The sequence below is a fragment of the Carassius auratus genome, unplaced genomic scaffold, assembly GCF_003368295.1.
Source record: "Carassius auratus strain Wakin unplaced genomic scaffold, ASM336829v1 scaf_tig00000254, whole genome shotgun sequence".
In the NCBI taxonomy this organism is placed as follows: domain Eukaryota; kingdom Metazoa; phylum Chordata; class Actinopteri; order Cypriniformes; family Cyprinidae; genus Carassius; species Carassius auratus.
In genome coordinates this window covers 49,427-160,704 of record NW_020523286.1, presented here as the reverse complement: position 1 = coordinate 160,704, position 111,278 = coordinate 49,427, and the positions used below count along the sequence as shown (strand labels likewise).

The window sequence follows — 111,278 nt, the reverse complement described above, 5'->3', positions numbered from 1 at the left end:
GATCTTCAGTGTAAATATTGCGTCAAAATCAAATTTAAACCCAGATGATTGTAACCACTCTACGTTCGTCTGCCTTGGGAAAGCTAGCTTGTCTCTGACATCGTGATATAACACTCGTTGCCTTCTATAGTGCAGCTCAACCAAGTCTCGTCAAGGGCTGCACAATTAAGCAAATATCTAATCGCGATTATAATTATGGAAGCCACAATTACGTGATCGTTCAAAGCGGCAATTAATCGTTCAAAGTCCACTTATGTTATTCTGCGTGCTTAAGATGCATTTTTTTCTTTACAAATTATCTTAAGGGTTTTTCACATTATTTAAATTATAGTTTTAGTATAACAATGTAATACAATTCATATTTTTACTTTTTAATAATTTAAAGAAGAAACGAATCCGATGTATAGGTGACATTTAAGGCTTAATACTATTGAAAAGCACTAAAATAAAAATTCAGTTAGAGCCGATTTTTTTTATATATAAAAATACAGCATGCAGTTGCATCAAACCATGGTATGAACATCATTCAGTGTAATTTGTCATAATCATAATTAATAATCGACTATTATGATTTTTATCATAATCGTGCAGCCCTACTCTCATCCCATTCGTCGGTATATGAGAAATCACAAATCCCGGAAAATATGCGTTGTAGTCCAAACGAGTCATTCCTTGGCGTTTTTGAAAAGTGATTTCTGTTTAATAAAATATCTTCTTTTGAAATGTACTTTGAGCGTTGTAACTTTGCAGATCTTGTTTATCCTCAAGCAGAAACATTACAGACTAACTAAAGTTGAAAAAGTGAAAAAGCATAATAGGACCCCTTTAAAAAAAAAAAAAAAAAAAAAAAAAGGGACATGCTAAGTGTTGAGACCTCGGAGTCTGATATTGTCTTTGCCCCTTTAGCTCTTAGTGAAATTAAGCCTTACAGGCCACAGACATTGGTTACATTCAACTCCAGACACCAGTCTAAAGGATTTTAATTGATTATTCCAAAAACACAAGAGTGTCACAGTTGTGATCATTTTAACATTTTGTTTCAAAGGTGTGTAAGGGAGACTTCCAAAGATACTCTTTAAGCACTTTTCAGCCTTGTGGTTTTGGCTCAAAGTCGAATGAATCTTTTCAAAATGGGAGCAACTTCTCGCTTTGGGCAGCTATGAGAGTTTAAACTTCGTTATAACAGGATGTTGTGTTTTATTTTACTGTGGATATGACACTTCTTTCACTTTAAGCTTCTATTACTCTTTTAGGTCATGGTGAGAAATGGAAAGGTTACGTTTTGAGTTCTGTATGCCTTGACACAGTTGCGGTTAAGTCAGTTTTGTGGATTTTATAAGAGCGCTCATTGGCTCTTATATATCTTGTATTTTGCTCTGAAAGGTGAAGGAATTACAAGAAATCACCCACTAACAAAAAAAGAGTCTCAAAAAGGACACTCTCTAAAATAGTTACTTGCATCGTAGATGTTAAACTTGTTTCAGTTTTTGTGTGCAATTACCCTTGCAATCATAGTATTTTAAGGAAAAAGTGTCCTTTGTCTTTTTTTTATTTTTATAAATGGCATAATTGCATGATGACAGTGTCCATTAAATGGATGTTTGTCATGATGTTACAGAAGAAGTCTCACACAGGTTCAGTGTTGTTAACTGAATCACACATTTAGGGTGTAATGTGACCTCTGAACTCTGTTAAGTGTTAATGCCCTCTATTCTTCCCAACATAATCAATGCAAAAGCACCTTTAGACATTAAGTTACCACGATGGAAATTGTTAGTTTTTTTTGTAATTATATAATGTTTTTGATTATGATGCAATCTATAAGCAGTGGCCTATTTTGAAATGTTTTTATTTGTCAAATTAGAATCTTGTATACCAAAATATCAGTAATCATGTTTTATGAAAACCAAGTGAAAAATGCTCATTTTGAATGTAGTTTTGTTCATTTCCACTGGTGCTTTTCTATTACGTTTGTCCAAAATTTATAATTCTGTAAATCTGGTATGTTTAACAGTTTTTTTTTTTTTTTTAATACAGTATATATATATATATGTATTTGCTCTGACAGCAAACCAGCATACAAGCTGATAAAACATTTTTAACAGTAGTTGGCAGCAGTATAAAATGTTCTTACTGAGTTAAAGCACATGTGGTCTATTGAATCGTTCTAGCCAACAGGCCACAACATTGCAGCTCTACAACATACATTTATTTTTGTGGTCATTTATACCAGTCATTTGTTAAGCTTATTTCTTTATTTTATTTTTATTTTATTCATATTTAGGAAACTTTTTTTTTCGTCTATATGTTTGCAAAGGACCAAGCTTTTGCTCCCAAATTTCCCCAGAATATATATAATTGTAATTATATATACAGTTTAGGTGATTTGTTATGCAGTAATGGTTTACTGGTTCAAAACTGAATTTCACAAAATTCAGATCACAGCAATTTGATGAGGATCTACTTCTCGGTGCTTTCTACAAAACCTCAGCTCATTGCCGGGAATAGATTGTTACATTACAGTATAATCTTGGCTTGTTCATTCCTCAAATCCACTTTAAATCAGTAAGATGTGTACATTTACTATAAAATATATAGTGTATTCATCATTAATAGTGCTAATTGCAAGGTTTAGATATTTTGTTCATTTTTGTATCTGTTTAGTACATTTCAACTTATTGATATTTGTTTTTCTGTAAGTACTGATCATTGTTTTTATAGGTATCCTTGTCATTTTTATGTGTATGCCTTAATTTTATCATCACTGAAAGACTGTTTTCTTTCTCTTTCTCCCTTCATGTCAGTGTTATCAGTATTTGGTTTTCTTAAGCCTTTTTTCTGCATGGAACACTCGTTATTAATTAACTGTTAACATGTATTACGTAAGACATTGCTATGTATGTTTTGAAATAATTCACGTTTTCCTTCATCTTGCATTGTGGTTCCATATAATGATTTTGGTTAATATGCACAGACCAGACTGATAGGTGAATTAAGAAAATCTCAAATGTCAAGAACACTTTGTATTTCTATCTTGTTTACTAAATTCAGACTGTTATACCTGAGCCTTTTTTTATTTTTTTAAAGATGCATTGAAGTTAATGGCGATACAATTCTGCCAAGTTACTTTCAAAATTGGCAGATTAATTTCCCAGGAAGTTGAATCTTAAATCATTTTGTTTTTAGATCTAAGACCTTACTTTGATGGGAATCTTTGTGTTAACTGCTTTTTAATTTCAACATTTACTAAACCATTATTAAAATCAAAAGCTGTATCTGATCATACAAATCAGATTGACCTGAGCTAACGTTAACTAACAATAAACAGTTGTATTTTTATTAGCTAACAATAACAGATTAATACACACTGACACAAATGCAGTGCCCTTTATTAATGTTAAAGTTTGCTAAGGGAAGTTTATTGAAAAGTGTTACCCAAAATCGATTTAGCATTTTATTTATTGAAAAAATGTATAATTCTAGCTCAGATTGACTGAAGCAATCAAACAGTCATCATAAAAATAAGTTTATTAAGAAAATACATGCTTTGTGTACACTGATGTCTTTCGCAGTTTAAATGACATGAGCCTTATGTTAATATTTTGTGAATGATGCATCCTAATATCGTATAGCAGCAGGACACAATGTAAAATGCACTCATAATGTACAGGCACAACTACAGGATCTTGATCCTTTTGCCACAGTTCAAAACAGAGGCTGCTCACTGCAGAGCAAATGGGCGGAGCTTCAGATCCAGCTCTCTTGAAACAGTAGGCGGAGCATGAGGAGCTGATGTCATTCAGCTCTGCACTTGGTTTAAAGTGATACAACTATTCTCCTCTAACAGATGACTTTGCTCCCAAATCACAGGTCATTCAGTCTCTGAGGACTATGTACAAAACACAAAGGGAGTGCAAAATATTATACAAATCTATAAAACTCCCATGTCACCCCATTCCATAAGTAAACAACAATACCACAAGGCTGATAATGCTACCAAGTCTGTTTTCTTGTCAGTAGCCAAATCTTTTTCTTTTTTTTTTTCAGTGGAACTTGAAACCAGCAGACCAACATTTTCCATGATAAATTATTAAACACAACGCATTGCTCACATTAGTCCTTAAAGCATATACTAAGGTCTTAATAAATATTTTGACATTTCATCCTTATGGTTTCTGCCCTCTCAATGGAAAAAAAATATATAGTGTAGGTGTGAAATACAGTCACTAAATAATCTCTAGAAATAACTCTGAGCAACGACACAGATTATGATCAACTTTCCAACGAAAATATGATATACAGCAAGCTTTTATAGCATTTGTCTTTACAGTAATCTGTGTCATACAAATGTACACTACTATTCAAAAGGTTGGTGAGATACGTTTAATAATTCTTTAATGTGTCCTATAGCGTTGAGCGATATGCTTCATAGTTATATCGTCCTATTGTCAGTTTATGAGATTGTAAATACACAATATCATCATGCTAATTTATTAAATTTTTTAATTACTTAGTTTCATATCCGGAGAGTGAACAAACTCCTAAAAGACAAAAAAAACAAACAAAAAAAAAAACGGTTCCCACTCTTTTTAGGTGATCAATTTCCAACACTGCAGTAAGGCCGGTATTGTTAATTTTTTTTTTTTTTTTCCAGTGTTGACGTTATAAGCTACTAATAACGTTTACATTTTCCAGGATCAAAAAACCTCATCACCGACTCCTGTTATGATCAGTGAAGCCGTCTATGCTGTATGATGAATAAATCTCTCATACTTAAATCGCATGTACATCTATTATGATGAGCGAATATTAGTGAGTGAGCAGAATTCAGTCAACACACGCTCATGCTCACTCAGCAACAAAACTCAGGTGTTTCAGCGATGACTAATCTGAATGCCTCTGATTGGACATTGCATTCATACAATCAACAGAATCGTGATTAGTTATAACGTGCAATACTGTAAAAATGCTAAAAAATGCACACACACAAAAAAAACCCCGGATCATATATAACAGAACAAATATGTACTAATATTAATTAGATAATAATTATAATCATCTTTATATTGTAAAAGGCATCAGCCACAGGCGATATCTTTGACTATCGTCGATGCACGATACTATCGTCTATCGGCATAACCTTAGCCTTATAAAGACCAATTTACACTGCACCTAGACGCAGACTAATGCATAAAGCACAGTACATCATCTCTCAGATGTTCTTTTGATCAATTTAATGTTTCCTTGTTAAATAAAAGTATTAATTTCTTTAAAAACAACTTACTAACCCCAAATCTTTGAACAGTAGTGTAAATGCTTTAATCTACAAAGAGTGTAGTAATCTGAGCTCCATGTAATATTTAACCAGGTTTTTTCCACCCTAAATCAGCACAGAAAATGAGAAAAGGTTTACTGATACATGCAAGAGTTCTGACATGTACATTTACAGTACACCAAATCTCACGAAAACCTACAAACACTTGATTTCAAATACCGTTTCTCGAAAGGCAATAGTGCATTTCAGTTGTAAACACCTGCAGATTGTACCATCTGAACATCAAATTAATAGTGCTTTAAGTGCTTCTCCACCACAGTCGTACCATTACGGTGTAAATGTATAAAAATCCATATGGCATCTTATAGATGTGACAAGGCTACTGAGCATAGCATCCAATGAAGTGTAATGTTTTTGAATGATATAAAAGTTCAGGTCTTCTAGACTGACCAGCCACAAAGGCAATGCAATTCAACCCAGGTGATATGAGCCCGGGCAAAAACCCAGCTCTTCACATTCGCTTTAAAATCAATTAAAGTGTAAAGAAATGAACTGAAGACCAAACATGATAGACTGTCACAGTGCCAATTTGTCTGCATTTAACCCATTAACAGTTCACTTATTTTTAAGCCTTGACTGATCCAGTGACTTTTCGGATTGGCAAACCTTGTAATGGCATTTCACAGTCATCCCAACTCGCTCAGGCCTCATCGCTGGTGGCACTGAGACTCTCTTCCTGCTCTAACCTGCTGTTAGGAGCCACAGGTGAGGTCACGTTCAGGTAGCCTATCTCAGTGGACTGTGAAACGGGCACAGACGAGGAGATCTCCAGGCTCTTCACTCCAGACTCACCCACTTTGACTTTGCGAATGGCATCCAAAATTCCCCATGAGTCACTGAGCCCAGGCTGGGGACTACAGCAAGATGCAATGTTAGATGTCACTATTTGTTTACAGAGACTGAAAAATGAATGTACTGCAGTCTCATCAGAAAAACAAATCCAAAATGGCAGACGAGTAGTAAAATAGAGTAAAACTGTAATAATTCTGTTTAAGTATTAAAATGACCATTTTCTTTTTTAATATATATTTTATATCCAGTATATAGTCCTGCAATTGCAGCAGCCATTACTTTAGTCTTCAGTGTCACATGATTCTTCAGAAATCATTCTAATATATTAATTTCTTCCTTTTATTATCAGTGTCAAAAAGAGTTGTGCTGTTTAAAATATTTTTGTGGAAAATGTGACATTTTCAAGGATCTTTGATGAATAGATGTTTTAAAAAGCATGTTTGAAATGGAAAACCTTTGTAACAATATCAAATTAAAGTAAATATATTTACTGTCACTGTCACTTTAATGCATCCATGCTGAATAAAAGAATTCATTTAAAAAAAGTTGTTGAAAGACCCCAAACTTTGCATAGAGAATACTTAAGTAATGTAATAGTGTAATTGCTATGCATTATATAACCCCACATTTTTGTGTATTATCTATTTTTGATTGGATTAGATTTTGGAATATAAATATTGAATAAGTTAAGAGGCAGAAAAAAATATATTAATAAAATAATTTTATATTAAAATATTTCTGAATTATACCTTGGAGTTGATGTCCGCAGCTGGCTATCGGGATGAGCTCCAGAAGGAAACATTTTCTTGACCTCCTATAACAGAAACACTCACAAAACTGTGGCATCGGTACAATCCAAATAATTTAAAATGTTTATTGAAATACTAATAAAAACAAATAACTGCTAAATAAACATACCTCAACAGTACACAGCGACTGAAGGTTTCTCAGTGCGCGATCTAAAATTCCTATCTGATTGGCCAGTGTTAGAGTTTTTTCTTGCAACTGTTTATTCTCCATCTCCAGGAATTTAACTCTGAGAGTGTACAGGACGAAGAGACATTTAGCATGTTTCTGTGCTTTCCGGATAGTTGCAGAAGAGGACATAAGATCTTTACCTCTGCTGGATAGTAGTGGCAGTTCTCAGTCCGTTATTTCCCATCTCCTCAGCTTCACTTATTCGCTGGAGAAGTTCTCGTCTCTCCAGGAGGAGCTGGTCGTTTTCTTCTGTCACAGTCCTAATCCAGTCCTTCTCCTGCTCATAGTGTAAAACACTCAAGATGAAGTGCAAGTTACTCATGTAGTGTTAAAGGTCAGGTATGAAAAGACTCACTTTCTCTGAAAGACTTGAAGCAAGAGCCAGATCGTTCTCTAGCTGCTGGATCCTGTGCTCATGTTGGGTGACTGTCTTCATGAAGATCTGTTTAGCTCTGCGCAACTTGGTTTTGTGCTGAGACTGTTTCTCGTTGTATCTTCTGCAGAACATGAGTTTCACCATTTCAAATGAACACACTGCATTTAACATCTGTACTTTAAGTCTATGTGTAGTAAGAGTGAAGGTTGGAATACACTACAAAACGTTTAAAATCTCAACAGATTTTAAATCACTAGGGGCCAGATTTACTAACAGCATGCGCCAGCCAGCGCAAACCGTCTTTTGGCTTAAGTAAATCCGGCCCTAGGTGTCATACACTATAATGTCCACCCATTGAAGAATGATACCGGATGTTAGTGTCAAGCTGCTGAACAACCAGTTTCAGTTCCTCCTGCAGTCTCTCAGACTCATGCTGGGAAGACAGCAGCTGTTCTTCCAGCCTGTGGCAGCTCCTCTGACTGCTCCTCTGCTGCAGGACACATTGGTAGTTCATGGTCAGGAGCTCCACTGACAGACACATCATTTCAGCAGAATTCAGATTCAGTTTCACCCCACAAACCTCTTCTCTAGCAGAGTTAAGTTCACTCTCCAGCACCTGCAGCCGCGTCTCTAGCTCTTGTGTGCGATGAGACAACTCTGAGTTGTTGCGTGTCAGAGTCGCCTCCTTCACCCGCAATGAGCGCATCTGCTGCTGGAGTTTCTCATCTTTCTGCTCAAGTAATTTCCTGTCACAGAAAGTCATCTTAAAATCCACTAAAAGTACATTGGCTTCTGACTCATGTAAATTTTGTTTGTTGTTTCTACGATGAAAAATATTTGTTGACAACCTTTTTGGTAACACTTGTAGGGGTGTAGGGGCCAATTCTCACTATTAACTAGTTGCTTCAATTCTCACTATTGGCTTCGTATTAGTACTTCTAAAGCACATATTCTGCATTACCATATTCTACATCTCTAATCCACCCAACACCTAAACTAAACAACTACCTTACTAACTGTTAATAAACAGCAAATTAGGAGTTTATTGAGGCAAAAGTCATAGTTAATTTTTTGATAAAAGCAAGAATTGGACTTTAAAATAACGTGTGACCACTTTTTACCATGATTAAGATAAGATGAGACAAAGACAAGGCAACACTGGCAATTAAACTATAACTACATCAACATGTAGCAATATATTTCACAAAAAAAGACAAAACTAAATTGTAGTAAAAAAAAAAAAAAAAACTTTATATCCAAAATCTCTGTATTTCATTTACTGTTTTAGTGAAACTTTTGACTTTTACCAGTTTTGATCATTTAGAGAGCGTTCATTTATATAACAATTTAACAAAACTTTAAACTAAATGAGGTCAAATTACCTGAAATAAAACTGATGATATATTTCTAATAATACAACAATTACGTTTTGTGTGTATTAGTCTAACCACTATGCAGTATGACTATAATATGATAATTTTTTCTTTGACTAAAATGCCTAGACTTTTTCCAGACTCAACTACAACCTAACTTAATATGATTACAAAAAAGAACATCTGACACAAGACATTTAAAACACCTGTCCAAATGAACAGTACTTGTGACGCAGTGAGCTGTCTGACCTCTGTAGTTGCTCCTCTTGCAGTAGGGCTCGGAGGGCAGACAGGTTATCAGACATGTCTCTGGTGTCTCTCTCCAGTTTGCTGGTCTCCCCCGCTCGGGCCTCCTCCAGACGCAGCTGGTGCAGCGTGTTCTTCAGTTGCTGCTGCAGTTCTACAACCTGGAAAGATGTTCAATTAACAACTTCTTCATAACTGCTATACTACTGAAGATTTTCAATCTGCTTTAATCACACACCTTCTTGTCAGCAGCGATCACACGCGCTCTCTCTGAATTGAGCTCCTCCATCAAGCTGCTGCTAGTCTGCCGGTTCTGAGTGCTTCTGGCCACCTCCAGCTCCAGATCCCGGACCCTCTGCTGGAGTCTCTCCAGCTCTGCCACATGTCCTGCTGCGCTCCCCTCCAGCTGGGCTACTTTGGCCTGGGCCTGCTTCAGCTCTGCACACAGCTATCAGGAGCAGAAACATACGATTTCTGAGCATTAAATTGTTCATGCATCTTAAGTGTAACTTTAGTGTCCAAATACTTTATGGCACCTGGCATAATTTCATTGCATGTTTTTTTTTACCTTGATCTTCTCCTGTTCTAGCAGTACATTGTGTCTCTTAAGGTCTAGATTTTTCTCTCTCTCGTAGCGTAGCTCTCGCTCTGCAGAAGTGAAAAGATGCTGGGTTCTCTGCAGGTCCTGTCTCAGCTGTTTGTTCTCGTCTCCCTTCTGTTGTAGGAGTGAGTCTTGAGCCTGTGGACAACCACATTATGGTCACGTTAAGCCTGGCATTAAAAAACCAATAGTGCTATAATTAAGTTATGCAGGTTCTAAGAATGTTTTGTTCTTGAATAAAAGTAAAAATGAATGTGAATGTTTGTGTGGGTGTATGAGTGACTGGAGAGCAGGACTGACCTTAGCCCGGGCCTGAGCTTCACTGATCTGGGCCTGCAGGGCCAGCTGGTGTTGACCGGCCAGCTGTCTCTCTTCCTCCAGGGTGGAGTGAAGCTTACTCATCTCTGACTTCACACAGGCCAGCTAGAGGAGCAGCACATAACGCCAAACAGTTCACATATGATTCTGGGTGATACTACCGTTTAAAAGTCAATTCAATTCTTTTTACACTGGTGAAAAATTAATGAAAAGTGAAATTTGTTACTGTGTTCTTACAGCTATTATTTTGTAATAAATGTAAACATACCTCAACAAAACTAATTTGATTAGATTTATACTTAAGCTAAATAAATAAAACAAATAATTGTAAATGTAAAAACAGGAATATAAATCTCTTTAATAGGGTACTATTATTTATTCAAGCTGAAAAAAAAAATGTAAACGTTAAGTTGGTACATGAAATAACAATGGACAAAAAAAACATTTAAAATTAAATAATGAAAAATAATAATAATAATAATATAATTTTAGAACATGTATTAGATAAAAATGATCACCAGCCTAGTTCATACAAACCCCCTAAAAATCCACAGGGCCAATCGTTCATTGTTGAAGAAACACCTTACCTGACAATGCCCATCATCCTCCACAGTAGGCTTGTGGTTGGTCGTGTGCACCTGTGATGCTCTGGGCATCTGCTCTCTAGCATACTGGAGCTGCTGTTTGACATGCAGGAGCTCCAGACCGAGTCTCTCCCTCTCACCCTCAGTCTGAAGCCTCTCGTGGGCTTTCTCGCTGAGCTCCTTCTGTAGCTGCATCACATGCCTGCGTTTCTCCATCAGCTCATCTCTAACACAGAGCCATAAAACATCTTACAACATGATTTCTACAGAGATCTGGAGCTTTTAGTGAAGATGGGATGATGTCAGCTATATTGGACAAGAGAGAATGCTATACAGGGACGAAAAAGGAGAAAAATAGTGATGTATCTGTACCTTATAGTGTTGTGCTCCTTCTCCAGTCGAGTCAATTCTGTTCTCAGCTTGTCCACCATAGAGTTAAGCTCTGCCACCTGTCCCCTGCTGTCTCTCAGGTCCTCTTCGGCCCGGCTGTTCTCTGTCTGAAGGGTCAGGTTGTCCTGGAGTCGTGTCTGAGCACGCTCCAGCTGGGCCACCTGCAGAGCACAAACACAGCCTCAGTGAGTATTTAAAAGCTATGGGATGATATCCGAGCATTCCAACAACAAATGGAATGCATTCTTTGCAATATAACCCTATCATTCAGTGACCTTCGTTTTCATTACCTTTTCCTCCAAAATTCCCTTTTCTCCTTTAATCTGTGTGAGGTTCTTGTTTAGTGTCTTTCCTTGTCGACATTCCACCTCTAGTCTGTGGACCTCCACACGTAATTTCTTAAGCTCCTCATGGTCTCTTTGCATGACCTGTCCACAAGATCACCACGTGGCATTTATGGTTCCAGATCACTTTATTATAACTCTTCAGAACAAATGTTCTGTATAGTGCTATATGAATAATGAACCTCTTTCCGGGACTTTAAACGGTGTATTTTACGATGAGTCATGTGTGGCAATGACATTACCTCTTTTTCCGTTTTGAGAGCAGCCTTGGCTACAGACAGATCCACCTCCAGCTGTTTCCTCCAACCTTTTTCTTCAGCAAGGCGTCCCTCGAGGAACTGAAGTCTTTCTTGAATGCTCTCGCTTAGCTTTAGATTAAAAGATAACGAAAATATCATTTATCCTACTCTACCACACAATTAGAGGGACTTTTTCGATGCGTCTTGACCTTTACCTCAGAGTCAGTCCCACGAACCTGATCTTCTTCTTTCTTCTCGAGTTTCTTACTATTTCTCTTACTTAGTTCTTCCTCGATACTTTTAATCTAGAACCAAAATCAGTCAGTCTCCACATTCAGGTGTTTACTTATCAAATTGAGCCCAATGCGGATTAATAAAAAAACGCACCTTTCTCTGTAACCCCTCTATCTCACACTCATGTCGCTCCCGTTCCTCTTTGGCTGCATTCTGCGCCTCCCCCAGCAGCGCCTCCAGCTCCTCATTCCTCTCCACCAGCTCCTCATGCTCACGCTGCTGCTTCTGCAACCTCCTCTCCAGCTCTCGCAGACGGCTGTCCTTATCTTCAGACTCTCTCCGACACCTGCCATCATAAAACTGCCATATCAGCATCTTTAAAGAGTGGAAGCAATGACATGTAGAACTTGAGTACCTCTAATAGAAGGCAAAGCTTCACCTTTTGTGAAGTATCTCATCCTCTACATCCAGAGATGGATCAAGATTGACATGATTACCTACACCCTGACAAAAAAAGCATTCGTAAGGCTCTCAGTCTCAAACTATTCAAATATTAAATTACCTGTGTCATGTCATACATGCAAACTAGTGCTTTTAAGAGAAGACTGTAATAGTATGAATATCTACCTGTGCAGAGTGTGTTTTATTGTGTTCTAAAGTTACACTGATCCCTTGATCCAAGTTCAGCTTCGATTGTTCAACCTGTGGCAACCCAACCCAACATGGCAAATTATATCTGTTCTGTGTTTGCAATTAAGTCTACATAGAAATAAGAGTAACTTACATGTAGTGCCACTAAAATGAACATTTCTTGCCTGTTTAAGAAGAGTCCTTCTCTCTGTGTCCAGGGAACGAACTCTATCCCTCAGCACAAGAATCTCACTATCAAGTCTTTCATTGCGTTCCTTGGCCTTCTGTAGCTCCACCATATCTGTCAAACATTGGGATTACAACCAGTTCACATCATTTGAAACGTTTTTTATGGTTTGTTCTCTCTTTATGTACAGCACTGTCATTTTTTTTGTCATAAACTGGGAGCAAATATTTTAAAGTGACTTTTAAAGTGACATCTTGCTGCAGTATAAGACACACCACACTGTTTAAGCTTGTCCACTTCCTGTTTCAACTGCTCCACTTCCTCCCCAGTTTTCTGCAGGTCAGGTACTGAAATGAAAATGTTGTTTTGAGTTTACAAGGCAAAACAGCAAACAAAATTCTAGTACTATATTTTTTAATCTTCTAAAGTTGACCTGAGTGAACGATAACTATAAAGATAACTATAAAAATAACGATATTAGCGTCCACACCAGAGAACCATATTGTATGTTTATTCTAAGCACACGCTGATAGAAATGAGTTCTCTTTTATTGAGCAAGGAAACATTACAATGAGCAAAAGTGAGAGTAAAGATGTGTGTAATGTTACAAAATATTTCCATCTCAAATAAATGCTTCTGAACTTTCTATTCATCAAAGAAACCTGACATTTAAAAGATGTAGTTTCCACAAAAGCACTTCCTTCATCATTGATAATAATAAGAGGGGTTTTTGAGCACCAAATAAGCATATTAAAATGATTTCTGATGGATAATGTGACAATTTTACTGGCACAGCGTCACTAACAATTAGTGATTTACTTACCACACAAGTTTTGGACCTTACGAGCGAGATCTAGTTCATCCGTCAGGTGGCGAATCTCTTTATGTGCCATAGCAAGACGACTCGATGCCTCTTCCAGATCCCTCTCCAGCCTCTGGCGCTCTGTGCGTTCTCTATTGAGCTCTTCACTGTGGCCCTACAGGGGACAGAGCTTTCAGTGAGACATAAACCTGGTTTCACTAGCTGGACGAGCAATGAGGATGTCAGCATCCATGAGCTTTAACATGCATACGCCACAGAACACAGGTGAAGCTGAATGTGGAACATGTTCCAGTGTGAACAGAGTTTAATATGCACCTGCTCCCTCATAACCATCAGAAACAACTGTATCAAGTGGACAAGCAGCCTCTGGTTAGTAACCACCCTGAATGAAAAGGGCCCATAGTGCTGTTAGGGTCCAGAGTGAAAATAAGAGGAGTTAATGTGATCATGCTAAGCTCAGCATGTGAGAAGATATTGTTATTCTCTGCTTTGTGTTCAACCAAGGCATGCATTATTACATGAGGTGAACATGGAGCTTCCCTAATCTGCTTAAGTGGATCATCCTGTCTAGGACAATATGGAAGGTTCCACCTCTCTCAATTTACATTTCTGTCATGCCTTTTTTATGATATGTATGGAAACCTACAGGAAGGTTCTGTGCTCTTAGTGTAGCCTTGCGTACACCAAAGAACTTCCTCCAAGGACTTTGAACGGTTGATTCCTGTCCATTTAAGGGAGGAACAAAGAATCAGGAGAAATGATGGTGAAGAACACATCAAGAGATGGAGAATGAAACACTTGAATACAGATAAATGGGATATGATTCCAACACGCTGCTTTTGAAGTTGCTTCCTGCTCAAGTGACACTGAGGTCTTCTCACCTTCTTCATGTTTTCCTTTTGCTGTCTGAGTTCATCATCCAATGTGTGACGCATATGATCCAGCTCTTCCTTATTTCCATAAGAGAGGAGATATTAAAATGACCACAAAACTAATGAGCCATTACTATTAAGAGAAGACTCCACATTTTAACACATATGTTTCTAATGTAATATTATTATTTATTTTTTTTGCATTTGCCATTTCATTCAAGTTTTACACATTTTATAAGTATGCTGGTGTTGCTATATGCACATTTGGTTGATTTCACAGCTAGCATTTTTTGTATCCTAAATAAAATGTAGATATTATAACGGTCTACCTGTTGACCTACACTTTTATGAAAACTGATATAAAGTTGTATTTCTCATAGTACCTGCAGATGCACCTCTCTGAGGTTGCCAGTGAGGGTCTGGGTGTCCAGTTTTCTTTCCGCGGCCTCCAGTCTCTCCAGCAGAGTGACTCTCTCCACCAGCAGATAGGCCACCTGCTCACTGGCACTGCTCTGACTGATCTCTGCCAGACCCTCCTGCTCCAGCATCTCCACCACCTCCTTACACTGGGAGTCTGACACATGCAATCATGACTAAAGACCACTTACTGGACTTTGACATTGGACATTGTGCAGAATGCTAGGGCTATGCTCTCAACGGAATACTAGTGTACTACATATTGCATACAGTACTGTATGCACTATATACCAAAACTATTTTTTATCAACTCAGAAATTAAATTGTATTTTTATTTTTATCTAATTCTAAGTAAATAATAATAATAATAATAATAATAAAAAATGCAATTACATTTAGAAAAAAGATAATTGGAAAAAATTTGAAAATGAGAAATACTGCTAATAACTGGAATAAATTAAGTTTAAAGGCCTGTTCAAACCAAAGCTGATGACTATCACAAAAACAAGAAAGTGCATACCATAACTATAATGATACTGAGACAAAGGAACATTTTTTTTTCAGCTGATGAATGACAAATAAATTCAGAGCTTAGGCATTTAAAGCAACTGCAGTGTGTAAAATAATCAGAACATTAATGTCTGTTGGTGTATTCACATATATGTTGTAGTTATTGTTATAGTTATTTTATAGTTATTGTTTTTGGTGTGACCAGGCCATGTTGAAGATGAAGTACTAAAAAAACTAAAACTAAAATAAAAATCTATTTAAAAAGATACATATACATATACAAATAAAAGCAAATTCTAAATTGTAATAACTTAATATATAAACAAGATAAATACTGACAACATTATGTAGATAATATTAAAATAATACTTGTAAAAACATTGTAATACTTGGATGTCAGATCGAATGAGAGAAGAAAATTGTGGCTGATATTACTTCCAGGTCCAGCCAAGCACATTGCATTATGGGATACAGTATTCTACACATCACGCTCTATAATATACTGTACATTTGACGAATGTAGTAGCTGATCTGAGTTTTCTGCATACAGAGCATTTACATACTGTGTACACTGCAGAATACTGTCTGCATGCTTATATTTAGTACACAAATAGTATGAGCAACATGCAACCAAACTACTCACTGACCAAACTTAGACCACAGTCTATTTTATTTATGTTAAAACTAACACGAGGTCAAACTCACCCTGCTGGTGTTTCATTAGAGCGAGCTCAGCACGGAGCTGTTCGCTCTCACGTTCGTACTCCGCTGTAAGAGATTCCCGCTCCTCCAACATGTTTCGAATATGCTCCACGTAATTTTTCACCTTGAAAAAAACCCATCAAACCACCACACAGCACAGAAAAAGCATTAGCTACAGAAGCGGTGTGTTTTAGTCAGGAAACAGCGTGGTCATGTTACAGTGCTGATGAGGGAGACCATCATTAGCTATTCTTTAGGGTGGGAGGACGCCTGGCCTGCCATCTGCCGGCTCACCTCTCTCATCTCGCTGGCCTGCTGTGTGCGTAAAGTCTGCAGGTCTTCAGTGGCCGCGGTCAGGCTGCCCTCGCTGCGCTGGAGCAAACGCCACAGGTGCAGCTCACGCTCCTCTGCTGGAGCCTCAGGGGACACACCGTCCCTCTGCAAGCGGAGGGTGAGCTCGTCCAGCTCCTTCTCCTTAGAAGGAAACAAAACAATGATGAGGCCTGGGTTACCCGACACCATCTTCAACACTCTGTCACCCTGTCTACAGCGCATCTAATTGCTCAGTGTTAAGTACGTCTCAAAAGGTGCCTTATATCTCACTATACTGTCTCATTAAGAAGTATTTCTTAAAAGGGGGGTCGGGATCCACTGGGAGGCCTTTAAACTTCTAAAGGTGCTGCAAAATGTTTTAGAATGACAATTAATTCCATTTGAATTAAAATGTGTATTTTGCATGTAGATCAGTGGTTCTTGACAGATGCAAACATCAGCGAGCTTCCAAGGAGGCCTCAAGATGCTTAAGATAATTTAAAATAGTAATAATAAGCTAAAAAAAAAGATAAATCAAGATGAAAACTGACATTGTTTTTATAATTTCTATTATTTTCCTCAATAACTATAATTCTTCTTAAGAACCAGGATTCTTAATAAATGCAGATTTATGAGGGAATTTTAAATGCGAGATTTCTAGACTAGGAAAAGATTTGAAAATGATTAAAATCATAAAGTCATGGACATTTTTTGAATGAATATCTATTTTTAGAAATAAGGGCTAAATATTTTTAGTATCGTGCTGAGAAATGGCCGTTTGGAAATAAAATGTAAAAACCTTATTTCATACACACTAGAAAAATATAAATTATAGAAAAATAATTTTTTTTTTAATATCATTTGAATATAGCTCTTATTTTGACAGTGTAATTAAAAAACAAGCAGCTTATTACATTGCTATTACAGCAGAAGTGCCAGAAATATCTTCGACTACATGGGTGGCCATAGAATATTGTCCTTGACACATGGGGGCCTTGGACTCAAATAGGTTGACACTTTCTGTAATATAATTTAAACAAAGATACAAGAAGACCGTGGGGTTACCAAAGATTGAGAATTACTGTCATAAGGTTATTTCATTAGATGTATTCATAAAGTACATATTATTACACCTGTTGAAATGAAAAACAAACGACCCCGTGTAGTTAACTACAAAATCTATTCGCTTTTTCTTTCAAAAAAACTACCAATACAGGCATATTGCATGATCTTCATTAACTTTCATTTCATACGGATGTCATATTTATAAATATAAAAATGACGACAGCATACCTCTCTTTTTTCCATGGCCGAGTATAGCTCCACTGGAGTCCGTGCATCACATGCAAATTAGCCAAGCGTTTTTATGCGAACAAAGTTTAGATTGTGGTTTCCAGCATTTGCCTCCGCTCACGTCAGTCTCTGGACTATTCATCACTTTACTGTACAAAAGAAAAGCAATAAACATAACTCTGCATGAAGTCTGCATGCATTTTAGTTGCACACAAGCAACAACCTTCAAATACTAACAACACTGCAACTAACAAAACAAAGACTAACGTTACACGTGATATTCTGCATAATCCAAAAATCCATTATCATCCGTTATGAAATGTTTCTCTTAACGTTACATTTTAATAATGTATCTGCAGTCACGGGTGTATTTGACAATAATGGTGTTGCTTAGGCCTCAACAGGCTTTTTTACTGCAATATAAAAAGTTTCCTAACCCTAGCACAGTCCAGTCCGCTAACTTTGGCTAGCGGGCTAACGTTAGTTCGCAGGTATTATGCACGAGCTTCTTTTCATATCCTCCAGACGCCTGTTAAAAATAAAACAAATTACGTTTGTCGTTATCCTTCAAAATCGACTTGAAACAGTTAATGATGTCTGTCTGTTTACAAATATTGATGCAACAGTAGAGTTTAGTATCTCCTGAGGCCTACCAAGTGTTTTGTTGCAGCTGATCGCAGTAGCGTGTACCGAGCGCCTAGGCAACGGGTTAAACCATTACGAACAAACAGGGAGAGGAGGGTCAAACCATCAAGAACAAACAGGGAGAGAAGGGTCAAACCATTACGACCAAACAGAGAGAGAAGGGTCAAACCATTACGAGCAAACAGGGAGAGAAGGGTCAAACCATCAAGAACAAACAGGGAGGGAAGGTTCAAACCATTACGAACAAACGGAGAGAAAGGTCAAACCATTACGAACAAACAGGGAGAGAAGAATACGCTGAGAAGTTAATGTGAGAAGTTGAGGTTTCACGTAAGGCCAGCAGATGGCGGTATTTGCTCTATAAATCAATAAGCAACCGAAAAATAAAGTGTAGAGACAGTACTGAATGACTTAACTGTTCGTTTAATATTGTAAATCATCTATCTATCTATCTATCTATCTATCTATCTATCTATCTATCTATCTATCTATCTATCTATCTATCTATCTATCTATCTATCTATCTATCTATCTATCTATCTATCTATCTATCTTTCTATCTATCTATCTTTCTATCTATCTATCAGGTCTGCAATAACCTTTATTTATTTAATGCAGTATCAGGGTGAATTAAAATAAGTGAACTGGAGTCACATATATAAAATATAAATTTATTAAAGTAAATTAATAGTGGGTGGCATGCTTTCAATCATTCCCTCTATGTCTAAACTAAAACCATTTTTATACATTTATACACTGGGTGAATGTTAAATCTAACACTCGATCAAACAGGTTTAGTGGAGGAATTGAGCATTCATTTATGGCACAGAATTTTGCATGTCATTCTATAAAAGATAACAGATAAAAGATTCTATAACATGTGTAAAGCCAGACATAATGTACAGAAAAGACAAAGATTTTATATCATCCACCAGCTGCATGAATTTCCATGTTTAGTTCATCCCTGTTTTTCCACTCTTAATTAAAATTACATTAAAATTACAAAGTACAGATTTTGATTTGAGAATAAGAAAATGCTGAAAAAAATAAAACATTTCAGTGCAAACAAGTCATTACATATCTAGATGTTTTTTTATATACAACAGGCATGTTTTTCTAAAAGAATGTGGTTTCCTGAGTGAATAAAACACCTCATTACCTCATAAAAATACCTCATTATCATGGATTTACAATGAAACTTAATCATGTAAATTGACCAGTATTTTTCAAGCTCATTCACTTTCTCCCAACATCACAATGCAACATTTTTTCAGTGGTATCTGAAATTTGCCAGATAATTACAGAAGTCTCTCACAACAGCACGCTCTCTGCCCTCATTTCCTGGTGATATTGCAGCTTTTGCGCTCATAGAAGAGAACATATGCCTGATTGGACTGAAGCTTGTCCTCTGTTATTTCACCAACACTGTAAAAGAAACATAGCATACATTTTTTTCACATTTTCTATTACTATAAAAATATTCTAACATCGTCAAACAAACAAAAATAATTTATCTATATTATCTTTAATAGGAGCAAATTACTATTCTTGTATATTGTGAGAAAACTGGCCCTTTAATACCATTATTTTATATTGAAAACAGGTCTGCACCTACCATGAGTCATTATAGTAGCACCAGCCCTCCTCCTCTCGACAAGCAGCCGTGTAGTGACCCATATTTACTGTGCCTGAATGATTGCACACTGCATAAAGATCATACAGCACTGGACCTGAAAGCGAACATTCGGTAATATTTCAGTTTATAACAAGACCCAAAATTTATGATGTGCATTATACTTATTCAGATATTAAGATCTCACCACAGTCAACAGGTCCAAATGGCCCTAAATCCAGCCCATTCAGAGGGAAAGACACGGGCACTGTGCTCTTTGAGATTGAGTACCTTGACATGGCGAATCGATTTAAGTCTGAGATGGGAAGTTAAGTCAATGCACCTTTTGTAAAGCATGTACTTGGTCACAAGACCTTACACTTACTGCTCCACACCACAGAAAAGGATACGTATTACGAGGATTCTAGGGAACCTTTGGATGGACAGTCTCTTTGTGCTCTCAGTGCGACGGTTACACCGCTCACACATCTAAGAAACATACACATCCATGGGTATCAGTAGAAACTCCCATTTTAAATGCAAGCAAAAACTGGCCATGCTTTTCACTCACTGGGGAGTTTTCTTGATCAAGTTTTTCCTCTTGTGAAAAGAGGTCTAGACACTCTCTCAGTGTGACGGTGCGTCCATAATCACTCTTCTGCAATACACACAAATAAAGATGATGACACATCATCTGCACAATCCCAGAAAAGATGAGGACAGGGCCTGGGGAGTGTTACCTTTGGGATGGGGAGTGACAGGTCACAAAACACGTCAAAGGTGTTGGAGTAATGAGAGCAGACTGAACAGTGCAAAGAACTGCGCAGCTGACCGGAGAACAAATCTGTGACAGAGGGGGAAAAACCTTTGAGCACCAGGATTTAAAATGGACAGAAGTTAAAAAGAAATGTAAAAAAGAAGAGGAAGAAAAAAAGTATTTTTTATCGTATTTACTAAATAGACTTGAATAATAAAGATATACATTATTATGATGATTGCAAGTTTATATTTAAATTAACGGTACTTTAACTTATTTTACTTTGGTATTTTACCGTTTTTAATCATTAATACACATACTCACATATAAAATACAAATAAAAAAATCTATAAAATCCACAAATGTTTTAAAAATTTAATGGTCAAACGGTTCTGCATACAAAAAAATACAAAAAATAGCACAAGCATAAGCATGAATAAGGTGTTATGCAAACAAACCAGTTGTGTCATGAAACTCTAGATTCCACAAACTGATACGTCTTTTACATGCAATCTAGAATTCCTATAATATACTACATGACAAGAGCTGATTGGTCGCTGATGATTCTGCAGCCAATAAGACTGTTTGCTCAACATTTAAATAGTCTGATTCAGAGTTTACTGTAAGCTGGTCCTGTAGTGCATTCCACCTCCCCCAGCTCCACATGTCTAGATCTGCTACGGGATTTACACTGAACAAAATTATAAATGCAACATTTTTTTTTTGCCCCAATTTTTCATGAGCTGAACTCAAACATCTAAGACTTTTTCCAGTACACAACATTTCTCTCAAATACTGCTCACAAATCTGTCTAAATCTGTGTTAGTGAGCACTTATACAAGGCAACTCTAAAATGTGCAGTTTTATCACAACACAATGCCACAGAAATCGCAGGTTTTGTAGCAGCTTATGAAAAATGGGGGAAAAAATAAGTTTTGCGTTTATAATTTTGTTCAGTGTATATACCCATGCAAAATTATTGATTACATTTATTGGTATAACGGATTATTATCACATCATTATTTTAACATCGCTACTGCTTACCAACAATTTTACTGTCATCCCTGTCAAGATGCTTTTGCCACATTGCAAAGGCCTCCTCTGAAATCCTGCAGGAGACAATGAGTGATTCAAAGCCTCTTAATGACTCCAGATACTGTAAGTTTGCTCTTTTCAAGATCTGTCTCTTTGTGGAGTACCTGAATCTTGTGTATGTTGGTTCCTTAATTTCCATAACTGGAGGACGTTTGGATGGACGACGGTTAATTTCTGTATGAAGCCTGTCCAGGAGGAACCGCAAAAACTCTTGAGCATCCTCCTGACTGTGTGAGTGAGAAATTAAATGGATAGATTATTTGTCTGCCAAATATTATTTGCATAAAAACTGAGAAGGATATCTCTAAACACCTGTACCCTAGCACATATTTTAAATATTGTGTTAATCAGAGAAATCTGGATAGATATCGGTAATAATTTGTATTGAACCTACCAATAGCCACTGAAGTAAGGCACTGAATCTTTAAAGACGTGATAAAACTTCCCAGGATTCACTGTGGTTTCCCCACCATCACATTCCCACAAGCCAGCCAAAACTTTAGTGAATTCTACAATAAAGTCATCAACAAATATATTTAAAAACGTAGATTAGAAAAGGAATGTATAACCATGCACCCCCAAACCACTCAGATTTTGATTTACTGTACCACGTCACCCCTTATTAAATAACAGCCGAAGTGTGCTTACCATTCATAAGCACAGGTTCCTGGTTGGAGTGTTTGTCCTGAAGGTAAGTTCTCATCAGACAGTAGTCCCGAAGACTACGAGTGTGAGAGAGACACTGCACGATCGCATTGAGGAAACACTACAAACAAAAGAGAGCATCTGAGATTTTTTTCTTGCAAACATAAGCATTAAAACCTGTCTTTGAATTAGAACGTACAGTATTTCCAACGTTACGTAGTCCAACTTGTCCATTTCCCAGTTGCAGCTCTTTCTATATGAAGAAAAATGACAGCAAATGACTGTCAGTGTGACTTCCTCAATTACATCACAAGCGGCAACAGGTTTGCCATTAACTGTCCCCCCTGCAGTGACTGAGTGTACATTTATAGGTCTATGATCCAATTATCACAGAGGGAAGACACTATCATAGATGACACTGAGGTTAAGTCCAGATATACAGTCTTGTTCAAAATAATAGCAGTACAATGTGACTAACCAGAATAATCAAGGTTTTTCGTATATTTTTTTATTGCTACGTGGCAAACAAGTTACCAGTAGGTTCAGTAGATTCTCAGAAAACAAATGAGACCCAGCATTCATGATATGCACGCTCTTAAGGCTGTGCAATTGGGCAATTAGTTGAATTAGTTGAAAGGGGTGTGTTCAAAAAAATAGCAGTGTGGCATTCAATCACTGAGGTCATCAATTTTGTGAAGAAACAGGTGTGAATCAGGTGGCCCCTATTTAAGGATGAAGCCAACACTTGTTGAACATGCATTTGAAAGCTGAGGAAAATGGGTCGTTCAAGACATTGTTCAGAAGAACAGCGTACTTTGATTAAAAAGTTGATTAGAGAGGGGAAAACCTATAAAGAGGTGCAAAAAATGATAGGCTGTTCAGCTAAAATGATCTCCAATGCCTTAAAATGGAGACCAAAACCAGAGAGACGTGGAAGAAAACGGAAGACAACCATCAAAATGGATAGAAGAATAACCAGAATGGCAAAGGCTCAGCCAATGATCACCTCCAGGATGATCAAAGACAGTCTGGAGTTACCTGTAAGTACTGTGACAGTTAGAAGACGTCTGTGTGAAGCTAATCTATTTTCAAGAATCCCCCGCAAAGTCCCTCTGTTAAAAAAAAGGCATGTGCAGAAGAGGTTACAATTTGCCAAAGAACACATCAACTGGCCTAAAGAGAAATGGAGGAACATTTTGTGGACTGATGAGAGTAAAATTGTTCTTTTTGGGTCCAAGGGCCACAGGCAGTTTGTGAGACGACCCCCAAACTCTGAATTCAAGCCACAGTACACAGTGAAGACAGTGAAGCATGGAGGTGCAAGCATCATGATATGGGCATGTTTCTCCTACTATGGTGTTGGGCCTATTTATCGCATACCAGGGATCATGGATCAGTTTGTATATGCTAAAATACTTGAAGAGGTCATGTTGCCCTATGCTGAAGAGGACATGCCCTTGAAATGGTTGTTTCAACAAGACAATGACCCAAAACACACTAGTAAACGAATGAATTGTGGAATGTTGTTAAAGAATCATGGAGTGGAATAACAGCTGAGAGGTGCCACAAGTTGGTTGACTCCATGCCACACAGATGTCAAGCAGTTTTAAAAAACTGTGGTCATACAACTAAATATTAGTTTAGTGATTCACAGGATTGCTCAATCCCAGAAAAAAAAATGTTTGTACAAAATAGTTTTGAGTTTGTACAGTCAAAGGTAGACACTGCTATTTTTTTGAACACACCCCTTTCAACTAATTGCCCAATTGCACAGCCTTAAGAGCGTGCATATCATGAATGCTGGGTCTTGTTTGTTTTCTGACAATCTACTGAACCTACTGGTAACTTGTTTGCCACGTAGCAATAAAAAATATACTAAAAACCTTGATTATTCTGGTTAGTCACATTGTACTGCTATTATTTTGAACAAGACTGTATACTTAACTCGAGGTGAGCACCTACAAGTGCCAAAACACATGTATTATGCTTTTTTTAATAGTAATTTTTAATATGGTTTGCAGTTAAGCTTAGCCTGTTGTTTAAAGCAAATAAGAGTTAACAGAAGGGGCAGATATATAATATATACAATGTGTCAAACACACTAATATGGCAGGTTTCAGACAGAATGTGTCAATGGCATAACACTGCTTCACCTCGTTGTCTGTCACCAGCAGGAGTCCCATGATGGATGTGTATAGTACAGACTGTGAAATGTCCACGTTTTCTGGCTGAAGGCCATTTTGAGTGACTAAGTTTCGGCACAGGGCCTGACACGAGTTGTCCATTGCAGTGGATTCAGCTCTTGGCATTATCACGTCTGCAGCCCTGCCAGTGATCCTGTGAATGAAATCATGAATAATGAAAAGTTCTTTGCATATCTTATTCATTAAGCAAACTATATGGATAGTTCTATTGCTAAAAACTTTAGTTTGTGATTAAGTCATGCACTGTAGCATGAATATTTATTATGGTCACAATCTTTCACAGTATGTCATCTGTAAACTTGAAAAAAGTCAATTCAATTAATCAAAGACCATGCAGGCTGCTACATTATCTGTTTTAATTGATTTTGACCGACTATTTCCCATGCAAAGTGAATAAAGAGAGAAGTGATAATTCACTTGGCCATAGAAGTTAGTTTAAAAACATTAAAATTGCAGCGAGATAGAGAGAGAGAGAGAGAGAGAGAGCAAGCATTGGTTAATTATAAAAGAAAAACAGCAAAACAAAAAAAAGGTATATTAAAGTTTTTTTTAAAAGGTAGCCTATATTTTCAATAATATTGCATTAATTACATAACATGATCGCATAAACATTTGTTTACTCACCCTTCAAAACACAGTATCTGCTCCACTTATTTTCCGACTGATGGTCAATGAGAGTCAGTCATTCTATCCAAACATCAATCTCAAATTGAATGTGTATAAGCGTTACTGTGCTCTCGTTACACCTGCTGTTCACCTGTCTGTCCTGTCGCTGTGTTTCTGAACAAGCTTTAATCATGGCTAATCTTTCCTCTCTCTCTTTAGGACCTTCTATAATTAGCCATGTCTTCGCCTTTGCTTAAGAACAGCTTTGACACTGAGGAGACATTGTCTGCATGCTACACTATAGTACACAGTCACTATAGTAAACTACAACTGCAGAACGTTATCAATAAATACTGAATGTCTGCTAGTATCTATCGCAGTGTATGTTATAAATGTTAATGGAGAGAAATAGTCTTAACTATGTTTTAGTAGGCGAAAATGGGGTTAGTTAGTTGTCACACTAGGAAGTTGTGGAAGTCAAAATTGCTGTATTTTATTTTGAGTAAAACGTTGTGTGTGTTTTCTCTAGCAGTGGTTTTGCAGGCTTGTGTATCCATAAAATATACTTTCGCTTCTTAATTCAGTCCAATATTGTATTTTTGTTGATCATATTTTCTTGCAAAGAAAACAAAGGGTTCATATGATAATTGGCAGACAACATGACTGAGAAATAGTATAAATAAAAACGTGTAAAAAGTGAAAACTAGCATTAATCTAATACCGTATTTTCCGGTCTATAAGTTGCACTTTTTTTCAAAGTTTGGCTGGTCCTGCGACTTATAATCAGGTGCGACTTATTTATCAAAATTAATTTGATATGAACCGAGAGAAATGAACCAAAAGAAAACATAACCGTCTCCAGCCACGAGAGGGCGCTCTATGCTGCTCAGTGCTCCTGTAGTCTACACTGAAGACATAGAGCGCCCTCTAACAGCTGTAGACGGTAATGTTTTCTCTTGGTTCTTGGTTCTAAATAAATGCGACTTATAGTCAAGTGTGACTTATATGTTTTTTTCCTCGTCATGACATATTTTTGGACTGATGCGACTTATACTTAGGTGCGACTTATAGTCCGAAAAATACGTTAAATGAAATTAATGTTAGTAATACTGCTGCTTTGAGAATTAAAATAAAAATGAAAGTAATCAAGTCCTCTTTTATGGAAGTTGTCAGTTTATTGAAGACAAAACGGTAACTTATGGCACTGAAATGATAATGGGAGCGAATACCTTTTGGCATAGAAGTGGCACAGAATTTCTATAAAGCAACTGTATATAGTTGCATGTATTTTTGCGACTTTGGGGTCCCCTATAGATAAATGAGTCTTAATAACAGTGGATTGCTGTACACGTGCATTTATTGCTGCAGTAAAGCAATCTGCCTTTTTAGCCAAAATTTCATACCCACCCTCCAAACTTACACACTTCTACAACAGAGATATGAGGTGAGTGTTGGAAAGAAGCCGTTCGCCTTATTATTCACCGTACCATCAGAATTAATTTTGAATCAGACATTTCAAGGTAAAACATAAATACAGTAAATACAGAGAAAATAAGCATTTTGGCTATATTCAGGTTATATCAGTGAAAGACTTGCAGAACTGTTAGCTCTGATGCTACCAAAATTCAATGCCTAAAATCCTGGACTCATCTAAGATCTTACCGTTCAGATTGCACAAATGTTGTTGTTTATAAACTATATGAAACAGAAATGGGGCACAATTTAAAGGAATGAGGAACCGAGAGATAGTTCTCATGGCCCATAGCCATATGTCATTTAAACATATTCAAGAAACATCACACAGTATTCTCAATGTAAAAAATAGAAACAGGTTAAGCAAGAAGCATAAATCTAATATGAAATATTCTCCTTATGAGACATCTGACACCAACAAAAACATCCACGTGAAGAATACAAATATAGCTACATGACGTTATTTTCACAGTTTCTTGACAGGGTGCAAGACAGCAACTGTGTGTTGTCCTGAGAAAGTCGGCTGTCTCGCTCACAATAACAGTGAAACTCTGTGTCTGTGAATGAACCATTGAACTGGAAAGCACCGGTGGCCCTGGTCTATGTGTCTGGCATCTCCACATCAGAGTTAAGGTTGAGTTCAGCAATGTTGTTAGTGAGTGCAGGCTCAGGGCTTAAACGCTCGAAGGGTTTGCAGTGACTGCTTTGAGCCTGTCTGTCCCGTGACTGGACCATTGCTTGGCGCAGACATGAAATCCATTGCTGCTTATTGAAGGAGTCATTAGCCTGCAGGCTGTGGGATTGAGGCTTGGAGCGCCCCGTGGCACTCACACGAAAACAGTTCTTCACTGCAAGGGAATTAGGAATAAAATGTAGAATTAGAATGAAGTGAAAGCAATTAAAACACAATTTTCGAACGAGTCATTATCTGGCTCGGCTCGGTGTTCATCTCTCTCTTCACAGCAGATCAGTCAGTGTAGGGGAGAGCAGGGGCGAAAGTACCATTTTTCAGAAAAACTTAATTTTAAAAGATAATGTTGTATACAGAGATATATTTCTGCTGTGGCCAGTTACTCAGAAGTGTGGTCTAACAATACCAGGTGGTATTTTGTAGAAATGTAGAAAGACCTCAGTATAATTTCACTTTGAACATAAGTAGGCGCCTGAATGGTTTAGCACCTCAGTATTTGAATGAGCTCCTTTTACATTATACTCCTCTACGTCCGCTACGTTCTCAAAACTCAGGCAATTTGATAATACCTAGAATATCAAAATCAACTGCGGGCGGGAGATCCTTTTCCTATTTGGTGCCTAAACTCTGGAATAACCTACCTAACATTGTTCGGGAGGCAGACACACTCTTGCAGTTTAAATCTAGATTAAAGACCCATCTCTTTAACCTGGCATACACATAACATACTAATATGCTTTTAATATCCAAATCCGTTAAAGGATTTTTAGGCTGCATTAATTAGGTAAACCGGAACCGGAAACACTTCACATAACACCGTACTTTCTACATCATTAGAAGAATGGCATCTACGCTAATATTTGTCTGTTTCTCTCTTGTTCCGAGGTCACCGTGGCCACGAGATCCAGTCTGTGTCCAGATCAGAGGGTCACTGCAGTCACCCAGATCCAGTACGTATCCAGACCAGATGGTGGATCAGCACCTAGAAAGGACCTCTACTGCCCTGAAAGACAGCGGAGACCAGGACAACTAGAGCCCCAGATACAGATCCCCTGTAAAGACCTTGTCTCAGAGGAGCAGCAGGACAAGACCACAGGAAACAGATGATTCTTCTGCACAATCTGACTTTGCTGCAGCCTGGAATTGAACTACTGGTTTTCGTCTGGTCAGAGGAGAACTGACCCCCCAACTGAGCCTGGTTTCTCCCAAGGTTTTTTTTCTCCATTCTGTCACCGATGGAGTTTCGGTTCCTTGCCGCTGTCGCCTCTGGCTTGCTTAGTTGGGGTCACTTCATCTACAGCGATATCATTGACTTGATTGCAAATAAAAACAGACACTATTTCAACTGAACAGAGATGACATAACTGAATTCAATGATGAACTGCCTTTAACTATCATTTTGCATTATTGAGACACTGTTTTCCAAATTAATGTTGTTCAGTGCTTTGACGCAATGTATTTTGTTTAAAGCACTATATAAATAAAGGTGATTGATTGATTGATAAGTAGAACATTGTTACTTTCGACCCCTAAATATAAATGTGACGTAGCAGCTGCCCAGAGAGAGATGTTCCTCTATGTCCAGAAACACCCTCTCAAAAACATCTGGATAAAACCAGACCTCTGTTTGTCTTTCTGACCCTCACCAAGACATATTCTTTTGGTATAATATGACATTAACATTTGTAAGAAATGATGCAAGACACAGAAATTCACAATATAGCTTACACTGGAACAAAATAAATACTTTTTGTGACTGTCGCGGGACAAAAGTAACAACTGTTACTTTCGTCCCGACAGGAATTCCTGACATTTAAACTCGATTTAATTTTATATAAAAATAAAACTGAAAATGCAAACTTTAGGATGTGTTAAAGCACTAAATAACCTGTAGATTGATCATTACTTTGACACATGAAATAAGAAAAACAACACGACTAATAAAAAAAATTACCGCTTCAACAATTTACTTTTTGTACTCTAAAACAGTTTTACGGTCCTAACTTCGGGAAACGATGAGGAAATCACATGATATTTCTCAGCTCCGTCAAGGATTGCATGCTGAATATACCGTCATAGCTGGGAATGCAAATGCAGAAAGAGGCTCGGAGAAAATCGCTTTGTTACTTCCGTCCCGTGTTACTTTCGCCCCGGTTCTCCCCTATTGTTTGAGTAAATGCATTAGTCCGGGATATTGGTTTGTTTTAACTCAGAGGGAGTGTCAGCCACATTAAAAAAGTTAACAGCTTAAGTCATTTGTGGATTAATGCGTATTAGAGACGCGAACCGTTTAAAACGATTCAGTTCGATTTGGTGAACTGGTTCAAAAAGATCCGAATCCAATGATTCGTTCACGAACCAGATATTACAAACTGCTTTGTTTTGAACTCTCTCTCACAACAGACATGGAAGAGAAGACAATGCTGAATAAAGTCGTAGTTTTTGCTAGTTCTGGACCAAAATATATTTTCGATGCTTCAAAAAATTCTAACGGACCCTCTGATGTCACATGGACTACTTTGATGATGTTTTTCTTACCTTTCTGGACATTGATTCAATGGAGGGACTGAGAGCACTCGGACTAAATCTAAAATATCTTAAACTGTGTTCCTAAGATGAATGGAGGTCTCACTGGTTTGGAACGACATTAGGCTTATTAGGAGTTATTAATAACATAATTTGGATTTTTGGGTGAACTATCCCTTTAAAAGCATATAGAATTACAAAACAATTAAACATTTAAGCCTCTAATGCATGCATTATAAAAGCAATAGTAAAAAAAATGTACCTATTTATATTATTATTTTAATTTTTATTTTAATTATTTTAACATTTTAAATATTGAATCATTTGGAAATTAATATTGAAAATTTGAATAATTTATGTTGCTTGTGAAAAGAATTTAACAACACTTTTGTCAAACTAAATTGGTATGACTGTAACTGTTTTAAAATAATGTTTACTCACTAGTAAATTTAAATAATATTTTTTACTGCAAGAAAAAATTGATTTATTCAAATTCATATCTCTTCCATTTTAATCATTTAATTGCCATCCTTTACATGAGATGCATGCAAAAAGCATTTTAAGCAATTTAATACAACTAAATTTAAAACTAAATAAATTTTTACATTGTGTTCTATTATTTTAAAACATATATTTAAATACCAGATATATGTAAATATTGAATATCATATAATAATACAAAAATATAACATATCATTCAAAAAATAAATTAAACACTTTGCTGCTGTTAAATAAATAATTTATTTATTCTATTTTAATGGTAATCATTTTTTTTGCAACACTGTATGCGTCATATGCTTTCAAATGAAATCAAATAAATAAATAAATGATTATAAGTGTAAGATGCAATGCTGCTACCTTTGTCATTGCCCGTAAAAGCCCCACGAAAGGATCCAGAGCTGCTTGGCTCTCCATCAGGCAGGTCCTCCAGGTGGAGGTGAGCAGCTGGGAGGGGCTGACGATACACCTGGAACTGGACTGGTCCTTCCCTATCCTGGGCCATCGGTCGGGTCAAAACCAATACCAGCTCAAAGAGGAACACATGCAGCTTCTAGAGAGGAAAAATGAGAAGGAAAACATTTGTGTGGATTGTTTTTAATTTAAACACTGGAAAGATCTGCTATACATTTGTTGAATAGATAAAATATCTATTGAAATTAGTTACCTGTCCTTTAGTACTCTTCAGTTCACCATGGCAGTATAGAAAACGAGATCCCTGGATTTCTGAAACCCTCTGGCTATCTTCTGAGTAGCACAGCCCCCGTCTGTAAAACTGACACTCAGCCTCTCCAGTTTTAAGATTGACTTCTGTTATGATCCTTTGGATTAGTTCCATCTGAGATCAGAAATAAAAGGATATACTAGCTGCAGTGTTACAACATCAGGTGGAAGGCAGTGTTGCCAAGTCAGCGGAAAATGGGCTACTTTAACACTCATTCTGCAGGATGTTTTTCATGTCCATGGGATAAAGCAATCCCAATATTTAGACTCTGGAATGCGACTTTTATCAGGTGGACGCCACCGAAAAATGTTTTTTACCATCCAGAATACGATTTTTTTTTTTTTTTACCGGTGGGCTAGTTTTAAGTAGCAATTGGGCAGGTTTTACTGTCAAAATCTGGCAACCCTGGTGAAGGGGTCTTAAAAAGTGAATCCCTGAATCACTCAACTATTTGTTTATAGGCAACAATAAAGTTAGCTGCATTGCATCTAAACATCATTCATTTGGCTTTGTGTGATCAATTTTATCAATCACTCAAGCATTTTGTTCAAAACGTTAATTGAATGCCAAATGATGCACTATACACTTATACTCAATCTACTTGTACACCATGTGCTCAACCATGCAGGGTTATATAAGGTTATTCTGTCATTAAGCCCCCCCCCCCCCCCTTCGTAAAGTAATTAAAGTTGCGACAGTTGAATGCATGAAGTGTCCAACATTCCACACTATTTAAGTGCATCATTTGGGTACTTGGGATGTACCTAATGATTAATTCAGGAAGAAGTAACTTGGATTCATATCCAGTGTTAGTATGCTATATGTGAAAGCATCTAAACTCACCGCCTGTGGCAGCACTTCCTCATCTGGATGATCAGGCGGAGTGCTCTTCTGAATCTCCTTTAACAGCAGAGGATATTTCACCAGCCTGCTGCGAGGCAAGTCTAAAAAGTTCCACAGGTCTAACTTTCTGCTGAAGGATGACTCCTGGCACAGCCGCAGGAAATGCTCGACCCGTCTGTCCTGCTTCTTTTGATCGAGCAGAGCTTTTGCCCCAACCTGGTTACAGCAGTATGTGATATATGCCTCCAGACATGGAAACTATGAAAAGACAGCAAAGAGCTTATAACCCATTCAAATATTTTCTTGACGTTCGTTGGTGAAATTTATAAGAACACTTCACTTTTTAAAAAAATAGGCTAATTTAAAAAAAATAGGCCAACTACCCTAGAGTTAAACAGTTGGGTTTTACTATTTTTCGAAACCATTCAGCTGATCTCCGGGTCTGGCGGGTACACTTTTAGTTTAGCTTAGCATAGATCATTGAATCTGATTAGACCGTTAGCATCTCACTCAAAATTTGACCAAAGAGTTTCAATATTTTTCCTATGTAAAACTTGACTTTTCTGTAGTTACATCATGTGCTAAGACTGACAGAAAATGAAAAGTTGTGATTTTCTAGGACGATTTTCTGATGCAGTGTAATATTTCACTGCACCTGCTGCACTCATGGTACAGCAACAAAGATTATTACGCTGGAATGAGAGTATAGTTCCTAACCATTTCGTCCTAGAAAATTCATTTTCCGTCAGTCTTAGTACACGTAAAACTTAGTACAAGTTTTAAATAGGAAAAATACTGAAACTCTTTGGTCATTTTTGAGCGAGATGCTAATGGTCTAATCAGATTCAATGATCTATGCTAAGCTAAGCTAAAAGTGCTACCGCCAGACCCGGAGATCGGCTGAATGGATTTGAAAACTGTAAAACTCAACTGTTTAACTCTAGGGGAGTTGGAAAATGAGTGTTCCTTTAAAGGCCCGTTCACACCAACAACAATATCTTATTTATTTACTACTATAAATAAAACTTCAGTTACATATGTATAACATTCTGTATGTCGTAAACAACAGAAAGTCTGAATTCTGACTTTTTTTTCCAGTTTATTTGGACAATTCTGAGTTTCTCTCTCAAAATTTGGACATTTCTCTTAGAATTCTGAGTTAATTTCTTGCAATTCTCTGCTTTTTATTGCTCCCTAGAATTGTGAGAAACAGTCGAAAGTTGAGGCTCCAATAGCCTCATGGTTAGCGTGAAGGGTCGACAAATATGATAACTGTGCTCTGTGCAAATCAAGTTTGAATCCCATCTCTAGGTCCTTCGGCTATCCCGCTCCCCTCTCTTCCCCCCATTGCTTTTCTGTCTGCTCTCTACTGTCCTGTCCATTAAAGGCATAAAAGCCCAAAAATAGAACTTTAAAAAAAGAATTTTGAGGAACAAAGTATACATTGTGATACATAATTTCACAATTGTGAGGTAAAATGTCACAATCACCTTGTTTATTATTATTTTATTTTTTTATTTGTGGTGGAAATAGGCTTCCATACTCTTCCCCTTTTCTCACAGAATTTGAACGACAATTGAAACTTCACAGTTTTGTTTATCATCCTTGATGTGGATGGGCCTTTAGAGTTGCATTGATAATAGCAATGTTTTAAGAAAAATGGACTACAACAATGTGTTGTTATCATCTTTACACGTTGGTAGGCTGTCAAACATTAGACTGACCCAGTCCATCATGGTCGGGCCGACCTCTTGCACAGTCTTCTCTGCTCCACGAAGACCTTCAAGACGAGCTAAAAGATCTAAATGCACAGGTCAACAATTGTGAATACACAATTATGTCTCAAAGAAACAACTAAAATGAGTGCACTTTGTACGTTTACCTTCATGAAGGGGTATTAAAGAGTCAAGGGTTCCAAATATCTGTCCCAGCTCACTTTCTGTCATGATGTCTAATTTCAGCATTGGTTCATAATACACCTGTCAGGAGAGCTCAAATGAAATTCACTCCATAAAGACAGTAGAAACAAACCTGCTGAATTCTGCACAAACCTTTTTCACTAGACTTAGATCCTCGATGAGCTGTTTCTCACCCTGGGTTAACTCATAGATTACCTGCAGGCGAAGATAATAAAGCGATAAATAATGCATAAATGAAGGGTAAAAACTGCACAAGGTAGAGCCAACCTCATGAGGCCTTACATAAGCAGAAGATACCACAAATTCACACACTTTAATAACTGCGCTACTGTCACAAGCTACCAGTCAGTTTGGCAGTGTGTGGTAGAGCCTTTCAGAGGAAATTCTGACACTGAAATAGAGAACATGGCTTTGTATACCAGCTCACTTCCTGTTTCACAACTAAGGCCACTGAAAGCTCTTTAAAAAGGTATTAAGGTACACGAGCCAAAACTACCAGTGTGATACTTTAAACTGTATCTTATTAACCAAGAACTGAATTACATCATGAAAAATATCAACTTTAAATAGTACGCAGCATGTCTCTGTGTTGTGGCGTTAACTCAAGCAGCTTTTCACACCTCTTGTCTCTTGATCTCTTTGGTACTGAGCTCGTGGCTCAGACTGTCAACTGTATCACTCCACAGCTGACTGTTCCGACGGCGTGGAAATGAAGAGGCCTTCTGACGCGTTCTTATTGGCATTGGGGGCAACGGCCGGGCCTCTGTCCGGAAACTGATAGACCGCTGAGGACAATAAACAAACATTCATTAATATGGATATATGTATACATATTTAAGATGGATGCGAAAAGTTGAGTGCATGAAGAGGTTTATTGTACCTGTATGGACTGGCCCAAGCGTTTCAGCGCTGGGGTTTTCACAGGTGCTATAATCCCAGTGACTGAAGCACTTTTATCTACTGGTTTGACTCTTTTGTTACATGGACCCTAATGAGAAGCCAACAGCAGAGAATAAGGGTGATGGTTAAAATATCTAGCATGCAACACCAAGGCATTCACTGAAACTGAGAAAGTTAACTGAAATGGCGCATGGTTCAGTAATGAAATTTGAGCTTTATCAGATCGGATCATGATGTTTTGACAACTGTAAAGGTTTATGGACCGTTACTGCACAGGAGCAGAAATGTACTAGAACAAGGATGCATATTAATTTCTGTACCTCAGAATCTTGTATGTGGTCACTGATGGGAAAGTCATCGTCTTCCTGAAAGAGACGTGTAGCGTAGCACAGATGTCAGCACAAGCATATAACCACATGCAGATGAAAGCAACAAACCTATTCGCTCTGTTTGAGTTTATTCCACCAAATATCACTAAATACATCAGTAACAGAATAATAACACAGAACACAAATACTTCCACTCACAAATAAGTGTGTGTTTTTTCAGCTACAGCCACGGTTATGTTATAATGAATTTGGAAGCATTTTCCACAGCATTCATAATTTTATTTTTTTACTCAGTTTAACCCTTACCACAGACCAAGAGTTCATTACTAAAATACGTAATAAAAAAGCAGTCGTAAAATGTATTTAAAAATCTATAAATAAATAAAAAAAATCATACATTTCTAAGTTATTTTCTATGAAAATCTCACAAGTTATGATGTCATTTCCAAAGTAACTTTTTTTCTTATTTATTTAAAGAAGTTTGATCAACTTTTCTAATTTGTTAATGCCTTTTATTAATTTTGTTGCATCAATTCTAATCAAGCCGCAATTATGAAAAGTATTCAAAATGTATGGATGGCAATGTATTAAGGGTACATTCAATTCTAACTGTAAACATAGCCTTAGCAAAACTAGGCCATTTTCACAACGTCATTTCCACCACAGAATCTGAATTTTAGAAAACATATGGTTCTGGTCCTAGATTCGAATTGGTTTTTACAGTATTGGAGCAGTGTTGTATTTCTAGCCTGTATTAATGGTTTACACCTGTTCATTATTTCAGGCGTTTTATTCTTAGTGAGTGTGTTTCTTTTCTAAAAGTCCACTGGTGCCAGTATATGAAGAAACAGCAACAGCAGCAAGTGAGACTGAACCGCTATCATCCGTTGCATCTTATATCATAGATAACAACTTACACAGTCCTCCAAGATTCGGGCTGAATGCTCAGCATCACTACTTGGGTCTTGTTTTCTTTTCTTCTGCTCAGAAACCAACAGATAACACATTGGTGTTCCTCAAAGGAGCAAGACCTACAGTTTAAGGTCTGTCCATCAAAATATGCACAGGATCTACGACCAAAACGAAACTTACCCCTGTTATATCTGAAAGGTTGGCGCATGTGAGGAGCCTTTCTCTAGATACAGGAGACCTGAATGCGAATCAAATAAAGTGGAAATAGGTCACTGATCTTAGGTGTATGATTTAAATGAGTATCTGTTAGTTCATTAGTGAACAGCTATTAGATTTATTGAGTTTATAGGCCACTACAGCTGATCAGAATGACAGCTAAACACCAAAATGTCTAAGTTTGAGCAACTTGTTAATTGGTGAAAAAGTCATACCAGGAAGGTGATGTATCAACCTCCGTCTCTTCAAGTTCCATCTTTCCCTCTCTCATAGCATCTCCAAAAGTGTTTATGAAAAGAAACAGCAGTAACTATAAGAAGATTACATTACAAAAATCAGACCATAAATCTTAGAAGCACCTGGACCCACTTTTTAAAGAAAAGACCAAAAAGATAATGTGCACTCTCTCCCAGCCCTCCCCTCTTCCTCTTACACTTGCATGTCTGAAACCACATCCTGTGTCAGAAAAAAAAAACTTGTACTTCCTGTTGTCAAGCAGAATGAAGACAAACCAACCTCTCTTAACATCTTCACAGATCTTTGAGTCTCTGTGTAATTACAACAGCCACATATAACTGAAGAGGACGGAGTTAAGCAAATCTTCTGACCCACTTCTGAAAATAATACAGTGGAGTCTACTGCTCGGTTGATTAGGTCTCGACTGGCTCAGTATGACAGAAATTAGGCTCGCCTTGAAGCATGTCAGGAAGAAAAATAAAAAGCTATGGCCTAAAATAAAAATAAGTATATTTTTTTCTCCATCAAATGTCTGGGAAATGAGGTGCATAACCTTGAGGAGGTTGAATACTCTAGGGGTTCCATTACTATGCATTTACAAGTTTTGATAAGTTTAAGACATCTAAATAACGTAAATGTAGCCTAAAAACAGCAGTCATCATTTTGGGACCAATGATAGTTTGTTAAAGAAAAATATTTTTTTTTCTGATAGTAACAGGGTTTAATGGTTGAGATTGGCAATGCAGTCAGCAAAGTGGATAAAACTCTGGATATTTACTGTATATAAAATGCTACTTCAGATGCTAGGTCAGTCAAAGCCAAACCCCTTAACTGTCACTCACGTTTTTGAAGATAGACTTGAATGTGCATGATACAAACTTAATTTTTATAATTCATGACTGAAAATATTTTGTAACATGATATTGATGTACCATTTACATGGTAATGCAATGTCTGATTTTAAAATGGATTTTAAAGGATGAACTTTGAGATTTTATGTTTTCAAGTGATATATAATTTCTAATGATTTCTAAAATGTGATAGAGAAAATGGCAACGAAGAAGTCTTTTTTAAAACAAAGGTCAAAGCTCCTGTTATAATGTAGATTTTAGAGGGTGCACTCTTGTCATAAATTAATCCATTACTTTTCCTACATAATTTGTAACAAAAAAAATTGGTAAAATATATATTTGGGAGTCTTAGACCTTTCCAACGATATATAGTTTTTTCAAGATTAGATTTGATTTGATTGTAATATAGTGAAGTAAACGTAGGCATCCCGTATTCAGGACGGGGTGACAGTTAAGGGGTTAAAAATGGTTAGGTTTAAAATTGTACCCATGCTTGAAAAGTGACTTAACCACATGAAGTGCACCCACATGCACTTGAAAGAGGATAACCTGCAGAATGATTCTGTAATGTGAAAGCAAACTTGTAAAATTAATACAGCACCACAAACAGTTCCAAACGTGTAGCACATAGTGCCAGCATCACACTTCCAGCTTTGCAGCAGGGATAAATTCAATAGAAAAGGGGGGGCAAAGTAAAATTGAGACAAAAATACAATTGGACAATGTGCTATACTTAGAAGGCCAGTAGGAGTTGGATCATTTAATTTACAGTAAAACTGTGACTCAGATCACTGTGTAACAGCCAAGCTGTAGTGAATTTAAATCAAAAAGGTTAATGTTAAGAAGTGGCCCATTTAAAGTGGAGTGACTCTCAGCACAGCGCATAAACGCAAATTTCTCCTCAAACCTCTATTATCTAGATTCAAAGCCTTGATCCAAAAAAACATTTGACCTAGACTACTCATTTCTACTATTATTGACAAAATATTTAAGATTATAACGTTTATATCCACTAACACCTAATATATTTAAATTGAGACCTTTCTTTCTATAAACAATGAAACACTCAAAGTTGAAAGTGTACGGTGCATCTTACCCACTGAAATATTCCTGACAGGCAGTCTGATTAATTGCAGATTCTTTTATTAACTTTATAGATACATTTTAAAAACAACCGTAGCAAAGAAAAGACAATAAAGCAAGAAAATGTTTTCAACTTTATTCACTAACACACTAAGTGCTCCCATTACAGAGTAAAATCACTTTTTTTTTACTGTAATGTTTTTTTTTGTTTTGTTTTTGGAGTTTAAAGTAGAAAGAATACAGAATTTATGTTCTACAAGGTGTACACCAGAAAAAAATAAAAAATAAAAATGGGGGAGAAAAAAAAGGTTATGTGCAAGTTCCTGAACCCAACCCATGAAGAAGCCAGAGAGGCAAAGGGATGTTCCCACCGGGCCTACGGGAGAGCAGGAGTTCAGTAAGTGGACCAACTCGCTCCGAGACCTTGGCCAAAAAGAGCGCTTTAAGTTACATTTTAAGGTGACATCAAGCCAAGGCAGTGAATTGAAATGATTAAGCGAACATAACCGATTTTTCTCTTTTGTACTCCATTTTTTGGCATCAGTCAATATTTTACTTCAGAATACAAAGCAGTATGGTGCTGCCCACAAAAGTAACATGAGGACAGGAACGGAGACCGGTGTGAAGATGATGTAGAGGGAGGGAGTGACGAGTGGTGTACAGATAAATTCATACACTGAAGCTGTGCGTTACAACAACCAGGTCAAACAAGCTACAGCCAAAGAATCACATGCTCCCCATAATCCTAAACATTACCAGCCTGATTGATACATACCCTAGAGAGCTCGACCAATAGTGAAAGAGTGCTGTTTGAGAGATAATACTTTTAGGATTCAGTTATTGATTAAAATAAAAAAAATGGACTGTTTCTCTTTGGGCTTTCCAAACGTACTGATACTCCCCCATCCCCAGTGGGCCGCCCTCTCCCGCCTCTGACCAGTCCCCTTCCCTACCCCAATAACCCTCTCAGCGGATGGTGTATCTGACATAGGGGACCTCTACATCCTCTTCTGTCTCATCGTTGCAGCAGAGCTCAAAAACTAGTGCTTTAACATGCTTCCCCAGTTTCTTCTTGGAAACCTTTGTCACGATCTCAGTCATCCTATGAAAATAGAGAGAGAAACTTAATTTTCTTCAATCTCATATGCCTCACTGCCACCTGTATGCTTAGAATTGAGTAAATCTTTGAAGATAGGAAAACCAACTCACGGTAGGTCCAGTCGTTCTTTAAGCTTGGCGGCAGGCATGAAGAAAGAGTAGAGCATGGAAACTCCCTGAGAGAGCATGGTGATCTCCAGTTTGTGTTCATTCTGAGGGAGCAACAGAGCGTCAACCATTAGCGCGCAAGGTCTAAGATCGAAAAGACATACATTTGTTTGTTTCTACAAGGGATGGACACAAATAGGGCATATTAAAAAAAAAGCTAATAATATTACTTCCCCATTACATTGAATATTAGTATTTATTTTAGTCAATTCATAAAATTAAATGGGGAAGGAAATGCATTAAATAGTCATGTTAAAAAGTTAGAAAACCCTACTGAATTCCATGCTTTTTCCAAAATCATAAAAAATAATAAAAAAACATTTTGTTAATGGTATGGTTCACTTGGAACCAAACCGAGGTGGTACTGAAAAAAGTACTGGGTACTGTAGTTTAAACAGTGGAAAACTCCCCAAAAGTGAATCGCACCAAACTATACCGTGCAATGGAAAAGCGCCATAAGGGTGTCCTAACTTTTCCATTTTGGTTTTATTTTCGTTAAATAAACAATTACACAAATAAATAATGCAATGTGTCATATGTAGTTCATCAGAAGTTTCAAATTTTAAGACCTGCCAAGCCATTAAGATTTATTACAAATGTGTCAAATTGTCTAATGAAATTAATTCTACACATTTAACAATTAAATGGTTTAGAATATAAACCAAATAAAATATAAGACAAACATTCCTTTTATTTATTTCAAGTGCTGTAAAACAGACCTTTTACATTGTATAAATTAAAACATGGGTTAATAAACATCTTGATAGAATGATATTTATCAATACATTATATAATTATATTATGATGACTTCTTAGAACTAAAAATAGTCTTTAAAGAGATTTAACAAAGATTTTTATATCTTTGCCCTCTTTGGCCTAAATATTTGCCACTCTTTTTTTTTGTTACCTTGAAATTCTTAGTCTTTATAATAGGGAAATTAGTTAAGCTGTAATGCTCAGACAACTTCGTAAAAATAGTAAAAGCAACATGACAAAGAATTGTGATAAAATCGTGAATCATGTTTTTTCTAAAAAACATTGTGATATTATATTTTTTTCCCATATCGCCCACCCATACATGAGAGGGTCTTGTTTTTGTGACATCACAAAGACAGGCATCTGAGATCGGCTCGATTTAAGAAAGGGGTAAAGATTTAAGAAGATTAAATAAAATAAAACAATACTGGCTAGATTTTTAATCATTATAGGGTGGTTCTGCACACACACTGCCAGCACACATTTCAGTAAAAAACAACTTGTAAAAGTGCATGTAGCATCATATGTGCAACCAAACCAATCAGAATGTTACTAAGGCCCAATCCCAATTCTATTTTATACCCCTTCCCCCTTGTCCCTTGAAACAGAGTGTCAAGTGGTAGGGGATAAAACACAGACGAGAATACATGTTTTTGCAAACATTTGAGTAACATGAGCGTTAATATGAACTCACAATTGAATGTAACAAATCAAATGATTACTTTTCATTAAAATCTTTATGCCAAAAAAGCTTACATTTATGTGTCTTTGTTCGCTGTAGCAGCCATGTTGCCGTGAGAATTCATACCCCTTCGTTGGAAGTGTGGTCCTGAAAAATCTTTGTTTGAAGGGCTATCTGGCCCTTGCCCTTACCCCTTCCCCTCCAACCAAAAGAGCACAGAGACACCCCTACCCCTTCACGTGAACGTGCGAAATGGATCGAGCAATTTATCTGCCGAGTACTAAAATAATTTTCAAAGTCTACCACTAGTTTCTTCAAATTCATCAACAATGAGCATCAAGTATTACCTTGAAATAGTCCAAGAACTGTCGAAGTGTCATTTCTTCACCACTGGACTGAATGCCCTTCACCTCAAAGCGGTCCCAAAGCGTCCAATCAATCTCATAGTACTGCGGAAGAAAGCAAGTGTTAAAAGAGCTCATTCATATTCAAAAGGACACCAGCTCTGCTGCTGTAATGGACAATGCTGTTGGTTACCTTGTGCTTGGGAGCAGCTATGGGCTCAGAGAAGCCAAAGAAAGGCAGAGCAAGGTTCATGAAGCCATTCTTGTAGGACTCAACCTTCTTGTGGCCCTGAATGATCTTCAGCAGCTCCAGACACACCAGACCCACCACGGCAGCTGTCGTTGTGGCGATTGCTGGAATGATTTTTCCAGCAATGAGTTTGCTCTGAAAGATGAAAAAGAAAGGTGAGGACACGCGAAGGGTGGGATTTGACTGCGAGAGGGTTAAGAAACCATTACACTGGGCCTCTCACCTTGTGTCTATCTGCAGGAGGAATGTCATAATTCTCTGCTCTTAGATTAGAAGCTGCTACAATGAAGTCCATATGAAAGTTTGTGTCATCGTCCTGAAGAAGGGAATATAATTAGCATTTTAACTGAAGTTCAAGGGCTCTAAATTCAGGAAATTGAGGTCAAGTTATAAGGGGTACCTTTTCAAACTCAATGGGACAGAGCTTGAATTGAGAAGACGCTTCTGGAGAAGGCAACAGTGTCTTCAGTTCTTCAAGCCTAGAGTCGTCTGAAAACAGACCAATAGTAAAATGAGCAATCAAGTTTTCTTTGTTCTGGCTTCACTGGAACAAAAAAGATGAGTTCAGCAACTCTTCGTCTCCTCTTACCGATTGATGCACTGGCACTCTGCAGCTCCTGATCAGACACGTGGATCTTGACTCCTGATTTGGGTATGAACTCAGGCACTTTAATATCCTGCAGCAGCTTAGTCAGAGCAGAACGTTCAGTGGAGCCCGGCAGGCCATATGACTGGGCAAGCAAATTAGCTGCTGCCATAATGTAGTCCATGTGAAGATCCTACCAACCATAATATCAAGATCAATCATTTTTTTATGACATGAAATTTCAAATCAAGACTTGTCTTTTCACAGTGAATACTCACGTTGTTAGTGCTGAATTCTAATGGATGGGGACATCTTTTTGGACCTGACCAGAATGGCGCTCCAGAACTTGTAAGCTAGACAGAAAGAGCAGGAAGACATTAAACTAAATGTTCAATACGGTTGGCATTAAATGGAAATTCACACTATTTTCTAAATACATTTTATTGATTTTTATGCATCAAAAAGTAATTGTATTTATAAACAGCAATTTTAATGTATTTTTATAAATTAAGCCTCTGGTGCTCCTAACATGGCAGTCAAAAATAACCATTTTTTTTCCAGTTGTGAATGTACAAGATTTTACTTTAACAATGTTTTTTTTTTAATATATATATTTTGTATTTTTAGGGGATTTTATTGCAGTAAATTATTTTTTACCTAATAGTTATAACCCATTACCTGCTAACCATTTTTTGAGCATAGACCTGAAAATAAAATTTTAGCACAGACTTATGTTTGGTCTCTTTTTAAAAGACAACACCTGGCAGATTATAGATTTTATATGAAATCCATATTTTCCAAAACATGTTTTACTCCAAAACAACAAAATAGTAGCCATAAATCTAAGTTGTGTTCCAAACTTAAGGTTGATATTTCATAATATAAACATAAAAATTATATATTTCAAAAAAGACCGTGTTCAGGCACAGTACCAACTGTTATCACTAGATTAGAAATTATTTTCCCATTAGTTCTCAAAGCGGTCATTTTTGACAGTGAGGAATATAAGTGTGACTATTTTCACAACCATTCAACCTTTTCAAATCCTTTCCATGATTTCCTGTTCACAAAGCAAGTGGCAAAAACGCAAGTTGATAAAGCAAGTTTTGTACAATTTCGATAAAGTAAAAACTTTTAAAAACGTTAAATTCAAATTTCAGTTAAAAAAAATGACTAAATGGCATTAGTGGCTTACTATTTCCGGTTAGATATGAAAAAGGTGTCATGTGATTGACCCTTTATGGTTAATTTTATGTAAACACCATCCAATGATAGCTGATCAAATGAGAACAGAAAGGCCTCACCTGGTCTGGAGGGAAATTGTGCAGTAGCTGACGGATGTTGTTGTTATATTGACACTGAAAGTGGTTGCGGGCCCAGGCTACACAGTCATCCCAGCTGCGTGGGTAATCTGTCACCAGGCTCTTGTATACTGCCTCCACCACCTCCAACGGCTGCGCTCCAGGGAGCTTCAGTGTGCGCTCCATAAACTTCGGGTCTCTGGGGAGGAATGAAAACATTACATTTTAAACCGGCTGACAGCACCATGCGTGGAAAATGTACAGGTTGTTTAGGTTGACCAGAACTTACGTCAGATACTGCATGGCGTTTTCAACAGGCTGTTTGAAAAGACCCTCAAACTCATCACGAGCCCACTAAGAAAGCAGGTGGGTAAACAGTCAGTTTAGGTCAATCAAGGTATGCAAGGCTTAAGACACCAGAAATTCACCACAAAGAAAGTTTGACAAGTTACCTGAAGGGTGTGCTCGATTGCATTAGGGAAGTTTTTGAGCGTGCAGATAGGAATGGACTTCTCTGGAGGATCCTGGCTGGAGCTGTACGACTCTGTGAGGAAGGGAATGACCACCTGCACGTTCCCTTTGGTGCCGAGAGTACCAGACTCCAGCAATGGCTTACGGTAGTACACACACCTCCGGTCCATATACATACCTGGAAAAGCAAAGCATGAAGAGTTGATTTCTCCAAATAGTTTTTTGATTGTTACATTTTGAAGTGACCTATATGACCAGCCACTTTGCTTTCTAAAACTTTTACTTACGGGCATCTACATTGTCAAGAGCATTTGCCACTCCATCAAGGCTTTCAAAGAAGTCATCATCATAGACCTTCTCAGTCTCAGGCCCTACACGGTTCTGATGACCCGTGATGCGGACTGATGGGTTCATCAGCTTCACAGCAGCAGCAGCGGTCTCGCTCTTCATCTTCTGCTCAGAGGAACAACAAACTCATCAGCAACCAATCGAGAAAGACATCAAATTCCTTCCTTCTCTAGTCTGTGTCAGTCAATCTTACCGTAACGTCCCAAGGCCTAAAGAGGAACTGTCGATTGAGATTGGATTTCTCTATAGTGTCCATGTCAGTAACTATGACCTCTCCTTCACCGCTGGCCAAGCCCATCATAGCAAAGTTCTTCAGCAGCTCACAACCAATAGCTCCAGCACCAACCTGAACACAGGAAACAAGTCACTAAAATCAACACTCAAGACTAAATCAGTGTTACTTTAGTACACTTTATTAATTATTATAGGTTTCAGAATTTTAAATTAGCTTTATTTTAGTAGATTTAATACATTTGTCATTATTAGTTTATAAATAGCTTAATTTTATTCAGTTAGTAATTTTAGTACTTCAACTTACACTAATTGCAGTCAGTCAGAAAGGCAACATCTCATTTTCATTAACATTTCTCATCCAATATTAAGATTTTACTTCAGTTAAAAAGGTCTTTTATAGCTTTATTTTTCAATAACCCTGGACTAAAGGCGAAACAAACTTGGTTAGAACAGTTAATACTTGCAGCATAAATATGATTCAAAGAAGCTTTATTTGATTGGCTCATTAAAACTTCAAGGGAAAACGCAAGCAGTGTGCAACTGCATAATTGGCATGGCGAAATCAACTCCCATTTTGATAAATGGCCAGTTTCAGCTCCTCACCAGAAAATATCGCTGTTTGGCTAACAGCTCCTGCAGCTTGGACCCAAAAACAGCAATCTGGCCATCATAGCGGCAGTTCCTCTACAGAAAACGGATGAATACATTATTCTTTGCAATCAACCAAAACTCTTTTGGGTGAGATGCATGTAGCTCCACTAGCATCAAACAAATACTGAAACGCATAAATAGACAATGGTGCAAGAAGCACTCACAGGTGCACACTCTTCCTCTGTCAGAACAGCATCTTCAGCCTCAGGTAAGCACTCCACAGCATCAAAATACAGCCACTGCATGATGGGCATAAACTTCCCTGTGCAAGCCTGAAAAAGAAGAAAGAAGCAATATATAACAGACCATGACAGAGGAGCCTAATGCAACACGTCACTCATAAATCTCATTGATTTCAAACTCAAAGGAAATGATGGAAGGCCATATTACTTTTAGAACCTCCTGGGCAGCAAGCCCTCCAATAAAGGCATTGATGGGTGCCAGGTCTCCAGCAGCCATGCAGGACAGTTTTTTGATGATTGCCTGGTCCAGCTGCTCTTGCTTGGCAGATCCTGTCTGCGCAGCATTCGCCTCTTCAGCCAGAGCCACAAGCTCATCCGCATCAGACTGCAGCAGTACGGAGAGAGAAAGAAATACTTGCTGAGTCACTGAGACTGATGTCCACAGCTCAGCATTCATATACCATTAAATAGAACACCGTGTAATGGATGAGGCATTACATTTCTTGGCCAGAATAAGCTTGGAAGTGGATTGGACCTCATGCACAAATCTAACAACTAGCAAAAGTGTTCACCTGATTCCAGGGCTTCGGCAGACGACTGTGCTTTTTCTCAAATGCATGCAGCGCCTGAAAGCCTATGTGCAGCTGGCCTGGACGATCAAATTTGGCAAAATCAGTCAGCAGGAACTCTGGTTCGGCCATGGAAGAGGACAGGGATTTCTGATCGAAGACAGAAGTGTGCATATGTAATCCACTTTTTCACTTTACAAGAGTAATATAATGTTAGCCTCAGCATGGGCGTCAACTTACAAAGGCAACTTTCTTGGGCATCTTGACTTGTGTGACAATACCACCTCTCACATAGTCCGAGAATGAGCTGGTGTCACAGATGCTGAAGGTGTAAGGACCTGATGGGAGAGGACATCACAGTCACAAAACAGCCTACAGACTAACCTTCAAATGGTGTACAGTTATCAGGAAAAACCTTCTTAAACGGTAACAAGTTCAGCGCTTTGGCCTCTGAGACCAGGAACTCATTTCAGGGATCCTACACATTTTCCATTTCTGGAAAACTCCTGGAATTCTGAAATGTAATTATATTTACTTGCTTATTGGAGTCAAAAAGCTTGAGAATCACTAATCTAGCATGTTTTTATTCTGAAGGACCCTGGGCTAACAACAGACTAAAAGCTGGGTGGTTGCTGGGTCTGTTTAACTTAGAAAACCTATGATAACTCACCCAGTGTCTTGATCTCTATTGGTTCACAGCCATTGAGCTCGGTCATGCCCTGCACTTCTGTGAAAGTGACAAAATCTCCGCTCTCAAATCCATGCCGTGCTTCATCCAGACATGTTACCACACCAGCACTGTCCTTTAAACACACACAACACAAACGGAGCAAAATGTTTAGACAGCCAGTGTAACAATGTGACACTTCTTTCATTCTGACTACCGTAAACAAGGTTTAAATGGTACCATCAAACAGTATAATTTGGTTTTATTGGTTTAAAAGTTTTTACCTTTGTGATCATTGAGATCATGGCGCTCAGCGGCTGCTCTCCATTGGTGTCAAACACCGTCATTTCCTCCCCAAAATCACAGAATAATTGCCTATTGAGAAACAGAAATTACATGAGAATAATAACACCAGAAAAAAATTATTACTCAACATTAACTAAGAAAAGTATTCTACCCAAACAGCCCACGCGTGTCTGCCACGATCAACTTAATGCCGTTACTATGGCAGAAGTCACCGAGGCGTATCTGCTCATCGAGGCTGGAGTTGGTGAGCACAACAACCTGGTCAAACACACAAACACCTGTTAGCGGAGTATTTTAAATGCATTAACCTTGAACTAATGCAAAGTTCTGTATGTATGTGGGAATTTAGTCCATGTGTTTTGAGCTTATGGATGTAGTCCAGAGGAGCCATAAAGCTAGTACCTGAAACTTGGTCAGGAATTCGTTGTTGAGGGCGCCAGTGTAGGAGGTTACAGGCACATAGCTGTTGAGTTCGGCCAGTCGAGTCTGACTGACCTCTGCACGGTTCTTCCCAAGATCCTCCTCACGCAGGTAAAACTAAGACAAGAAACACTATTATTTATTATTACTACAACTAGTACTTTTAACAAAACATTTCTTTTTTTTTTGTCCACTGAATGTTGTTATATGTCTTCATTTGTTAATGTACACAAGTTTTTGAAAGAAGTGTCCTATGATCACCAAATCTGCATTTATTTAATAAAAATAGTATTATTGTGAAATATTACTACAACTTCAATTTCACCATTTTAAAACAATTTAAAAAGACATTTATTCCAAAGCTTGAATTTCTGCATTACGTTAGTTTTCAGTGTCACATGATCCTTCAGAAATCATTAAAAAATGCAACATTCATCATGTCGTAAACATCTGTACGGTTTAATATTTTTGTGGGAACCATGAAACACTTTTCTCTGGATTCTTGGATTAATAGAAAGTTGAAAAAAAAAAACTGCATTTATTTTAAATGATGAAGCCTGCTGCGACTCCATTTTCTTTACACCTAGCTGGCCGTTTTCTTTCTTATATAATGTCTTTATACAGATATATCAGAGGCCTTTTAATACTTTATTCGCAGAGTTAAATGTTACAAATCACAAAAATATCTTATCTAAGTTTTGTGGTGTTTTTTTTCTAGTATTAATCTTTTCTTTGGTACGTGTTGTGTCCGGAACTCTCCATGTGGATCAGTTGTGCTCCAAAAACTTGAGTAGTTCTGTTCCTCAGGGGGAAAAACTATTTATATTCTGGTTTTCTCCAGTCACCTAAATGCGTGGGAAGTTTTTATCATAACCTGCTCAGATACTATGGAATTTGCTCATATGTTTTGGACTATGTACAAGCTATGACGCGCAAATGTGCCACTAGACAGCGGGGTTTGCTTGCGCATTCACGAAAGACTCATGGGCTCTTGCTTATTGTACTGCTGCGGTTAACAGAGAATACAGCTGGACTCTGGAGTTGAGCCTCATTTGGGGATGACCCCCGCAGTGTCTCATGATGAGGTGAGGGCCTGGGGATTTCCTGTGGATATTAATGCTCCAATGCACGATATTTCTACACTGTTTGGTGGAGATTTTACAAGATCTACCACGGCTCCAGCGACTACACTCAACATCTTCACATGTCATAATCCTGTGGTAAGAAAGCAGACTGTATATAGAATGTTTCAGACAGTAAATCACCTGTAGGTTTTGTGGGACCCCAATGTGAAACGGAGAGGACTTATTGGTGGACATTTGAATATTAGGAGGATTGTCTCAAAGAACAAACACTTGTCTCATTTACTATCCAATTCAAATTTGGACTTCCTTTGCATATCTAAAACTTGGTTGCAAGAGTTATCCAACAAGTGATTTTATGATGCCTGGATAATGTTTTAGACATGATAGATCCTCAGGAAGGTGAGGGGGAGTGTTAATATATGTGAGAAATGGTTTTAAGTGTGAACATCTTTTGTTTAACTCCGTTAACAACTTTGAGTTCGTAGGGCTAAAAATAATTATGTCTCCTCAAAAATCCTTGTGTGTTTATAGACCCCTCAGTAAATTTTATATTTTATAAACAATTTACAGACATTAGGGACGCAATCAAAGAAATAATTATTATGGGTGATTTTAACTTGAACTGGGAGGACAAACTAAAGAGAAAAAAACCTGAAAACTATTGCAGATAAATCTCTTTTAAATCAGGTAATCAAAGGACCCACAAGAACTGCTAAATCATCTTAGACACATATTCACAAACAGACCTGAAAGGAGTTAGAATTTGATCACTGTGGAATCTGATAACAATTTAACATTAGTTGCTCATAAACTGACCAAAAACAGGATGTAGAGTATGGTTGTAACACTTATCAATAGTACTAATTCTGTAAGTGTTAAATTCACTATAAAAGTTCAGAAAAAAAAAAAAACCCAAGCATAAAAATAATCTAACTTGGTTTAACGAGAACTTAAGCTCATAGAGAACAGGGACTCTGCATTAAGGATAGCTATTGAGCCAGGAAGGGATATCGACAGGCTTTGTTATAAAAGACAGTGGAACAAAGTTATTTGAGAACCGAGAGCAGCTAAATCAAGTTATCTTCACCAAATGAACGAGGCAAAAGGAAACCGTAAATTGATTTGGAAAAATGTCAATAGCCTTTTACAGGAGATAAATTATCCATGAGTTCAAGGAAATTTTATTCTAGATTACTCCGTCGCATTGCAAAAAGGGAAAGAAATATTTTATCGTCTGATGTTGACAGCCATGGTTTTAACCTAGCCATGACTAATATTACACAGGTTAACAAAGTTATCAGCTTATTAAGACATACTAAATGTAGGGATGTCCATCAATTTGACACTAAATTTCTCAAAACTCAAAGATAGTGTAGCTCCTGTTATTTCAAATTTAATTAATTTATCATTTGAATACAGTGTTTTTCATATTGCATGGCTGCAAGCCATTGTTTCTCCTGTTTTTTAATTTGGGGATCATTTCAATGTTAGCAACTACAAAACTATCAGCATATTGCCAGCAGTCTCAAAGTTTGCAGAAAAGGGAGTTCTTGAACAACTGACATCTTAACTTAATACAGCTAAGCTCGGTTCACACTGTATGCAATCTGGTTTCAGAGTAAATCCTTCTACTTAAACGGCTACTTTACATTTAACAGACACACAATCTAGGCTTGATAAAAGGTGGAACAGTTGATGCTATATTTTTATATTTGCGTAAAGCCTTCTACACTTAATCAAAAAGTACTTTCTAAATTAAAATTTTCATCTTGGGTTTAAGCATGGATTTTCTCATTTATCAAATAGACAATGTGCAAAAATCAAAGGGGTTCATTCCAATAACAAACTGTACAACAGATGTACCCCAAGGATCGATATTAGGCCCTTTATTATTTAGTTTGCACATTAATGATCTCCCAGAGCAGTGTGAAGGGATATAAGTGCAAATATATGTTGACGATACTGTTATTTTTTACACATGCAAGAACACCAGAGTTAGCAGCTGAAAAGGTAAAAGTGGCTATGGGAAGTATTACACAGTGGTTAGAGCAATCGTGTCTCAGCTTGAACACTGGTAAAATAAAAAGGGATGTTTTTTTTTTTCTCTAAAACAAATGTGTGTCCATCCGATATTTGTATAAATGGTGAAAAGAGAGAAATTGTTACTGAGTTTAATTATGTAGGTTTAACACTGGATCCAAATCTTAATTTTAAAAAACATGAAAAGAAAATGGTGAGGACTATAAACTATAATTTGATAAATTTTAGACAAATTAGACAATGTCTACCCACTGATGTAGCTAAAACTTATGCACGCTACAATCTTTTGTAATCTGTCATACTGTCTGACATGTTGGGGGTCAAGCAGAAAAAACTTATTAAATCTCTATGAAGATGGGTATATAAGCTTGCTATATATATATATATATATATATATATATATATATATATAGAGTTTATGGAGATAAGAAATACAAAAACTGCCCTAGAACAGCTATCAGCATGGACCATAGGCATCAATCATGTTATTACTAGGGATGTGCAACAGTGATCGAGTACTCAACTGCGACAGCGATGATCGATCACGTAAACGATGATCGAAATTATTATTATTATTTTTTTGATTGGTTATGGCAGCACGTTGGCCGGCGCCCTGATCTCTGATTGGTTAGCTTCCCACTTGATGCCTCAAAAGACGTAAGAAGACATAATCATGGCCTCAAAGTCACGTAGTGATGGCTGGCTTCCCTTTGAGGCCACCCTGAAAAATATTTTGGTTTGCAGTAAAAGTAATTTAAAAAAAAAAAAAGGGTCGGTAGGTCGGTCTATATATATTTTTTCAAGTTTCAATGTAAAAAAAAAAAAAAAAAAAAAGTACAATTTTGTGATGGTGATGACGTCGGTATGAATTTAAACAAATTAGAATATCGTGACATCACTGACTGGGTCTTCTACCCGTGCCTTCAGGTGCATCACTGCAAACCTCATTTTGATGCAGGCTATATAGACCACAAACAAATTTAAATCTTTGTCAAAAACATGTTTATATTGCATGAATTTCAGGTGAGAAAAAAATGAGGTACTGTTTTACTTGCATCCACCGCTACGTATCAATGCAACCTAAAAATGAGAGAACGTTTACTTTGCTTTCTTGGGTTGTCACTTTTGTGAAAAAAAATCCTGTTTTATTTGAGTGACGAATTTTCCTTGAATCGATTTTAAAATCGATTTTGCATGTCTAAAGTGTTATACGGCAAATAACACCAAATATAGGTAAATCCACGGACAACAGGCAGGAGGAATGTAAAGATTCAATATATTGGTAAAGACCAATATTTCTGATGATTTATTTGCGTGAAGTTATGTGCGCAATGACAAACAGGAGTGCAACATTTTTTCGAAAAACAATAAGCAGAGTGGACAGCCATAATGCAAAACATATACTGCAAGGCTTCAACATGACTGTTTACGATAAAATTTCACACAGTACTGTCTCATCTGTCACCTCGTGTACGCACCGTCCGAGGTATTTCAGTGGCGCAAGAGATGTGATGACGATGTATGTGCCATTGCATTATAAGGTTATTAGAGCCCGACCGATATGGATTTTTGGGGGCCGATGCCGATGCCGATATTAACTCGAAAAGAGCCGATTTATAAGCCGATATTTTGATTTTGAAAATAAACTGGATATTAGACCCATTTCCTATATACTGCACTTACACAACATTCAATAGCAAAATATCTGCCTGTTCTATGTATGTGGGCTGTATAAACCATTTTCCAGAAGAGATTATGTAAAAAAAAAAGCCTTAGATTATAGTCTCAATGACTAAACAATTGCACATCAAAAGTATATATTTTTTAATGGTCAAAAAAACACTTTTACTTTCTTCCAGTTGAAGCTGGTTTTAACAGTCTGTGTGTGTTCTGTAAATAAATTATAATACTAAAGTTAAAGTATTTGCAGAAGTAGTCCCACACTTTGCTGCTACAGCATTCACCTTTTTCAGGTATCTGTAGGCCAGAAAGAGACAGAGAAAGAATAAGCATGTGTATTAATAATATCACCATGTATCATTACTCGTGTCATCATTAGAATTAGAATTATAATAAACAGGGATCTCCTACATAGGCAAAAATGAGAAATATATATTTTTTTTATTTGTCAACCAATAGGTATTACATATTACCTACTTCTATTTAACAATATTACAACATTTTCCTGTTATGTCTTTAAAGCTGCTTTGAAACAATCTGTAAAAAATAAAAATAAATAAAAAAAAGCGCTTGTTCAGCTCACATTTATTTACATGTCCCCTCTGGTTAATCATTTCTGACCCACCTACTCGAAGTTGAATGGTTAACGTTAGTGTCATGAACACACCGCTGTCAATTTTGAGAAGAACCACCTTCAATCAAGTTAATAGCAAGCATTTAAGGGGCCTGCTAAAAAGGAAGCTATATTAGCGTTAGAATAACATAAGGCTGTAAATATCGAATATTTTAGTAATCGGGTCTATGATAGGCTTTTGTACATTCTGCTGAACAACAGCCTTTAACTGGACTTTTATTTTGACGGGTTGGCGTACATTTACAGTTCTGTGTATGTGATGTGGCGCTGTTTTTACTTAAATCAAACGGTCAAATGCTCATGAAGTGACTGTCAGAGCAGTTCTGGAGATGTTGTTCATGTGTTCACGTCAGACATGGGGACTTGTGACTTGGTGACTTGGACTCGAGTCGACTCGAGTCGCTATTTTTAGGACTTGAGACTTGACTCGGACTTGGAAGTTAAAGACTCGGGACTTGACTTGACTTGAGACACGATGACTTGAATGACTTGAGTGTTAATCACATCATGTTTTCAGTTTGAATATAAAATATATAAATTATTTTTTTAAATAAAGTTGATTACTCAGCTGGAGCGCAGGCTGAGAATAGCGTCGTGACTGGATCAGGACACTATCATCAGTCATGCCCTCTCTAGCTTACACACACCACGCCCACTTAAATCAGATATCACATCACATCAACATGTCAGCCTGAGAGGTACCGAGGGTCCTCGCCTTTGTCTTCAATAGTTCGCGACTAAAAACGCGTGGAAAACGCTAGTCGCGCCGCTTTCTCCTTCTTTCCAAAGCGCTCGGACAGAAATGCTCATGGGGCGTCTGTCGTTGCTAAGCATCCATGACACGCTCTCTCTCAGTGAAGACGCGGAAATTTCAGCAAAGTATAAATGGATTTGCAGCACTAAAAATCGCTCGCAGTAGCTCTGCTACTAAATTCGTTTCAAAATGGCAATCCATATACAGCTATGAACAGCTGTTCCTTCATTTTAGCTGAGCTTTCAACGTTGATAACTTGATACGGGAAAGGATGAAGCTGATTGGTTAGTTATTGTCACATGACCTGCGGTGCGCTTGCGGCATTCTGAAAAGTTTAGATGTTTTTAACTCGATGCGGTGCGACGCGCGCGCGTTGCTTCCATTATGAGCGCGCATACAGCGCGCCTACATTGGAAATAACGAACTTGCAAAAGACGTGATGTGAACGGCCCCGAATATTTTGTTACCTTGTCTTTCTCATAGAGCAAAACAATTAATCAGAAAAACTAATGTAGCTGCCGCGATTACCCAATCATGAGAAGTGTACAGTACACAGTACAGTACAGAAAATAAATATGACGTATTTTAAGTTGTTTCATACTTTTTTGTTATGTACAGTACAGACCAAAAGTTTGGACACACCTTCTCATTCAAAGAGTTTTCTTTATTTTCATGAATATGAAAATTGTAGAGTCACACTGAAGGCATCAAGGGCTATTTGACCAAGAAGGAGAGTGATGGGGTGCTGCGCCAGATGACCTGGCCTCCACAGTCACCGGACCTGAACCCAGGCGAGATGGTTTAGGAGTGAGCTGGACCGCAGACAGAAGGCAAAAGGGCCAACAAGTGCTAAGCATCTCTCGGGGAACTCCTTCAAGACTGTTGGAAGACCATTTCAGGTGACTACCTCTTGAAGCTCATCAAGAGAATGCCGAGTGTGTGCAAAGCAGTAATCAAAGCAAAAAGTGGCTACTTTGAAGAACCAAGAATATTACATATTTTTGGTTGTTTCACACTTTTTTGTTATGTATATAATTCCATATATAATTCCACATGTGTTAATTCATAGTTTTGATGCCTTCAGTGTGAATCTACAATTTTCATATTAATGAAAATAAGAAAACTCTTTGAATGAGAAGGTGTGTCCAAACTTTTGGTCTGTACTGTACATAACAAAAAAGTATGAAACAATTGAAAATACGTCATATTTATATTCTATACTCTGAGAGAGAGAGGGTGTGTGTGTGTGTGTGAGAGAGAGAGAGGAGAAATGTAACAGTTTAATGTTGTATGTAAACTGTGTTTGAGAGAGAGAGAGAGAGAGAGAGAGAGAGAGAGGTGTTCAGAGAGGAGTCTGTTGGATGTTTAGCTGTTATTTGTTTTATGGACTCAATGATGAAAATGTAAAACATTTCAAACACTGTTGGCAGAAGTGAAAAATAAATAATTTTAGGAAGTTACAATTTTGTTTGATTCCATGATGTATTTTACTGAACATGAGTATTTACAATGCAAATCCAAATTATTTTAATTTACTGACAGTTACTTATATCTTGTCTTTTAACTTTATTAAGATCAGATTCTGCAGGTAAAATAACAATATTAAGGTGACTTGACTTGGACTTGACTTGACATAGCTTGTGACTTGACTTGACTTGACTTGCCCAAGAAAAAAATACTTGGGACTTACTTGAGACTTGAAGGATAAGACTTGAGACTTACTTGAGACTTGCACATGTGTGACTTGGTCCCATCTCTGGTTCACGTGATTATTTAGTGAGACAGCGGACGCTGAATTCACCGCGAGCTTAATGCGCGCTTACGTGTGTTTAATGAATGAAGAGGCGCTTCTGCGCCATTCATTAACAGAGACGCGCAGAACATGCAGGATTCATATTTAAAAAGACTATTCCGGCTTAATACTTACAGATATTCGTCCATATCGTGATTTGATGTAAGTGCAATGACCTATTTTTAATGAATTCATTCAATAACATAACAGCTGTTGTTTTTTCGAGGCACGCTGTACATAACTTCTAGTCATTGCCCCCCTGCCACAGTTACCCGGTCATTATGTGGGAAACACTGCAGATATATTTAGAATAAGTTAAACGATAACGTTATAGTTTGACATCTTATTAACGTTCGCACTCTTCCACTGATAAACATGGTATTAGCTTCGTGGCTAATCTAATATAGCAATGCATTAGTGGCTGTAAGTGATGTTACAGAATATTTATAAGTGATAATGATAGGACCGTTAGCTAGAACTACCACATCATTGTATATACAGTGTATGAACTAAATCATTTCACATGAAGAACGACAGACTCACCGTCAAAACAGAAAAAAAATCTCCGTGGCTGGCTTGGCTTATCGCTTTCTTCGCTAGTGAATTTCTGGCGCTGTTGTCAACTCTGGAGCTGCAGAGCTCCCTCTGGTGGGTAAACTATGCAACACTCATAACATGAGTAAAGCATGAGACTCCGTTTCTCATGTTCCATCGGCCATTATAAACGCCGATGCCGATTTAAATGCAATAAGCTCATATCGGCCGATAATATCGGCCGGCCGATATATCGGTCGGGCTCTAAAGGTTATGGTATCATATCCAGTTGAAGCTACTTAAAAAAAAAAAGAACATCAATGTGGAGAAGATCTTGTTTATATCAAAACTGAAACCAAGCCGTTCACACAGAACGCATATTTCGCACATTTTCTAGAGGGTCACCGTTATCAATGTATTTAATTTAATTTTCTACAAATATTTTGAGACTTTATGTTGGGTTTTTGTTCCCCATCCCACTGCATCTCATGTTTTTCAATGAAAAAATGTATTCTGTGTGACTGGTTTTCCGCCCTTTTTATTTATTTAAAAATGCATGCATACATGATGCTGTTTTTAAAGTTCTTTAAGCAACTTAATAATAATTGGTTCAAAAACATTATTTTAAATATTATGTTTTTTTCACAGTCATGTATTCTAATGCTTTGAATAAACATGCAGTAATATTTTGCTCGATGCGCTCTTGAGCCTCAGAAGAGAATCAAAAAGCTTTTCATTAAAACAAGCTGTTTTAATGAATTTTTTTAGATGTATTATGGTGCCCGAACCCGTATGACTTTGAACAGTGACCGCAAACATTTAGTTTATTGCAGCCGCTGCCATCATTACCAAGAGTGAACCGTCTCTGACAGGACTCTGACAGAGAATGAGAGACGAAGCGAACGCACAGGCCACAGTGTGACATCCGTGTAAACACAGATGACGTCAAGGGTTTTTTTTAAATTAAAGAAGATAGCCTTCATTTGTATGTAGGCCAAGGCAATTTATATATTTACAATACTTGAATATAATTAATAGTATTTTATTGCGTTTGTATTAGTTGTTTGAAGAGTAAAAAAAAAAATTGGTCTGTCTTAACGCAAATTTACAATCGGCAAGTCGGTTGGACTAAAAGCAAAAAAAAAAAAAAAAAAAAAAAATTGTGCTAAATTGACGGGGTCGGTCGGGTTACGGCAAACAAGAATATTTGTAAGGATGGCCTGAGAAGAACGATGAAAATACAGTTCAGGGTAAGCTGTGCAGCGCCAAGCTTTCACACAAATCTACAACAAATACAATGCGCTATCATCTAAAATTTGTACATAAAATATCTGGCGATAACAGAGCGGCAACTCGGACGAGCATTTTAATCACTTGCCGTAAGACCTAAATGCAACGCAGGCAGAACCGAGAAGACGACAAAGCTATTCGCTGAAATGGTGGTGAAAGATTTGCTGCCCATTAGTTTCAGGGACGGAGAAGGTTTACTTGTCCAGTGGTACCTGGCTGTTCCTGCAACATCTGTTCCAGCGGAGCAAATTTATTCCACTAAATGTGAACAGGCTGCGCACTTGGCTCTCATCGGAGCACGTAGACCGACTTATCTTTTTGAATAGACATTATAATGTTTCACCAGTCGTGGTAAATATAATATCCATTTTTTAAATATTATTATTATTTCAGTTTTGAGCTTTAGCCATAGTTAAACTATCTAGGCTATTTGGCCTCTGTTTTATACCTTATAATAGTTGTTTGGTTAAACTTGGTAAACTTTTTTCTTATCTTTTAAAAACTACGTTTCACCGCTGGATCAAAATATGTTGCTAAAGTTATACTGGAAGACTATGTTTTGTAAAAAAAAAAAATGCCGTTGAATAAAGTAGCAAAAAAAGAAAAAGTATCTTCGTGTGTTCATTTTTAAATCACAGACAAATAATGAAATGGTCTTTATAAATGGTAAATGGACTGCATTTATATAGCGCTTTCAACAGACCACATGGCCATCCAAAGCGCTTTACAATTTGCCTCACATTCACCCATTCACACACACATTCACACACCGACGGCGGTGTCTGCCATAAAAGGCGCCATCCAGCTCGTCGGGAGCAGCTGGGGTTAGGTGTCTTGCTCAAGGACACCTCGACACTTGGTCAGGTGGAGCCGGGGATCGAACCACCAACCTTCCGGTTTGTAGACAGCCTACATGAACCACTGAGCCACTGCCGCCCAAAATAAAATAAAAATGCACTGGATATAGGCTATTTGTAGCCTAATTACATTAAACATTCGTAGAGATGACGAAAATCAAAATTATTTGTTTGTCATAGTTTTTATCTTAAATATATTTTAAATCTCATTCAATTATTTAGCAATAATCAGTGATTTCCATGCTGTTAAATAATATTTAAATATTTTGGTTGATCAGAAAGTGCAAATTGAATACAAAATATTAAATATTAAAATACATTAAAAAATAACGATAGTGACACTAATGTGAAGTAATTGTACTTTCGTGTTTGTAAAGCACAATCCGATCGAGTTACACTTTCGGTCAAGTTCACATCTGCATCTGCGAATTTTTTTCAGATAAAAGTTGCAAGAGCTAGTCTACATCTGATTAATTAACATGAACAATTATGCTGAAATCGCTGCCTATCAGTGATTCGTTTCATGCTCATATAAGCAATGCCCGATAATGATATTGCTCTTAAATGTTTTATTTTTCTATTATTATTGGTATTTTATTACTGATGTTATAATAATGCAGCCAAGCTTTTTTTTTCGTCATATCTGTGGGCATAATTAAATTCATATGGCTTCGAAAAACGCGCAGGTTTATGGAAAATAAAACTTTACTTATAAATAAAACTTAATTACAACTATTACACTTAATAACATAGATGAAAATATAGCACAAATCTGCCATACATTTATAATGAGAACTTTATAGGAATCTATAGTAAAATCTGTCCTTGCCCATCTTTCAGCGCGCTGTCATTAAAACGCATCAGAGGGAGCTCGCGCTCGCTCTCTTTCTCTGTCTAACGCATAACTTAGCATCCTATTGTGCAGATTAAAGTTTTAATGTTACGTCTGTATTTCAGTTATCTGATTTATCATAGGATGTGTCATAGAATTAGCTTCCGTTTATTGGTATAGGCTACTCTTCACCTCAGGCAGATATTTCTTGCTCCTTTATTAATAACATTGCTTGATCATAATCATAATCATAATCTAACCTGTCCTAATCATGTGTTCATGTTTTCATAGATTTTCATGTCAGATTTTATTTTATTTTTTTTTCATTTTCATAATCTTCAGATTTTTTCATTATATACATTATGACCATGCCCCGCCCCCCGCATAAGCCCCACCCCCGATTAATCGTTTTTTAAACCTATCAATGATCGAAATGAGATATTTCCCAAAATGCCCATCCCTAGTTATTACTGCAGATTGCATATCCAGTCCATGGTCAGCCTAACCCCTCTGCTCGGATCACAGGTGGATTTCCCTCACTACATGAGTGAGAGAGTGCTGCCGGCATGTGCAGTTTTATGTGAACACAACTGGATGCTTTCCCTCTCTCTCAGATATTGTAAGTGCGCGTTATGCAGTGGGCACTGACTGGCAAAAACATAAATCTGCACCTATGGCATGGACGACGAAACCCCGTCAGAGCCATAATGCAGCACAGAAGTGTTGCCGCATGTCTACATTTGAAATAACAAACCTGAGCACACAAAAGAGGCAATGTTACAGCTACTTTTTCCCTGCATGTCATGTGTACGGGGCTCGGTTTTTATGATGAGATGAGTGTAAGTTTCAAGTCCAAGAATAAAAGGATTAATTTACTTAGCTTTTAAAACTAACTTTTGTGTTGTTTTCTAACAGTTTGGAGTTCAATAAAGACAGAAAACTTGCCCTCAACCTTTTCACAGGCATTTAGTTTTCACAGTTAGACAGGTATCATGATGTATCATCATAGAACTGTTCAGCAATATATTGATTATGGAATAATCACTGTATCATGATATTATTGTTATCATAAGCCATGTATTGTGACTCATATCATATCGTGAGATAACCCTGTGATTCCCACCCTCTGTATTTGTTGTCTTTTTTTTTGTTTACCTATGATTACCAGCCAAGAGACCGCAGATGAAAACTAGCCATTAGCTAAATTCAGTACAAAGCAAGAAATGGAATCATTTGTTAAATTTGTGCATGGTCCCTTTTATGTAAATGTAAATAAAATAGACATCTTTTGCAACATTCCTTTTACTTTATCTTACTGAACCCAAACAGGTCTTACTGCACCCAAATAGGACAGTAATGTAATTAACCTCTTGTTTGATTCACCAAATGTGGATTTTGACTATTCTATTGTTTATGCTATTTTACGGTACCTTTAAATTGCACAAGATTAGCAGCAATTGCTATGTTTTGCATCCACACACACTTATGGTTATGACTCATGGCCAACCACTGACCTGTGAAGAAAGGTCCTTCCACTCAGCAACGCCCTGGTCATGCAGGGTAACACTCTTGACTCCACCCAGAATGACATTCTTGGCTATCTCTACACCCAAACCTCGCAGCCCTGAGATCAGAACACTGGAGCTCTGCATGCGCTTCATAGCCTCATGGCCCAGTACGTACCTGAGAGACACATACTAAATTTAACAACTACTCGTGTGACCTCTTATTTGCTCATTAAGAACATTCTAAGGATACATCAAACTGAAATGAAGGCCAAACTCACAGCTGTCTGGAGTACAAGCCCTCATCGATCTCAGCATCATTTCCATTCTTAGCCATGCCCTGCAGAGACCAAAACCACAGTTAACAGACTATAAATAGACGAGCATAACTTATGAAACTGGCTGCCTTTCAACAACCAGGCACAGTAAAGAATGAAGATTATATTCACAAAATATGCAAATACACATACTAGATCAGATTATCTAGATGTTCCCATTATATGCAAACAAGCTAGTTATGAAAAGCTTGACTTGAACCTACGTTAGCTGGTGTGTGAGACAGTTCGGTTCTGACAGAGTTAGAGGAGGAGCAGTGGGATCCCGTCTTCGTCTCTGATCCTGACACGCGACGCTTCTTGGACAGCGGCGAGCTGGACATCTAGAAGAGATGAAAGAAAACTCAACCTCAGTATTTTTCAGATATTATATATAATATTATGGGTTTGGAGCGCATAAAGATTGATGCACAAACAATGCAGATCATGTAAAATCTACAGAGAAAATAAAAAACATCATCTTACAGGTCACTTCGTTTTGGTGGAATGAGTTTCCCAAATGAAACAAACCAATTATCATCTTAGTGCATTTTCATGCTATTTGCTCTTGGACTTGGCAAAAGCTCATGTGTTATTTCCACAGACAAATAGAAAGCAGTGGTGCAAATGAACAATAATAGCAACATCCAGATGGTTTGAATACATTATTTAATGTGCAAGCACCTAGCCAAAAATAGCTCTACTAATTGCATGTTTTAAAATCTTGATATAAAGCCAACATGGAACAAAAGAGCACAAGGTGTTTTTTATAGATTTCATCTTTGTAAACCAACATGTAATGTCCATTCAGAAGAATGTTGAAATATGGCCTTATATCCATAAATGGTTATTTCAGCACTGGACAGTTCCTTTAAGAGTAAAAACTAAATAAAATCGATCATACCAGCAATGCAGCCAATTGAGCACCGTTCTAAAGGGCACAAAGAAATATATTCTATAAAAGCAAGGCTAGTTATTATAAGACTACTCATATTTAGCAAATAATTTCATTTAAATTAGATTTTACTAAGAAAAAAATCAAATGAACGGGAGCGCACCAGGCTACATTCAGATCACTTATGTGTGGAATAAAAACAATACGGTTTGTCTTTCCACAGCACAAGGACAGCCTGATTTCTGCCGCAGGACGAAGCGCTTTGGCTATAAATAGCTGGCGGACAGAAGCGTTGTGTTTATGGTGAACGGCCCGTTCATTTACTGGATCAACCAATCGGTCTTAATAAAACTGCTGATTCATTAAAACAAAACTGCAGTGAATGCCACATCCCAATACCAGTCCGTGCAGTGTTTCCACAACACAAACTTAATACAATCTTATGACGGTTTCCATTAATTCATATTTCATGTATCATGTTAGTATATTTCATTAATAAAGCACTGAATGACGTTCAGTTCAATATTTACGACATACGAAGACTTGCTTTACTGAAACGAAACTCTTTAACGCTCTTTAAGCAGCATAGAGTTCAACGGCCCTGGAAAGACAGCGTAGATTCTAGACTGACTACAAACAAAACTCGCCAGCTGCGCACGAGCTGCAATTCCGCATACAATCGTGCCGTTCTGAACAGAATTCTCGTGATTTAATTAATTAAATTAGAACATGTAAAAACAATTTGTGTTGTTCTAAACATATATGGTGACTCCTGTGCTACATAAAAAGAGTTTACAGGCAGAAACTGACAGCATCATTCATCATTCACTCATGTTTTCCACACAATGACTGAGGCTGTCATTCTGCCTGACAACAACTTTTTTGTTCCACCAAAGTCAGTAAGTCACACGTTTAGAACACGATAATGAACTGTAATGTTTAATAAAAGCAAAATAATGCCCACAAATTCCATTAGTGTACAGATGGCTAAGTACATACTTAATATATTGACACACCAAGATATGAGAAAATTAGCATATGGGTGTACAATGAGCTGATTGAGATGCCCACCCTCTGATCTGAACCAAGCGAAACCGAAACATGAACAAATCTGTGCGTGGCATAAGCAAAAAATAACATACAAGCTCTATTATCTCGTAAAGATCAACGATTAACGTTACACCTGCTTGGTAAATGTAGATAATTCACTTCCGTTTCGACGAAAGAGACACACAAAAATCATCCGCAGTACGTCAGGACATCAAATGTTCAATTCAGCGAACACGCGAAGCAGGTCGCGTAATTTAACGCTAATCAGATTTGACAAATTAATTTAACCGGATGATCACTTAGCAGGGAGCACGAGGGGATTCTTAGACAACTAGCTTGCTAGCCTGCTACATGCTCTGCAATAGTAGGTTAAGGCAGTTTACGGAGCCTGAGGCCTAGCTCACTTGTACCAAGTTAGCATGCTAACCAGTGAATGAAAGAACTCGGCGCCTGTATAAACACAACGACCTGGTCCATGCCGATCAGCCAGCACGTTATTATAAGAGCATAGGCGGGGAAATACACGCGATAAAGAGCTATCAGAGCAGACAGCTGCTTGCACCAAGTGCAATCGTTTGCCTCTTACCAATAATCCTTCTCAGTCCACTCTCTGTGTCAGCAAACCGCTCCTCGTGTGAAACTAACTTAGATGGTGCGGATTGCGGGCTGATGTAGATGCGAGAAGAAAACGGACAGCAACAGCACGAACAGCAGGGTGAGATGCTGTGAGTAAAGCCCCTATACTATCCTGCCGAGTCACTGTCGTTCAGTCTGCTGCCCGTCTGTGTCGCGTTTCTGGGTTGGTTTGAACGGAACAAAACCAAAATGGCAGCTGTGACACAGAGGCGGAGCTGCTCGGATAAAGAGGAACAGGAAAAGGTGGTCTGGACAAGACTGCTGCAATCCTAAACAGGCGCCCATTGGCTGCCCTACCTATGACTTTACGGAAAACCCACCCACTTCTGCATATGCCGGGACTTCAGGCTTCTGTAATTGATATTCAGTTGTGCTCATTGAACTGAACCACCTTATCTATTGTCATGAGGCTGTGGATAAAGAACTGAACACATGCTGTAGAAGCCAACAATGAAAATTGCCCTAATTTTCTTCCTCCCTATGACACTCCGTACCTGTATGACTTTGAATTTGATTTTTTTTTTGTGCAACATAAAATTTTAAAACAGGGTTTTTCTTTTTCATTCAGTGTTTGTCCATGGCAACCAAAACTTTTTGGTTGCCAATTTTCTTACAAATATTTTGTGTTCTTCAGAAAAAAAGGCAAACATTTTTGGAACGCTTTGAAGGGTGAAGAAATGATGAGTTTTTATTTTGTGCGAACTTTTTCTTTAAATGATTTTATGTCTTGTACCATTTACATATGAGATACAAATGATACTGAAAATAAAAGCATGCAAGAATTTATTATTATTTATTATGTATTATTTGAGTCCTAATATGTAGAAAAATGTTTTCTGAGATATTTAATGTCTGTCCATAGCTATAAAGCTATAGCTACATGACAACAATACAATTACAATCTTGTTGAGGGTGGATGTTAATGCATTCGGTCTACAATTCTCAATTTATTTTGCCATTTACCATTTTGCTATACATTGTCATACATGTATATCAGTGGCACTTTACGCTACAGAAATGTAAAGATATGATTAGTTTACAATTAACCACCAAAACTAAATGTTCATATGGGTTTGGTAATAACAATGTGAATATGTACTACTAGTCAAAGGAAAGGGCACAAACGACCTCAAGTCAGATCAGACAAGCAGCATTCTAGTAATCACAGTACATTATGACATGCAAAACATTTTTGCAATAAATAATCATGCAGATCTGTATAATTTTTGTAAAGGCTGAATTGCTGAAGTGCTAATTTGATAACTTAGAAATCATTTACCAAAACAACATTAAAGCAGATGCTATTCTTATTCATAACATGAAAAAACCCATACAACCTGCTAGTTGACAGCTAACTCTCTTAAGTAGGTCGCAACTATTTTACTAAGGAGCAGACATACTCGACATAAACCATTTGGTTAAAATGTGTCACCCTTGCAGATGGTAATTTAATATAAAACCATAACAAAACCATTAAATAACAGCCTGCAGAAACACTGAACATCCATACACATGATGCATACATATAAGCACTGAAGAATTGCCTCATTTATTTACATAGAGCAGTTTACATACCCTAAAGCAACAAACCATGTAAAACTATTCCTTTCAAAAGCAATGACTGCTAAAATGAGGGGTTATGCATGGGCTTTCTCGAAAATGAGAGGAATAAGCGTTGGGGGATGGGGTGATACTTGTGACAAAGGCCCAAGTGGGCCGCTTATTCTCGCATATGGTGCATACAAGAAGCAAATGTTCCCTGTGTGAGTTACCTTTAAAGCAAGTACAAATAATGTCAACACCCCCCAACGCATCCTTCTGTCGCTCACGCACCTGCACTTGATAGTCAACACCTCACTGTCCAAGTGAGCCAGTTACCTCGCTGCAAAACATCCTCTTAAGAGGTGTTTCACATAGCAAGTTACAAGCTTACTAATGAGGGATCGTGAGGTTTAAAGAAGCTACAGTTTACATTATAGCAAATCGATGCTAACAATGCAGGTTTAGGTTTAATGATCAGTGATCTAAGCGAAGAAACAAAGCGCTGACAAGTTTGATTCAGTATTTGTTCTATTTTTCCTAGGGCGAATTTTGAGATACTTTTAAAAGACTGCAATCTGAGCAATTGTGCAATTATGTGGGCAGTCAGATTATCTTGCTATCTTTCCAGGCTAGCTTTCAGGGAAACGATGCGAGGACGTTTTGCAATAACGTTAGCCTGCAAAAACGAAGCTTGTTAGCTTAGCGCAACCTTCTTGCAAAGCTTGAAGGAAATCTGAAAAATAGCCCAAACCATATGACGGGAGAACTAGCCAACTTTTCCGCAAGAATGAGTTGGTTTCTTTTATCCCCGGCTCGTGATGCGCGCATAGGGCACATTGTCTCGCGCATGCCGTTAGCTGGTTGTTCCTAAAGTGGCCAGTTGAAATTTACAGGCAAATTGTTGCGCCTGGTTAGCTGACTTCAGCGGTACAAACTTGGCTTTGGCAAGCTGTGACTGTGTTCTTGTGGAGACGTTAGCTAGTTAGCATTAGCTAGACACATAAGTATGCAGAACTCACCACATCCGATATTACTTGGCCTCTCCACGGTACTGGATATAGAAATACCTCGCGGGCAAAAGATAAATAACAAAATGGTCAACTCAAACCGTTTCTGTAACTTTATCCCTGGAAGTGGCGGGAGCTACGTGACTTTCCAGTGTGAGGGGAGGCTGGACGGTTGCCTGACCGGCTATTCCCTGCACCGTTAACAGTTCAGCAAGTATTCTTCAGTTCAGGAGCGTAGAACCAACATGTGCAGAGTTTGAGTTCAGACAGTGCTATAATTCAAGATACAGGGAAATAATTCAAACTTGTGTTTATATTTAACCGTCATATACATTAAATGCGTTGACGATCAAATGTTTAACGTTTACAATTATATTTTAGAACAAACGTAGTTTGGTAATAATTAAAAACCTTTTTGTATTTTGTCAAAACCATTATTTTACAATTGTCATCCCCCCCACCGAATTACAAAATAGACTCGCCCAAAGCTTGGGTTGCGCTGTGCTCTATGGTAGACGTAGTTTTTATGCGTGGAAATGTGCGTGAAGTTGCTTTTAGATAGAACGTGGATTTTTATGTACACATCAAGATTTCGGGTTAAAATGTATATAAACGGGTAAGCAAATTGATATGTTGTACTATTCCTTTTGAAATGTTAACAGTTTAAATTATGTATTTATGACTGGATCATTTTAAATGGTCCTGCAGTTTAAATTATGTATTTATTGACTGGATCATTTTAAATGGTCCTGCAGTGAAAATTTTCCAATTAATATCAAATTAGTATGAGTTTATTAAAACTACAATGCATTTAAAATGCAACTGTATGTAAAACAATTTAAGATGGCTGTAGCGTGCCACCACATGGCATATCAACCTGATTAAAAGGTATTTAATGTCAATTGCTCTTTTGTCATTTTCAAAGCTTACACAGGATTTTCTGGGCATTGAAATACTTAAAAAGCAGCTCAGATTGCAGGACGTTGACAATACCAACAATAGGCTGTGCAAACAAAACGCAGGCACAGAGTACGTAAACACTAAGGTAAATGCTAAAAAGGTTGGGAAATCTGTTAAACAATGATTTAAGTAATGGGATAAGAGCACTAAGGAACTCCTGAAGTATAAGACATTGTGTTGTAGTAAAATGTAGTTAAATGCATCTGTAGCAGCAGTAACAATGTGCTGAAAGTGAACATTGTGAACAGAAAATAAGATGAGTAGCATGTTTGTAATTGACAGGAATGTGACCGTGCTAATAAGAGAGTGAACTAATAGTGTGATGAACTAAAAGTAAAAAATCCTGTGAAAAGTGAAAATAAAACACTTCTAATTTGGTATATTACCAAATAATTCTATTTAAACTTAAAACTGAAAACATCCATAAATTAGGGTAGCAAATGTGCTAGTTGGCAAGTGTCTATGATATACCTTTTTTACAATGTGTGTTTTTTTTTAGCAAATTAGGCATATTTGATGCAAAGTTATTTTGTAGTTATGTTTACTATAAGGCTAGTTATGTACCAACTGTAATTTTATAACAATCATGCCAAAAGAAAAGGCTATAACAAGATAGTTTGATCTGAATTTTATTGAAATAGTCATGTAGAGAGTGCAAAAAAATAACTTGGAATAATATTCACATCACCAAAATCTATATAATAATTGGGGAGGTGGAAGCCACAGTTACAGTTCACAGACATTTGCCAGGACTTTACATATAGACATTATAGCTTACTTTAGAATATATTAGCAAAAGTACTTTATAATGTAAAGATAGTATGCATCAAAAATTGAGAAAACTGAGTAAGAGCATGAGAATCAAACAAACACGAAGATGGACACATACAACAGCAAAAAAAGGGGGGGGGGGGTAGGAAAGAGAACATCGTTTTAAAGTAGTCTTGAAGTTATGATCAGTTCTCGCCCTCTGAGCATTATTATTCACAATCAATGAAAGACTGTCATGTTTGGCAGAGACGTATGTCTGTACTGCTGTACAATGTGAGAATGGAATATACAATAAGAAAGATAAATTAAATTGTCTTATTGGAAATATTACAGAAAGTAAATGATTGATGAGATTACACAGATGCACTGCTTCAACTTATCTCAGAGCAAAAATCCAAGATGGATGAAGTGACAAAAATAATGACACCCTCCAAAAGTCAGTACCTGGTAAACAGCAAATGTGCAGCAGTTCTCAAAAATAGGGCAGGATGCCAACTTGTTTTAAGGGTACAAGTTTCATTATAGGTACATTTTTCAGGTTATATAAACTCTCGTATCCAAACTGTATCCACAGACTTTACGTTTTAATTATGAAATTATATAGGAAACATGATAGTGTTTGCTATGATCTTTTAGTGTAGAGCAGAGCCATTTAGAACCATTTATAGTGGGATAACCTTAACTGTTCTCTCTAATATTACAAAATAGTGCTCATTTTGCTCACTTTCCTCTTTCCACATTAAAAAAACTTCTTATCCTTCATGTACAATCAAAAACAAGGCTCTTTGCATTGGGGGCCAAATATCTTTTTACAGCCCCTAAAGGTATGCTGTGCTCATGAATCCTAATCAATATCCCAATTTTATTGTATTTTTTGTTACATGCCATACCTACTTTATTCTTGAGCATTCACATACTTTTAGCATATTTACAACCCTTTTCCTGACAAACTTCCTCTTGGTGATTGGCCAGATGGCTTTGTTGAATTCTGACCATCACTGTTACCCTCTTCGGCAGTTGGTTGGCTGTGACCCTGGATGTGACTGGGTGGGGAAGGTGGTGGGTACGAGGGAGGCGGGATGGTCAGGTGTGGTAGAGAAGGCATTGCTGGGCGAGGTGTGGTGGGAAGAGGTGGTGGGCTCGAATGATGGTATGAGCGAGGTTGGGGTGATGGGGAAGAGCTGGCACTCTTTGCTCTCGGAAGGGTCTCAGGATGGTCGCTGATCTGCTCCAGCAAGGAAGGCATGTCCCCTTCGATCTTCTCTAACACCGCAGCCATTTGCTTTTCAATTTGTTCGATAACACAATCCATTTGCCAGTCCGCACTCACTCCACTTCCTGGATCTAGACCACCGTACTGTCCGACAGAGTAAGTAGGACAGTACGGGCTTGCGTACCCTGATGCACCATGGACCATCTCTTGCAGCTCCTGCTCAAATACTGTTTTATCACAGCTAAGACTTGAAGATCCCAATCCTGCATATGTACACTGGATGTTTTTTACCGACTGACAACTTTTGTCCATTCGTCCTTTATTTAACTCTCTGCTCTTAGGATTGACCTCGCAAGTCACTGCTACTTCTGCTGGACTCTCTGCAACTGCTTCCGGGAGCTGTGTTTGACACCAGCTACTTGCGGCCATATCATGAACGGTGTCTTTTTTGTCTTCTGATTTAAGAGTTGGTTCCTTTCCCACTGACAAGGTACTGGTTTTGGCATCTGAACATGAACCATGATCCATTGAGAGTTTGGCTGCCATTTTGCGTCGATTTGGAGTATCAGGGAAAGGTGATTTCTTTTCGACACTACCAACAGTAGTGGCCTCTGGCTCCTTGGGAACATTTTTCTTTTGGTTGTCCGAGGTCTTGATAGGCTGGCTGGGTGCTGCTTTCTGGCTTGCTCTTGTTGATGGTTTGTCCTCCCTTTCAGTAATGCCTTCAGTAGTCTCTTTCATGTTGGGCTCTCCTGCCTGTACATTTATAGAGCTTTTTGATCTGGGAAGGGTCTCTGCTTCTTTCTCTTCTGCTTTAAGGTGTCTTGCTTTCTCCTCTTCTTGATTCTCCTCAGGTCTGCTTTCGACAGACACCTCACGGGACATGCTCACAGTAGAAATGCCACCTGAGTCTGTTTGTATCCCTTTACCATCTAATCCATCCGCTTTGTCCTCTTCACCCTGGCCTTCAACTGCCCCATCAGAAGATCCCATTTCAGAGGCTCGGAGACGCTGCATGAATGTAGTGACACGAATCGCTTTCTGAAAGTGAAATGAAGACATACCAAACACTTAGTACCTTCTAAATTCTAAAGTAACATGAGGTCTTCTTTGCTATGGAGGTGAAATGCATTGTTAACAGCATGGCAGTCTGTGGTAGCAGTTTTCCATCTCAATCTCTTTCATAAGATAAATACATTGGAGATGGGCGTTCTAGTAATTTCAGGGAGGCATCTCATTTTTTTCAACGTATCAAAACATCAATAGATTTCTAACAGTTCAATTATTTTAACAACTTTAAATTACAGCTAATAATTATGCCCAACAATTAAATGAAAGTAAGAGCCATTTTTGGTTTATTTATGTTTATTACTGGCTGCTGATCTGAATGAAATGTTTTTGATATGTATGTGTCATTGACAAAAGCATGATGTGAATCAATGAATCAGGGTCACTGTAAATCATCTTAGGAAAAATCACTTTGCCCTCTCTCTCTCTCTCTCTCTCTCTCTCTCTCTCTCTCTCTCTCTCTCTTCATAAGGACCGCTTTGGTCATTTCTGGCACACACACAAACACAGGGACAACTTTTCATACACATACATGTGACACTATGATGAATATTCAATCTGGAGATTTGTCTGAGTGAATGAATGACTAACTGGAATTCAAACTGGAATATTGAGGACACTGTGATTAAAAGCCAGACGGCATATGACTGAATGCACATGGGACCAGCTGGGCAGTGATAAATTTGTTAGTTACTGGTGTGCAGATACAGGGAGGCTTAAGTGCAGCGAGAATCTTTCCAACAATCAGACTTGAACTACATATTTCCTGAATGATCGCTCCTTAAAGAATCAGGCCAGGCCATGAGACACTGCAGCCATGTACACTAGGTATGATGCTAAAGGAAATATGAGTGCCCAAGTCAAAGATTGTTATACAGAGAAAAGAATCTCTGCCTCTAGGCTGCCCCACGAATATCAACAGTACCTTCAAATCCTGGGTATCACATGCAAGGAAAAAGCAAACATTAATATAATAACCATCAGAACCTTTAATAAACAATAGCTTTATTTGGCATTACCATCTTTACAGTTAATGTCCTTATTCATTATCCTATTATTTATTGTGCTGTTTTCTAGAAGAGTGATTAGTACAATCATTAGAGGCACCTGGCAAGTTGTACATGACTGTTGTGTATTACAGTAGATTCCTCTTACCCTCCACTTGGCCTTTGCAAAGTTTTTCTCAAATTGAGCACAGACTCCTTCCTTCAGATTCTTTTCCGAAGCCCCATTTCCAGCGATCCTGTCAAAAAAAAAAAAAAAAAAAAAGTTGACGCGTTATCTCTCTGAAAGAAAGCAACAGTGTGTTTGAGTTTGTGTGTTTGTATATAATCTTACCATCCATGCGTAAGGGCATCTTGTGCAGTAATTCTCAGCATTGGGTCAACCTCCATAAGTCTGCATACCAGCTCTTTCGCTGGATGACATTAAAGAGAATAAGACTCAGGTTTAAAGCATCAAAAAATAAACAAAAAAGTTTTGATCAGATCAGGAACTTATATCATATCCTGATATTAGTACCAGCAGGGGAAATTTCATCCCAGTATGGTGAATCAAATTCAAATTCTCCAGCAACAATGCGGCAGAAGATTATCCGGTTGTGCATGTCGGTGTTCTCCTCCTCAGTTTCATCATAGAATGGAGGGTTTCCAGACAACCTACAAATGAAATTTGTATGATTTGTATTATGATCTGTTGTGTTAATATGTATGAGTATGCACGGCAGATTTACCCGGATAAATTTTTAATCAAGGTTTTTTGGTGCCATAGATGCTGTATAAAACTACAGCAGGCAGTTCTTTTTTTACAGTTATACATTTGTGGTGTCAAAGTAAACAGGTTGATATTCTTGAACAATGTGCAATTTAAAAACACTAAACAAAAAATCTAAGGCTATTTTCACACTGCAGGCTGAAACGACCCAATTCCGTTTTTTTTGCCCCTATGCGACCTGTATCTGATCTTTTCATGACCGTCTGAACGACACATATCCGATCTTTTCAAATGTGACCCAGGCCACTTGGGTATGTGGTCCTGAATCCGATACGTATCCGATCTTTTGAAATGCGACCTCCGTCTGAACGGCCAGGCCACATGTATCCGACCCGTACGTCATTGATACGCTACAAACGTCATAATTCTGCGTTGAAGTTGGTGGGAACGAGAAGAACCACTCACATCAGTATCCCACCACTCCTGGCTGCGACTCCGCACCCACGCGTTTCTCCGTACCGACGTTGCTAACACTGCTCCACAAAACGCCATGGCCAAAAACCTTGCTCTCCTCCTCCTTTTTAATTTTCTTCTTAAAACGAGAAGATTGTAATTGTGCTGGCTCCGTTGGGAAAATAACATTAATATTGCAAAAAGATTTCCGCTGTTGACTACACTGTTGTTGACATCCATGTTTAACGTTAACTACTTCCGCAAACAACGAGTGACGTTGTTCACCGTTGAGTACTCTTCTGCGCATGCGGGTCACTTCTGGGTCATTTCACGTTCACACAGGAGATCACAAAAGGTCGCATTTAATTGGAAATGTGAACGGCCTTGCAAAAAAATCACATTTTTTCAAAAAATCGGAATTGAGCATTAAGCCCTGCAGTGTGAACGTAGCCTATATCAATTTCATAATTTCTGACTAAAAGCCACAAACCCCTGTTTTAAAGATAAAGAAAATAAAGAATCGCTGACAAATCAATTGAATGTCAACACAACACCAACTTACAAGATGTACATAATGACCCCCACCGCCCAACAATCGACTGGTCTTCCATAGCGATGACGAGCCACCACTTCAGGGGCTGACAGGAAATATGACAGAAAAACAAACAAAAAATGATGTGAAGGTTAATACTTCACATACAAGTACAAATAAATAATGAAATCATGTGATAAATCATTACCCAGGTACTCGGGTGTCCCACAGGGCTCGGTGAGTGACCCGTTCTCAAACCTGGACAGGTAGAAATCCCGCAAAACTACCTTGTTGTGGTTACTCTCTCTATAGTACATCAAGTTCTCCAGCTGAAATAAAAAAAGGCATGGTAAAAAAAAAAACAACGAAACAAAAAATCAATACTTTAATATATAAGTAATGATGATACAAGGAAAGTCATGGCATTATGCCAAAGTATGACAGAACAAGAGGTTGCTTTGTCCTAAATAATATCAGCTGGCCAACAGAGACCAGACAGGACACATCCTTCACCCATCTCAATGTGAAGAATGAGTTTTGTCTAAATCTGAAAGCAAATGCTATTTGTATCTCAGTTCTGTGATTACAAGCACAAGCCTGAATAAGAATCAAAGCTATATATAAAAACACCCAGGAGGCAATACTTAATTGTGCTTTACTGACAAGAATGAGCGTTAAGCAAATGAGATGCACATATTACACATGTAACAGAGAATTTCTGATGCAAATATTGTGCACAACGTGTTGCTGCCATGCACTAGAGGGCACTGCAAACACATGTTGTCTCATGACAAACGGCATCATAATCTTAATGGCTTTAGTGTGAAGCATTAGAACCACAGGAGGTGGCAATACTGTTTATTACTTTCATATTTGTTTTGAACATTAATAACACCCACAGGGAGCTCTTGCAATTTTACAAATGCATAGTGTTATGAGGCAAAGATGACTAGGCGTTTGATTAATATAACTGATCATCATTTAATACTCTGCAGACAAAAACATCCGCAGCACACACATATACAATAACATGTTAACACAGAGTTACAGCCTTATTATCACACATTCACTGTTTCTTTGTATTAAAGTAAAAAAATGAACCAAAAGCATCAAGGTATCATTACAAATGGCCTGTCTTTTCAATTTCATATATCAACCCAGTTGCATTACATTTAATGCACATGTTGCACTCCTTTATTGTATTATACACCATGCATATGGACTGCACATATATCATTTTCATTGATAAATAATATATTAATATGATTGTAAACCCACCTTTAAGTTCCTGTGTACTATGTTGAGGGAGTGAAGGTATGCCGCTGCTTCTAAGACCTGACGGATCACATTGGCAGCATCTCTCTCTGTGTAGTTCCCCTGGTCTAAGATCCAGTCAAACACATCTCCTCCTGTGGCCCTGTGACAAACACACAGTCACAAAAATAAATGAGAAAAAAGAGAGATCTGAATATGTTTGTAGAGTTCTTTATTTATTGCTTATTCATACTTAAAGGAATACTTCACACCAAAAATAACATTTTGTCATTAATCACTCACTCCCATGTCGTTCCAAACCAGTAAAAGCTTTGTTCGTTTTAGGAATACAATTTAAGGTATTCTGGATGAAAATCGGGAGGCCTGACTGTCCCATAGACTGCCAAGTAAGTTACTCTGTCAAGGTCCAGCAAAGTATGAAAGACATCGTCATAATAGTCCATCTGCCATCAGTAATTCAACCGTAACGTTATGAAGCGACGAGAATAGTTTTTGTAAGAGAGGAAAACTAAAATAATGACTTTATTCAATAATTCCTTTGTCAACAGTCTCCTATGTGTCTCTCCATATCACTGTATGCTGCGTATGCTCTTCTTTATCATCCGCGCCACAAGGATGCACTGTTTTCTTTTAAATCAAAGCTAATTATACGTAGAAACAGCGCATTCTCTGGCACGGCTGACACAGAAGAGCATAGGTTGCATATGGTAATATGGATTTACTTGGCAGTTTATGGGACATTCAGAAGCCTCCCGGTTTTCAACCAAAATGTCTTAAATTGTGTTCTTAAGATGAACAAAGCTTTTACGGGTTTGGAATGACATGGGAGTGAGTGATTAATGACAAAATGTTCATTTTGGGGTAGAGTATCCCTTTAAGTTATGGATGGATTATGCCCTGGACCAATGGGTCATTTTTGTGTTTGTTTGTGTGTGTGTGTGTGTGTGTGTGTGTGTGTGTTTGTAAAAATACAAATCTTAGAAAATGATCTAAATATTATAGATGTTTCATTTACATCAAATTGGGTTCTTGCTCTTTGGCTTGTCACCAAACAATAAGTAAATTAATAACACAGTGCTATATGAGAAGGATCTTGGTTAACCATTACATAAAATAAAAAAAACATCCTGCAGGCTAAATATAAAATAACTTTTAAAATCTTATTGGAAATAGTAAATGACTAACTGTCTAGAGACTATATTTCTTATTATAGTTACTCATTACTGTAATCTTAATAGCTCTAATAGCATGTCAATGTCATTCATGCAAAAGCAGATGACAGGGTTTTAGTAGACTGTAAACCTGGCAAGATGTGGATATTTGCATGAGGAGCGGTGACAGAAGAAGTGCTTTTTTGGAGTGATGTTCTGATGAAGAGAGATGTCTTCTTGGCCTACTGAATGACACCGGGAAGGGAAAATGACTGATCATGGCAAACGGAGGTCAGACTCACAGCTCTTGTATGATGAAGAACTCTTTCCTGGTCTCGAATGCATCAATCAGCTGCAGGATGTTTGGGTGTTTGACCCTGGAATAAACACATCATGGCAAAAAGCTGAATAGTTTCTTTATCTCACATTTAATAGAGAAAAGTGCTTCAAAGAGAGTTAGAAAAGACAGAAATAATCACACTAAGGGTGATGCATACAGCATCTTTTAGACTCTCCATCCTTAAAGGACTACTTCACCCTGCTACATTTACAATTTCGTGCTCCAGAGTTTAAAGAAAATTTGAGGTTTGAAATGACACAAGGGCAGAATTTTGATTTCTGGGTGAACCATCCCTTTAAATTTTTTTCTTCGTTCTCTCTGATCAGCACTCTCACAAAACCCTACATCATCTGTTGACGTTTTGAGTCACCACATACATTTTCAAGATCATGATCTCATTCTTGGCTGCCTTCCGCACTTTCCTGCCATCCTTCTTGAGGAATTTCTTGCACACATAGACCTTGTCCGTCTGTCGTTCCTTTACCAGGCACAGCTCGCAAAATTCTTTGCTGCAAAGAGAAATTATTTTGAATGCTATATTTTATGCTGTAAAAATTACTGTGACAAGCACCTATCTATTAGGAGAAATTTGTCTTAAATTAATGTTTATTGAGATCATGCATCTGTAATTGATGGATTGGCTTTCTTAAGGCTATAACGGCAGATCTATGCACACTCACGCCTTGAGGACCTGTCCAATCTCGTATTTGTCAGTAATGTCTGACAGGCTGTTGTATGTCCGCCCATCTCGCAGAGCAAGGCACCCAAATGGCATGACAGCATCCACCTGCCCAGAGGAGAACAAGCATACACATACACATACAGCCATCAATCTCAATAAAACTAATGTCATTCACTCTAGAGGAGCATGCGTCTTCACAAACTAGCCTCACCGTGACAGGTCCCACACAGAAATTGCGAAATGCTATTGAATGCTGTTTCAACATGACTGAAAAGAGATTTTCAACTAACTTCAAAATGTTTGGAGCGTTAACTGGAAATATTGGACATTATTCATCTAACATATGCAGAACGATTTCTGTGTAAAACATTCTTGTTGAACCATCCATTCCTTCATAAATCGGACAGAATGTGACAATTTGCTACACAGAAATGAATTCTGCTTGTGTTTCATGAATAAGGCTCACTGATTATAAGACACTTACCAGAAGAAGGATGCAAAATAGATTTGGAAAACCTTAGAGATTTTAATTTTTAATTTTAAACTAAGACTCGGTAAAAGGAGATATGTTTAGCACTCAGAAAATGGTTTTAAGGAGATTTTGTTTTCTGTTTATTTTGGGTTAACAGTTCCCCCCCCAACCAACTCTTTTAAAATGTAGGGCATTTCTGAATAAAGTATAAAATGCTGTAAATGCTTCTAGCAATACAATTAAATAAACAAGTGAGTAAATGAACAAATAAATAAAATTATTAATGTATCAGGGTTGTAGTAACAGGTTTGCAGATTTTGCCAAGATTAAGATGTCACTCACTAGTGGCTAGCTAGTATGGGACCAAATGTTAAAGTTAATAATAAACATATATTTTCCATATTTGCATAATAATAATAATAATCACCATGCTTTTCTCCCTATTATATACATCACATGCATAGATAGCAGTTTATAGTTATAGATAACAGTTATAACTCCAAAGAACACAATTTACATAATAATATCGGTTCCCGTTTGTGAAAATGTGTCATATAGAAAAAGGTTTGGTTTGATTAGTATCTGATGTATTACACAATGACAAGATCAGACATATAATGCTCAAGTGAAAATAATTCAACAGATGGTTGAGAGGTTTGTCTGTGAGGAGAAAAAGAAGATCTTTAAGGAGGAGCGTGTTGAGAGTGACAGCATCTGCCAGCATCAGAAGACAGAGCGCTGGTCTGTTAGCTGTGTAATCCAGCTCCGGCTCCGGCCCCTGCCCCTAATCCCTAATCCTTCACATGGATCCATGCAAGGGAGGGGTCGGGATACAGTAGGAGAGGTCGGGAACAAGAGAAAGATTACGTAACTGGAACACTGTGTGGGACTATGCTGATTTCACGCTGAATCTCTCATATGAATGAACTGGAATATTGCAATATCTGTTTTGTCTGCTTAGAAAAGGAAGGGAAGAAATTAAAACCAGCAACTTCCAGGCTTGTGCTTGACAGCTGTTCATCCTACGGCAAAGTCAATATGGCATTCTTACTCGTACTTCGGAGATATCATGTCTGTTATATTTGCATAGCTATTTCTGTTACCTGCCTTCTGGTACCACACAGACAACCCCATAACAGCCAGTTGAAATGAAATTGTGCCACGATGGTTTGTATGTGACAGGGCTTTTAGAACATTTCCGCATTTAAATAAACTATGACACCCAAAAAACATGTTACAAGAGTGCCCTGTTATTCATGGGGTTTATGTCTAATTTAAGATATAGTCAAGATGAGAACAATGCTTTGGCGTTGTACATTTTGAGTGGATAATATTTCATGTGCAGGTCGCTACAATAACAAAATGCTCATCCATGAACAGAATATTAGAAACTGTAAAGGTCAGGTTTTTTTTAAGCAAATGAAACGGAGGGCTATTTTCAAAATGGACTAATTTCCTGATTCAGACGGTTTTGAGTTAACTTGACCCCAGTCAGACACATTTCTTAAGAGTCCTTTACATAACATGTCTTACTGTGTTCAAATTTAACTAGATGGGGCACAACAGAATGAAACACAACACATGGCTCTCCAGACTTGTTTCAAAAAGTGAAACTATATTTAACTTGACATGCTATCTTAAAAATGCAACACTCATGTCAGAGCTGTGGTTCAGAGGGTGGTGCATTGCTTCTGAAAGATAAAAGGGCTGAAGAACTGGGATCAAGTTTGGCTCAGTCAAATCCCTCTCTATCAAATCAAATAAATCAAATAAATATTTACAAAAATAAGTAAAAACTTTTAACTAATAAAAAGCATGCTTAAATACTTTCAAACTTTCAAATACTATATTTATAATAAATACTTAAATAATAATAAATAACTTTAAATAAACTACATACAGATAGATATGAAAGTATTAAATATATATTTTTTATTTAAAGATACACTATGTAACTTTTTTGTTTGACATTAACAAAATGTAAATAATGAGTGAATACATCATAAAACAATCTTGAGAACCATGTTAATCCCTTACCCTAAATCACAACACCAAGCTTATAATAATTGTTCATATTTTAGAATTATCAGGACAAATTTCCTAAGAAACTGCATACTTTCATTATTCGTCCATGTTTATGTCTTATCCGTAGGGATGTAATGATTCCCCAACTCACGATGTGACACAATTCCCAATACCGATACGAATTTCTCACTCTTCTTTCCACATTTTTTTTTAAATGAAAAGATATTTCTCAAAAAAATTATGCACGTTTCTTTGTGATATTGAAATATTGCATATAACAAAACTAAACTGAAATTTTAAAACGAATCCCAAATCAAACAAATAAAGAATACAAATGATTCTTTAAATTCGATTTTATAATCTCAAAATGTAAAGCAAAGATAGAATAGTCTGACTTCAAATTTGTGAAATTAGGCTACATAAAACATACGTGAACAACAAAAACAGCAGACTGGCTGCATGAGATGCAAATTCACTCTCTTCCAGCAGGTGGTGCTTATGGAACAGCGCCAATATAGTGTTTCCTTGCTTGCTGCTTTAACCAGCACTGCACTTATAAACACTACTTCAGTATACTTTATACAGAGACAAGATGGAAGGAAAATGCCATCAAAACTTTTCTGAAGGTTCCCCTTAGAGATACATTCATATAAACCCCCACTTCTGTATCACGACTAGTTTAACATTTCAACCGACTGGAATCGTCACACATTTTTTGCCATTTTCAACTGGCTCAGGGTGCATCTCTACATCCCTGTCTGTAAATAAAGGAAATAAGGCTACTACTGTATTAGGTGGAAATGGCTTAAAGCCACAACAACTGAATCTCTAAACCAGTTACTAGTTTGTTCTATTTGTTTACAAATAGTTTCCACCATTATCTGATATAAATAGCAGTCATTTAGTCTGACATTAGCATTGGCAAACTTTTGTAACATTATTTTAAAACTACAGATTTCAACAAGTTAATTTACTTTAAAAAGAACTGACTGATAAGGCGATCATCTGTAACTATCTACACAGCCTGTGTGGCTCAAACCATAAAAATTCATCCAGGCAGAATAGCAAGCTCCTGTTATGCCCAAAACAATGTTCATCAGCAAGTTTTCTCTTATGCCTCAACCACGACAGGGCCAAAAGTCATACAGTGTAGCTTTTTTTTTTTAAAGAAAAAATATAAATAAGACTAGTCATTGGAGGATGGCAAGCTGGTTATTGTGGCCCATCTGTAATAAAGAGTAAGTTGTATGTTTTGAGCCAGAGCTGCTACTTCCCTTCTACAGGCACTTTTTAACACTCTTTCCATATGGCATGACTATGCTGACAAGATATATATTTACAGCGAGCGTGGATTCCCTCCAGAGATGGATGCAAATACAGAAGGTGACCGAATGCTTACATTAGGGTAGTGATGTGTACTTTTTGATTGGAACCTTGCACTAGAGTGACGGATCACATCTCACAGCTCTCACTCATTAGTTGCACTCAATACGAGCGTGTGCACTGCGTTACAGGACTCAGGTGCAGCATAAACACATACTGAACTGCACATCCTTCTCTTTGCGGTGTGGTAAAAGTCGATCTTGTTGAGAAGACATTGTTAATGTTCCATTATGGGACGCATTGGGATGAAGGATTGCTGTCTGACAGCGTGCGATTTCTCAGATCGGTTCTGGAAAAAAATGTATGTTGTTTTAATTGGGGTCCATGCATATTCATAATGGCTATTTTTGCATACACCCACACCTTACATACACACACACACCAATATTTGCACCCAAAATTAGCATTCAAACATTCTCCTAACTCGCAGAAGGCAACATTTCCACCGGAGACGGAGTTCAAGTAAGATACGAAAAGACAAAGACAAGGCAGCGATAAAGGGCTTTAGGGTTGCCTTCTACAAAGACAAGCTTGCAACAGATTCCTCCCTCCATCTTTAAAGACCACGAGACCCCCAACCATCAGCCTTTCCCAAGACACTCCTCTGTAAAGCTATGTTCTTCTCTCTTCTCTCTGTACTGCTCTTATTAAAGCAATGAATCTTCATCTCTAGAGACACACACATTAAACACTAGATCCAGTCCCACAGGATGGATGAGGATAGAGAGGAGCTGTGCTGTTCTCCAAACACATCAAATCCAACCGCGCACACACACCGCCTCACAATCCAGCACAGCAACAAGTTCAAAAGTCACAGCATGGAGTGTAGAAGTTTGATGTCCTCCCTTCTTCCCCTTGCTTAATCTGGTGCTAAATTATAGCGTGCAGTCCCGCGTTCTTGTCTCTCACAGACAAACACCATAATCATTATCATCCTGCTGGGTTTATTATGCATTTGGTGTTCTGAAACTCAAATTTTGGCACCACTAGGTGCAATATTTGCCAGAGCCTCGGCTCAAACCTCAGATGTAGTGAAAATATTGAGAAAAGACTCATTTGAAATAGTAAAGCAAATATTCTGCCTTTGGTTCAGTTTATTTGTTACAATTACATGTCATGTTGGGGTACTGTATCACAGAGCATTGTATGGGAAAATGAACACCATTTACACTTGGCACAGATTGGAAGAAGCGATCTTTCTTCTGTACTGTGACATACATCCAAGTGAAAGGGATTATTGAAAAGAAAAGAACTCATGGACTTCAATTTAACTTGGTTGTTGATTGGATGGAGGCAGATCTGAATGCAAGATTACAGTCGACTTTTAGAAAGGGACGGGTTTATATGGACAAAATGATTGGAGAGGTCCAGACATATGTCATGATTCGAAGTCTGACATTTCACCGGAAGATATAGAATTTCCATTAAAAATGTCAAGGTCAAAGTATTTAGAAAAAAAATTATGAAAATGGACAAATTGTTCACAATGGATGAATCATTCACGATAAAAAACAAAATACACTCTGAATTGTTTTGTGAACTGAATTAAATGATTCCCTCAAAATATCTGACTCGAATGCAGGGGCGTATATTTTTTATAATATCTTTTTTTAATATATTATAATATAATTTATATATTATATATTTTCGGTCAAGTGTGTTCGCATAGATGTTTTCAGGAGCTGGTGTGAATAAATATAGACTTAGAAACAGAATTGTCTGCGCATGATCTGACGTTTTATTCGGACCCAGAAAACGAGATGAACATCTGGACAAAAGCGTCCAGCTATGCTGTATGAAAACAGTTGTTTTCACAGAAAAACAGACACTTTTGGAAACACGAACATTAAACATACGATTGCGACAATATGGTTTTTCAAGTCATCTCCAGCAGGTAATAAATAAATTACTTCTGAAAAGATGGCTACGCCTCACAGACATTTTAATTTCCTGAAAAAAAGTGAGTCACTAGAACATTCTTCAAAATGTTAGTCTTCTACTGCTATAACATACAATACTTCTTGTGTTTGCCTGACGTCAAAATGATACAGATCATGTGCAAAGTTTTACTTTTTAGAATTTTTTCTGCTTTATCAAGATGCAGAAACACGCTGACCTCTTTTGGTCTGCTCACTTTTGAACAGATCACCTGTGTAAACACAGCCTTGGATAAATTTTTAAGTAACTCACCCATGACTTGGTCTGACTCCAAAATCAATAACGTCCAACTTTACTGGTAGATTCCTGGAATGGACTTTGGCATGAATCTAAATGGGGCAGTATAACCCCACCCAGGCTGAGTGAGCCCAGCTGGGCTGCTGCTTGAAGCAGCTGGATGCTCCACAGATCAGCAGAGGGAGGAGGGAAGGGCTCTCATTCACACACAAGATGCTCATCCAAAGGACGAAGGCTCAGATATCTGGAGTTGATGCAAAAGGACAGCTTCCATACAGGAAGGGCAGCATAGGCCTGGATTAAATCAATCTGTTACCCTTCAGGTGGAAAGCTATCAATTGACCAGGAATCGTGCCAAAGACATGGTTGTAGGTTTTGCCAGTTTCTGTGGGTTTGTACATGTATGTGACTAGAATGAGGGCCTTATCCCTGCGTTTAAGTGCACATAGTTGAAGACACAGGTAACACAAATAGGAAGGAGAATATATTGAAAAGAATTGGGAGAATTCTTAGCAGGGAGAGAGGAGATATGGATGAGAAAATAATAAATAGAGCAATAGACTTGAGGATTGAAGGTTAAAAGCGTGGTCATGTCACTGTGACTGGCTGATTACTTATGAAAAACAGGGATATTTTGTCATATTTACTCACTCTCATTTTCTTCCAAACCTGATGTCTGTGGGGAAAAAAGAAGATATTTTGAGAAATGTGTCAACTGTCCATAAAATAAAAGACAAAGAAAAAACAAAATTAACTAAAATTCAGTGAATATACCAAACATATATTTTTCTACAATGTTTTCCACAGCAGAACAGTCATACAGATTTACAACGAAATGGGGACATAATTTACATTTTTCATTTGGTTTTGATACTTTGATTTTTATTTTTATTTTTTTAATAATTAATTAGAATCGTATTTAAGATATACATTCTACTATTACATTCATTCTTGGGAATCAAATACATAACCTTGGAATTTTTATAACCATGTTTGACTATTCAAACCATAGTGAATACACTATTTAAATACATTTTTATTTTAATAATTAATATAAATATATACAAATATTGTCCTACAAAAATTATGTCTTTTAAGTGAAAAACTGCATCATGGAACTAGAAAAAAAAAAACTCTACCACATGCCACTGACATGTTTGTCATACTCATGTGGGAAGGGAAAGAAATCTAAAAAGAAAACTCCAAATGTACTGTAAAAATCAGTTCAGTGATTCATGAGAAATGTTAAAGTATCCATAATGGTATTTTGAGACTTGTGTAGGCAGAGGAGAGGAACTCATAGTGTTAAAAGACCGTAGGTACAACACGACTGTGGGAGGACAGATTTTGTTCATCAGAAAGACAGAAACCATCATTCGTCTTCCTGTCTGAGTCTTCACTCAGCTCCTATTGTCTTTAATATTAAGTGGAATCTTTACCTGTGATGACACAAATTGATTTCATTGCGGTTTTGCCACAACATAATGAGGGACTCCTGCTGCTCTCTGTAGTCTCTTATGCCTCTGAGAAGCTAATGCAAATGTTGCATTACTTTTTTAAGCCGTTTGCCTGCTCGCTGCATGAGCGAACGCTTTGCCCAATTATAATCAGCGATCTCCACATAGTTCATAGTTCCCTCATCACTGAACTGTCTGCAAGCAACAACAGAGCAAAAAAAGATTTACACCCGCCTTTTTAATAAGCAAACTTAGCTCAGTGCGCCAATGTAAATTAAAAATTTACTCCGTCTGCAGGAGGAACGCCTGGTGTATTTATTTATTTTTGGTCAGAATTATGGACATATTATAAAACCAAGCTCCAAAACAAATGCAAATGAAGCCTTGTAAATGGATTTCTATGAAATGATGCTCGTACCATGCAGAAACCCAGAACTGCAAACAGGTCCCACTTCTTTGTGATGAAACATTTTTTTTTAAGTTACATTAAACCCATTAGCGAAAATCAAATATAACCAAAGACATTTAGCGCTAGAAGACGGGCTTATTGCCGATCCAGTACAGCAGGAGATGCGACTATTGCTCCGGTTTGCTATATAACGAGTTTTTAAAGCATGCTGGCAGCAGCGGTAAAAGGGCTCTTCATGAGACCCTTCTTTTAGCAATTCTGTTGCTTTTTTAACACGGATGCCTGTGTCCTAGCAGAATCTAAATGAGATCCCTGGGGTCTCGCACAGCCGGGGCCACATACAAGACATCCACATCATTACCTTTCTCTGTCTCTCTACAGGCTGTTCTTCAGCTATAGATACTTTATATCTCCCAGTGGGAGACAGTGGAGCTAAAACAGGAGTTGGTGTTTGTAACCTTTGGTCAATAGACACCTGCGGATAAAAGCGCCGATTGACTGAAGCAAAAATCTATTTGACAAGTGACTAACAGCTATTGTCCAGAACTGAGATATAAACACAGGAAGGATTGCAGACGAATAAAACATTATGCATTATTCTTGTTTGATGATGGATTGGCAGATTTCCATTAGATGGATTGAGAAAAATGAACAAAACAGGTTGTGATAGGGAGTTGGGAGGATAAATGTGCGTTCGGTTGCTATTGTTTATGAATTATGCATTAGCATTGAGTGGATTACCGCTGAAAGGCAGCATGGTAACTCACGCTTAAATGCAGTAATGAGAAAAAGATACACTTGCTTACCAACTAACTGTGACTTTAATTCAGCATTATGTACAGACCTTTGGGTTGCTCAGTGTTTTGGTCTGAGATGTGCTTACTCAAGTGAACATATACATAACACGCCCCTACACACACATACACACGTTCAGGCACAGACAAACACGTGGTCACTGATGGTTTGAAAGTCTAATGATTATGGTAGTAAGAGGGGGATTTGTGCGACCCAGAAATTAAAGCCACCCACAGTCACTATATCCAAATATTCAGCTGCATGATGAGTGTAATAATGGGGTCAGATAATACATTTTTAATTATTTTTCTTTCCTACACCAAAAACAGTGGTATCTTGACATTGCCCATATTGTAGAAACTTAATTTTCTGTAAAGTTGATTTGTATCGTAAAAAGCATTATACAAATAAACTTGAATTGAATTTAATTTAATTTTTGTCCAATAATTTTTTTTTGACTGAAAACTAAATGTTAATGACTAAATGTTAATGACAATGACAGAAGAACTTTGGCCTCTCTATCGCCATCTGTGGCTTAAACATAAATCATCATAAACAAGGTATTTGTGAAGTTGTTTTTTATGGCAGTTGTGTTCGGCATTTTATTAGTTCATGCGAATCTGTCCTTCCTTCCTCCCACTGACAGTAAAAAGATTGTCTGACAAGGCATATTTCTGAAAAATATGTCATCTGAGCAAATAATTTATCTGCCACTATAATAGCCTGGATCTTTTTTCATTACTTGCAAATATGAAGCAGGGACAAATTATGTAAACTTGAAGGTCCCCACCAAATCCAACAGAATTGTTCAAAACTGTAAGGAAATCAATATTGCAAACTTAATATATTAAGTCAGGGTACCCTAGTAAAACAGTAATAGGGTTACATTTATTTCATACTAAATATAGTTCAAATCTATCAACTTGATTACTGCTTGGGACTTACTAATATAAAAAATGTATAACTAAATCTTATTTGGAATAATGCTTGTGCACAATGCACATTTCTTAATATTACACCTAAAATGTGTTTTAATGTCACTATTAATGAAAACTGCAAGTTTTTTATTTATTTTTATAAATAAGAATAGAATAGAATAGAATAGAATTTGAAAATTCTCGTTTTTGAAAATGGCTTAAGATTCAGCTGCTTGGATTGAGATAAGTAGGTTGTTCCACCAGCTTGGGACAGTCCAGGGAAAGGTCTGTGAGAATGATTTTGTGCCTCTTTGGGACAGCACCACATGGTGTTGTTCAGCTTCTGGAGGGCACTTAGGTCTGAATTAGCAAGTTTTAAGTATATTTGTGAAGCGCCGGTGGTTGTCTTGTAGACAAGCATCAGTACCTTGAATTTGATGCGAGTGGCTATTGGTAGCTAATGCAAGCTGATGAAGAGAGGTGTGACGTGGGCTTTCTTTGGCTCGTTGAAAAAGACTCTGGCTTCTGCATTCTGGATCAGTTGCAGAGGCTTGATAGTACATGCAGGACGGCCCTCCATGAGAGCAGTCTGAAGAGAACAAGAGCTTGGACAAGGAGTTGTCGGTCTGCTATGTTAGGAAGGGTTTTTTATAAGGCATACCTGCAGGACTGGGCTGTTTTAGCAATATGGTCTGTAAAGTTTAACTGATCATACATAACAACTCCAAGGTTCCTGGCTGTCCTGGAAGGAGTTATGATGACCAACCAAGCGGTATAGAGAGGTTGTGATGAAGTGCTGGGTTGGCTAAGACCACGAGCAGTTCTGTCTTAGCAAGGTTGAGTTGAAGGTGTTAATCCTTTATCCAGCCAGAAATGTCTCTCAGACAGGCTGCAATGCGAGCAGCTACCATCGGACCATCTGGTTAGAATGAGAAGTAGAGTTGAGTGTCATTAGCATACCAATGATAGGAAAACCAATCCTTCTGAATGAAAGATCCTAAAGATGACATGTAGATGGAAAAGAGAGGTGGTCCTAACACTGAGCCTTGAGGAACCCCAGTAGCAAGAAGTTGTGACTTAGAAACCTCACCCCTACAAGAGACACTGAAGGACCTACCAGAGAAGTAAGACTGAGACACCCATCTTCATGAGGGTGGACAGGAGGATCTGGTGGTTAATTGTGTCAAAAGCAGCAGACAGATCCAGCAAGATGAGTACTGAGGATTTGGAAGCTGTACTTTCCAGTCACAGGGCTTCAGTAACCGACAGCAGAGCAGTATGTAAATGTATTTGTAGTACACTTAGCATGAAATAAAGTATTTCAAATACATTTTTGTGTATTTATTTTTCACTAAAGTAAGGTGAGAACATTGATTTAAAGTAATTGTCAATATGGGAATTGTTAAATTCATTATAAAAACGTATTAAAGTAAGTATTAAACATTATTTCTTTCCGTAATTTAAATTATAGAATCTAAATACTAGATGATAACCTAAACTTAAATTTAAACAAAATAATTCCAAATGTGGCTTTAGCAGCTAAATTAAATAACATTTTATGTTAAATAATACAATTTTACATAAAAAGTTGAAGTACTAAAATTATATAAAAAACTAATACTGAAATAAATATAAGTTAAAAGCATATAGAAACATTTAGATTTTTTTTTTTTAATTACTGATTACCAAAATTACTGAAACTTAAAGAAAATCAAAATATTACTATAACACCATTTCTAACTGCAGTAACAAACTGAAAAATATTTTAAAATGAATGAAAAACAAAAACTAAATCTAGAAAAAAACTAAATATAACACCATTTCTAACTGCAGTAACAAATCCAAATTATTTTCTGTCACGTTTGACAGCCTGCCTTGCAGTTGACAGGGCTTAAACTGTTTTTAACCAAAATATACATTTTTAATGGGCCATATTTTGCATCTATGTAAATGCCCATTTCAAATGTGACATGAGTAACAATGCTTACTTACTGGATGTGGGTTTGTGTCAGGTCTAATATAGAATGTGACATGAGTAACAATGCTTACTTACTGGATGTGGGTTTGTGTCAGGTCTAATATAGTTGTTATAGTCAATAACAGCCTCTTTGCATAGCTTACATTACATTCCAACAGGTTCACAAAACAAAACTCACTGAAATGTGTCGCACCAACTGTAAAGGTCAGATTGATTCGACCACCTTGTTAAATAAAGGTTTCTGGTTCAGTGTAAGTTAAGCTCTAACAGAAACATTGGTGACATACTGTCAATTATCTCTGAAAATAATTTAGATCCATTATTTTCTGAAGAACAAGTAAAAAAATGTCTGTGGTAATCGACACTATGCCACAAATGCTGTTGAAAAAACTGAACTTGTTAAACCCGGATCATTCCTTTAAAAATAAACCTCACCTACACGTTTCTACGGTTATGCAAGGCCGCATGTGCAACCCTACAGCAAGGAACAGCTTGAAGACCCATTAAAACAGAAAGGTGGTACTTCCAGCTTATAGTGCTAAAAAATGGGAATTAAAAAAAAAAAAAAATGCTGAATATACATGTATGTCAGGGACCATAATCTGATTATTGTTTTATACAATTGATTACACTAAATTCATATAAATATTGCATTTGAATTTGTAGATATGCGCAGATCAGCTACCGTTTACAAGCGAAAACAGTCCAAAAAAGTTCTAAACAAATATGTCAGTATATTTTGATGTGAGAGGACAATATGAAAGGAGATGGACTTTTTCACTGGAAAATATTATTGAGGATTAGGGGTAAGTATGCTGGCCAGAAAGAAAATTCCTTGATGTATTTGTTTCTAATAAACATGCAGCTTTTCACTTTACAAAATGTTAATTGATGGACTGGAGCCATGTGGATAACTTGTGGATTATTGTGATGTTTTTATTAGCTGTTTGAACTCTCATTCTGATGGCACCCATTGACTGCAGAGGATCTATTGGTGAGCAAGTGATGTAATGCTGAATTTCTCCAAATCTGTTCAGTGAATAAACAAATTCATCTACATCTTGAATGGCATAAGGGTGAATAAATTATTATTTTGGGAGGAACCATTCCTTTAAAAAAATGGGCCTGTCTGCCAGAGCAGTCATGCTCATTCAAACGTGCCCCCTCAAATTTTTGAGCCAAGTGGATTTTGAATGCAGCTTCCAAAAGACAAAAACAGCAGAATAATAGTTTTTTATATATTTCATACAATTATACTGGCATTATTAGAACGTGCAGTTTCACAGCTTCGGCTGCTAATTGAAATCAGCGATCGCACTTTGGCTGGCGCTGAGCCAGAGACAGACGCATTTTTACAGCTGCACATTGTAAAAATTACACACGATTCTGTTGAGCTTATGAATGCAATGACCAATCAGAGCCATTCAGATGAGTGATGGCGGAAATCATTCGTTCAGTGTAGGTGTTTGCTTAAAGGGATAGTTCACCCCAAAAAAATTATGTTTATCTGCTTTCCCCCAGGGCATCCAAGATGTAGGTGACTTAGTTTCTACAGTAGAACACAAACTAAAATTTCTAACTCAAACCGTTGCAGTCTGTCAGTCTTATAATGGAGGTAAATGGGATTCTCGGCTAAAACATAAAAAAAAAAAAAAAACATACACAAAACCAAATTAAACCCTGCAGCTCGTGACGATATATTGATGTGTAAAGACATAAAACTATTAGTCTGTGTAAGAAACTGAACAGTGTTTATATAGGTTTTTTTTAACCTCTTATTCACTGCAATGCCTGAATTGTCTGACCTGTACTAAATACATAGCCGGCATGTGACACGTCTTCTTCTTGCTTTATGGTGGATCAGAGACTTATAAGTGCATTACCGCCACATATCTCTCAAATGGACCATTGACACTCAACTGGGAGTGTCAATGGTCCATTTGAGAGATATGTGGCGGTAATGCACTCATAAGTCTGCAATCTGCTGTAAAGAAGAAGAAGAAGACACGTCACACGCTGGCTTTGTTAAGGACATGCCGTGATTCGCATGCACCTCCATTATAAGACTGACAGACTGCAACGGTTTGAGTTAAAAATCTGAATTTGTGTTTTACTGAAGAAACAAAGTCACCTACATATTGGATGCCCTGGGGGTAAGCAGATAAACATCAAATTTTCATTTTTGGGTGAACTATCCCTTTAAGGAATTCTGCTCTCTGATTATTCTCAAGTCAGAAACAACAAAGTGCAGTTGTACATATTTATAATATGTGATATTTATTTCACAGTGTAAACAGCTTCAGTGATTATAATGAGAGTGGTAATGTCAATGTTTTTACTGAATACAATGAAAGTGTTCATTAATTTGTAAATTGCAATGTTTCTATTAAATACAAAGTCAGTCTTATTAAAAATAATTTATGGCATGACACCCATCTCTGGTATGTAAGTACAAAGACAGTTTTTATTTATTTATTTATATTTATTTTTTGTGTAGTTAGTTAATAGATTACACGATTAGGCTACTTTGCACATCTACAATTATCAACTAACATAATATATAAATGTGCAAAATGCATCTCCTTACGCATATTTGAGAATCAAGATTTAATGTTATAGTTAACATGTTTGGGAATATTTTGAATGAAACGGGGAAAAAATAAATAAAAGATAAGCCTATATCAGTTATAGCCTACTTATATACATATATAAGTCACGAAGCCCTGCTGTCTGCTGATAAATTCAGTGGAGGAAAGGAAGAATTTCTGGTTTAATAATTATTGATTTGGTTCTAAGAATCACCCATGCTGCATAATGTTTAGGTTGATTGATAATTGCACATACAAGTAAAATTATGCACAACCCTCACCTATAGACATTCACATGCATTTCAACTCTCTCACGCACACAAGCACACACACATCCTTCTGGCACTTTCTTTCACCAGCTGTGATGCTAAACTAACATTGCAGACTGTTCGAGATTCTGTTTGAAAAATGCCTTTGCCACTCTACTCTAGTATTTTCATGTAAAATGAATCATTACAGAAGCTGTGGTATATTCTTTCCCCCCAAACCCCAATTGATGATTGTACTCTAAACGTTTGGTCTCCACACTTTATCTCTCTATTCTCATGAAGCTTTGATCCTTTACACTTTTGTTCATTTACCCAGCTCCCCCTCTTCCTGCCCATCCTCTGTTTTCAAATGTGAAAGTGGAAAAAAAAAAACACATGAAGAGAAGAACGAATAAAGGACACAACCTGGAATGATTACATTTTCAGATTTAAATCAGCAATGGACAAAGGCTTTGTGTTGAACATTGTTATACAAGCCAAATTTGGCAACTGAAAGGGAGAGCATCTGTTATGCACACAGCCAATTACATTTTTTTATGTCATTCATTGTTTGTCACAATCACAAAAATGTTAAATGAAATGAAAAGATAATACAGAAACACCTTAAAACAAGCACAAATTAGTTTGTAGGTCAAGTACTGTATATGCCACACATAATGTCATCATACAGTTAGAATGATCTCAAAATCCAGCTGTAAACTGAGCATCTGCAGTACTATGAGCCTCAAGCTTGTTTCCTATGGAAATGAGACATCTGCACGTTATACACTTTTACACTCACCCATACTCAACTCATTCCACCAAATTATCATTAATATTACTATACCCATAAATAGGACTCAAAAAGATTATATAGCCATTAAGACATATATACATTACTGTTTGTTGATGGAAAATCACTTTAAATTTAATCGCATTGTGTCAAGACAATATATCTTCAACAGTCCAACATTTTATAGTATTTAAGATAGTTATGCATAATTTAAGGATAGTGTTACCATCTCCACACTACAAACAAGGACATCTATCATAATGCACAATGATTCTCCCACTAAAAGCCTCTAACATGTATTTTGGGCTGCAATTCGTCATATTAATGGAGTGCTTTGACTAGTTTTCCTACCACTTGTTGGCATCCCACCTGAGTACATATTCATTCATTTATGTTATGTTGTCTTCAATGTGGATAACAGCTTCAAAGTATAATCAGCATCAGAGAACCACAAATATGCAAATGTATAATTATTGAATTATTAACTTGAAATCTTGGGGTAGTAAAGATTTTTTGTGTAAGGGGTTCAAGAAAAGTTTGATAAGAGTTTGGCTGGACACACGGATTTGGCGTCAATAACAAAAGAAAGCCGATAGGAAATGTTAATAAGCTTATTAATTTTGCTATCCAATCAGTACAGACCTGTGACCCATTTTGTTTTCAAATGGCCCGACAAAAAACAAAACACTGCTTTAATCTTCATTAATCAGATCTTCCTATCAGAAGGGTCTTCAAGCTAATGGACAAACAAGAGTAATGGGTCCACTGAGGAAGTAAACTCAACAAACCTTTAGATTTTAAACTGCTAACGCCACACTAGGCTTCATGGCAATTTAATGAGGGCATTGCATGAAACCACTGCATCTGATGAAATAAAATATTGTTGTTGTTTTTTTCATAACGCGAGGTGAATCTGGGATATGGAAGATATGAGTGTGAGAAACGGCGTTGCGCGCCCAAGCGAGTGCAGCCATGTCTTCGGAGGAGAATTAGGTCAGTTGGGCTCCTGGGAGAATCAGAGGGAAAAAGAGAGAGAAAGAGCAGGAACAAGCCAGTGAAACAGAGAAGACAGCAGGGATAAGGGATGGAGTGAACAAAGTAGAAGGTTAAAAGTGAAGGATGAAGGAGAAAGAGAGAAAAAAACACCTGAAATGATTTAAGTGGATGGTACCTAGAGAAAACAGCTCTGCATCAGTGCAATGCTTGTGGTTTTAAATGCTATTTTGAAAAGAAGAAAAAAAAGTACATAAAAAAATGATTCATAGATCAAGTATAATGATGAAAGAATTACCAATGGTATGTTTATTTTTTAGTTTACTTCTAACAACTAAGAAGGAACACAAGTAATCGATTTAAATGCTAGCTTTTCATCATGATGTTTTAAGTTGCCAATCACAAAGAATTTCACAAAAAAATTTGTGTTTGATTAATGCTTTTATTTACCTGTTTCTGAGGTCAAATAGCCCTTACATGAAAAAACATCTTTGTAATACATCCCATGCACCCTCTTTCCAGCATGCACTGGGATATATACAGTATAATTAATATGGTTGTATTGACCATTCGCCATTTTTATTTACATTACTGATGAGTTTGTCTACACATTTAGAAATTAGTTGTCTTGTTTGTTTTCTTATGATCCAGTCTCCTGAATGATCTTTATGAACTTTACATTTGGTTCAGTCAAGATATTTACTTAAAATGCCAAAGCAAATCAATTCGACTCTTAAACAAAATGCAGTCTGTTACCTTGAATGTTTTATTCCTTGAAGTTCTATTAAAAGCCTACTTTTTACATCATAAAACTTTGAAAGTGTCTATTACAAACTGAAATGATGCAGAGATGCTTATGTGAAATATTTAAAAGATGAAGCATCATAGAGAAAAATCTGACATATCTGCACTAAAGTTTACAAAAGTGAGTATAGATGTCTGTGATGTCTGATGTGTCCCTCCTCTGCATCCTCCCTTCAGTCATTTTAAAACACAGTCTCATCTCCCGCGCTGTACTGTAGGGCTTGACACTGTACTGGGGTAATTAGTTAGTGGCTGGAATAGATGTATGAAATATTAAGGGACTTCCTATGGGATCAAACTTCAAATGAAAATCTTGCTGGCCTTCTGGAAATGTGCCAAGCTCGAAAACTGGAAATATGTACTAAAATAACAGGGAAATGTGTATGCATGTGTCCTTGGGCATGCACTGGGACATACATAATTGATGAGGCTGTACTGACTATTTGTCAGTTATATTGTTACCCAATGTGTTGTCACATTTAGAAATGTGTTGTCTTGTATGCCAGGATTAAATTCTTGCAGTTTCTTTTATGGTTATTTGTGACAGATTTTAAATCATGAAAACTTTAAAATACTACACTTTTAAAAGTAAAGGTTCCAATAGCATGCTTTTGTAGGGATGCCATAAAATAATCATTCTGTGGTTCCCCAATGAACCTTTCAGTGAAAATGTTTAAAATAAACTTTTCTTCTTGATGTAAAGAACATTTTAATGATAAAAAAAACCTTTTTCTACTATAAACAACCCATCGATTTAAAAGATACTTCATGGAACCATCTGTCACGGTCTTACGCTGCCTGAAGGAATACGGAGTCGAGGATAAACAGAATAAGGCTTTTAATATATCCAACACAGGGGATATCCAACATGGAGCACAGAGGTAGACACACGTAAGTAGCAAGTGATGAATGAAGACCCGACAAAACAGAACTGAAAGGACAAGGCTTAAGTACAAAGGATAATTGGGGAAACACAGGTGGATGGAATCATTAAATTAACAGGGACATGGAACACATGAGGAAGATAATAGACACACCTGGGAACTAATCACGGAAGACAGAAACTGGGTCACTGGGGCAAAAACATTAAATGAGTCCAGGTGTGTGACAGTACTCCCCCCTCCCGGTAGGTGCGTCCTCGCACCGTAGAAACAGAGGGAGGCGTGGGTGGGAACTTGGGAGGAGGTTCCGGTGGAGGACGGACTCCGAGGAGGGGGCCAGCAGACAGGGACCACAGAAGGAGGAGCCAGGGAGGAGACGACGGAGGGAGGAGCCAGGGAGGAGACAGGAGCAGGAGGAGCCAGATGGTCCACCAGAGACCAGCCAGGACGGAGATCCAAGGTGGAGTCGACGGCGGGAGGAGCCATGGTGAAGGAAGGGTCGACGACACCAGGGGGCCGACAGGCGGAGACTGCACCGGTGGGTGAGGAGCCCAAGATGGAGCAGCACAGCCGCAGAGCCAGGGGGACGTCGAGGTTCCGGAGGGCCTAGGTGGAGCAGAAGGCTCAGGCGACCAAGGCGGAGGCAGGGTCCTGGCAGACCGATGTGGAGCCGGAGCGACCGAGGATGGAGGTGGAACCGGAGGGAAGGAGGAGCCTGACAGAGCCGGAGGGATGGAGTGACGAGGTGGAACCAGAGGAGTGGAGTCCCGAGGCGGCGGATGGTCGACGACTGACCAAGGTGGAGCCGGAGGGACGAGGGAGCCCGGTGGAGCAGGTGGGATGACAGGCCACGGTGGAGACGAGGGAGCTAAGAGCCAAGGCGGAGCCGCTGGGTCGAAGGACCGAGGAGGAGTCCAGGGCTCGGAGGCTGGAGGCGGAGACAGGGCCTTAACACGCCAAGGCGGAGCTGGAGACTGGCAGTCCAGCGGCGAACCACCGCGCCCCGATGGCGCGGACTGAGGGTGAGCTGCGGGACTGACTGGCACCAGCAGGGATGGCGAGGAACTGGCTGGTCTAGGAGGAGGAGAGAGGAGAAGGATGGGAGGAAGGACAGGAGGATCAGGACTGGACGGAACCAGCGAAAGAGTAGAGGGACCAGCAGGTTTGAGAGGAGGCGGGAGAGGGAGGCTGGGAGGGAATACAGGAGACACAGAAGATTCAGAGCTGGGCGGAACCAGCGGAGACACAGAAGATTCAGAGCTGGGCGGAACCAGCGGAGACACAGAAGATTCAGAGCTGGGCGGAACCAGCGGAGACACAGAAGATTCAGAGCTGGGCGGAACCAGCGGAGACACAGAAGATTCAGAGCTGGGCGGAACCAGCGGAGACACAGAAGATTCAGAGCTGGGCGGAACCAGCGGAGACACAGAAGATTCAGGGCTGGGCGGAACCAGCGGAGACACAGAAGATTCAGGGCTGGGCGTAACCAGCGGAGAAACAGAAGATTCAGGGCTGGGCGTAACCAGCGGAGAAACAGAAAACTCAGGGCTGGGCGTAACCAGCGGAGAAACAGAAAACTCAGGGCTGGGCGTAACCAGCGGAGAAACAGAAAACTCAGGGCTGGGCGTAACCAGCGGAGAAACAGAAAACTCAGGGCTGGGCGGAACCAGCGGAAATGGAGCAGAGGAAATGACTGGAGGAGGTAGGAGTGGGAGACTGAGAGGGTATACAGGGGAATCAGGGCTGGACGGAACCAGCGGGGAAACAGGAAAATTAGGGATTACCTCCATAGACCAGTCCATCAGATCCAGAACTTGCTCCATATGATCTTCAGAGACTGCATACAGCTCACCCTCAGTCGCAGGAGTGTGGGCAGGGCTTTCCTCCACGCCCTCGATCTCCACTAGGACTCCCACGATGCACGGTGTTGCCGGCTCACACACCTGGTCAGTCGCGCTCTCGAGATCCTGTTCCCTGTCAGTGGATGGCTCGGGCTCTGCGGCTGCGGTGGGCTCTGGCTCCGTGCGGCGTGATGGTGGCTGGCTGGTCTCTGGGTCGGGAGTGGGGCTGGCGAGGTCCTCTATGGGGCAGATGGTGAGAGGTGAGCCATTTCTCGCCAGAGTCCACTCCACGAATGCGGCGAAATCCTCTCGAGGACCATCTTCGGACGACAACGCTCTGCATTTGGAGTTCAGGCTGGTGTTGTAGAAGGTGCAGAGCGCGCCGTCCGGGTAGCTGGTGGCATTAGCTAATAGGAAAAACTGTCTGGTATGGTCCTCGAGAGAACGTCCTTCCTGCTTCAGCAGGAGGATGAGGAATTCGGGACGATAGAGGGGATCCATAGACACTACGAAACAAAAAGACTTTGAAAACACAAAAACAAAACGGAGGGAAGAACACGCAGTTTTCTATTTTCTCTTATTAGGTCGGGTCTTCTGTCACGGATTTACGCTGCCTGAAGGAATACGGAGTCGAGGATAAACAGAATAAGGCTTTTAATATATCCAACACAGGGGATATCCAACATGGAGCACAGAGGTAGACACACGTAAGTAGCAAGTGATGAATGAAGACCCGACAAAACAGAACTGAAAGGACAAGGCTTAAGTACAAAGGATAATTGGGGAAACACAGGTGGATGGAATCATTAAATTAACAGGGACATGGAACACATGAGGAAGATAATAGACACACCTGGGAACTAATCACGGAAGACAGAAACTGGGTCACTGGGGCAAAAACATTAAATGAGTCCAGGTGTGTGACACCATCAATGTCAATAAAGAACCTTTATTTTGAAATAAAGCAATATAGATTTAGCAATTGTATTGCTAAATTAAATTATATAGACAATATAGACACATTTAAGAGTTTAAAGCAAAGAATTCTTAGAACTCAGAAAAAGAGCATACAAACTACTGCCTTGATTATTTTATTCAAGTTCTGTGAACACTTCCTTTATATAGTCTTCAATTTAAGACTGCAAAAGTATCGTGGAACGATGCAGAATATTAAAAATAAAAATAAATGGGAGTGTGCATAAATGTGTCCTTGTGCTAAGTGCTGATATAGATTTGAAACTGTTTTGATTTAAATTCTCAAGGTCTTGGTTTTGATTTTATTATAGTCAATTCTGATTATTTTTGGCATGTTTTATTTTGTAATAATTTTGAAAAATAAATTATCTCTCAGCTAATGCTGTATTATACAATGTACTTTCTGAGTACCTTTTAAGGTTTAAATTTTACAATATTTTACATGATACAAACTATGCAGAATACTTGCTTTTTACTTATTTAATTTTATTTTTCAGGTTTATTTTATCTGGTTGTTGTTGTTTTTTTTAGATTTTAAAATAAACACAACTTGCTCTGTGGAGTGCAAGTTAATTCAACCAAAAATTTTAACTCTTATTTAAAACTGTATATTATTACCACTACAACTCATTTTGCGTTATATACTGTAGTGATTTAACGATTCACTCAGCTCCTGATGCAATACAATTCACAATACTGATTTGACAATATATATAAAGATAATGAGATTTAAGACAAATTAGAAATGAAAAGTTGTCCTTTTATTGCTTGGGCGAAATGCTGCACAGTTCTTTGTGAAATTGAAATGTGTCAAATAACAGAACTAAAATGAAATTTTATTATAAATCCCAAATAAATACATAAACAAACTGAGCTTTTGCATGTGTCCTTTCCATTTAAAATGAGAGGCAACCACTGTATTTTAATCCCAATCCAAACAAAGATGCTGCATACATTCAACATGAACAGTTTTTCATCTAAATTAGACTGCATAACTGTGAAATTTGAAGCAAAAAAAAAAAAACCCATAATGTCCCGACTTTAGTTTTGGGAAACTGTACTACCTAAAACATATCTGAACAAAACAAAAACAGCAGACGGGCTGAATGAGAATGCAAATTCACGCTCACCAGGCAGTGTTTATGGAAAAGCAACAATATAGTGTCTCCTTTTTTTCCAGGTTTACGCTGTAAACAAAGCAGAGCTGCACTTAATAATATAACTCTAACAGGAAAATACCAAATAAACTAAATTCAAATAAACTTCCACCCTCAACTGCATCGCGATTCATTCACATCTCAATCGTTTTGAAACGTCACATCTGTATCGATTTTCATCCAGCTCGGGGTGCATCGTTACATCCTTATTATATGGACACCAGACTGACTTTGCTGTGTATTTAACAATGCTGGATATTTAACAACCAAAACTGAGGTTCAAAATATGATTTTTTTTTTTTGCCTTTAACATAAAACTAAGTGAACAGAAATCAACAGGCTGCCAAACTCAGTTCATGCACCAGAGTCCTTCAGATTTATCCAGACTGTCTGCCACTCAAAGGGCAAACCTTATGATTGTTGAAATTTTTTTTTTTGACTTTTAAATATGTATGATTAAAATTCATCAATATATTAGCAAAAAGTAACATTAAATATAGAAGGCTGTCAACTTCAGCACTTCAAATCCAAACTCTGTTTTACAGATGAATGTTTTTAGAGAAGTGACATGTGTAATGAAGGGACAAGTCCTCTGCTAAAGGCATCAGCTTCAGAGATCGAAGACCAGGGAAGCTGCACGAAAGCACCAGAAACGAAAGGGGGGAGAGAGAACAGAAAGGCAAGTGTAAAATATTAAGCAGTGAAATCCGTTCCCTGGTGAAGCGAGAGCTAATGATTAAAATGAAGATAATGGTGGCCATGTTCCGAAAACTCTCAGCGTCATTTATCCTCTTTGTGCCCACAGACTGAAATTAACCATAGGGCTGAACAATTTCCCACACTATCGCAAAGGGTACTTAACAACTCATTAACTTGTGGTATTCAGATTCTGATGTTTGTCCTGTTAAAAGATAGCTATATTATGAAATGCTTGCCTCAACAGTAATTCTGTAGCTCATATGCAAATTAGCACAGTGAAGAAACACATTGACTGGAAGTCTGAAGTGGCGACCAAAGAGGAAAGTGAATCAGCACGGGCCAAATTCAACGAAAAGTGCCCATCTGGAGAGTTTGGCTGCATCCTCTCACTGTAAACTGTGATGGCGTCAAAGCTGGCCGTCATATCAACACACAAACACTCACAGTGCTAACAGATTAGCAGTTAGCATCATCTCCTGTACTCTAACCTAAGGCACATTGGTTACAAAGCAGCCAAATATAGGACCTAGGGGTGATGGTTCGGTTATTTAAAGCACATTAAGAGAGGGATAGCATGTAGAAGTGTGTTGAGGGGTGAATGAGTTTTAAACTGAATACATTAACAACCGAGCGTAGTACAGTATGTGTGTCTGTGCGTGTGTGTATGATGCTACAGCTGTTGATTTGCTATCACGGATGGGTAAATGTTTTTGAAGAACGAAGTTGCTTGGGAAAGACAGCAGAAAGGAGGACAGGAGAAGGAGGAAAAACACAATGATCAAAAACAAGGAGACAAGAGGCCGAAGGGCAGAATAGGAAGAATGTCTGTAGGAGGACAGAACAAATGAGTCAGATTGTGAAAAATGTTAAAACAATACATTGACTATACACAGCTATATTAAAGCATCACTTTTTTTCTTTTCTTTTTTTTAAAGCTGGAAGAAAATCATTATGCACTATATAAGGAAACTGCCTTAATTATCAACACTACGTTAACAAAACTTAAAGGTAAAGTGCATAATTGTGTTGACATTAAAATAACTTATATCCCAGCTTAATATTCAGAAAAGCAATATGCAAAAATGCAGTTGATTCTTTTTCACAAACACTGTGATCCTGTGGTGCTTTGAAAACAGCCCAACACAGAAACGCTGGCTCAACCAATAATGTGTGTGGTAGGGCGGGCTATCTGTCTGTCAGCCAATGATAGACAGGGTGAATGGTGAGGAAACCTATTAGATATAACCTTGAATTAATTGTGACTTTACAAATTATTTTTACCAGATTTTTTTTTAAGTTAAATTATGCAGTAGCACAACAAAATATTCTTCTGACGGTAAATTGAAAAAAGACCAAATTTCCTAGCGATTTAGCGATTCCATGTGGCAATAACAGACCTATCTTTAATTATTCAACAACAATTTAATCCATTGCAGGGATAACAGTTAAATAAAACTACAATAAATAAACTAAATCTGCAAAAAAAAAAAAAAAAAAAAAAAAAAAAAAAAATATATATATATATATATATATATATAACTTTATTTCAGCTAGCAGCCAAAGAAAAAATTCTTAATGTACTTAGATTTTCTAGCTTATACTGTATATAATTTATTTAAAGATTGATTTCAAGATTTTAAATTAATATTTTGTGTCTAATTTCTAATGTGGTTAGTTATGTTTTTAAGGTAAATTTGGTGCCAACCGAGATGCAGAAACTTTGGGTTAAATTTAGCAGAAATGTAGTCATTACTGGTATTTAATCATTTAAAAGATTACGGTTTACAACATTTTCTTTTAAAATAAAGGCTCCAGACAGATTTATTACTGTCTTTACTGTAAATAAAATTAGCTTATAAGACATTTATATTACGACATCAACAGCATTAATTTAATTTCCAGTATTTTTTTATTTCCTCCTCCCTAGATAAATAAACAGAAAGAGGACGATCAGTGGCTCAGTGTGGGACAGCATTAAAATGACAAAAATATGTATAGCACCGCTGTCATAATGAGGCTCAAGCTTTCAATGGCAAAGGCTTCATCTCATTTTTGTTCCTCGTCTCATTCTCCATTCTCTTTTTCCATCTCTCTTTATCCTCAAGTTGGGAGTAATGGCGGACAAAACGAGGAGTCCTCATCACTGATTTATGTTTGCTCCCATGTCCTGCATATATTTACCTCACTTTGAATGTAATCGAAAGCATGCCCATCACAAAAGCGCACACAAAAGCTCCAGCTTTCATTGTGATGCGGAAAGCCTCAACTTGCATATCTCACTCACAAAGCCTCTTTGCTTTGTTTTATCACAAATGCTTAAGTGGAAGCTGTTCTGTCTATTTTCACATGCAATCGGAAACAAAATTATGCTGAAAAGGTGCCTAAGCGAGGTGGAGTTGGTGGAGAGCGCCTCTGCTTGAAATTATATAATGTAGATGATTGAAAGTAATTTGAGGGAGAGAAAGAGAATGTGTGAGTATGAACGAGTGCATTAAGACTCACATGACCCTAGTTATGTCTTAGTTGTCCGTGTATTACACTATTTATTATTGTCACTCTGTCCAGTGTTAGTTTCTGCTAAAGAGGCTGTCATGACACTTCTAAGGCTGGGCTTTGATAGTTTTAAGGGGAGCGACTCATCCTCTGTAGCCTCTATTGTAAAAGAATCATAGTTGTTTAATATGTTAGTGAAGAGTGCTGCAGGGGGTGAAAATGATTGGTGTTCAGCATGGCTGCAGATGTATGGCATCTCAGCTGTGCTATAAGCTCAACTTAACTATTTATGACCCCCATTCGAAGTGGGTTCACAAACGGCTGAGGAATAAATCTCAGCTGGCATAAATGAGGGCATGTGCTGAGGTAATGAGGCACTTAAAAGCAATAATTAACATATTCCAACAAATTCAAGACATGCAGATCTTACGTGTTGTGACCCATTTGATACCCTCTCTCGTTTTTTCATATAGACAAACAAACATTTGGCAGACAGGTTTTTATTTATTATTTTTTTATAGTGCATTCAAGTACTTTAAGTTCATCAGTTAATGCATTTCCTGGGATTCAAACTTGTGACCTTGGTCTTGCTCATCATGCTCTACTATTTGAACTACAGGAATACACGTACCATCCGTCTTCAAGATGATTCATTTATTATTTGATTTAAGATAAAGATTTAAGATGAATTATAAATTAAAAGGTGTGCTTTTATTATTGCTTGGACAAAATTTCCATTTCAATCCAAGGTTTCCATTTACAATTAGAGGCAACCACTGTATTTTAATCCAAACAAAGATACTGCATACATGCAGAAAGAACAGTTTTTATTTTTAATTAGATTGTATGATTTCGAGATTTGAAGAAAAACCGAATGCTCTGACTTTATTTTTGTGAAAGTGCACTACATAAAACATCTGCACGAAACAAAAACAGCATGAATGAGAATGCAAATGCTTCTCTGACAGAAGTTTTTTAGATGCTGTCAATACATCCACATCCAAATTTTGCTTTGTGTGGGTGTGTGTGTGTGTGTGTATATATATATATATATATATATATATATATATACACTGTATATACTGTGTGTGTGTGTATATATACGTTATATACACAGCTTGTAAAATAAGTATTGAAAACGTCACAATTTTTCTCATTAAATATATTTCTAAAGATGCTGTTGAATTTTCCCCAGCAAAAAGGCATGGAAAGCCAAGACACCAGCAGAAATCTATCAGTAATTAGAAAGCATTCCTGCCCCTTGTCAGTAGAAATTATTATTATTTGGTTTAGTCCCAAATGATGGCCTATAAATAAGAGTCTCATTACCAACGTGCCACACAAGAAACAAATCATGATGGGTAAAAGCAAAGAGCTCTCTCAAGACCTTCACAACCTTATTGTTGCGAAACATACTGATGGTACTGGTAACATAAGGATCTCCTCACACGTTTCGTTATATGCATGTGTTGTGATGATTTGAATCACTTCTGTTGTCAAACTAATGGTCAAACTAATGCAGATGTTTTCTTCATTTGCTGGTGTTTTTTCAGTTTGCATGTGTTTTCTTAAGTTGCAGCGTGTTGAGCTCTCTCGGCGTGCGTATTGCTGAATGAAAAAGCTTGTTTAAAGTTTGCTGCACAACATTTAGACAAGCCTGTGAAATACTGGGAGGAATTAGTCTGGTCAGATGAGACCAAATTTGTACTCTTTGGATGCCATTATACACACCATGTCTGGAGGTCAAATGGCACTACACATCACCCCAAAACTTCATGGTGTAGCACTAGCAAAATTCATATAATTGAAGGAAGGATGAATGGAAAATGTGCCGAAACATTCTTAAATATCTGCTGCCATCTACCAAGATGATAAAAATGAAACAAGGGTGGACATTCCAGCGAGACAATGATCCCAAACACAGCCAAGGAAACTCTCAATGGGTTTCAGAGAAAGAAAGTAAAGCTAGAACGGCCCAGCCAATCACCTGACTTGATTCCAACAGAACATCTATAGAAAGAACTAAAGATTAGAGTTCATAGAAGATTTCAAGACTGCTTGTGTGTCAGAATGGGCCAAGATCACACCTGAGCAATGCATGCATCTCTCCATACAGGAGACGTCTTGAAACTGTCACTAACAACAAAGGCTTTTGTGCAAAGTAATAAATACAATTCAGTATGTGTGTTCAATACCTTTCCCCTGGGTCTTTCCAATTTATTACACATAGCTTAATTTCTGAACTTATTTGTTTTGTTTTCTTGGTTTTTATGGATTACTTGGATTGTTACCGACATCTGGTGAAAATTTCATGTCAACAGCATCTTTACAAATATATTTACAGAGAAAAATGGTGACATGTTCAATACTTAATTTAATTTGCTAGAGTGTGTGTGTGTGTATATTTTTATGCACATGTAAACATTACATTTGAATACCTAAAAAATACTAATGATATCAATGCTGTGTGTTTGTCTACGTTTAATTTTAAAGCACACTGTCTCCACATAATAAAATCTTAATTTATAGATATTGTAAAGCTGATTACATATGAGCTATAAAACCTACGAGAATATGTTTCACAATCCTTTTATGATTCCTATTTCATTTATCTTTCTGCGAGGGTGTTTACGGAGATTACAAATCCATCAAGGAGAATAGCTCTTTTGTTGTAGGCTGATATGATTAGCAAGTGTTTACTTTATTTGTTTAAAACTGCAAACAGCACATCTGAGCTTATAAGCCGAATGTTGGACAAGAGACTTAGACGCCTGGAGTACTGAAATACACCCGTCCATAGTACACTGACTTTACAAAACGCATCTGTGGGAGGTGTGTAGTGTGTGGGCAAAAGGTACGAATCTAACTTGAAAGATCTTGCTATATGTAGTCTAGCATCAAGGTGGCCCACAGGAGTCGGATTGGATGCTGCACTGGTTGGAAACTGAACAGAAAAGCTTCATATAATGCTCATATGGTGGGTTATGTGTATGCATTATTTTGCACTGAATATATTTGTCTCAGAGCTTGAGGGGAACTGCTGTAATGAGTCTCCAAAATTAAAGTAACCTCTTAATTGGCACCATCCAAGAGGTGAAAACAATGTTGTGAGACACAGTGCTAATGGGTGCTGTGCATGTTTATAACTGTGCATGTTTATAAATAACCGATTGCATATAGAGCTTTAATTGTGACTCATTGATTGTGATTTCCCTCCACTAGTGTTATGGAGGGTGTAGCATGTAATGTTTCCACGCTGTGATAACAAGCCATTTGAAAAATGCGAACTCGCTAGCATATGTTCTCGCAAAGGTTCTCCACTCTGTCTAGCTGAGGGATGCCAGCACTTACTCTCATAAGTGGCGTAATTTGTTGAGTAGCTGGAGGTGATAGAACGCAGGATGGGGGCTGAAATGATTCAGAGCTCCATCCAGTAGAAACGCAGATAATGATGCTGACATCCGGCATATCAGTGGACTCAGGGGTGCTTTTATATGAATTCAATGCACCATTACGTCAATATAACTGTGAATGGGTGTCTTTCATTACATTGCTTATTTGGATTATGTCTAAGGTGTTACTTTTGTTTTGATTGTGTCTAATGTCATTTTGAGCCAAAGTCGTCATTCAGAGTCGCTGTAAAAAGTGTGAGTGACGTTCATGGGCGTCTTGGAAACCTCAGCTGGGGATTTAATGTTGTCCGGGTACTTGTCTTGACTTGATTTCATTGCCACCTTTGTGGGAGTCTACCGGATGGACAGATTGAACCCCCCTGGATGGGAGAATATGCATCCTTTGTGAGATGGATGAGTAACATCTTACTAAAATGGGGTTGCTTTTACATCTTTCATACATTTGAGTGTTTTAGGCTTTTTAGTAAACTCTACTGACCATTTTTCAGTGTATATATATATATATATATATATATATATATATAGTCCTGGCATGCATTTTTTTTTAATGAATGTTGTACGTCTTATTCTGTGCAATTAATCTGTAAAAAAAAATATTTTTGCATTCATTATGATAGGACAGTAAAGAGACAAGAAGTAAGAGAGAGAGGGGGGTGAGATCAGGAAAGGTCCAAAAGCTGGGATTTGAACTGTCGGCACGCTGCCCATTAAGCTATCGGTGCCAATCTGTGAATATATATCTATTTTTTTAAGTTCTGACTTTTTTTTAAAGTCATTTTTCATCAAAATGTTGTAACTGGATATTCCAGTGAAAACTTCTCTCCGGTGATGTATCCAGGACTTCTCCATTCATTTTACACTAAGTTTATGCTCATCTACCTCCACTTTTCAGTGCAACAGCCACATCTCCATAGTGCGAACTACGGGGGAGCTAGGGGGAGCTCGGCTCCCCTTAATAAGACATGGGCTCCCCTGAAAACGAGAAATCTGAAATTTTGGGGGGTCTCAAAAAATACTGACAATGTGAATATTTTTAAGTGCAATTTCAGTTTTGTAATGTGATTATGATGGCAAAATATTATTCATTCATGCATGACGGCGATTAAAACCTAATTAACTTCAATTAAGATTACAGAAGGTGTGGGGGCGCTGCGCTGCAAATTCCACATGTTAGTATGTCATAGGTTCGTAGAAACAAAATAAACGTTGGAGGCCATTTATCGTGCGCAAAAGTCCTTCCATTATGCAGTTATAGCATCATAGCTAGGGCAAAAAGAAAACAAGGTAGTTCAATTAATTTTGGTTTTATTAAGAAATTGTGTAGTGATGACGCACGACTGATTCACTTGCTGAAAGCACTGGTAAACCTCAAGCCAAGCCCACCGTGAAAACGCATGAAGCTGAAGAAAAGTAATCTCTGGGATCCTAAACCCTCTTGCTTTCTTGCTTCGAGTCCTCTCTCGCGTTAAACTGGAACAGCCAGCAGTGGAGAGACTGGAAGAGCCAATATACATGGCTGTGTGTTAAGGATGAAGCTTGGGGTGCATCACTTTGTAACGCGTTGTGTCAAGAGGGGGACAAAATATGGGTAGCTCACAAAGTTATTAGGCCAGACAAAACTCACGGAGGCGATTGACATTTAACAACGACTCGCGTTTTATTTCTCCAATCGAATTCGGGCAATTGTCTGTCCCATGTTCCACCGTCCACAGCGTAACCAAAACAAAACAAACAAGATTAAAACAAAATGATTTCCAAACAGAGATTACCCGCATACATGGGGGATTCGAGTCGCGCTTGTATACATTATCATACAGAGTGCATACCGTTTTACAGGGAGCGCGCAGCTCTTAAAGGGGCCACATTTTTTTCCACTCGTTACAACTTGAAAGGACGCAAAAAACCTTCTTCTGTCTGAAAAGGTACCTGGCACGCACTTGTCTGAGGAGTGGATTAATGGTTAATGCTCAGAACCAGTCGCGAAAAATTATATATAAATACAGGGACAGCATTGCACACAAGATGGCCATTGAAGTGGCATTAACTAAGCAAAAGGCGATTCTGCCAAATAAAGTAATTGAGGTCTAAATTAATGGAGGAGACCACAACATCATTTCAAGGCTGTCTTCCTGACCTATCAATTTGTGTCGATAAAGTATAATAGTGCATATTGTAGCTGTTATGTAGCTTTGTAAGTTATTATAAGTCCTTTTTTGAGGCACTCGTGTCGATAATGTATAATAGTGCATACACTTGTAGCTGTTGTAAGTCCTTATTTGAGGCATGCGCATGTGCACGAACTCTACCCCCCCCCCCCAACCCCCCCAAAAAAGTGGGCTCCCCCAAAGGACACGGTATAGTTCGAACACTGCACATCTCAACATCCAATCAAAAATGAATGCATTGAACCAAGGCTCTACCCTTTTCCCTTTAAAATAATCAGTTTAATTTGTATCACAATACAGAAAAAAAAAATTAGTCACTACTTACGTTTCATTACAACTTTAAGTTATAGGTACACTGCAATACATTTTGTACTTTTTGCAGAAATAAAGTGTAAAAATGATATATTGAAAAAAAAAAAAATTAAAACAAAGTAAAAATAACCTTGCATTATATGTAATTACATTGCATTATTTTACAGTAAAATACTGTAAAGTGTATAGTTTTTACAAGTAAAAACTATTAATTAACATATAATTCAGGGTGAAAAACAGTATGACACATGGCTTTCTGTTTTACTACATGTATTATTATTGTTGTTATCAATATATTTTTATCTAAAGTTCAGATTTTGAGTTCAAACAGACTTGGTAACATTATATCATATAATTGAATACTCGGTTTTAAGTTGTACAATATGCAGGCACCAATATGCCACACAGTAGTAACAGAAACATTGTTTTTTTGATGATTTTTTTTCTCCACTATGGTAAACTTCTGCCAAGCACAGCTGCTGTTGTTTTTTTTCTGTAATTTTAACAGGATATTTTTCTGTGTAGTCAGCCATATTTTTGTGGGCACCAGTCAGACATATGGTGCAACAGCATTTTGGGTGACCCGAGTTAAAGTCCTGGCTCATGTTCCTTTCCGAGTCTCATTCTCCTCTTGTAGCCGACTGTTTCCTGTCTCTCTTTAACTGTCCTATTCAATTAATGGCAAAAATATCACTAATATAATTTAAGAAATGTTATAGACATAAGAGAAGGTCAGAAAACATCCTGGCAGTAATTCAACCCCATAGCTGACCCTGATTACTTCAATCCTCGACAAACAATTGATTTATTTTGCAAGCACAAGATTCTTCTTCTTCTTCTTATTATTATTATTTTTAATCGGACCTGCATATTCTAGACCACCAATGACTGTGTTTGAATTTGACGAGAATCTCTTTTATTCTAAGTCCAATTCCACTGAAATCAAGCTAATCTCACATTCATGCTACCAAGTTTTTTTTTTTTGTTGTTGTTTATTTATTTATTTTTCCTGCTAATCCACTGTGGCCCATTTGCCCATTCGTTCAACTGCCGGTTTTTGGCACATTCTGATTTTGAATCCGTCACGGTCATTAACCATTTATAACAGATCTGCTCTAGAGTTTAGCATTTGTGAAATCCTGTAAATGAGTGTTAGCTGGGAAATCCTGCATCATGCTGCTATGTGTTAAAAAGATGTGCAAGATTTCAGTCAAGTTCACAGCTCACCTGTGGTTGCATCTGTCACTTTCACAAACACCTCTCTGGCTGAAAAGACAGTTTAAGTGTGGAATGGGGTAAAATGGTCTCCGTTTCAGTAGCTACAACCTCCAGCTGAACGCTCTAGAAGGTTCCACACTGATCTTTGCATCCGCAAGCATGGCATTACTGTATGCTAGAACTGCCACCACATAGACAGAATCTCTATATACCGTTACACAGAAAATACTCCATTTTCATGATTTAATTTAAGAAGTTAAGCTGAAATTATATTATAATGAAGATCTCAGATCTAATTTGTCAGATATTTTCTGTCTACAAAAAGATTGGATTTCTTCTGGTTTCTCTGGCAATTGATAGTACAAATCATTGCAATTCGATGTGCCAGAAAGCATATTAACAGTGTTATTAATTTTAAGACCATGAAAAAAGAAATTATGCATTAAGCAAAAAAAATAAAAAAATAAAAATGAAGTAAAAGATTTTAAATCTTTTAAATTATGCCAAATGGGACTGGTTCAAGTGTGCTCAGAATCAAAGAAAACAGTGTGTAACTTTAATTTTCCCTTCTACATTACAATTAAAAGTCAACTTAAAACCATGCAAGACTCTTTGCATCAATAATGAGGATGTTAATGGATTTGCAATGTAAGCACCATAACAAAGTCCTTTGCATGAAAAAGGTTGAAGACCCCTGGCTATTATGATAGACTGAAAACAACAATGAACAGTAATGACAGAGAACTAAATGTGTGGGACTCTAAAAATGCAGTGCTTTGACAGACATAAATTTTAATATTACGAACCCAAATATTACTGACTTTTTCAAAGCAGGTGCAACTCCAACGGAAATTCAAACATGCCACGAATATGTCAGCATGCGGATATTTTATTATGCATAAATAGTAGGCTATACTTTTTAATCTGCATGAGTGAAAACTTCACATAAATGTTTTTTTTTATAACTACACTACTCTAAAACCTGTTCACGCTGTTAGATATTAGGCAAACCAAGACCAAATGTCCTTGGGTTTTGACTTGCTAAACATGTAATTTCATTATATTTGTAAGGACATTTGGTTTTCACAAGTAGCCATAATAAAGCTGTATACACACTCACAGACTTTACTGACCCTGAATTTCTCTCAGCTCTAAACCACTCTCGAGTTAAGCCTACTTGTACAATAAATGGCTGAATATCTCAGTAATGGCAAGGACAACATGACAATAGGAAAAAATGTGACGACTGCATAAGTGCCCAACCACAAATAAATAGTCTACATATGCATAAGCACATCATGACTCAGTATGAAAAAAAAATTAATAAGCTCTTTGGGGAACGTTATGTCACAATATGTCAGTTATTAATAATTAATATGTTATTTCAACCCAGACTGGCTCTGAACTCATGCCTATGTATTCCTACATTTCTCGACATTACTCAGAGCAGCTGCTCTCAAAAAACAGTTTCACAAATCTCAGGCGAAACGATGCTACAGTGCGTCGCTAATCCCATCTCTCAACTGTTTCTCTCACGCTCCCACTCTCATTTCTTTTTCTTTTCTTTTTTACATAATAGCTTAAAAATCACGCGTTAAACAACTTTTCGGCGTAAATGCGGTCAGGACACTAATTACTCCCGGAATAATTAAAACACGCAACACTGGAGGCAATGGAGCGCATAGAAACCGCATCTTTACCTCACGCACCTGCGTGCTCATCGACAGGTTTGGGTTTGGTGTGACATCTTCAGGAATGCTGCACTCACAATCTCGTCGCAGTCTATAAACTTGAACACGGTCGAAGCGGAAGAATTCATTATCTCTTAGTTTGTTTCAACAGATGTTCCGCCTGTTTTGCGATGCCGATATATGATAGGAAGGAAAGACTTGAAAGGAAATACATAAAAGACAAATTTAAGACAATATGCCAAAACATCAAAAGTTGTTTTACCTGCTCGGAATGGCACAGAGTACGCACGGGATGGATTAGGAAATCCAAACTTTGAAGACTGCGAGCTTTAATGGCTCGTTTGTGAGCGACGCATTGGCTCGGCGCAGTTCTGACAAGACTATCGGCGTGCACTGCTGCTGTCTGTCTCTCCCTCTCTCTCTCTCTCTCGCTCCCCCATAGAAATAAATAATCTCTGCTTTCATCTGGATCACCGAATCTCTCCCTCCTGCTCCAGTTTGAGCGCACTGTATATCTCTATCTCTCATTTTCTCTCTCTCTTACACACACACAAACGCGCGTGCGTTTCCATTTACTTCTGTTGTGTTAATACAGTGTTAATAATATTTTCTGTCAACCCTCACGCTGTAAACTATCTAAACTTTAGATCTTAATAAAAAATACTTGATATGTTTTATTAGCCATTTTTCTGGTGACCATTGGCTGGTCCCCGCAATTTAATGTGAATTGGTGCATCACTAAAATTCACTGCATGGGACTACATTTTATAGAACCCCACTTGCCAGGAGAAAATGAGGATATGCCTTTTTGGACCTTATCAGGGCCCCTTCTTCATAAAGGCCCTGAAATGTAGGCAAAACCTGACCCATTACAGTTTAGAACACACTTTAACTGATTCATCTGGACCAATTTTTAAACCATTCATAAAGTTCTCGAAACAAAGACATGTTTCTCAAAACATTTAATAGTACATTTCACCTTTTTGCACACAAGTTCCAATTTGCGCAGTGTTTTCTGCCAAACCTCTTTTTGCACAGGTTTAATCATGTTCTCATTCACAAGATATCACAAACACACAATTAACTCAAGCATAAAAAAACACATATTTATTCATGTGTGTACATTAAGTAGCAAAACTGATGACACACAGGTCAGGGTGATATGAACAAGAGCACAGCTGATGATGTGTTCTGGAAAATTAATCCTGGTAGTGGGAGGCAAAGTAATTAGAGAAGAAAATAAAAACGATGGGGATGAGGTCAAATTTCATTTGTTTCTGATGAAATACAAAGCCCTAGTTGACAATGTTCTTCTGCATGGACTGATGATGAGGGAAATTGGCCTACAGGCTCATCGAAAAGGTTTCAATACTACTTACACAAATTCAATGTAATTACAGTACATAGCAGTAGTACTTCAGATTAGAAAGCTTCCA

The 111,278-nt window shown here is 37.7% G+C and overlaps 5 protein-coding genes across 13 annotated transcripts; all 5 read right to left on the bottom strand.

Annotated features, from left to right (window-relative positions):
• Nucleotides 1-3,441: 3,441 nt before the first annotated feature.
• On the bottom strand, nucleotides 3,442-18,278 carry ccdc30 (coiled-coil domain containing 30). 4 transcript variants are annotated; one of them, XM_026241695.1, is made up of 30 exons: nucleotides 18,210-18,278; nucleotides 17,994-18,085; nucleotides 17,557-17,705; nucleotides 16,246-16,425; nucleotides 15,955-16,075; nucleotides 14,706-14,896; nucleotides 14,332-14,400; nucleotides 14,097-14,171; nucleotides 13,451-13,604; nucleotides 12,903-12,974; nucleotides 12,626-12,741; nucleotides 12,438-12,512; nucleotides 12,250-12,314; nucleotides 11,964-12,156; nucleotides 11,792-11,881; nucleotides 11,580-11,705; nucleotides 11,284-11,421; nucleotides 10,976-11,154; nucleotides 10,607-10,829; nucleotides 10,002-10,124; nucleotides 9,669-9,839; nucleotides 9,339-9,548; nucleotides 9,104-9,261; nucleotides 8,062-8,227; nucleotides 7,850-7,971; nucleotides 7,461-7,602; nucleotides 7,246-7,382; nucleotides 7,046-7,163; nucleotides 6,877-6,941; nucleotides 3,442-6,189 (listed from the first exon to the last, which is right to left on the bottom strand). In XM_026241695.1, the coding sequence occupies exons 3-30, from the start codon at nucleotides 17,569-17,571 to the stop codon at nucleotides 5,976-5,978; spliced, it is 3,708 nt and encodes a 1,235-aa protein (XP_026097480.1). In that variant the 5' UTR covers nucleotides 17,572-17,705; nucleotides 17,994-18,085; nucleotides 18,210-18,278; the 3' UTR covers nucleotides 3,442-5,975. The 4 variants fall into 4 exon arrangements, with proteins under 4 accessions (XP_026097480.1, XP_026097482.1, XP_026097483.1 ...); XM_026241697.1 differs by lacking the exon at nucleotides 14,097-14,171; XM_026241696.1 differs by lacking the exon at nucleotides 17,994-18,085 and having other exon boundaries at nucleotides 5,976-6,189; nucleotides 18,210-18,276.
• Nucleotides 18,279-18,898: 620 nt separating this feature from the next.
• Nucleotides 18,899-25,275, bottom strand: LOC113068828 (ubiquitin carboxyl-terminal hydrolase 21). 2 transcript variants are annotated; one of them, XM_026241682.1, is made up of 13 exons: nucleotides 25,139-25,275; nucleotides 24,464-24,647; nucleotides 22,510-22,563; nucleotides 22,314-22,431; nucleotides 22,060-22,174; nucleotides 21,770-21,892; nucleotides 21,615-21,679; nucleotides 20,554-20,657; nucleotides 20,385-20,471; nucleotides 20,224-20,302; nucleotides 20,022-20,129; nucleotides 19,817-19,931; nucleotides 18,899-19,626 (listed from the first exon to the last, which is right to left on the bottom strand). In XM_026241682.1, the coding sequence occupies exons 2-13, from the start codon at nucleotides 24,617-24,619 to the stop codon at nucleotides 19,536-19,538; spliced, it is 1,215 nt and encodes a 404-aa protein (XP_026097467.1). In that variant the 5' UTR covers nucleotides 24,620-24,647; nucleotides 25,139-25,275; the 3' UTR covers nucleotides 18,899-19,535. The 2 variants fall into 2 exon arrangements, with proteins under 2 accessions (XP_026097467.1, XP_026097466.1); XM_026241681.1 differs by having other exon boundaries at nucleotides 21,615-21,892.
• Nucleotides 25,276-26,275: 1,000 nt separating this feature from the next.
• On the bottom strand, nucleotides 26,276-36,598 carry LOC113068841 (rho guanine nucleotide exchange factor 3-like). Of its 2 annotated transcripts, XM_026241693.1 has the most exons (13): nucleotides 36,367-36,598; nucleotides 36,116-36,173; nucleotides 35,941-36,003; nucleotides 35,015-35,059; nucleotides 34,675-34,782; nucleotides 34,415-34,579; nucleotides 33,927-33,989; nucleotides 33,758-33,854; nucleotides 33,600-33,676; nucleotides 31,876-32,133; nucleotides 30,976-31,146; nucleotides 30,669-30,861; nucleotides 26,276-27,441 (listed from the first exon to the last, which is right to left on the bottom strand). In XM_026241693.1, the coding sequence occupies exons 1-13, from the start codon at nucleotides 36,420-36,422 to the stop codon at nucleotides 27,194-27,196; spliced, it is 1,602 nt and encodes a 533-aa protein (XP_026097478.1). In that variant the 5' UTR covers nucleotides 36,423-36,598; the 3' UTR covers nucleotides 26,276-27,193. The 2 variants fall into 2 exon arrangements, with proteins under 2 accessions (XP_026097478.1, XP_026097479.1); XM_026241694.1 differs by lacking the exon at nucleotides 35,941-36,003.
• A 1,839-nt stretch (nucleotides 36,599-38,437) lies between these two features.
• On the bottom strand, nucleotides 38,438-66,033 carry LOC113068840 (ubiquitin-like modifier-activating enzyme 1). Of its 2 annotated transcripts, none has more exons than XM_026241692.1 (26): nucleotides 65,815-66,033; nucleotides 60,900-61,016; nucleotides 60,640-60,698; nucleotides 60,368-60,536; nucleotides 47,338-47,472; nucleotides 47,087-47,193; nucleotides 46,914-47,004; nucleotides 46,633-46,765; nucleotides 46,203-46,300; nucleotides 45,966-46,112; nucleotides 45,602-45,778; nucleotides 45,376-45,483; nucleotides 45,164-45,244; nucleotides 44,520-44,672; nucleotides 44,266-44,431; nucleotides 43,960-44,156; nucleotides 43,797-43,861; nucleotides 43,511-43,706; nucleotides 42,485-42,559; nucleotides 42,210-42,399; nucleotides 42,021-42,109; nucleotides 41,844-41,936; nucleotides 41,564-41,755; nucleotides 41,374-41,475; nucleotides 39,532-39,632; nucleotides 38,438-39,424 (listed from the first exon to the last, which is right to left on the bottom strand). In XM_026241692.1, exons 2-26 carry the CDS (start codon nucleotides 61,014-61,016, stop codon nucleotides 39,289-39,291), a joined length of 3,177 nt encoding a protein of 1,058 aa, XP_026097477.1. In that variant the 5' UTR covers nucleotides 65,815-66,033; the 3' UTR covers nucleotides 38,438-39,288. The 2 variants fall into 2 exon arrangements, with proteins under 2 accessions (XP_026097477.1, XP_026097476.1); XM_026241691.1 differs by lacking the exon at nucleotides 65,815-66,033 and adding an exon at nucleotides 63,204-63,213 and having other exon boundaries at nucleotides 38,439-39,424.
• Nucleotides 66,034-67,986: 1,953 nt separating this feature from the next.
• LOC113068838 (caM kinase-like vesicle-associated protein) lies at nucleotides 67,987-110,332 on the bottom strand. Of its 3 annotated transcripts, XM_026241688.1 has the most exons (13): nucleotides 110,105-110,332; nucleotides 82,667-82,691; nucleotides 75,959-76,065; nucleotides 75,656-75,787; nucleotides 75,241-75,315; nucleotides 73,791-73,929; nucleotides 72,721-72,841; nucleotides 72,543-72,618; nucleotides 71,336-71,472; nucleotides 71,153-71,231; nucleotides 70,970-71,057; nucleotides 70,740-70,748; nucleotides 67,987-69,787 (listed from the first exon to the last, which is right to left on the bottom strand). In XM_026241688.1, the coding sequence occupies exons 2-13, from the start codon at nucleotides 82,670-82,672 to the stop codon at nucleotides 68,462-68,464; spliced, it is 2,295 nt and encodes a 764-aa protein (XP_026097473.1). In that variant the 5' UTR covers nucleotides 82,673-82,691; nucleotides 110,105-110,332; the 3' UTR covers nucleotides 67,987-68,461. The 3 variants fall into 3 exon arrangements, with proteins under 3 accessions (XP_026097473.1, XP_026097475.1, XP_026097474.1); XM_026241690.1 differs by lacking the exon at nucleotides 82,667-82,691; XM_026241689.1 differs by lacking the exon at nucleotides 70,740-70,748 and having other exon boundaries at nucleotides 110,105-110,331.
• Nucleotides 110,333-111,278: the final 946 nt, after the last annotated feature.

Bases quoted from the DNA above. Each gene is read 5' to 3' on its own strand.
- LOC113068840 (XM_026241692.1), bottom strand. From the start codon at position 61,016: ATGTCCAGCTCGCCGCTGTCCAAGAAGCGTCGCGTGTCAGGATCAGAG. The intron at 47,005-47,086 runs GTAGAATACTTT...GTTTCTCAATAG, and splicing joins GACACGCGTGGGCTGTTTGG to GCAATTATTCTGTGATTTTG. The intron at 45,245-45,375 runs GTGAGTGCTTCT...CGTTTTCTGTAG, and splicing joins CAGAGGAAGAGTGTGCACCT to AGGAACTGCCGCTATGATGG.
- LOC113068838 (XM_026241688.1), bottom strand. The intron at 71,473-72,542 runs GTAAGTTGGTGT...TTTCATTTGTAG, and splicing joins GGGGTCATTATGTACATCTT to GTTGTCTGGAAACCCTCCAT. The intron at 71,232-71,335 runs GTACTAATATCA...AATGTCATCCAG, and splicing joins GGATGAAATTTCCCCTGCTG to CGAAAGAGCTGGTATGCAGA.
- ccdc30 (XM_026241695.1), bottom strand. The intron at 16,076-16,245 runs GTGAGCCGGCAG...GTTTTTTTCAAG, and splicing joins AGGCCAGCGAGATGAGAGAG to GTGAAAAATTACGTGGAGCA. The intron at 12,315-12,437 runs GTAGATATTCAT...TTTTTTTGTCAG, and splicing joins ATAAAACACACTCTGCACAG to GGTGTAGGTAATCATGTCAA.
- LOC113068841 (XM_026241693.1), bottom strand. From the start codon at position 36,422: ATGAGAGAGGGAAAGATGGAACTTGAAGAGACGGAGGTTGATACATCA. The intron at 34,580-34,674 runs GTACAATAAACC...TATTGTCCTCAG, and splicing joins GCTTGGGCCAGTCCATACAG to CGGTCTATCAGTTTCCGGAC. The intron at 32,134-33,599 runs GTCAGTCTAATG...GTCTTTTCATAG, and splicing joins GCCCGACCATGATGGACTGG to TTTCCATGTCTGGAGGCATA.
- LOC113068828 (XM_026241681.1), bottom strand. From the start codon at position 24,619: ATGCCAAGAGCTGAATCCACTGCAATGGACAACTCGTGTCAGGCCCTG. The intron at 22,564-24,463 runs GTGAAGCAGTGT...TTCTTCATATAG, and splicing joins TGCTGGTGACAGACAACGAG to AAAGAGCTGCAACTGGGAAA. The intron at 20,472-20,553 runs GTAACACTCCCC...TGTGTATTGCAG, and splicing joins TGTCACTCCCCATCCCAAAG to AAGAGTGATTATGGACGCAC.